The sequence below is a fragment of the Salarias fasciatus genome, chromosome 3 (genome assembly GCF_902148845.1).
Source record: "Salarias fasciatus chromosome 3, fSalaFa1.1, whole genome shotgun sequence".
Lineage (NCBI taxonomy): Eukaryota > Metazoa > Chordata > Actinopteri > Blenniiformes > Blenniidae > Salarias > Salarias fasciatus.
The window spans coordinates 10,719,028-10,863,206 of NC_043747.1; the positions used below are offsets into that span (position 1 = coordinate 10,719,028).

At 44.0% G+C, this 144,179-nt stretch overlaps 3 protein-coding genes across 3 annotated transcripts in view; 2 read left to right on the forward strand and 1 right to left on the reverse strand.

The window, feature by feature from the left end:
* The first annotated feature begins 38,512 nt into the window (after positions 1 to 38,512).
* LOC115383880 (NACHT and WD repeat domain-containing protein 2) lies at positions 38,513 to 95,147 on the forward strand. The gene is given in 9 exon segments (XM_030086090.1): positions 38,513 to 38,627; positions 39,629 to 39,800; positions 52,442 to 52,530; positions 64,173 to 64,289; positions 76,510 to 76,713; positions 77,099 to 77,249; positions 79,122 to 79,711; positions 90,624 to 91,986; positions 91,989 to 95,147. Coding segments are annotated over 9 exon segments (5,232 nt in total). The 5' UTR covers positions 38,513 to 38,612; the 3' UTR covers positions 94,520 to 95,147.
* A 7,299-nt stretch (positions 95,148 to 102,446) lies between these two features.
* LOC115408135 (uncharacterized) lies at positions 102,447 to 121,563 on the forward strand. The gene is made up of 3 exons (XM_030118727.1): positions 102,447 to 102,678; positions 115,780 to 115,832; positions 120,700 to 121,563. Exons 2-3 carry the CDS (start codon positions 115,801 to 115,803, stop codon positions 121,445 to 121,447), a joined length of 780 nt encoding a protein of 259 aa, XP_029974587.1. The 5' UTR covers positions 102,447 to 102,678; positions 115,780 to 115,800; the 3' UTR covers positions 121,448 to 121,563.
* An 8,649-nt stretch (positions 121,564 to 130,212) lies between these two features.
* Positions 130,213 to 144,179, reverse strand: part of rell1 (RELT like 1) — a 17,486-nt gene continuing 3,519 nt past the window's right edge. The window contains exons 2-8 of the mRNA XM_030088269.1: positions 142,846 to 143,061; positions 139,408 to 139,479; positions 136,239 to 136,293; positions 133,262 to 133,510; positions 131,822 to 131,954; positions 130,394 to 130,437; positions 130,213 to 130,307 (exon numbers count right to left, since the gene is read on the reverse strand). Of these exons, the coding sequence (XP_029944129.1) occupies positions 130,402 to 130,437; positions 131,822 to 131,954; positions 133,262 to 133,510; positions 136,239 to 136,293; positions 139,408 to 139,479; positions 142,846 to 143,061 (761 nt within the window). The 3' untranslated portion in view covers positions 130,213 to 130,307; positions 130,394 to 130,401. The remainder of the gene's footprint in view (positions 130,308 to 130,393; positions 130,438 to 131,821; positions 131,955 to 133,261; positions 133,511 to 136,238; positions 136,294 to 139,407; positions 139,480 to 142,845; positions 143,062 to 144,179) is intronic.

Sequence of the window (144,179 nt, forward strand, 5' to 3'; positions counted from 1 at the left end):
TCTCTCTATTTGAAATTACCGATGCAGCAGCACACATTACAATGTTTCATTTGAAATGCTCACTTGCCTTCCAAATAAATCCAATAAATTGTCGCGAACGAAACAAATTGTGAATGCAAAAAACCACAGCGTGTAATAAATAATCTATGCTAATTTGCCTTCCCAATAGATGCCGACTAAGTGTTTTATGCCATTTGCAAACAATGCAAGACTCCATGCTGGTTCACACAAAAAAATCCCCCTCCCACACATCCGTACAGATACATGTACGCCACAGCGAGGCAGGCTGGGCCCTGCCGAGTCCTCGGGCAGCTTCACTAAAACGCAACCAGACAAAGTCCTTGCCTCACAAACACAAACACGACTCACACAGCGAACGCATAAAAGAGGGATTCCCCAGACGCGCAATTACAGACGCGCAGAGGCCGACGCTCGGCGAGCGAGCAGACATTCACGCACAAAAACACGGCCGGAGTCACATGCCTCCGCACAAAACTGACCGCTGCATGCAGGCATGTGAGCGGATTTGTTAACCGGAGCAGACAGGAGGGAAGAAATCTGCCTTGCCAAAGGGCTTAATGACCTCATCTGTGGCCAGCAGCCGACATGACCGATAACATCCGAGAGCACACCCAAACACACACCCCCACACACACGCACACACACACATAAACACACGCACACAGCACCTGAGGCTCGTCCTTTCCTGCCCTCTCCCACGCAGTTCTCACCATGTTGTAGGGGTTTAATTTTACACAAAGCTGCATCGCACCCCGATTAGCAGCGAGCTTCACCCTCCTCTTACGAAAACTGAAAAATGTGAGAATTGCGTCTGCAGCCTGCTCCAGCAGTGATCTGAGCTGGGACCGGTGCAGTAGGGCTCCGTTTTCCTCCAAATGAGCTCAACACGCTGCAACATCACACACTGCAAATAAAATACGCCGCTCGACGCACGTGAAGCAGCTGTGCCGGTTTCACGCTTTCATTTTCAGGCAGGAATGGTTAAACTCTGCAAGACTGAGGCGGAAAAAAGAGAGTTGAGGACATATAAAGCAGTAACAAAGATGGATATAGATTTCCAGTGAGAGACATGAGAAACAGATTATCTCTCCTCTGAGTGGTGTTTCATTCTTACCTGCTCTCTCTCTCTCTCTCTCTCTCTCCCTCTCTCTCTCTCTCTATGTTGTATTTATGCAAGTATGTGCTTGCTGGAATTTGCATGATATAAACCCTTGAGACAGGCCTGAGAAAAGCCTTCTCTCCAAAGTGTTCATCCTCCATGTTGGTATGAAGTGTTTTCCACCCTTTCTGTCCATCCTCTGCAGGCAGGGATGAGCAGCACATATCTGCCGACATGGGTACGTTCATCCAATGGAAAAGGTACGGTATAGCTCAAATCTATGGATGAATGTACAGGCATTGTGAATTTAATGTCTTAAAAAATGAGTGGTTTATCATTGAAGTATGGAGGCATTTCGTCAGCTGGCTCGCCATTACTTTTATTTGTTGACTTCATGATAACATATCTTCACATCTTAAGCCTCACAATAGTTCCTCAATCTCCTCTGTTGTCCTCACTTCCCCATAAACTCGACTTCTTTTTTTTTTCTCCAAATTTATTTGCCGAATAATTTTGATGTTTTCCATAGTTTCATGGCTCATTTGGTGCACTCCACGTCCAATCACTCCATGCAAACACAAGCAAATAAACAGGGGATTAATAGTCTCCCACAGATAGTTCTTGTGAAAGGCTCTAATGCAGGCAAAACACTCATTGAATACTCCTGTCTGAGCGTCATTCATGGTGTTTTTCTAAGCCGTTCGCCTCTGAAATGCACACAAACCAAAAGCACAATGTATTTGCATGTGCATGCATTTGAGCAGGCTTTCTTTCTGCAGGATCTTAGTAAATCAGTCTCTATGTGTCCCTTCTACCTTCCTCCGGGGTAAATGTGTGTGTCTCCAGCACGACACCTCTTAAAGTGGATTTTTCACTAATACCCTTCAACTTACTTCGCCCTCAGCCCTGTGGCAATTTTATTTTCTCTCCAATTTCCAGTGTTGCAGTGTAGCAGCACGCTGTCCGCTCCCATGCTGTTTTCTGGATATCCCTCCATTTTTTCTCTCATTACTTTTGCCTGATCCATTAGTGGCCCTGTAGCGTAAAGCTCCACCGGCTCAGCTCACCAGGATTGGCTGGAAGAGATATCCATTCCAAGATGTAAATAAATCTGTTACTTCCCTGACAGCACAATTCATTAGCTCTCGCAGCAATCTGCCTGTTCACGCAGAGTGCTTTGACGCAGCGGAGAGTGTGTGTGTGTGTGTGTGTGTGTGTGTGTGGTTTGCAAACGACAGAGAGGGGGAATGTGTTGGAAAAATGTGTCAGCTTGCTCTTCAGAGGGTTGAGCGTGATGTCAGGGTGAAATGCTTTCAGAGGACAGAAGAGAACGAGTAAAGGGGTTAAATTGAGTATTGAATGATCGGCTCAATATTGGTACCTGAATGTTTGATTTCAATTGCAGAAAACTAAGATTTTGGTGTCCTCATTGTTGCGTTGTTAAATTGTTGATTGAAAAGACATCCCTGCTACTTGCTGAACTGACAGTTATCAATAAGTAACTTTTTTTTCCCTTAAACAGGTCATAAGTGCAGCTTAGCAATCGACCGCAGTCTCAAAGGTCCAAAAAGTGCAGTGCGTTAGCAAAGTTATCAATGAGAGATTCAAAACCTTCATACTTTCAGGATCGACTTCTGTCCATCAACTTTCTGCAAGTCATACTTCTCCTGGCGATCACGGCTCCCTGATTGATTAAAGTGTAGCACAGACAGAAGTAAATCTGATGGGTTAAAAGGGGCAAAAAGGTGCATCTTGTCTCACCCTGAGAGGAAATCCAGTAAGAGACTGGAGTTCATGTCCTGCATGAACCGTAAAGTACATTACAGGCTCATAATGAGCCTTCAGGCATTATTCTTATATTGATCCAAAACACTACTCTTGCATTTTAATGTCTTTAACCACAGAGTGTAATAGATTCCGAACACAAGCTGTTTCAAATCATGTTTCCTACCAAACTACTGCTGGTACAATGTCAATGTAATATTTATATGGTGCTTGTGTTTACATGAGCGATTGTGTCTTTAAAGCTTGTTTAGTTCAGCGTCAGTGTTTCTCCTCTGCTCAGATGAGTTCAAGCCACAGTGAGAAAAGCATTTCTGTGCTGATGAAATCCGCTCTGTGAGTTTTTCCCTTCAGAAAGTCGAAGCACCTCATCAGTGCCAGAGAGAAACCTGGTGTTTGCCGTCAAAGGCCAAAACTGCCAGATAAAGAGAAAGACACAGATCAAGTTTCATTATTTCATTTGGTATTTTGCTTCATGCTTTCACTGATGCTGCCAGCTAAAAGTTCGCGAAACCGAATCTTTTTGTTTTTTTCGTCTTAATTCCATTTTAAATTTGGTAAATGCCCTTTCTTGGCATTGCAAATATGTGCCTGTTGTAGCAATTTTATTGTTGCTTTACATTAACAATTACAGATCATGTGACCTTTTTGCAAAAACACAACATGGCACTAAATCTCCCAGCATTAAGCAGAGATGTCCAATTTTGATCATTGTGTGAGCTAGATAATTGAAACGTACTTGACCCAAGGGCCAGATTATGACAAAGCCTTTCTGCCACATGGATGAATGAGTCTTATGATAGGCAGTTTAATGAAAAGAAGTTAATAATGTCCCTAATTTTAAACAACAAGCATGCGTTTCATATTATTCATTGTAACATATATCCAATAATACAGTAATTTTATGTAATTTCAATTGATAACCAGGTGCAGATGTGCTTAAAGTGACCATTATGCTACTTTTACCTGGATTTTAAAGTATAGAGATGTGGGCCAGAGGTCGCCATCAGATGAAACACCACTAAGTTGAAGTTCGTGCAGCTATAGAGGGTTGAGGTTCAAACTTCACAGTTTTTCTCCTGACTGCATGGCTTTGCATGTTTCTGGTGTCTTTCATGACAGCGTGGGCCAGTTTTGACACGCTTGTTCTAAATCATCCAAAAATATGGAAAAATCAGTAAATAAATAACCTCATATTCCCTTTGGGAACAATCCCTGACACAGTAATTTGGTCAACACAATCAAGAGAAATCGCATTCAAATCATTTGATGACTAACGCTACAGATTGGGCGACGGTTTTTAAAACGCCTCCAGCGAAAGTGCTAGGGTCGTTTTATCTCTGCTAACAAGGTACCCAGGGCTTTCAGTGAGTGACAGACGACTCTCAGGAGTGAGGCTGAAGCTGAGGTGCTGATGGAAATCCTGAAACAGCACTTTTCATTTTTCTATGAAATGCTGATGATTCCAATGAGGGGCCATCTTTTATCTCTCCATTTGCTTACAACGCTTCTGCCACCTAGTAGCTCAGAGCAGCGCTGTTCATTGAACTGCGAGCGCAAGCAGTCCCACTGTTTTTTCATGGCTGATTAGTTTTAGGTTCAGGTTTGGAACTTTGTGACAGTGAATTTCCTCTATGATGGGACAAATACGAAAATGTGAAGATGGAGGGATGTTGATAATGAAGGCTGTGCTTCTTCAGCCAGCATTCCTTTTTTATTGGAATTTTTCAAAACACATGATGATAAAACAGGAATAAGTGAAGTTTAAAACCAAAATATTTCCTGCCCTCCCCCCCAAAAAAAAACATTTTAAGATTTACATGTGAAGTACATGCAATGAAAACCGATTTCATAATTAATAGTGTAATGTAATTTATTCAGTTGAATTATTTTCATTCTCAGCCATCTTCCCTCTCATCTGGTGTCCCACAGGGCTCTGTCCTGGGTCCCATCCTGGTCACTATCCATCTCCTCCCCCTTGGTCATGTTCTTTGAATTTATTAAAATTCACTGCTATGTGGATGACACTCCGCTCTACCTTTCCACCAATTTTAACATTTTAACAGACCACAGTTTGGTGTTGTTGTTTGTTTTTTCTCATGAAATGACAAACATCCAAGTAAAGAACAGACATTCATGTGGTCAGGTAAGTAAGTCGCATTGCTGTTACAGGTGAAACTCAAACTATCAAATCCCAGGAGAACATGGACTGAGAGTCAAAAAACACTCTGGAGGCAATCGTTGCTGTTGTTGTTCATCTTCTCACACACGTGCAGAAAAACAATTTACTTGGTGATCCCATGTCCTGCAGCAGAATTTCAGATGTTTTCCTTTGTCTACATGGAGATGGAATGTTTTTGAAAAAGTTGAATTTTCAACAGCTCAGAGAACTGTCTGTATGTCCGTCTGTGTGATGGACAGAGATGTGCGTTGTTGGCAGGGATCAACTCCAGCATCCTTTGAAACGAGGTTCAATAGAGCAGCATAGATGAATGAACAGTGTGATTGACGCTTTTCAAACCAATTCAGCTGATCCATCATTATGACGGCAATCATCCCGATTAACATCGGCACCAAACGGGTTCGTGCATCAGGTTAATACTCTTCATAACTTCACATGTCCCTGAAACAACCACTTTTTCCTGTGCTACGCTAAAATGGCCGTCTGTGTTTTTTTGGGGAGGGGAAGGGGTTTATTGCCTGGCGAATCTCTGCCAGCACCTCTTCCTTCACCCGCTGCTCAGACAAACACCGTGACATGCAAAACCACACACAGAAAACCCCCGAGAAGGTGCATCCTCACTCTGCACACCATGTTACATAATAGATAAGCTATGGCAAAGAAGCAGCGCAGCACAAAGGAAGAGAGAGTCTATTGTGGTGTATGTGTGTGTGTCTGTGTGAGTGTGTGTGTTGAGAGAGGGCGAGAGTGAAAGTATGTGTGTGCTGGGACGAAGGGAGGGACAGGGAAAACTAATTAGCACAGCACTTTAAGCATCACGGTCCACAGACTGCTGCGAGTGGGGACTGCCACAGACAATCCCAGTCAATTTTCCCACTCAGCGGAGAGAGCTGAGGCATGCTCTGACATTGTGTTTTATCTCAGTGGGCCTCTTCACTCATGTCAAGAGCCGGAGAGATCGAGAGGACAGAACGGAGAGAAGCAGAGGAAAAAGGGACGGGGGGGAGGCGAGGACGGTCAGAAGAACGGGCAGTTATACCAAAACAGAACAAGTGTACGAGAGGGAGACGGCTTAAAAGCAAAATCCAGGAAGACAAAAGTGCGAGCAGAGAGGGAGGCAAAGACAAAGAGAGCACAAGGGCTTCAACACTTGGGCAGCGCTCTCTGAATCGCTGCATTTATTAGGGATTGTTCTCGGCTTTTAAGATGCAAATGACGCCGGCGATTTCAAAGAGGCAGCATCGCAAAAATATTGGTGTTCCGCTGACAAAACATCGCTACATCTGATCAGTGACATTTGATGAAATGTCAGTGGACTGTGGCCTATTCATACAGACGGGAATACAAAAAAAAAAAAAGAGATGTGCAATGTCAGGGGAACTCAGCTGATGTGGACAAGTGCTGACAATTGAAACTTGCGAAAGCCTTTTGTGGCGATTTGTTCATTTTTCTGTGTGCAGTTTGACTCAACAGGGCTCCACTGTGCATTTGCTGAATGCTGTCCTGAAGCTCCTCTGTGCACTGGCTTTAAAACAAATTAATACAGCAGCCAGCATAAAGAGAGCGATGAGTCACATGCTACAGCTCTCCTGCAAGTGCCCATATGGCCGCCGCATATGAAGTCGGATATAGTCTGAATAAATCATTGAACGGGAAAAGGCTTTTGCACTTAAACAGCTCTATTTTTATGCTCTTGCTACCATTAGCGACACACAATAACCATCTACCCTCTTCAGTCTGAGCTGGACTGTTGTCATATCTGATCTCATGTGGGACAAATATTTCGAATTGCCAGGATCACTTAAGTGCTTGAAGAATTTGTCGGGGCTGCATGGTGGAGTAGTGGCCGGCTTTCTTGCCTCGCAGTAAGAATATACAAACATTTTAATGTAGGATAGGGAGAGTTTCTGGAGCGCGATCCAAAAAAAAAAAAAAAAAAAAACGTGTCTGTAAATTCAGTTTAATTCTTTAACAATACTTAAATTTCTCCAGTCCATTCCCGAAATGTTAGATGTTTGACGATGTGAACCGTCAGCCTGCAGAAACAGTGTCAGAAGTCGCATTAAGAAGCATAGTCGATGACGTGAGATCACCCTGACCTTCACAGTGCAAACTTTGACCAGTTCATCCTCAGGTCAGAACCTCTGTTTACGCTAAATGTGAATAGATTCCATCCCCCGAGCAGCTCCTACAATATTTGATCTATGAGAAGGTGACAGATGGATAGACATAGTGCTTCCGGCTACGGCTGTCAACAAGCATAAAAATAAAACTTAGCATCCTGCTGAACAACAGTAGATTAGCGCTGTCACTGTGAGCACCTTTTCGCATCATACTAGTGGGTAGTGTTCTGATCGCATCCATCTTAGCGCACCGGTTTACAGCTCGACAAGCTGTCAAGTCAACAAAATGCCGCTTCAACAACTTGCATGACATTTTTGGAGTTACTTCATTTGTGCAATTTGCTGTTTTATATCATTCAAAGTGTAAATCAGGCAGTCCTGTTGTAATACATCATTAGGGCTGCACGGCATGTTGCAATTTTTTCTTTTATCATCATGTTAACGAACAAGAACATCTGACAAAAAAGCATCTATCTGTAATAAATTATAATTTTATGCACTGTGCCTATTAGATTTAGCTCCACAGTCCAGGATTTTGTTGACAACTTACCTCAAGAAGAAAAGGAAAGAAAAGAGCACTGTTATTTAGAAATACAAATCCCATTAGCGTCATGTTTAAATCTCTTGCAGTTCATATACCGTAAGAAGCTCATCATTGCATTTAAATGTTGCCGTTAAACAATGATCGTTAAACGCGGCCATAAAATACCAAATAAAACTGACACATTGTGCAGTCGCCTATCTATTTCATGCCCCGAATCAAGTTGTATCGATACCGTTAGCTCATTTTCTTATTTCCAGACAGTATAGCCTCTGCATACAGTCTGTGCAATGATTGCTCTCTTCTACTCTACATGTGGGGGCGAGAACAATAAATGAAAACACAAAAGGATCTTTGAGATATACAGTGAGCGCAAAACACAAGAGTGCTTTCTCTTTTTCAACTACCCTGCTCTCTCTGTCTCACACACACACACACACAAACACACACAAAATCCGTGGGAATTCATTATCAGGCCGTTGATTTATGGTGCACTGTTGTCGGTGCATAATTAGCAGTTGAGGATTGTTTATGATGGTTTTGCAAAGTGAAGTGGGAGGCGTGCGGCGGGGAGCGTGGCCCAAGGTTAACGCAGGGCGAGGACGGAGGAACCGAAAGAGCAGCCAGTCGGCGTAATGAGTCGATAAAATTCTGTCTTCAAATCCAATACAGATGTCGCAGGGGAAGAAAGACTTGTCTGAGCAAATAAAATCCCAGTGAGATTACTTTGTAATCCACAAAGCAAAGACTTCCTCATTTCATGAATTAAACACAAAAAAACCTTTGATAAATATTTGCTGTAAAAAGATCTTTTCTTGTTTGAAAAAATTATGTTGAGATCACAATAATTGCACTGTGCTCACAGCTAAAGCTAAACAAGTAGCAATTATTCCCACTCCATAGGATCCACCATGTTTCAAAGGCTTTAATTACCTTGTAAATCCGGCTAAGGTCACGACGAGAGGAGACCTTCAAATAAATCTTTGTAATTTCCTGTTTAACGAAACAATCTGCAAGTGAAATTCAAGCTCTTACTTTAGAATTTGCTTCCATATATTTGATATTAACTAACAGTCAAAGTACTGAAATACTGTAAGCAGCAAACATTTGTACTTTTGGACTGGAAGAGACTAAACAACTTCATCTTCACACTGAAATCTTGACACTATTATTTCAGCAAGCGTTGTTTTCATGGTCAGACTGAAAGTTTTGTGGAGAGTTCATGAGCTAAATCTTCAAGGCGAGTGTTGGCGCTGCTGAACTGATGCTCTTCTAGTGTAGAAGGAATTAGCCTGCAGCTGTTGAAATTTCCAAAAAAAAATCTCTCTAAAAGTGATGTGAGAAAATCATCAATAAACCTTTTGTGGATTTACTGACTGAAACAATCCACTAAGAGGAATTTAATATCAAGAACTCAGACATTTCCAGCACTTTGTCAGAAAACAGAGACGGGAGAGAAGCTGGTCATTTAACATTAAGCATAATCTCTGGAACAAACATGCCGCCGTGCCTGTAAACAATTCACTTTAGAAGATAATTTATCGTGTCTGTGAAGCAGTAGCAGAAGATGTTTCTGCATTAGCAGGAAATTGTTCCTGCCCCAACACAACCGTGGAAGAGCGAGCAGGCCATTACTGCTGACACAGAGTTACAAACACAAGCACTGGATTACTCCCTGCATCATTTGACATCAAATCTTCTGTGGCTAATTTAAATCCTACATTGGGGACAATGAACCCTGTCACAGGTGGGTCGGTCCACCCCCATTCCGTCCTCCATCCCCGCCAACAATGCATTTCACAAGAAGCTAAACGAGTCATTCACAAATCCACATTTAGCAATAAGTGGGAAAAAAAAAATTGATTAAAAGTTAATTTAATGTTATCTCTTTCAAAAATGATTTCAGTGATCAATTGAAATGAATATTATGTGAACAAAACTCAGTCACATGCGATAATACTGACAGACCATCATGTTGCACGGGATATTATTGCATCTACTGACAGAAATAACCGTCATCCCACTATGTTACGTTTTTTGAATTGATTTATTTTCATATGCATTGAATTTTTCTGCATTCAAAGAAAGAAATCCTCCTTGTCACTGAAAAATTGGGGAATGGCGCCAATTGCAAGATCAGCCGCACGAGTAAAGAGATCGGCGAGCGGGCGTACGGCGACTGGTGAGCGGTCATTGCAGTTGGGATGACGTAATACCCAGACAGCCGCTCGGGCACTGTCTGCAGCTGCAGGCCGCTGCAATTTGACCGAAATTGCAAGCGCCCACGCGGATAACGTGCGCCATTGAGATTGTCTGCACTGAACAATGTGTTTGTTTTTGTTGCAATACTCCTAAATTATCCTAAAAGGACAGTAAAATCTAGAATTATTTTCACGAAGCCAACGTAAAGTCAGGCAGCATCGCTGTGTGGTGGGTTCATGTTGCTGTCGGCTTCCATGTTTGGCGTGGAAAGGTCATCCGATTGATATCTGTCCATGCTGCGCGTCTTGTTTGTGTGTCAGCTTTCACATACACACACGCGCGGGGGGACAAAGCCAGTAGCCATCATTATCCATCTCGGCCCCTGTAAGCCGTGCACATAGCTGATACACACACACACACGTGAAGCAAGGGAAATCAAAGGCGTGTTCATCTCTGAAGGAGGCTGAATCAGTGTCTGATCAGATCTGAGGTCAGCTGGCCTCCCTCTCAGCAGAGCGTCGGTCCTGGTGTGTATGTGTGTATATGTGTGTGTGCGTGTCGGATCAATAAGCAGTTACAGGCAGCTCGGCCCCACCCCGCCTCGGGGCCGGGGCTCCGGGGAACACGCAGGTACAAGAAGAAGAAAACCGCGCAGGTCTGACAGAGATTCGCCTGCTTTTAACCGCCTGGCGTGAGTCTGTCTTTTGCTTCTGGCACAAACAGGAAAAGAAAGCGAAGACAGAGAGAGGTGGGGAGCCTGTGGACTCCCTCAGTCATGTGACCATGTACACAACAGAGAAAGAAGAGAGATTCGAAATGACAGATAAGGAATGCGACAAGGACAAAGAGACAGAATGAAAAGGGAAAAAAAATGCAGACTGAGGGAAAAATGTGAATTGATGGCCTTTTGATTTCCTCCCTGTCTTTTGTCCCGCTTTAGCATAAATGACAAAGTGTCATCAAAGCCCAGCTGCGATTCTCCAGACCTCCTCCACACTGAGGTGAGCTTGTTGCATGGAGTTCCCCGCTCGTCGTAGCGGTTTCTCTCTCCTGTCAGCGTCCTGACTCCAAGTTCTTTTATTAGTAACTGTCTGAGAGTTAGCACGGGATCGACGGGAGGGAGAAGAAGAGCGCGAGTGGGAGATTCCTCCGGGCGTCTGCCGCGCTCCGCTCGTCTGCAGGAAGCCGCAGAGCGAAATGAAAATGCAATTCGACTTTGATTAAAAACTTCCGCATTTCAGATTCCACCTGTGGTGAATCGGTGTTTCCCCACAGAGGACTGTGGAAACCGGGGATTTTCTCCACTTTTCATGCCTCATCTGCAGTGGCAGCAGTAACTGGAGGCATTATTCAGCAGGTTGTCTGTCTTCCCTCTTCTCATTATTATGACGAAGTGCATCAAAAAGTGCGTCTTGGTGGAGTTTTCCATTCCGCAGCTTTTGAAGGCCAAGACATGAAGACACACACCGTCTTTGTTCACAGTGACGTCGTAATTCTATGACTGTACTTAACTGTTCTGCAGAAATAAAAGTTACTGTCAGAAACATCAACCAAATGCAGACAGATTATAAAACTGGTGGTCCTGCGGTTCCCAAGGATCAGATATTTCAGTGTGAAAAACCATTTGCATCCACTGGTTTTCCAAAAAACTGTTATTTTGGTGTTATTTTTTTTCTATTGATGCATGGAGTTTGGAAGCCCTGCTTCGCTCAGATTTGAAAATACATTGATTTGATGTTTCTTTTCATCCAGTCTATTCGTGAAGAAGCTTTGATCACAGAACTTTTATCCAACCCCACAATAAAAATAACTTGAGTTGAGACTTGAGAACAACTTCACTCAGATTACACAGTGTACAATGTGAGGCATCACTAAACTGTTGCATTTTCAAAGCGTCTCCATGTAAACAGAAAACTCAGCTTTTGTGAAACACATAAAGCGATCGGTATCAAAATGTTGTCTTGTGAACGTGAAACATTTAAGAAACTAAAGAGAGAGCAGTGTCTTGTTAGACATCATTAGATATAATGAAGTAAATATGCACTGCGTTAATGATGGGATTTTAAAAACCAACTCTCTATAGATTCATACCATCAGGACTTCTCAGTGAAATCATGGTTGCATATTGGCAATACAGCCATCAGTGGCAGTGAAATATGTCTTTAGCAGAAGAAAAATGACCAAAATTTACAAGCTTTACCTTATAATCACCAACATTCAGGAGCCAACTGTGATCTGCAACGTGTGCCGTTTCAGAAGTGTCCACAGCGTCCGGACGCCCCCGGAGAGGGCGCATGCGGCAGGAAATTGTTAATGCTCTTCTGAATTCATTGGCGAAATAAATAGATTGCTGCGGTCGAAGCTAACTGGGATCTTTGGCTTGTTCTATTTCGGTCAATGCAATTCATCAGGATTACCTTGAGGGAATTTCAATGCTGTTTGTACACAAACTGAATCGAGTCTGAAGGTTACCGTGACCTTCGGTTTGAACCATTCCCGTTTCCGTCATGTCTGATCAAGACCTTGTGTACGCTCCTCCAAACTGGGCTCAAACTATATTTTTCACTTGAAAAACAAAAGTGATTATTCAAAACTTCACGATCATGAGGCACATAAAGCCGAGAGAAACGCTGCCTTAACAATCCAAAGCTTTCGCTTCAGTGTCTGTCTGTTCTTTTGAGGAAACAAATAGGGGGATTAAATGTTTATCGATCTGCATTCCCTCTTCAGCGTCCCTTTCTGGAATCTCCTCCGGCCGGAAAAAACATGAAAAGGCGTCTCAGAGATTCCATCTGTCAACAAATGTCTTTGACTGTGGCCGTGCAGAACGTGGCTCTGCCGAATCAAAACCCCGAACCGCATTCAGATGAAGAGAAATGGATGAGAAGGTCTATTTTTGTTTTTTTTTTTTTCATGGTCCGTCTGCTCAGAATTTATTGATTGCCTTCCTTTTCTATCTCCGACTCTTTCTTTCTCACTCTCTCCACCTCCACTGAATTTTCTAAAACCGCTGTAATCACTGGCAATTTGCAGGGCGCCTCGCTGCTGGACTCCTGCCCACTGCTGACTGAGAGCAAGCCAGCACGCCTGTGTGTGTGTGTGTGTGTGTGTGTGTGTGTGTGTGTGTGTGCATGCGTGCACCTGCAAGCTTCTTTATGCATGTGACTGTATCTAAAAAGATCTATTTTTGGAAAACTGGCTCCATCCTGGTTATTGGATTTGGTATGCAGGATGGGGAAAAAGAGAGATTTTTCCATAATGTTCATTTCCTCGGGGGGCGGGGGCTCGGCTAAAACTGAGTGGGGGTCCTCCACACACACACACACACACACGCACACACACACCGAACCTCATTTAAATCCTTCACATATTACTATTGGAGCAATTAGCACCATTAGCAACCCTTTGCATAAATTGTATTAACCACACTTAAGCCTGTTAGGATCTGTGTCAATCATTAACAATTTTTTTAGGGATTAGTTTTTAATTCAGGGTAAAATACTCATTGGCTCTCTTGATGAGCTTGAGATTAAAAACTGTAATACCGCTCTCTTCGTTACATTTGAAGCCGCGGGGAGCATGAGATTAGCTCAGCACACAGAGGTAATGCTGCTAACCTGTCTCAGTCTAAAGGTCAGATGGGAAAAAAATGTGTTTGTTTTGATGGCAGGACCTTACAAAACAATTTATGTGGGAGATTTCATCATTTTCAAACTGCTATAATATGGCATATTTCACATTTATTGTTTCTTTAAAATCAAATAAACCTTAAAGACAAATTTTTAAAAAATCTTTTTTCTGAAAATTCCAATTTTTCAGCCAGATTGTGAGATTTATTAGGACATCCAGTGAGAATTTTACTTTAATCACATTTTTTTATCACGTTATTAAAATTATGAATATCTAATTTTGTTCAATTTTACACTTCCCATAGAAATATCATGAGTTCATTAAAACAGGCTTTAAGGCCGTGAAGTCTGTCAACAACACCCGAAGCTGAAAGCAACTTAATACAAAGACATTTCCCAAAGGATCTATGAAAGGGATCATGTTAATCGAACTGGCATAACAGCATCTAGGAAATGGTAAACCAATTTTGTTATCTGCAGGATTTTTTTTCGCAAGGCTTATATAATATTTTTTGAACAGACGTGGGACCTTTATATTGCTTTGAGTGTTCATTGTTGACTCTTTTCTTTTCTCCAGTGAAGACATAATTGCTTTTTCAAACCAAATAATTTGAAGACCAAAAAAAAAAAAAAGTAAAAAATCAATGGAGAGAAATGATAAAAACTGTATTATAACAAATGGCCGGCTCTCAGAGGTGTCCACCTTCTCACTGCACGACCTTTAGAAACGTGCATGACACACTTCAGACACTGCTGGCTGATTTTCCCGCCCTGAAAGGCCGCAGCTGTCAGCGTCGAAACATTCAAAATTACTGCGTCCTGCAGCGAAACCCACTGACATTTGACACGAAGGAGGAGAAAGTCTTAATGCAGCTCAGGTTAAACCTTATGAGACTGAGAATATGCCCGTCAGAGGTGAAAAGCACGTCTCCATCCTCGCTGTTTTCACTTGGCTGGTCAAATTGAGAATAAAATCGACATGAAATTTCATATTGCAGCATGTAATATTATGTAATTATGTTGTGATCACTGGGAGACTGTGGATTGTTAAGCTTTTTATTGTCACGGATGTTGTTAGGCTACTTGCCAAACATGATTGCCTCCCATTAATTTTCAGCTCGGTTGGTATCCTGTAACAGCCGTAGCTGTAAAGGTCTGTTTGCTGTTGAGTAATCCTGTCCTGGAATTGTTTTGCTAAGAAATGCAGAAAATCACATAATTTGAGTCCAATTAAAGATTCTTCTTTGATTTTTATTGCATTGGTAATTAGAATAAATTGAAGGTTTTTAGAAATGAATGATGGAATATGTTGATGAATTGCTAAACTGTGTGACAAACCAGATTGAATTGATTAAAAGGAAAAGATTGTCAGGTTTCCTTTGAGGACTCTTCGTGCTATCCATGGGGGTTTTCTGTGGTACTCCGATTTCCTGCAGGAGTCCAAATATGGACGATTGAAACTAATTGATGGCTACAAACCAGAGGTACCTCAGTAAATTAAAGTTTTCTCAAGTTTTCTCAAATGGGAATGATTATTATTTCTAAAATAGTGACAGTATAGGGCTGTATTCTTGTATAATGATGAAGTATTTGTAGTTGTACAAGCAGAAAAAAACACACCAACAGCACAGCTTTCTGGTTTCAGACACTTGGAAGAGACTCACAAACAAAGCATGTGGTGCAGTCCTCTCCAGGAAAAACATCAATAGGCCCGACAGCTGATAGGTGTGACGATAATATCAGTACAGCTTGACATTATTTGGCCATCATTAGAGAACAAAGAGTCGCAGCACAAAAGGGAGAGGACAAAAATCATTGGATGACAAACCCCCGATCGATAAAAATAGAAACGATCCTTGTATTCTCAGAGTTTCCTAATGATTCCTTTTTTTTTTTTTTCCACCAACAATGGCCACCACAGGCCTGTTCATTTGTCATGCTTTCACAATGTAAGTGAGGGAGTTTTACTGTACCGCTGCACACCCTTTTCTCGATCTTTTTTTCATCCGGCGCAATCCCAAGACGCCCCGCGGTCACCCTGAAACTTCGGTACGGTTTCCCCCGGAGACCACAAGGGCGTTGTGTGTGTGGGCGCTCGTCTCAGAAAGGTGATGGGGAAAAAAAAAAAAAAAAAAGTGTTTCTGTTTTAATTGCCTCGGTCATGAAGACAGACTGTACGGAAATCCCTGTGGGAGGTGAAGGACAATCCTCCCGATGTTGTCATGTGATGCTGAGATATCGCACGCGTGCGCGCCGCTCGGGCTGATGGGAGCGTCTGTGATTAGAGTCTGCGCTCCGCCAGGTCTCAGCAGGACTGGGAGCTTTTTTGGACAGCTGATTACAGGGTTGGCCACAATTTTGCTGTCACTTCACTTAGTTTGAAGTGAAACTGCTTTGTAGACTTTCATTTAACCCTTTCTGGATTTCTTTTCTCTCTTTTGTCTTGTTGACTGTAACTGATGTAAGGGAGAGCTCATCTGTGTGGGAGTGAAATTGTTCAGATTAGATTCAAAGTTAAAATGTACAAAAAGCTGACAGTTCTAAAACTGAAAATCCATGACTGCTGATGTTCTGCACTGAAACTGCTGTCCTGAGAGGATGATGCATCCTGTCACATCTGCACCGTGTTATTTTGTTTCTCAGTCACACTGCTGCAGTAATAATCAGCCCAGGCCGAAATGTATTCACAGTTGCAGAAGATGTTTTGATTACTTCTGTGAACACACATTGAAATGTCTAAAATGTTGCTGTGAGAAGACGTCCATCATTGGATTTGAGCATTTTTTTTGACCATGTGGACTGCAAAATAACATTCTGGACTGCTGTAGTTCTCACATTTCAGACGGATTGAGGAAAAAGCTATTTTCAAAGAAAACACACAGGAGGTATATCTTCTTACTTTATCGATGCTATGCAAACAATATATTGGATATAAATATCGCATTTTAATTTTCTCGTTGATTCTTGAGAAGATTTCTTGAAATTCAAAATAGAAAAACATTTTAAGTCATGTTTTAGTTGCCAAAGGCAGACTCACGCAGACTCCCTGAAGAGTGAAGATATTTATTTATTTTTAAATAAATAGAGGTTTTATTGTATTCATTTACTATCCTGGCATGTTTCCTCTCACTCAACATGAAAAATATTAAAATGAAAAGTAAAAAAGAGTTTTTATTTCCTATGGAGCTCAATGTCCGTTAATATTGTGACATGATGAGGAAACCAACAATCAGGCCCCCCCCCCCAACCCCTTTAAGAGCAAAGACGAAGGTGCGGAGTGTTCTCATCAGGGATCTGCTCTTTGCTGATGATGCTGTTCTTATAGCCCACACTGAGGAAGCGCTACAGCGTCTCATCAACTGCTTTGCTGGTGCCTGCTCTGAGTTTGGCCTCACCATCAGTCTTAAAAAGACCGAGGTCATGGGCCAGGACGTCAGTAGTGCTCACAGCATTAACATCGGTGACCACACCCTTGACGCAGCGGACAAGTTGACCTACCTTGGTTCGATCATCTCCAGCAACCTCTCACTAGATACCGAACTGAACGCCCGTATCGGCAAGGCATCGACAGTGATGGACCGTCTGGTGAAGCGTGTCTGGGGCAATTTCATGCTAACTACCAACACCAAGATAAGAGTCTACAAGTTCTGCGTACTGAGCACTCTCTTATACGGCAGTGAAGCATGGACACTCTACTCCTGTCAGGAACATTGGCTGAACATTTTCCACCAACGCTGCCTTTGCAGACTACTGGGCATCAGCTGGCAGGACCGTGTCTTCAACATCGACGTCCTGGCCGCAGCAGATGTGCCCAGTATGTTTGCCATTATGACCCAGAGACCCTTGCGATGGCTTGGCCACGTCACCCGAGTGGACGACGGCTGCATCCCAAAAGACTTAATGTACGGGGAGCTGGCTACTTTAAACAGGTCAAAGGGACGCCCAGCTCTCAGGTTCAAAGATGTCTGCAAGTGTGACCTCAAGGCTGGAGGCTTCAACCCCTCCGACCTGGAGTCAGCCGCCTCCGACTGCTCCAATTGGCGGACCACCACCCAGGATGTCATCATAACAGCAGAGGAGAGAAGAGACAACTCAACCAACCAGCTCTTGCTTTGTGTACAAGCTCTGGTAGGCCCGGATGGGGGCCACAAAGTGACTTAAGTTCCTGAGGTTTGAGCTCTTCCTCTCGCACTTTGAGAAGTCCTGATTTATTGCCAAAAAGTGTCTTTCTTTTATCTCAGGAAATATACTCTTCTATAACAATGTTTAAAAATCTAGTCCATGTCCTCAAGAAGTCTTTGACATCAATGCTATAGTTTGCTTGCATTGAGGTAGATTTCTTTTTTCGGTAACACTTTGCTTGAAGCACCCAGTATAACACATTATAAGTACATTTATAAAGCATTATCATGCCATTATAACACGTGTAGCTATAGTTAAACATTCATAGATGATCACAATGCCAGGACCTAACCCTAACCCTATGCTGTGTAGTACTGTATAGTGAGTTATAAAGCATTGTGATCATGTATGAGTGTTTATAACTGCTTATAATGTGTTATAACGGGTGCTTCAAGTAAAGTGTTACCCTTTTTTTTTTTTGGTGGTTTGGTCCAGGTTGGATCCTCTTGTAGGGCTTTATGTTTGACACTGCTGGTCTAGATTGTCATTATTACAAACTGGAACTTCTTCCACAGGTTCTGCTTGTTCATTACTTACATAAAGCCATCATTTAAGCACAGTATCTGAATATGTTCCGTTTTTTAGCTTGACAGGATTTTTGCGTGCAGCCGTTTTCAGGCTGGCTCCTCCTTGACTCCCAAATCTACTCTAATGTTCATGTCAATGAGCCAATTTATTGAAATTGCAGGTAGAACATAACGTTAAAACAATTAATCTGTCCAGGTCAGCATGATCAGGTCATGCCAAATAAAGTGTGAGTCTAATTCTCCTCCTGAGTCCCCCTGCGTCCTTAAATAATGTTCAGTGTCTTTCTGTTTGTGTTTTCCTGCGTTCACATTTTTCATGCTTGAATACGGCATTGCTCATAAAGACGCAGCGTTGGTTTAAAAACGCATATTCTTACATCCACCCACTTAAATCATCCAAGCGCTCACTACATAAATGTAAATGTATCCAACGTGCGTTTCCAGAACACAATAGATCAGCCCTGCCGTGGCAAACAGAGTCATCATTACCACATATCCACTCCACAGGTCACATGAGCTGTGGCTGATGTCTTTTATCAGATACAGGAAGCCTCGCTGCGCACGCACACGCACGCACGCACACACTTACCCACACTCTTGATTTATCGCAAAGCTATTTTTAGACGGCCACAGATCTTCATTTAGCATCAGCCATGAGCTCACATGAGTCTCAAGGAAGAGCCATTTTTACAGATGATCTCTGAAGGCCGTATAAATGATCGCGGTGCGTCAGTCTGGCCACATAAGAACGCTCATTTTCTAATTTCAGCTTCCCCTTATTAAGCTATTTTCATGGTATAGGAGCAAATGCATCTTGAAATAGAATTTATGTCAGACTCGGTTTAAAATAGATCCTCTTAGTGCTCGTGAACGATGCTGCTAACAGGCGGAGTACATATATGGCGCCACTCTCTGCAGCCACCGCAAATTTCTGTCCGTCCCATCAATCAGGCCGGACACGCCGCTGTTAGCCACGGCGGACCTTTCACTCCAGCGCACACGTGTGTGTGTGTGTGTTTTCCACTGTGTGCGTGCAGCGGTTGCCTGGGAGTGACACGGTCCTCAACACAGCACAACGCTTAACGGGGGGAAAGCGGGGAGGGTTTCTGACAGGTTGCAGCAGTCATGGTTTATTTGACAGGCGTTCCCTTCGCAACCCTGTCAGAGGACTCCGGAGCCGGGAATGACGGCTGCGAACGAAAAAACACAAACAACGGTGGAGCGGCACCGACGGCACACACTGCCGCTCCTGAAGGGTCAGCTGAGTCCGCGATTGGTTCAGTCGATGCTGAACGTAGTCATCGGGTTTATTTAATGCCACATGATGATTCAAGAAATCTATTCACATAAAAAGAAGCATGTGAGTAAAAAGGTGAACCTCTTTTACCAAGTGATCACTTTGTTGGTAACAGATTCCTCAAAATGATGCAAAATGGTGTGAAATCAAAGGACAACAGTACTCGAGGAGTTTAAACTATGGTCAGTTGATATCGAGGGGCTTAAAGTGGACGTGGAACATCATGGATCTATGCTTCCATAAGACGACGTCACTCCCACAGCAGAAACTCTACACCGAGCCATCGTCTGGGCTATTACGCTTCATTCTTCATTTAAACTACATTTGCAACGACTTAAAGTGAGTTGAGTTGATTTGCTGTTGTTGTTATTTGAAACTGCAGGCTGCCACACCCTCTTTAGGTGTAATTTGGCTCGCTGCTGTCTCCTCACTGAGCCATCATGTTAATCAGTGAATAAAGGGATTGCAATAGTTAATGTGTGTGTGGGAGAATACAGAATGTCTTTACATGTTGTTCCTGTGATGGATCCAGAGTGTTGTCTGCCTTGTACCAGCCAAGCAATAAAACTAAGTGATTTTATGTCCTGTTGTTGATAAATAATGTTCCTCAAATGTGAATGGTATAACAGATTTTTAAATTTATTTAAAAGTGGCAGAAAAATATTTTCTTTCTGCACAGTTTCATTCAAAGAAAATATTTTTCTGCCACTTTTAAATAAATTTAAAAATCTGTTGATAATTGCAGAAATTGTACAATATGCCAGTGAATAAAATGGACATTCTGAAATATTGTCAGACATACCCATACAGTACTCTGTTTAATAGTTTGAAATATTGAAAACCACTTAAAGGTGCTGTAGGCAGGATTCCGCATCTCTGCCATCTTGCTTAGGGTTACCTAAGGATTTGACCCATCTAAGATGGCGATTTGAAACCCAGCACAGCCAATCCTGCCCTGTTTTCTCTGACATCACGCCCTCATGCAAGTTAAGCCCCTCCCACAAGAACGTGCGAACGCCCCTCGACCAATCACGGTTAGAGCCTCAGGGGCTCTTCTGATTGGTCAAAGTTACCTGGAGCTGTCCAGATTCCTTTTCAGCTCAGAACAGAGACAGATGGAAACGCTGCGCCCTCGCGGTAGTGCAATCATGCTACACTCCTAAAGGATTATCAATGGATACTCTAACATTTAATCCAAAGAAAACGCAAAAAAATTAGCATTGACTAGCAAAATCCTGCCTACAGCACCTTTAAGTTGGTGTGTTTGAAATTAAGTCATCATTCTCACCTGTGAACACAACAGGAAGGAAACTGACTATATACACCCGATACACGATACTGTCAGCTGAAACGTGATGTATTGAAAGCTCATAACGACGTTTAGAGCCAACAGACAGCGTGTTTGCGAGCCGACCCTCCCTCGGAGGAATAGCATTTCTCCCGGGAGAGCTGTTCACTCAGCTCAGGTATCCACGCTGTGACTCCCTCCGAGGAACTGCTTCCAGTGACTGTCAGAGCTTCATCCACATGAGCTACGGATAGTTTGACAGAAGTTTACACCATCCGCAGCACCGCCAACCTGTCAATTAGCGCGGCTATCATTAGGAAAGTGACGGCTGCACGCTCAGGCGTGTTGACGTGCATCTGCCGCGCGAGAGCTAGCGGAAAAGAAACGTGCAGCAAAGAAAGACACGATGAAAAGTCGACTTGACAATTCGTTGTTGTGAGACACCACAGACAGGTCTGAAATAGGAGTTTGCTCGATTATGTAAGATCGTGCAACAGCTTCAAGATAATTTCAATGGCACACTGACTTCTAATAGACTGGGATTGGCTTATCTTTCATTTTTATGGTGCTCCTCCAATACTTTGTTCGTATGTTTTAACTGAATGTGAATCATAGCTGAACTTTAAAATCATGCTTGATAAAGAAAACTAGCATGACATGTTAAAAAAATTATTAAAATGTTTGGTTTAATACATGTAGAAACCTAAACTGCACTTAAACGCTCTTGGAAATACGTATATTCTCCATGGGAAAGGATTGCCTCTAGATTTTTTGGGGGGTTATTTTGCAATGCAACTTCTCTCAAATGCAACAACTGCATATGTACACCACAGGTGTAGTAACAGTTACTCTGCACATGCATGAATAGGTGGACAATAACAGCAATGTTTCCTCCAGGGGGTCATGACTCTGAGTCCATATTCTCCTGGAAGTTGATAGTTTTAGAGATGACAGTCACCCGGAACAGTAATCCAACTTCCACCCTCCTACATTAAATTGTGAAACATGTGGCGGTCTGTGGCGGCCTTCGTTTTGAAGTGCTTTCGGCTCAGACGGGAAAGGCCGCGTGAAGATGTGTTCAGCATCACATTTGAATATCTAACCAGCTTCCATTAAACACTGATTAATTTGAGGGCACTCCAGAAGTTGCCAGAGCATGAAAGACAAAATTAGGAGGGGACTCTGTGTGTGTGTGTGTGTGTGTGTGTGTGTGTGTGTGTGTGTGTGTGTGTGTGTGTGTGTGTGTGTGTGTGTGTGTGTTAGCTGTTAGAATTCAGGGTTGTTTCCGTCCACATTTCACATTTGAATACTTTCCCAAACAGCACATTAAAAAAACCCTGAAATAATTGCTTTCCTGGTTGCTTGCTGCCGGACGAGTGTTGATGTTTTCACTCAGCAGACGTGGAATTTGACACCGATGGTCGAAGGTGGACTGAAATAATTTCTGAAACAGCTGTTTGATTTAATATTAATATCCTATCCCCTTAAAAGTTGGGTGTTAAGCTCTTTCTCAGATGCACTGCGTACAAATATTGCTCACATGAATTTTAACCAAACAACTGAATTACACCAATTATGAATCATTCATCGACTAAGCTTGGAGCTCTAGTACACAAAGAAAGAGAGAAAGTGAGTGACGCAGATACGAGAGCGCATATCAAAATACTGGCTACATTAGAATTAATGAGACCTGAAGATAATCGCTTCAATTTGCCTTCATTTTTGTGCTTTTCTGTTTGCATTTGACTCAAACTTGAGTAATTTCCATCCTTGCAGTAATACAACAAAGATAATTCAATAATAAAAACCACAACTTGTCTCTATTAAAGAGGCAGTGCCACAACATGCTGGTAGCAGAGGCATTTAATAAAGCTTTGGACTGATCTTTATTTAGGTTTTATGGTGTGGATCTGGCATGTTGTGGGGTCAGAATACAGATAATCTATGATTTCAACAGTGGTATTCTCTCGCCACTAGTATAAAGGTTGACATTTCAATCAATTGTTGGATATTTTTAGTTTATTTTGTTAAAAAATCTCATTCTCTCTGATAGATTTGTAGTGTTAGTTAAAATTGTGAAAATTGAACTAAACTGTAGGTAAATAACTTACAGTCAGTTTAATGTCACTTATGTTGTTGTTTTGGTTGCCCTTAGTATCAGAAACAGCACAAAGTACTTAAAAAAAAAAGCAAACAAACGATGCAAAGTCATAATTATGAGATGCTGGTGTGAAATTGACTTTTCACATGGACACAGAAGTAAATTGTCAATACACTGAGGAACAGTGGCACGACAATAAATGAAATACTTGGTTTGCTTGATGATTCACACAGGATTTTACTACAAAGCAAACGCACCCAGAAAAGGATGTTCAGCAAGACGTGGCTCTTGCATAGTAAGAATAAAACAGATTTAGCTGAAACTTGGCAACTTTCATTAAACCACCAGCACGGGAAGGGTGGTGCTGCTGGAGCTGCAGGCTGTAGTACCTTACATTTAGCATTGACTGTAAACTCAAAATTTAAATAAAGAAGCTATAAAAATATTAGAAGTACTTGTAGAAGGAGTTTTAACATAGTTGTGAAAAAATAATGAAATTAAAAAAATTAAAAATTCTAATAATTTGTTGAAGAAACCAGGAAGCTGCTTCTTCACATTCAAACAGCAATGACGAGAGAGAAAAAGCTGAAGAGAATATTGGATTTTTTTTTCACAAGTAATGCTTCCAACAAAGAAAAAAAAGCTAAAGCAAATGTTACCGAAGATGACAAAGGTGAAAACAACATTTTACCAGCTGAAAGTGAAGTACCTCAGGTACCTCAGGCAGTGAGTTTTGGAGTATCGGCCCATCTGATTGTTTTTGCATCTTCAGCACCACGGACAGCGCTTAAAGTGATGTCTTCAGTGCTGTTGACGTGGTTTTGCTCCAGTCTGCTCTTGTCATGTGACGAATTACTGGAACAAAAAGGTAATAAAATGTGAATTTCTTGAATGAAAGGAGCTGATCTGGATCTCATAATTTAGCATGGGGTAGTGTTTTTTTTTTTTTTTTTTAAGTGGCGAAAATAAGCTTCCATAACTGTCACATTTAATTAAAGAATGTTTGGATAATTTCTCAAGTAAAATTAGTGTCACATCTCACTGTCACATGCATGCTGCCTTTTACTTCAGGTGAGAAAACTCTGGTTTAATCCACATCGAGAAAGTTCTCAAAAAAGCATCATTAGTGTAATGAGCAAAGCTGAGGGAAACTTTCTATTTCCTTCCAACAGCACATTTGATATATGGGGAAACAAGAATAAAGTGATGTTAAAAGCTTAAAAATGGCTCGAAACTGCTTTAAAAAAAAACAGAAAAAATAGCTGAAATAGTTCAATGGGAGTGAAAGGGTAAAACAGTGGCCAAAATACCTGTAATTATAAACACAACTAGCTATCATTGATCATAATAGCAATCACTGATCATTTGGAAAACCTGCATCTCAACATAAATGCATGTTCTTTTTTTGAAATTTGCCAGTTTACCCCCACAAGTAAGTAAATGAAAAGAGACAAATCCCACCAAAGATCAAAATGGCCTCATGAAAGTTTTGTGTTTCTGGCTCCTCTCAGCTGTTGATGACGTTACCCGCCACCAATCATAAGCAGCCTGATCGTAAAGCTGCAAGGACGCCGAGCTGGACCTTCTGTGTCTACTCTTTACAAAAAGCATCTTTTTCGCCGTTGTTTCCTAACCCCGAGGTTGCAGTCAATGCAGAATCTCTTTAAATTCTCACCCTGCACTCACCAGCAGGCTAATGCACAGACGTACACTCGCCTGTCTTTGCATTGCTCAAAGGCACAGTTAGAAGTATTTGCTTTTTAGCTGACTCCCACGCAGATTTCATGCATGTTGTCTTTCGGCGAGAACATGGTATGGCTCCTCTGACCTTTAACCTTCCACGGCAGCCGTTTAAATAAACCCCGCCTCCTGCCAATAGGCTGGCGCACCGCCGCGGACAGATGTTCGTTCTGCCGACGGAACGGCGAGAGGCACGTACAGATGTTACCTAGGCCCAGGAGATGCGTTGAGTGGCAGGTCCAGATGCTGGAAAACACTTTTAAAGCTAATCAGTCAGCGACGCGCACACGCCGTTGCAGACAGCGTGGAATAAACGCACGTCTGGTGCAGCGGGAGAACTTTTAATTACATGTGAGGGACGTGAAATAATCTGATGAGAGTTTCAGAACGGAGGGTAAATAAAAAAAAAAAGAAAGATGCGTTTATAGACACTCAGCACAGACGCTACATATAGACATACAGTCTCTTAAGAGGGATACCCGAGGCGCCGTGGCTTTCTCCACGGAAAACGCGTCGCCATGGCAACGGCTTGAAGCGCCAGATAATGGCCTTCTTGTCAATTCAGTCCAAATGACTTTCAGGCGAAACAACGGACGACTCCCCGACATGTGGAAGAGCTCCGGCGGAGGCGAGCGCCGCTCAAGAGTCCACCTCGGTCTTTAAGAATTCTGCAAATATATTCTTAAGAGAGAGAACACACCACTTCAACGTAAACCAGTTCATGCGGGTCCTGCATGTTTACACACACGTACAAACACACTCAATCATGTTGACAGGTTCATAAGTAGATTTTGTTTTTATCTCCCTCTCAGCTGGACTCTCACACACACATCACACAGAGTGACACTCATACACACACTCACGTCGCCCGGTCCCAGTGGAATCCATCTTCATTTGTTGTGTTTGAGAGCAGCCCAGAAATTCAACGGGGGGCTCTCCTCCATAACTCATCCACATGTCTCCACATGCTACTCGCAGGTCTTCTCTGCTGTTTAAACACGGCAGTCACGCTCTCCTTAAACCAACAGCGAGCACACTTCACTGTCCTTCTATTATCTCCATGAAGATTAAACCACAAATCCTGTTTTATGAGAGAATGTCAGGAGAAAACACAACATAGCATTACCGTCTTTTTACCAGACATGTCCTTTTTTTTATTATTATTTTTGCATTTCACGTCCTGTAAAAATATATGATTTTTAATTGGTTTTTTTTTAAAGGGCTGTTAAGCACAGTTCAACTCAATCAACTGGTGCTTTGTACAGAACATTATGGTCAATTGTTGCATGTGACATGAACTCCAAGAGGCCTCCTTCTGATTGAAAAAGTAACAAAGTGTTCGCACTTCAGAGGAAGATTATTTGACTTTGTGTCTATTTATATAAATACACTATTTTGTGACTGAATTTTCTAGCCACATGAAAGAGGCATGCTTTGAATATGACTACCACTGATTATTTGTGGATCAGTTAAAGTGTCATCCTTTTCCAGAAGTTTTAAAGAAGGTCACCTTAGCTGAGAAAGATAAGCTTCAGAGCCACAATGCTAAAGCAACTAACAATAACCGTGAATAAAATTCCCAGTTCTGCTGGCAAAAACTTCAGTTAACTCCATACCATCAGCAAAACGTTCCACCCAACAAACAACAATGCAACTTATTTTTTTGCATATTTTACCCTTGAGACGTGCTTATTCTCAGACATATTTCCACACATTCCCAATAAATGTGATGCTCACGGGAAGACAAAATACAAGATGTTTCTGTCACAGACCAGCAAAAATCCTCTGTCTTTTCATTCAGCAGGCTGTTCTTCGTCACGCTAACTGAAGGCATTTGTTGTGTGACATTACCTCAACCAGTTATTCTGCCATCAAAATGTTGGCACGGGCTGCAAAAACAAAAAAAACAAAAAAAAACAAAAAAAATGGTTTGACTCACAAAACGAGCTCAGTGTCACTCTCACGGTTACAATCCTCTTTAACCTGCTAATGTGTTGCTCTCTGATGAATATCCTTCCATCTGGTTCATGCTAGGTTTTTTTTTTTTTTTTTTTTTACATTTTTGGGAGGACCGCTGCAGTTAATTATAAATGGGTTGTCTTTGTGAAATAAGGCTCAGTGTGTGTGTGTGTGTGTGTGTGTGTGTGTGTGTGTGTGTGTGTGTGTGTGTGTGTGCCGAGCCAGGTGTGCTGAATGTGATTAATATGCTGGCAGAGAACAGAGCCGAGAAGCAAAAACTAGATTACAGAGACAATTGAAATTTTCTATGCCATGCATGGTGCCTGTTGTCAACTTTAAGTGGCGTTTTAGTTCATTTGGAGCAGGACAGAGAAATTACACAACACAGGAGAATCAGAGGCGATATATAGCCTACTGAACAAAATTGGGACGATTAACGAATAATTTCGAAACACTTGGTTCAGAGCCATTGGGGTGTTTGGCTTCAGCGAAGCTAAGCTAAAGCTAGCCTGGGCCGCGCTAAGCTGGCTGGTAATAAGAGACTTGATGGAGTATAATCTGTCAGTGTGCCAAACTGGCGCGATCCTGCGGGAGCTCATTAGCTTAGCATCCTGCCTCGGTGGTCCTGACTTGAATGAATGGGAGCACGAAGACAGAAACGAGCGAGCCGCCTGCCGCAAATCACTCCTCCTCCCTCTTCTAACCACTCCCGTCTGCGCTGTTTACTCCACTTTCTAGTCTTGCTCCACATATTGCCATCCCAAAAGTGTCTGCTTTTGAAAAAATGGAAAAACACACTTCCATTGCATCTTCGCCAAAGAAATCTTCCATCATTGAAGCGGCTTCATTCAACTTTTCATCCTCCTTTCGACGGAAAAAACATTTTTTTACGGTTTCCTCCTTTTTGTTGAAGCTTGTTTTGCACCATCTGCTTCTCCCTTGCAATTAGCTCGTTGCCGTCTGACAGCCAGCGAGATGTTTACATCTTCGCCCAGTTACACCTGCAGCCAGACAGGTGAACCAACAGACAGGAAGTCCCGGGTGTGAGACGACGGCGAGCTAAATCTCCTCCTTGGAACGGCCTCAGCACGGCTTTTCCAGACCCCACCTGTGGATCCGGATATATGGACTTTAATTAGAGGCTTTTTAACTGAGACGTCAACTGCGTGCGGCGGGTTATTAAGACGGGATCGCCTCATTGACAGGTAATGAGAACGCAACCTCGGTGGAAATCAAACCCTGCGTCTCGTTTCGGAGTCAATCAGGTGCGTCGTATGCAACAAGACGTGCACGGATAGATTACTTTCAGAGATCGTCTGTCATTTAGATGAAGGCATGAGAGAGAGAGAAAAAAAATAAATAAAATGGCATATACACGTGGAAAAATTAAAGAATTATCAGTTTTATGAGCGCTGTGAATGTACACCTCCATTATTTAGCAGTTCTTGGAGTGCAGCATCGCCGATCAAAGCCCTCACGCCTCCACTGCAGGGAATTTTTAGCGTTTCAGGAAGGAAACTTGTCACTGCGTCCCGCTCATCAAAAAAAACGCGCTTTTGATCATTTACAATCACAGGATGGCATGCATTATTCTTCACACACGCACGCACGCACACACACACATCATCTGCACTACAGCAGGCAGCTCGATTATTAATCAAGAGATTTGGCATTTGTGAGTCACTTTTCACCGCGCACCGTGGGGAAATAGCTGAGCAATTTGTTCACGAGTGCCCACATTCACAAAATATCTGTACTGTCTGCGTGGATGCTAACGGATAGCAAGCGCTCCCCAAGTCTTCATCACAGAGTGAACGTTACATAACGGGGCTGCCGTAGCTGAAATATACACTCAAAACTTCCCCATCGCCGAGATTCCATGTACGACCGGAGAGAAATTTGAATTAGAAAGATGGCGAAGGAGGGCCCAAATCCGATGAACACCACCAGCAGGGATCAGCAGGGGAGGATCAGAGCCCAATCCCCTCCGACATACTTCACATCATTTCTTTCATTCCCGCCGAAGCCGCCGTGCGCTACGCACACGCTAAGAATAGTGGAAATTTGTCAAAGCTTTGGCACGAAGGGACAGAACAGGCAGTAGTGGGAGAAATAACGGGCGCGCTCCCGTTCTCCTCGAGCGGCGGTACAGTAGTGGGACGCAAACCCCAGAGGCCAGAAGATCTTTGAAGTGCAGCTACATCAAAGCTTATTCTCTTTGATACTTATTTTCTAATCTCTGGCTGTGCCCTCCAGTCATTAGCCCTCATGTTTACTGCTTTTGTTCGGTGAATGAAGTGATTGACATAAACACCAAAGGTTTTTTTTTTTTCAGGTGGAAATGCGGTTGCTACACACCTGGGTGTAAAGCTGGAGGGCCTCTCGCCGCAGTACATGAGCTCACTGTGATCGTATTACCTGAAGACAAGAGAGAAAATGTGTAGAACTCAATAAGTGGTGACACGCGATTTAAAAAGTGAGTTTTATGCACACAAACAATGAGTCACAGTGCACCGAGAGCTCCGTCAGCAACACGCTCCTTCACCCCGAGTGTGTGAAGCAGCGATGTCGCAGGTCTTTCCAGCCAGCACTGTTCTCTCAAACATCACCTCCGACTCCCGAACGATTCACGCGCTGCACTTTTAACTCCTGCAAGAATATAAATGATTTTACAGTCAATGTCTGACTCCATATTTTTCCAGTTATTGTTACAGACTTATGAATGATTCTTTTTCTGTTACTATGTTGCCTATTTATTGCTGCTGTAATTATTGAAATCTCCCCATTGTGGGACAAATAAAGGAATATCAGTCTCTCCATCTTTGAATTTATCTTTTATCTCAAACCATTTTTCCAGCACTGGCACATTCTTCTCCATGCTGAGGTGATTATCTTCAGCTCTCCTCTGACGCATGACTCATTGACCTTTGCCCTTGGTGAACTGGTTGCACCACCACTTCAAATCGCTGCCCCAGCTCTTCTAAATGCCCTTGGTAGTTTTCTCAAACAACTCCCTCTCCTCTTGAAAGTGGCTTAGTATTGCTGGATGTAGTTTAAGGTCGCGGTGCTGCAGACATATTTTCAGAGTACCTGTCATCATTCTTTCGGTCCATTCAGTAGCAGAGGAGCCCAGAACAGTTTTTTTCCCCCTTAATATTTGTTATTTGAGGTGCCTTCCTTAGTCTTTTTCCATGAAGTCTTTCTTCTGCAAATTTTATAGACCTGTATCAATTCGTTTTTTTCCATCAATAAATCCTCACTGTGTTTTACCAGGATGCAATTTCCAGCTAACTTTGTGAAGCGGCTGTATTTTTCATGTCACTTGTGAAAAGTGTAAACAAAACGCCCATATTACATGAGTAACACACAAAAAAACAAAAATTACAGGATGTCTAACTTAATTCAGGGAGGCCTGTTATGATTAAAGACCACTTTAAAATCAGTCAGAAATTACACACTGTGCGAGTTTGTTTGTGTCTGTGGGATTGTTGAGTAAATGTTGACGTTTTCTCCCAAGTAATATTCGTTGTTTATGTGATATTCTGACAAGCATTTAAACTGGGAAAAGATTTATTAGAAATTATTATTATCATCACTGTCATCATCATCATTATTATTATTATTATGATTATTATTATATCAGCTTCAGTGATGTGAATTGCAATGATGGAAACACTCATACGGACAGACGTGTCCAAATGCACGACCTGAGAATCATACAAACCTAAAATAATATACGCTTTGATTCTTGTTATTGTGACCTTTGCCACTCATTTGAATACCTGCGGCTTTATTCAGCCCGGCGCGTTCAGACCCTTCAGCCGGCGGACAGCCGAGCGGACGCGTGAATGGAAATGTTTGCAAATGGGGGGGATAGGAAATTATGAGACAGGAACACAGAGGGCAGCGCGCGCGCACATGCACACGCGCGCACACACACAGGTCTATCACACAGGCACGAGGGGATGGCTGTGAGTGGAATTCCAATTATTTGATTGCTTCTTGCAGCCGCCTCATAATAAACAAGATGATCTGTTTCACACACCAAGCGCCGCTGCCTCTTCACCCACATAGAACAGTCACGAAAAAGGATTTAAATGTAGTTTGATTCCTCCACTTTTCCATCAACAGGTCAAATAACAATTGAGGACCATCTCTTATAATTTACAGTTCAAGAAGGAACAGCGACGAGCGAGTTTCACTTGAAAGAAATGGCAATTTCCAAGCAAACATGAGAAGCCCACGCCCCATTTCCTTCCCGAGCCTTCCCTTTTGTTCCTTCTTCTGTTTATTGATGAAATCCTGCAGCTACCTGTGTGCACACACACACACGCACACAGGATCGCTCAAGCGGGGGGAGGGGTATCCTCTCAAACGCATCCATGTTGAAGGCTTCTGCTGCCGCGTCCGTCACGCCAACCAAGACGAACATATGGCGGAGACGCCAGGCTGGTCTTTGCAGAAATACACCCACAGATGTTTTCTGATCAACCACGTCTCTGTTGAAACGGCTGCGAAGACGCCGGCGTTTTATTTCTGCTGCTTTCAAGCTATGAAGGATAAAAAGCAGCCGCAAACGCCGGTTTAATTGCAGTGCGACGCGGAACATACATTTAACATGAAGCAACAACACCAAGACACGTTCCAGGTTATTGTCATGGCAATGTGCCACATGAGCACATATTTTAGAATTAAAAATTGCTATACGAAATCTGTAGTTTGTCTTTTTAGCATCCTTTTATCTTTTTTGAGTGTAAAATTAAACGACACCCTAGAAATATCTGCCCATTTTAAAGGAATTCACTCCAGGTGAGAATGCGATATTTCTTTAATGTGTGAGAGATGGTGAGTGTGAATGGCTCAATCCCATAACACGCCCTAACCGTTTCCATCACAGGCATAGAAACAGGAGAAAGTGGGTCACAATGACATTTGGACTCATAAATAAATCACTTCATTTTTTTTGGTACAAGTGAACACGTTCAATTTGAAAAAAATAAGCACAAGAAATTCCAGATATGCTGTGTTACCAGAAACACGATGAACTGATCTGCAGGTAAATATAGAGAGAACCCAAAAGACACGGCTGCCTCAAGCGCATTGAGAAACTGTGATGTCCTAATCGTGGGCTTTAAAGCTGAGGCAGAAAGTAAGCAGCCGCCGCCGTTTCTCTTCATTTTCCATTTGAGGAGCTGTTTACCCTTCTTGTTTTGGGAGGCTGCAGAATAATCAGGGGATCTGTTTCCGTGAGATTAATTCTTTGAAATCACGAGGCGTGTGACAGGACGAGCCCAGTGAACACAGGGAAGCCTGTAAAGACGCGGATATCTCTATATTATGAATAATTTGTCTTTTACAGTTTGAACTGTCACTCGCCATCTGTCGGTTTCTCCGCTGTGTGTGTGTGTGTCTGTGTATAATTTACCTCCTAATTACTCAACCCTTCCTTTTTTTTTGCCATCATTCTTTCATGTTTGTCCACACAGTGGTCATTTTGCACATAATGTATTGTGATTGCGTGACTGCGTATCCCAAAGCCAAGGAGACACGCTGCTTATTGGCGGCGGCGTGTTAAAGCAGCTGGATTTCTCCTGACTTTTTTTTTTTTTTTTTTTTTTTTTTGCACATAAATAATGCAACATGCCACACAAATATATTCGCTCTGCTGTTTCGGGCTCGCAGAGAAAAAAAGGATAGCATGACAAGACGCGCGCGCATCAAATGGCTAATGGCTTGATCCCGTATTTGCATCGATAGAGGTTTAACAAGCAGAAAAGTTAATGACGGACAGAGCTGAGGGCCGTGTTCTCTCTGCATTATCAGATACGTGGCCATTACTGTCGTCCCTTCGCTCGGCGGCCTGACAGTCTAAATCGCGGAGAAGAAGAACACTAACTATATTTTACATTATTCATGCTACATTTCCTGGTCGCTGCCTCACACACACACGTTGGTGGTGTTTAACTCAGTTCGCCACTTCCTCGGATGGTTTTAAACAAACTGTATTCTCGTCCAAAACCTCTTCTCTGTCCCACACGGTTTATCCTCCAACCAGGAAGCAGAGCTCACCGCTCTGGATAAGATCTCGCTAAAGTGTGACCTAATGAGGAGACGGAGCAGGGGTGGGACTCTGTCTCTGTCCGTCTCTCGTGGTCCATAGGACGAAGGCCAGTTAGCTCTGCTGTCATGTATTCCATACAGCTGAAGCTTGGACGCAACTCGAGTTTAGTCTTCTGCAGTCTTGGGAATGCCAGAGGCCTGTTCTGGCTCCTGTGCACAGCTTTCGGCGCCAGCGCCATCTCAGCGTGCGCCGAGCACAAGATTGATCACATAATCAACCACATGTATTTGAAGCGAAAGTCAAGCTGGCGAACGGTCGGTTTTGCCAAATGTGTGTTTGGACACACTAGGAGTTAAGTAGTCAGTGGAAAAATAAATGGAAAATGTTTTTTTTATCTATGCATCATAATTACAAGATGAGAATGCTGCAACTTCAAGAAAACAGCAACTCGTGTCCACGCTTTTTCTCAGTGAGAAACTGTGTCTTCACAACTGATCATCTCAAACAAGCAAAGGTATCCAACCAAACAAAAATACATCAAGGTCCTTTTTTCCCCCATCATCCTCTGTGAACCACAAAGCAATGAGAGTGTCGTCAATCTGACTGGTCAGTAGGGTCCTTACTCACCAATAAAGACAGGAAATCACCATGAGCTGATGGGAAACCTTTTCAAACTGCGCCTGATCGAAAACATCCTCCTGTCAGCACCGTCACAGCATTCAAGAAATGCTCATCTCAATAAAGGTTTGCCGTATTCAGCATTTTTACATTCCGTCTTCAAAACTTCTTGTCGAAATGCCTTCATTTGACTCTGCAAGCAAGTAAACAACCAACTAGAAAGAAAGCAGCTTTAAAAGAAATACCTGTTGACAGGACTGCTGAACGATAACAGAACAGCATTCAGTGATATAGCACTTCATTTTGGAGAGCAGCGTAGTGAAGTGTAGAAGCAAGGATTATGGAACCAACACCCACATCAAACAAGTGAATTAACATAACAGCCGTGATCAAATATCCATCTGATTACAGAGCCGACGCTTTGATATGTCACAACCATTGCTAATATCATTATCAATGCCTCTGTTATAATTGAGTGTCCAGTGGATCCTGATATGGGGACATTAAATCTGCACAGATACTACTGGATCCTTTAAGCACGCATGGAATGAAACATATCTTTTTTCTCTGAAACCAACGACAATGTCAAAGAAACTGAAAAACTTAAGATGAATCACTTGAAAATGACATTTTAAAGTGATTCATGCTAAATAAAACAGCCTCATTCACATTAAAGACATCAGATAATGATGTACTATTGCATTGGTAAATGTTCCTATTCCATATATGCACTGATATGTGACTGCTGATGCTTGTTTTACCCTCGTAAAGTATATTTGTGTGCACGTTTCAGACAAAATATCAACATATGCGTCACCGTTATGCCGTGTTTAACCCAGAACTGCAATCATTGCACCGTCATTCTCCCCCACTCCAAGCACTGAAAACATGGGTATTTACCAAAAGGTCACAGCAGGAGGACAAACAAACTAAATTTAATTGGCACGCCGCGGTGTGTGTGGCGACAAATAGCCATAAATTGCCTTGCAGCGCTCACCTCAGCTCGGGTTTGGTACAGAAGGCAGCGCCGGCAGCGCTGAATTGCACCTCACCCTCCCGGTGACCAAATATAACGACGCCGTCTTGGCTGCTGGTTGTGGCGGAGGATTCACACTCCGAGGGTAGTTAGCGGGAGGAGTAGGAGGAGATTCGTACATGTTGTGTAAAAGTCTGTTTGAATCTGGCTTGAATTGTTGAATATTCAACAGTTTGGCTCTGGTCTGATAGTCTTTCTCAGCGGAGTGTTGCTGGGGTTTTAGCGTCTCTGTCATGAATACATCAACTCGGCATCCAGAGGAAACAATGCAGCGATGCTGGATCTCACCAGAAGCAGCAGCTCCAGATCGTATCAGCACAATGAAATGGCTGCAATCGGTTCTTGTCAGTCTCACAGATGTGATGTCGAGGGGCCCCCATCTACACCTCCTGGACGGCTCAGTGCCCGGCGATCAGCAGCATGCATCTTGAATATGAGGTGAACGCAATAAAGTGAGTCTTGAAATGTGAAGTGCTGAACAACTCGAACTTGACAAACAGTTTTTCCTCAACCACGCTCGTGTTGATCCCATATGGGGGGGCAGGAGGCTGCCTGTCACCTCTTAATCCTGTGTTTTCCCAATGAAAGAGCGAAACGGCGAGACAAACTGTTGTGGTCGAGCTCCGATTGGAATCCTGTCTTGGCTAATAGCAGGATTATGTCTGAGTCCACCTAAGCCCAGCACCGCCGGCTTCGTGTTCGGTTCCATCTCCTGGGTTTTGTTTTGAGAGCAGCGTTATTGGATGTGTGAATGTAAACACTGTCTGGAGGAAATGTGGAGGAGGACAGACGCGATCGTGGAGAAATACCTCGTCTTCGGGGCGGCCAAAATAGGTTTCATACGTCACGATCAAAGCAGTGAAAGCTGCTCTTATGTGTCAATTGTGAAGATTTTTTCATTCATGAACAAACCCTATGATTCGCAAGGTGCCAAAGTTAATCTGCTTTACATAAATAAATTGTAAAACAGCATCTGTTCCTTCAACGAGCTTAAAATTGCAGTTGTGAAATCGGAAAAGTACCTAATTATTCAGGCAGCACCTGAGCCTGTGAGTGAAATCTCTCTTTTCACTCAAATATACTGTGAGACGTGGAGGTTACGGCTCATACGAATTCATTTGGCGTTGTATGGAAATGAACACTATGGGAAGGAATAAAGTGGGGTCAGGGTGCATGGTCATGCAAGAGCGGCGCCACGCGAGTGGGTCTGGACCCAAGGACTCGCCGGAGGAAGATCGGGAGGAAGAGTTTCTAAAAATGAATCACATTCACGCAGTTCGTCATCTGGAGATGACATTGGACTCAAACCGAAGGTCCGCTGAAGCTGGGATTCACCGAGCGTCTGCGGAGCGCGGAGAGTGTCTCACTACAATAACAAATCCATTTGTAAAGAAATCTGAGAGAATTACTCGTAAAACCCTGCAGTTAAGGCTATGTGTAAATATTATACATAGTTTTTTGTCTCAATATAGAGAGGAGGTGTGGTCCACAGCTTAGAGAGAGACAAGCGCTTAATCAGAAAGTTGACGGTTCAAATCACGGACTGGCAAGAGGGAGCGGGGAAGATTACGGCGGGGACAAGCTGCTGCTTTTCTGCACCGTAATCACCACTACAGTGGCTCCTTGAGCAAAGCCACTAAAGCCCAAACGCTCCCCAGGCGTCCACCAGTGGCTGTCCACTGCACTGGAAACAGAAGACTTAGTCTCTTTGCAACACACTCTACACATGATTCTTTTTTCTTTTTGTTAAATTGCATAGGAGGTAAACTCATTGAAGGTTCCCTCTCTTTGACTTAATTTCAGAACGATGTCCATTTGTAGCCGAATCCCCTCGACATCTGAGTCAGCCAACGGGAAAAATCCTGTTTAGAGTGAGCATTTCAATTAAGGAGCTGATGCAGCGGTACCTATGGGCCGCACATACACACACACAAACAGGCTTTCCCACCGTCTTCCCTCACTCCCACTCCGTCCATTTCTACCAAACAGCCAGCAGAAACAGACATTCATCACAGCCCACTTCTGTGTGTGTGTGTGTGTGTGTGAATTTTCTTCCAGGTGACACATCGGATCTTGTCATGAGTCTGACTCACATTTGCTTAAAGTGGTCTGGGGTCACGGCCGGCGGCGGGAGCCCTTACACGTGCATACAAGCCCATCGACAAGTGGCCGCTATTGCTCGATTGCACAAGTATAACCGAAACACTCACCCACAGGAGTTTACTCACACTCACAAGCACCAAAAAAGAGAGAGCGAGCTAAATGATTTAAAGAACAGGAGTCCTGGAATAGCCCAAAAAATGTTGCATTTTCACTCTTTGGAGGCTTTTTTTTTTTTTTTTTTCAAAGGAGGCTCAACTTTGGCCGGTGCTCACTTCCGTCCTGCCGCATCACATCACGCCAGCCAGCTGTGTGAAGTGCATCCTCCGGAAAGCGCGCGGCGCATTAATCCAGCGCAGGTGCACTCATGATTAACTGACTGGGTGTTACGAGACCGAGCGGAACAACCGTGGGAAGAAAGGTCACAACACTGTCGGGAATCGGGGCGTCTGGTGTTCCCGGTGCTCCACTTGAGCACTTCCAGAGTCTCCTGCAGGCCCCCTTTAAGTGGGTCAGCATGGGCCTGCAGAGCCCGGATCATCCTCGGCACCTGCAGCGGTCTGTCAAATTATCTTCTCGTCCAAAAATAATGTCTTAAATGGACACTTTCATTCGTGTAACTTTGTTCTTTGGGCTTCAAAATCCGCCTGTAATAAGATAAGCTGTACTTTAATAAAAATGATAGCTAAAACTTTGCATAGTGTGTTCAACTATTTCTTGGAAAAATGTTTTTATTGTTGTTGAGACAGACAACATCACAACTATGCAACAATACATCTGAAAAGTATGCATACACATCAAGAACATGCAAACTCAGCCTCTAACCCAGGATCAAACCAGTGATTTATGGCTGTGAGGCAAGCATGCAAACCACTACACTGCCACAGAGCCAATTATTCACAATCAGAGGGATGAAATATGACATCTCAGCCTGAATTTTCTCGCAGGTGACCGTGATTTAAAAGCACCAATGCGGAGAGGCAGGTCTTCTTTTTCTGGACTTCGGGGCACAGTCTTCATCAGATTCGGAGAAATGCTTGAGCACTGAGAATGTGAGGGGAGAAAAATATATGGTTCAGCGTTTCCACCCTCACAAGAACAGCACAGTAATCAATTCCGTTTAGTACAAATCCAATGCACTTAAACTTCCAGCGCGAATAACCAGAGGCTGCAGAGCAGAGGTACATTTATCGATAAAGCAATTAATTCAAAACCCTCCTCCTCCTCCACCTCCTCCTCCCCCTCTATCCATAGAACATAAGGACAACCATGTATTCAAAAGTAACGCATTACAAGTTACTTACAAGTTAGTTGCTGATTTTCTATCTTCTTTTTTTTTTTTCTTTAAGAAAAACTGCGTAAATTTGTTAGAATTTAATCTGAAAATTCAACTTTTCTAAGCCTTTGGTGGGAAAAAAAATCATGACAGGAATTGAGGACGTGTTGGAAAAGTGGCGTCACTTTATTTTGGCTCGTGACTGGAAAGAGCTGTAACGTCATTTACGACAGCACGCCGCTGACTTTGCGCTTCAGCGCCAATTTTTTTTTTTTTTTTTTTTTTTTTTTTTTTTTTTAGGAGGCACCGGGTGCGCGCCACGCGCTTCTCCGGAGAGGAGAGGAGAGGAGAGGAGAGGAGGCAGAGCGGAGCCATAAAGAGCATCCAGATCTGCTTGAGGTGACACTTCCGTCAAGTTGCACACTCGAACCACGAGGAAGACCGGAATTCATTCTTTCACTTTTAGTTCACAAGCTTAACTTCAAGGAGCCGGAGTCCAGGTGAGTACCGCTCCGGGAGATGCACGCGAGGCGCTCCTGGCGGCGCGTCTGGCATAAAATCCTAGATTAATATGTGAAAACGACAAACTGTGATTTGAAACGTGCGGGTGCGGGCTTTATTTTGAAGTCGACCACCCATGCGGGCTGTTATTTTCCCTGGCTTCACCTCCAGTCGGTCTCAGAGCTCGGTCGGCTCGCAGAGACAGCAGGATGCCGGGGGGAGCGCACCGCACCGCAGCGTCCGTTCCGCCGTCTCCCGACGCTGCCTCTCGGTCACGGCGACTCTGATGGGCGTTCTTACCCTCCTTTTACCGCCTTCGACGCTCGGATATTCTCGCAAGCCACGAAATGAAGCGAATGAATGTGAGCAACAAGAAGTATCCTGTTGTTGTGCCTGTCTCCGGCATCACTCGTGCCTCGGTGATGTTTGGGGAGATTTTTTAGTTGTCTTTGTGACAAAAAAAAAAAAAGAGGGAAAAAAACGATTTGATTATAGTGATCAGTAGTGGACTACCCAACTTTTTTCCCCCAGCTTTTTTGTTGTTGTCTTTTTCGAGGTTTTCCGACTTTGAAAGAAAGATTTCAGGATAGACCAACTCCGGAAAACCAGCGACTTGTCATCTGCTCCCGGCGGAATAACCATTCTTAGCGGTTATTCGCCTTTACAAGCATCTTCTCTGGGGTGGGAAATACGGCGGATGCTTGCCCTTTTTTTCGTTCCTTTTTTTTTTGCTCGACTTTTGTCTCGTCTTGTTCGTCTTTGTTTTGTCCCACAGTGGCATGAAATTTCATGAATGCGTCCAAGGACATGTATATAAATTACGCATGCACCGTGACGGTAGTAGGCTGTGCGTAATATCCTATTATTATATCCCTACCACGTGAATGCAGTAACAAAACACATTGTGCCATTTTCTGTGTTTGGAGGAGATTTAGTAGATTCATCCTAACTTGATTTATGTTGTGTGTGTGTGTGTGTGTAGCCTGGGCGTCATGACTATGGCAAGAGTAAATTGAATGCAAATTTGAAGATTGAGAAAAGTGTAGCATTTTGCAATCTGGAGCAAATATGGAAAGCACTTCTTGCCAGTGCTCGCCAACATTTTGTGCTTCTAAAGTTGGCAGCAGATTCAAAACACATTAGAATCAGCTCCGTGCCTTTGCCATAATTAGCGCCCCTTGTGTGTGTGTGTGTGTGTGCGTGTGTGTGTGTGTGTGTGTGTGTGTGTGTGTGTGTGTGTGTGGATGGATCAGGAGGGGGAATCTGCGCGCAAACAATGCGCGTCTGTGCGCCATGTGCCGTGAGTGTGCGCTAACATGCCCCCATCCTTTCCCCTCGTTCTGCTTTGCGTGTGCGTGTGCAGCCACGCTGGAAGTCGCCCCCCATGTGGCCGTCGGGAGTGGGGAGCAGGCAGCCCTGCCCGCGGGAGTCGGCGCTGCGCAGGGCGGCCGTCAGCGGCAACATCAACGCCCTGCCGCCGCACCACGTCCCCACCGGCCGCAGCGTCCGGGTCTTCATCTGTGCCAACCCCGACGGTAAGACGCCCCCCCCCCCCCCCCCCTTCCCACCCCCTCACTCCACCATCACCCCTCCCATTACTCATCTCACAGATGTTCCAGCATCAGTGTGGCACTTAAATTATTTTTGCAGTGGGGGGAAAATTAATGTAGTGTGATTTGAAAGTGTGCAGACAGCCCAGGAGAACCACAAGTAGATTTTTTTTTTTTTTTGCATCCAGCCACAGAAACAGATAAATACATCTCTGTTACTGTAAGATCTCATTACAGGAGAAGTGTGACATTCAAAGTACCACTTGCCCTCGTGGTCGCATTTGGAGGAAGTCCTAATTGAGGTGACATTAGGTGAGATGGCATCTCGACTTCAACAATTTTGAGCATTTTACAATGAAGCAGGGAGCGGATTGCTCGGAAACAGGCAGTGCGTGGTGTGAGCAGAGTGCAAGACAGTGAGGTCGGGAGGGAGACACCTAGTTGCAGCTCTGTATTTGAATATGCCCTCTGGGCAAAGGGGTAAAAATAGGCTCGGTAAAAGTGGAGTAAACAAGGCAGGAGAAGTGGAGTAGGGAGAAGTAGAGTAGGCTCGGAGAAACGGAGGGAAAGAGAGAGAGAGAGAGAGAGGACGTTGGAGGTTTGCTGTTGTCGATACATCACTGTCATTTGCTTTCCCTCACCGAGCAAATGACTGGATCGAAAAGAAAGAAACCAGCAAAAGCTGAATGGATTGACCTCAGATCGTCGTTCTGTCCTGCAGTAGAAAGTGAGGAGTCTGCTTTGTTTAACCACCTGTAGCTGACTCAGTGGTTCAGACCGTCCCGCCTCAGCGTGAATTTAAACGCTCCAGTCCACACGCGGATGGAAAAAACGATGAGAGGGGGGCGATTCCAAGTGCTTCATTTCCTTCCGTCGGCACATGTGGAAAGACACACAGACACGGAGGGAACTAATTATGCGGCGTTGCTCCCAGTGAAGTGGGATGCTGGTACCCAGTGCTGTGCCATCGTAATCAGGCAGAGGTGAATCTGCCTTCATCTTCAAACAAACAGAAGACCTGCAGACTCTTGCACAGTTTTCCCTCAGTATTAAATCTTTTTATAAATCGGCTCACAGTTTAGTGCATCAGTGGTATCGCTTCCATAACAAATTCATGTTGCACGCTGACAGTTTCCAATGCCTGTAAAGTCTTTTTTTTCGTTTTAAATGGAACATTTCTGAACTTCCTGTGTATTTAACGTGACCTCGGTCAGTCATCACTGAGCCGTGCTCCAGAACCTGCTTCTCCATGTTCACTAGAGGGGGCTGTCCATGCACTTACTAATACATTCACCTTACTGTACATGTACAGTGTGCTCCAGTCAGCCTGTCATTATTCTGTCCCAACTCTTTCACTGAATTCCCATCATACTGTAAAGAGAGTGAAGTAAGAAGATGACTCCGAAAACTCCAGTAAACATTATTTTTTTTCTATTTTGTCATTTCCTCGAGGTTAGAACAGCGAGCTTGTTACTGGAAGGTCATGACATGAATCTCGAAGAGTGTCCAAACCTAAAACTTGCACCATTTCAAAACATGTGAATCACATAATCTGCGACAAATTGCCATAATCCCTCAATTATCCGGTGAGACCGACACAATGCTGCTTATAAATGTTGTGGATTTCATGAGAAAACTGTTTACCCTTAAAAGTCTTCACCAGTTTTCTTCCAAAAGGGAAACTCGAAGCCGTTGTAACTCATTCAACTCCAAAGGTACAGAAAGGTAGATTGTCTTGCTCATGGGCACCGGGTGTCGATGTGAGTCACGGTCGATTCTGGTCTGTTTTCAGTCCAGATGTTGCAATGTTGGTCGTTTGATGGTAGCGTAGGTTGCCGAGTGTCTCAGCCATGGTCAGTCTGCCTGCTGATGGTTTTCACAGTTTTCGAATGTTCCACCTTCATCATCTTATTCGTCGCTATACATCAACATCATCATGACCGTTTTTGGCAAATCAAAGAAAAGTTGGATTTCTTTGGTTAATTTCATGCAGTACTCTTAAATAATCCAATGAAGTTCAGTATTTAGAGCAGATCGTATACAGAAACGTTTCAGTTATGTAAATGTTTCTCCATCATTAATTTGCTCTGTACTGATAATTGCTTGATGGTTACACGACGTGCGTCTAGAAAGCCTTGAAGCTGAAGTGGGAAATCTCTACCTCGCACCGTCGAGCATTTATCGTCTCATTGCTTGCAGAATTGGGCGTCTTTACGTGGTGAAATGCAGTCGGATTAAACTTGAAAGAGTTGCCGAAGGCTATCCGGGCCCACTCATGCTTCAGCTTCGCTTCTTAAGAGTAAGCAAACCATGGTGTAATTTAACAGTTTGTAACATGAGACATTAGAAAGGTGAATAGAACTTTCTGCAGTGATAATAGGATAATAGTTTGATTGCTCTTTTCTGGGGTTTCACTCAATTGTATTGTCGTCCATCGATTGTTTTTGCATCTGAATTAAAGGAGACAAGCTGCTAGATTTGTTTCTGCAGGAGCTTTAACAGCAATTCAGAGAAAGAGGATAAGAAAATTTCAATCAAATAAACAACTATGACGTCAACAATGAATACAGATGTGAAGTTTTCGCAAAAGTAGACCAACTGATTTCAGAGACTGGAGAAATTCCTTCCTTGATGTTAATGAATCATTCAAGCCTTTGGCTCAGGTGGAAGTGTGTGTGTGTGTGTGTGTGTGTGTGTGTGGATTCAGCAGATCAATTAAAAAAAAAATAAAGCAAAACACTATCTGTTCTTGCCGGTAGCCAGACAACTGAGGGAAAGCCTTGTGCGATTTATTTTTCGGCGCATTATGCAGCCCGTCTCATCTGTCGATACGCGCGTGTCTGAGCGTTCACGGGGATCCACATGAGCGTATCAAGACGACTCCATTACCTCGCCGCAGCCACCTCGGGGGGCTCTGGCGCTGGCCGCCTGCTGCAGCCGGGCTATTTGTATGCAAGCTATCGCTTAAGCTGTTTAAAGTTGATAAAAGCGCGAGGCCTGAGGGATACGACGCGTGAAATCATCTAACCCTCCAACGCACCTTCTATCAAGCCTATAGTATGCAACCAAGGAGGCCAATAATTGCATTATGTTTCTCCTCACAATGATCCGCAGCATGGGGACAGACTCTGTTTATCTGCTTTGGTTTGTAGGTTTCTCCGCTCAAATTTTCTTTACAAATCCGTCCCTCTGTCTCCATAATTATCCACTTCTTTTAGAGAAAGAGAACAAAGCGGAGATTGAGAGCGATGGCAGGGAGGACAGAGAGAGAGAGGGCAGGTGGGACGACCGTGTCAGGGGTGGCTTTTGTTTTATAAATTGCTCCTTCCGGGTTCGCCGGGGGTTTTTGGACGAGGCCGGCCTCGTTCTGCAGCAGGCGAAGTTTATGACGCGTGCTCGAGAGCCGATTCCTCCTCTCCGGCGGCGTCCTTGCGCCTCCTCGCCTCCTCGCCTCCTCCTCCTGAAGGGAGAGAGAGAGAGACTTGCCTGCTCTGACTGGTTTGGCAGCAGCTTTTTTTTTTTTTTTGTGACCTCTCTGAGTTTCCAGAGTGTTTCGGAGCAACTCTGCACCCCGAGGACGTCTTTCTGAGAAATTCGGCGGCTGCCTCGTCGAACTCCCTGGGTGTTTGAGCCATTTTCGCGGCGCCCGCTGCAGAAATATCTCATCAGGGAGCGATGGTGAGGATAGCAAACAGCCCGCAAGGTGCACCTGAGTGGAATTACACAGCGATTATCGTCCTGTAATTAACCTAGAAAACTAGTGCAGTTTGCAAGTAGTGTATATAAATAATGGGGAATGTATTTTACGCGCAGGTAAAGAGCCCCGCAGAGATGGAGTTTGGGGGCTTTTAGTGTTAATCGACTTTGAAAACAGCAGCGTCCAATGAATGTTTCATCCAGTCTCTTAAGATGTTCAGGCATTTTAAAGATGCTTACTCTTCTGCGAGTCATTATTCATATTTATTAATGGACTACTTTCAGGATGAATGTCTGTCCGAGTCAATGTCAAGAAGAAGAACTGAGGGGAATGAACCCTGCGTGGTTTGGAGGAGCGGGGTTCAGGTTATGCTGCTTTTTTAACCCTTATGAAACACCCAATGTAAGTGGGTAGTAGAAACATACCGATTATGTCTTTATTTTTTTCTCCAGGCAATCTGAGGGTCTTAAAAGAAGAATAGTTTGGAAACATCCCTTTAATGGGGACATTAATGAATCAAAAATGTGAAATATTAGCGTCACCCTGAACAACAGAAACAATACTTTCTGAAAAAGTACACGATTTTCTCATTCATTCTTTGTCAAATAACACCACAGCCTGACATATGACGGTTGTGGAGAAAGCACATCAACACTTACTGTCTGTTGTATTGCGGAACATAGCGCCACGAAGGGCGAGCTGCTTGTTGTTTGCATGACTCAGGCTGTGCGTGGAAACAACACCGATGAACCATTGTATCTGAGCTTGAAATTGGCTGTGAGATTGGTGCAGTGGTATAGCCTAGACGATGCAAACAGTTGAAGAAAAGAAGTTAAATGAGATTATTCGGCTTGTTTTGATTGTGATTTACAAAGCTGTACCAACAAAGAGCTGCAACATTCTACCTGATCAGATTTTATTACAAAAAAAAAAAAAAAAGAAGTAGTCAGGAGTGTTTTGTACACGCAGCGCAAAAAGAATGACTCAAGAACAGACTCAACAAAGACGCTGCCTTTCACAAGTGCTTTCACTGTGTTTACATCTTGGATCGAGTTGCACCGCATGTCTGTGACTGTGCTGAACAATGAAAACATTCCAAACAAACCGCAGGATCGCATCGAGTGTAAAAACAGGACCTTTTTGGACGCAATCAAGGCAGAGCCAAACATCTTATTTCAGGGGTTTTTTTTTTTTTTTTGAGAGGAAGGAAGAATGACGTACAGTGTCCATGGTTACCCGCTGTCCTGCGCGCCGAACAGAGAGTCTGAGATCTTCATCATCATCACTCACCGTCACTGAGCTGTGAAATGTCCTGTGGCATAAATGAGAGCATGTTCAACCCTAAATGCCCCACAAGTAGCGTTTGAAGTGGCAGCTGGTTGCACAGCTGTTACACAACGAACTTGTTGTACTACATTTTTAATGCGAGGTGGACCAACGCTGCCCCATCAAACACAAATGAAGCCACTGGCAGAGGGACAGGGTAGTCCCCCCCCTCCCGCCTCCGCGCTCGTCACGCGGTACGGGTGGCGGCGCATTAACCTCTGGTGGATTTCCTCCGTCCTGATTCAGTGATATTCACATAACCTGTAGGGTGCTGGGGAAGCACAGGAACATCTGGCCTTTATGGATGGCTGACTTACACAGCCGCGGTCTGCCTCGAGCGTCTTCCAGGTCATTCGCTATTGATTTGCTCACTGGGTGTGCGCCGTCTTGCATCGTTGCAGCACACTACAGAGTTTATGTGCAGACTTTACTTGCATTTCCATCCTTGTGCATGTATTTTCTCATGTATTAGATGCGTGATATTTACATTGAGATTGGTGACGGTGGTGTTGTGGTTAGCTCCTGCCGAGCCGCTATCACTCTGCTAGCTTCAGTATTAGCCCCAGCTGCTGTCCCAACAGCTATTTCACGAAAAAAAAAAAATCAGTTCAGTCCTGTTATTATCTCACAAATCTGTTTGTTTCATCAAGTGCCAGCTTCCAGAACATAGAGCATCTTCCTCCCACTCATTTATGCATCGGTTGTTTGACTGACCCACGTTGTGCTGATAGCTCAGCTACATCTCACAGCAACTTAATAATTTAGCTAAGTCCACAGCAATCAGAAAACAAAGTCACTATTAATTTGGCTGCGTCATTTGTTTTCAAATAAACTTTTAATTTTAATCAAATGCATTCAGGAGCCCATTCAACCCAGCTTATAATTGATGAGATAACGGGAATAATCCGGTCACCATGGTAACCTGTAGACACAACACCATGAGTCAAGATTTTATTCTGATCGACCAGTCAGTCAAATACACTTTCGTCTGTTTGTTTTCTCTGCGTCAGCTCATTAATTCCATTTTTTTAAAAAAAAAAGCTGAAAGTGATCCCACTGTAATCAATTCGTCTTTTCTTTGGTCCGGCCTCCATCTGTCCGTCAGTGTTCATAACATGCAGCTGATTTGGAGGCTGCAGTCACGACCTGCTCGCGATGCCTGCAAGCTGACGTCCGCAGGACCGCAGAACACACACATGCAGCCAAAGGAAGCAGTCCCACTGCAGACGCGACCTGCTGCCAGTCGCTATAATCAGATTTTCTAATTTAGGTCCCACTGATGCAGGATGACATCAAAACAGTCCGATCAGCGATCAGCCTGTCAGTTCGTCTGATGTGACACTGCACAGACTTTTTTTTTTCCCTTCAGCCTCGACCGTAAAGCAGATCTCGGCTGATGTCCGAAGATAGAAATCAACCGGTTTCAATTTATTTTGTTTCTAACCAAGTATGACCTGGATTTTTTTTTTTTTATATATTTGATGCTTGGCTGAAGTTTTCATATCTTTATTGATGTAACAGTCATCAAACTCTCTTTTGATGCGGCCCGCCAACAACACTTAAGTGCAGTGGATACAACACAGTTGTTGTTGCCTATTCATGAATGAATTACGCTGTATGTGCCTGCTGAATTAAAATAGTTCTTGACCTTGGAGCTTCTTTTACTTTTTTCTCTTTGCCAAAATGGGATTCCCTTCCACATTTTAGTCATTTCAAGATGACATTCACACCGACATCCATCTTAATCTCAATGGCTGCTGAAACTGCTTCAAGCTACGTTTTTGGCCGATTCTCAAGAAGTACTAAAACGTAGAAAGGCCTCAGACACCTCGAGGTGAAAGGTCAAGCTGATGAGTTTACTTTAAAGGTTAGCGGCAGTGGAATATTACTGGAGAAACATGAGGGGGAAACATTAGGACAAGGAGCTTGAATTTCAATTTCAAAGTGAGCATTTTAAAATGAAATTATGTCAGGAAGAACTAGGTAGAAACTTTTTGTCTCTTAGTTTTTATGTTACACAACATAGACGTGTGGAAGAGAAAACAAAAATAGATTGAATTGTGCTTTTCTCATAACTCCTGCAAACAAAAACTCCCTCGGTTTCAGTCATGTCTTTACAAACATATCAGTTGAGCATTGCTTTTCTAATTTAGTATTTTTTTACTCCCACAACTTCTCTGTATTCAGTGTTTTGTTATTCATTGTGACCAATAAATCTGTAATTTACAATAAAAGATTCTCATTTTCATTATGTTTGTTCCAGGATTTTTGACATTTAATATTTAATTCCACGATCTATTGCTTTAATATCAATGGAATATGTCTGAAATAGACTCCGCCGCCTGTCTTGTGTTGCTGCAGCGGCGGCTGGTTGCAGCAGAGTTTCAGCTCCCAGGAAAACATGTTCCTGATGAATATTTTAAAATGTATTTATTCAGTACTGTCAGGACCACAAACAGGATTCAGCTGACCTTTATGGTATTGAGGTGGAGGTAGAAAGGCGGAGATCCTTAAATCCTGGGAAAACCAACCCTTCAAGCACCCCAGTCACACACACACACACGCGCACACACACTCTGTCACAGCATTGTTCTGTTTGCCGGGACACTTCTCTGGTGGACTTTGCGCGCTCTCTCTTTTAATCAAAGATCTCGGGCCGGTTGTGTGTGAGAAGTGCCTCTGGAGTGTCCGTGATGAGAGCGCAGTGATTGCTTTGCCAGAGCCTTGTTGATGAGATTTGGAGAGTACGGCTGTGGGGCGACCAGCCAAAGCCATATCAGTATAAAATAACTCTGAGGCGGTGACGGGCAGCTTCGATCCGTGCGGGGGAGCCACGAAGAGAAAGATCATCTTCACGACCTGGAGGTCAAGATGACATTCGGCACTTCAAGCAGACTTTGGCAGCTAATTTAATGGAAAATCCCAAACAGTTTGGAAAGTTAAATCCTTTCCAAAGTATTTTAAAGTGTAGAATTTATACCAAATGACCAAAATGACACAAATTCTTGCCTCAGTATTCCTTGTTGTTAAATTTCTTATTATATTTCAGTAAAGAATTGAGCCATGTGACAAGCCAGTTGCTCATGTTTGTTGTATGTTTTTTTGATTGTCGGATTCAGAGTTTTGTTCTGTGTTGGTTGCTAGAATATTTGAGTTCTGAGTGGGACCGAGATGCAAATATATAACTTTTTTTTAAGGTGCGATTTTTCTAAGGTTTGATTTTGATATTTTTCTCTTGATCATTTTATTTTTATCCCTTTGCTCAGTAACACCTGCAGGCTGGAGTGCTTTTTGGTTTCATATAGATAGAATTGAGTTAAACGTGAAATCTCCACAACAATATAAGAATTACCTTTTGGTGGTTAAAGGTCTCAACCTATCATCAACAACTTGTCATCATTTGTGCAAATCCAGCTTTGAAATTTATCATCATTCGCCAATTGGTGCAAGCAAAACTATCCTGAAAGTGAACAAGGCAAAGGAGATAATTGTTGAATACAAGAAGAAGGAAAATAATATTCAGCCTCGATAAATAGAGGATCTGGGATTTTTTGCTCACTGAAGATAAAGGCTAAAGCTCTCCAGGGGGTCGTCATCATGGCTCAGGAAATCACCAGCTGTCTTTTCCAGTTGGGCTGTTCGGCTCTCAGTAAATCAGGAAGGCACCAGACAGACTCACTGACGAATGTCCATCTTTTCCTCCGTTGTTAATGTTAACAGCATATTGTTCTCTGTGCACGTGTATGAAAACAGCCAGCAGGGCCAAGTTGTGGTCTAGCCTGCTAATTACAGCGTTTTCAAAGCTTTGCCGTGTAAATGTCAAACTTTCCTGAAACGGAAATGCAAAAATGATGCTTTTTCACTTGAAAACTGATGTAAGTCGGGCCGAAAGCAGGAAATTTTGTGCGACTTATGATGCCGTGTGTGACGTGTGCTGTTTTGATGGATCTTGAAAGAAGTGATTCAGTTCAATGAGACTTGGTCATAAGAAATGTTTCTTCTTATCCATGTGATTTCTTCATTTCATGCTGTTCCCTTGACTAGTCCACTTATTCCAAATGGGCAAAACACCTTCCAAGACACGTAGCCTTAACTTGATTCACTTTGTACTTGGAAGAATGAGAACATACATGAACTTATGGATTGATTTCTACTGTTTTTAAACCATTGCACCTCAGAAACTATACCTTCATTGTACCTGGACAATGAAATGCATTCAAATCTGTGAAAGAAAAGGAAGCTACAGATCAAGACCACTGTGCCCCATTCTCTCAATTAAAACCAAGACAGGTTGAAGTCAAGTCCTCAGATCTGTCTCAGTCATGTCGATAGTTTTCACAGAGGTCTTTAAAGTCTCAACAGTTGGCCCACAGACAGATTTGATAAATACTTCAAGAGCCTGGATGAACATTGGAGCCACAGACTGACATGAAACTACCAAGGTATAGCTGGACTGTTTTCCAAACAAATCAAAGAATTTCCAGACATCCTCATGGATTTGTCTTTTTTTTTTTTTTTTTTTTTTTTTTTCCAGTTTGCGTAGTTCGATCCAACAATAGTGTCTACGCAACAAAAATATAGACGAGAAGGAAAAAGCTTCGGGGACATTTGGCTGCATGTTTCTGTTCAATTGACTTCCCATTAGTTCCCCTGAAAAGGACAAGAGAGGAGAGGAGAGAAGAGGAGCGAGCGAGGAAGAAAATAAAGAGAGCTGACAGGACGTATCTGAGAGGGAAGATAGATTGGTCTGCACTATTGAAATAAACAGATTGGAAAATTGGAGGGAGGGACACACACGGCGAGAGGAGCGGACGAATGGAGGATCCAGTCTTTGTTCCCTGTAGATGTGGGTGTGCAGACGACACACACACACACAAATACACAAATACGTCAGGCTGCCATAACTCATCATCATCCCACAAAATAAAAAAAAAAAAAGAAGAAGAAGAAGAAGAGCATGAGAAAAAAGAGAGAGAAAGAGGTGTCTCGCTGTTATCAGCACATTACAAACAACAGTTTAGTCTGTCGGGTCACATCCAGGCGGAGCAAAGCAAGATGCTGATGTTGATTGGGCTCGTTCTGGAAGTGTGAGACAAGACTGCAAACATTAAAAAAATATATGTATATAAAACACTGTTTTCTGCAGCAGTGTCGCCGCACAGCGCTATACATTCACCGACGGAGTGGGAAGAGATCGCCGCGGCTGCAGCCACCGCCGTTTATTCCATTTGCATAACATTACAGCCAGTTTGGTTTTGATTTGACATTTCGCCGGGGTAGCTGTGGGCGGATGCACGCACCGCCACGGCCCCCCGAGCCCTGCTAAAGATAGACGGGAGACGGGATACGTCAGACTAAATTTGCGCGGCCCCGTCCGCCGTAAACGTGCGCGCATGTGCAAAGTGCCGGCCGGCCGACTCGGACCGCACGGCGGTCCTCTGTCTCTCTGCCGGGCACATTCTGTTTTTAACTATCCGTCCACACCCTTAAGAGGAAAAAAAAGAGAGGGAGGAAGAGACCAGGCCTGTCCGAATCCATTACAGTAACCACTTGGAGGAGAGTGAGAAAGTGAGGAGGGGGGGGGGGGGGGGGAAAGTGGGACACGACAACAAGCCGGAGGCGCTCGCCGTGTGACACCCCGGCTGTCCAATATGATCTCTGCCTTCCTGATGCTGGAGAAGCTCACGTTCCTCAGCAGTGGCAGTGATGGATCTTCCACAGCGGGGGGTGGGGGGGAGGGGATGGGGGTTTGCAGCCTTCATGAGCAAAACAGATGCTTTTATCACACTTAAGCAAAGAAAATTTGTCTCCAGCTGCAAAACACATGTTATAATTTTAGCTTTTTCTTCTTCTTCTTCTTCTTCTTTTTAAACTGGATTCAGTATTTCACCCAAATAAATGAATAATATGAATTTAAGTTGTTTTACCTGAGGCATATGAGGTCAGGTTTTTTAAAATAGCATTTTCAACCGATTGAGCCACTTTTTCCAAATTTTATGTTTCGGCGTTTTTCGCCATTTGATCCTCCTTGAAGGAATTTTAGCCAATCTCGCTAATTTAGCTGATTTTTTTCCCCCCTTTTACCATTTAACCCATTTAAGGTATTTTATCCACTTTAGAACTTTAAGATGTTTTAGTCAGTGGAGTTGTTATATTTATACACCTTGGATTAAGCTGTTTAACCTATTTTGACTGATTTAATCTTTTTTTTAGTGATTTTACATATTGTAACGATTGTCATGCGTGTACCAGCTGTAACGATGTTAACCATTCGACCTACGCTTTATTTGGCTCTTTTTCATCAGTAGATTTGAATCCTTCTGAAAATAATTCTGGTGTGCAAATAAGAAGAGAAAATGTTGATTTTAGATCGAATTTTCTGGAGGCGTCAGGGAGCCGTTACAGCTGTGCTAAAGAGCCACATGTGGCTGCAGAGCCGCAGGGCGCAGAACTCCGTTCTCGGTTTTCAGACTTTAATGACTGTAGACGCTCATATTTAAAAAGTATATACACACTGCCAAGATGTTGATTTTGGATACATTTATACTGTGAAAGGACTTGAAACTGAGTCTCTGTCTCACCTCGCAGGCAAAGTAACTTCAGATTTATCATGAATTCTATTTTTCCACACCTTTTTTTTAACGATCTGTAAACATGTCCTCTCTGAATGAGCAGGTCACAGGTGAAGGATGACGTGATCTTAGCGGATCAATATCACTTATTTGCAGGTCTGCTTTGGAGCGAAGGCTAGCAGATCATTCAGTGAGCAGAAAGCAGAATGTGCTCCACCTCTCTGTTTGCATGCAGATGTGCAGGAATGAATGATGGGAAGGCATGCCTGGCTTGTAAATCAACAGACTAATATTAGTTGACACAGATATTATTTGGATGTAACATAATCAGCTAGAACTACCCGATTTATTCTGATTTTATGGCTGTAAAATTCTCAGTGTGTGTTTAAAATGTTCTGGACTTCATAGATACAACGCACAAGAGAAATCTTTTTTTTTTTTTGCTGTTAAAATAGCCACAACTAATCTCTTGTTTCAGAATGACATGCTTAGAAAGAAATGCATCATATTAAACCATAAAAACATAAAAATTATTTTTAAAAATCTAGTAAAAATTAGACTTTTCTTCACGGTGATGAGCTTGATTTTCCCCCGGGAGCTCGCAGAGACCAAAAATGGAAAAGGCAAAACTTTAGTATTCAAACCTCACAAGGAAATGTAACTTTTTTGTCAATTATTTTGAATTAAAATCTGACTGCGTAGATGAATGTATCATCGGGGAGCTGGTGAGAACAAAAATGGAGCCAAAAGGAAGTACAAACAGTTTTTGCCTGCAACTGTGTATGCTGATTGTATTGATATGCAAATCTCAAATGTGAGAAAACTGAAAGAAAACAGAGAAGCAGATGTTGCTAATCTGTTATATTGAGTTCTGTCAAAGTTTTTATTTTAAATATCGTGCCTTTGGTTGCTGGTGGAGACCAAAAACAAGGCTTAAAAGGGCGGAACAGTTTGTTTTCACTGAAGATGAACAGTCTCAGACACGAGTCGCTTAAAATTTAACACATTTCCTGTTTTTTTCCCCCTTTCAGACACAGAGGCAGAGCGGAATGCACTGAAGGAGCACGTCTACCCCAAACTACGAGACTTCTGCAGGGAGAACTATGGGATTGAATTCCAGGTGAGCGGCTGCCGTCTTGCTTTGATTTACCGTATGGAGCGTTTCACCCTCCTGCCGCTTCCCAGACTTGTAACTTCCACAGCCTCAGTTTTTCCTGTTAAGTGCCTCCAAAATCTACATTGCGACTTACAGGGCTGCACGGTGCCGGGAGGCGCCGCCGCCCCCCACCCCCGGGCGGCACCGTGCAGAGGTTCCTGTCCCTTTAAGCGGACAGAAGGCCAGCAGAGATAAGGCTTCCATCAGTGGAGGCTGGCACAAATTTAGCTGTGGATAAGGCGGCGTGATGCGAGGGCTTTCCCTTTGTTGTTGTCGGGAGAACTGCTGCACTCTCCCTGTGGTGTCCGCCGATCGGCATCATTTGAATTGCAGATCAGCGTCCGCGTACACGGAAAAGATCGCTATCGGAGTTGGGGGGGGGGGGGGGGGGGGGGGTTGTTTGTTTAACAAATCCAGGAGAGCCCTCAAGTGACGGGGGAGATCTCCGCCATAGATTGTTCCTGGAAGGATTTGTAGAGATTTATTTCCGATGAAGGAACTTATGACCCCTGGATCGTTTCATAGAGCTGCAGTCGGTGGCTAATTCGCGTTTCACGCTAAGAATGTTTGGATCACAAATCGCTCCGAGCTCACACCTTCTCTAGGTTTTGTTGCAGGAGTGTTAAAAACAGCTTTGTTTTATGCACAAGACTTTCTTTTCGGACAACAACACAGCAGAACTGTGGAGACCGTGGTAGATGGAACACTTTTTTTTGACAAAAACACTTTCTATTCCTGTATTTTACATAAAAGTGAATTACTTTTCATTAAGTTTTTTGCTTTTTTGGTGTCGCCATTTATCTGATCCAGAGTCTCCCGCCACAGCTCAGATCAAACATCACAAACCCAACTGCATCTCTAAGGCTGAATCCCATTTCACCCCTTAGCCCTTCCCCTTGGCCCTTCCCCTTAGCCCTCCGCCTATGAAACGGAGTGCTAAGGGGTAGGGGAGAAAGTCAACCCCTCTGAATTGGGACACCCCTCCGACAATCGCGTACGTCATCAGTAGTCGCCGCTGCCGATGACGTAGGCAGATGCGACAATTATCTGCCGAAGAAGAATGTTTTTCTTACATTTTAAAACTTTATTAATTGACAAAATACTGACATTTATGAACGTCTTTCGTTGCGGACGCCGCCATCTTGCCGATCTTGGAAGGCTTTCTGAGAAATCTGTCATCCAGTGGCGCCGGTGGCGAGGGGCGCTTGTTTTGTTCGCCTGGACCGTCAGTGGCGGGTGGGGTTAGTTCACTTCCGCATTGGCGGGGGCGCTCGTTTCCCACCCGCGCATTCCAGGCGGGCCGTGTTGAAGAAACCAGTTTATTGAAAATAATCGTCTATCTGTTGGGTTTGGAATGCGCCTGGAATGCGCGGGTGTGGAAACGATCACTCCCGTCAATGCGGAAGTGAATTCACCCCGCCCGCCAGGCATGACCTAGGCTGAAAGAACAAGCGCCCCTCGCCATCGGCCGATACCCCTCCGTTTGGAGTGTGCCTCTCGAGAATCTCCTTTTGGAGGGGTGACTGGCCCTCTTTCTTGGCCCTACCCCTCCGTCATAATGACAATTGGGACACTCCTACCCCTCCACGTGAACGCGCAAAACGAGGGGTAGGGCCAAGGGGAAGGGCTAAGGGGTGAAATGGGATTCAGCCTAAAAGTCTGGTTTGAAATCTGACGCTTCCCCTCAGTGGTCATTATTTAGCACATTCTTAAATATTCATCCCCGCTGCTTCACAACCAGAACAGCCAGTTACTGAATAAAGCGTTCTATTATTCAAAATCAAATTCAGTGCATGTTTTGAACAAAACAGCAGGCGGATGTAAAAATACCCACGGCCAGATGAGCACCTCTGCGTGAATGGAGACAATACGAGCAGGAGGGTCGACGGGTCAAAGGTGGACTCCCAGAAACTAAAAGCCGGACTCAGATAGCCGTGTGCAGCCGAGACGGGCGAGATACCCAAAGAGTCAGGCGGGAAGGGTTTTTTTTTTTTTTTTTTTTTGGCTCGACTGTCTGCGGCCACGTGTCTGTCTGGTGATTCAGCTCGCTGTGATGAAGCCTGAGCTGAAATGATTATGCAGAAGGCCTGGGAGTTAATACTATGACTCACTTACATTGCTCGCCATCCTCCGTCCTCCTCCTCCTCCTCCTCCTCGTCTACCCTCACCCCTCACCCCTCATCCCCTCCCACACATATAAGAACTGGCACCTCGGTAAAAACGCACTGGAACGCAAAAGACATTTTTAATAGACCACATTACAGTAGTATATCTTGTGATTTCGGTCGTTACCATTTTCCTGGCTTTGGTTTTTAATTCATGTGCGAGCCCCTCCTCCCCGTTTCCCCCCCAACACACACGCGCTGCGTTTTCTCTCACACACTTTCCAGTGACACACATATGCCAGGCTGATGAAACCCAATTCTCCCCGGTCCCTCATCGCTTGACTCAGTTTTCTATCCAGAGCGCTCCCTTAAGAGGATGGAGAGGGATCGGCGGGAGGCGGGGAGAGGAGGGGAACAGGGCACGGAAATCCTGCCCAGGGGCCGAGGGCCGCGTCCTCATTCAGTCAGCGCGCTGCAGCGACGGCGGGATCAGGCGCCGTGAATCACTTTTTTACCTTCCCGTCCACGTGTGTCCTGCTCTGTCTTGCCTTCATCGCTCTATCGTCTGCTCACATTTGCTTAATTTTTTTTTTTAGATAAATTGAAGATCGGGGTCAGACCAGGCGGCGATTTTACGGTTGCATTTGGTCATTTAGCCTCTCATTGACCAAGTCACCATATTTGCTTTCAAGCGAGCCGAAATTAACCGCCATCGATAGTGAGACCCTCGCCGGGTTGTAGTCACGTCAGGACAGAAGGATTTTCCCCGACGTGACACGCAGACCGAGGACTGTTATTTGCGGGATCAAATGACATGCATTACTGCTCCGTTCGCTGCTTGTTAGCCGTCGGTGCGTCGTGCCGCTGCCAGCCGGCGCTGGCGTTCTCTCCCTGTTTGTTTGGACCGACCACAATGGCGTGGATCTAATTTGGCTCATGTGTGTTTACAAAGGGCCGGCGAAATGGCCAATAACGAGAGCAACTCCCCGGTTCGGTTTTTAAAATGAAACACTGGCATCGGCCAGAAACAACAGGCCAATAAAATCATGCTTTAATGATGCCGACGGAGATCACATCTGAAAGTTGTAAATTGGGTCATTTCTGCTGTGGTTGTTGATCTCAGGGCGTCTGTTTAACACATCATGGACTGGATTTGGTAACATTCATACCAGTAGTTTTGCATATGTATATATATATATATATATATATATATATATATATATATATATATATATACAAAAAGAGACATGTCATTGTCAACATCAAGGATTAAAAAAATAAAAACAAAAATGATTTTTTTTTGTGGCAAAATTTGCATTAATGCATCATCTGGGAAATCAAGCGTTTTCGTATTGATCGCTGAAATGTGATTAACTCGTCAGAATCACAGCCACGAGCAATCTGGAGTCACTAATCACACATGCACAGGGGAGAACATGCAAACTCCACCACACAGAAAACCACCACAATGTGGGCCGTCATCCATACCAATAAATGAAACGTACAATTTCCGACTAAACTATGAATTAAATACAAACATGTTCTCCAAATAAAGATGCGTTTGAGGCAAATGCAGTGGTTGTAGTCGTGTGTGTGTGTGTGTGTGTGTGTGTGTGTGTTCCTGCCACTGCCCGTACTCAGCTGGGATCGGGTCCAACGCTCCTCCAAAACGGCGCCATAGAAGATGAATGAATGACTCATTTCTGATCTCCTCTCTGGTTCCCGAACGCTAAAATTGCATTGTGGGTAATCCTTGCTTTTGAGTGCATGTTTTGGTCATTCGTCTAAGTGAAATTGAGAATTCCTATTATTCATCATCTGGCTGCACAGTTCCAACCAGGAGAGGGAGCAGTTAATTGTTTTTAACCATTCATCCTGTGTTTTGTGCTTATCTGTTTTCTGACCTGTCGCCATGTTTGATGTCTATTGTCTCATGACATTTAAAAGGGGCCTTAATGGGCAGTTTTTTCTATATTTTTGTTGCTTCCGAGATCAAAGTTTCAAAATATTTCTGCACGTTGTTCTTGGCGTGTTTTTTTTCCTCGGAAAGCCGCCGCAGAGCAGCATCCTCGTTCATCCCACTTCACATTATGAGCCGGTCCCTCCTACGACGTGGATTACACCATAGATTTACTTCTCGGTCCACTTTATATTGTGAGGATGTCACTTTCTCATCCCTCACTGCTCCACGCTCCCTCTTCACCGCCTCATAGCCCATCTTACATCTCTCACACTCATAAATCATCTTACAACACAATCACTTCCTCCCACATACAGGAGTTAAACTGAATCTCGGGGCCACTGGAAGCGGCTCTGTTAATAATGTGGCCGAGTCTCAGTGTGGTTGGCAAACTTACTGGCTGTCACTCACACACACACACACACACACACACACTCATGACGCTCATGCAGCTCTAATAAAAGTTTCCCAGCCACAGTTGTGCAAATCTGTTCGTCGGCTGTCAGTCATGCGGCTTTCACATCTCCAGGCACACAATGGGGACACGAAATGAGAGGTGAACGACATTTCATAATGGTTAAAAAAAAAAAAAAAAGTTCATTTAATCTATTACGCCTGCTCTTTAGAAGGATGTCTTGAAAATACCAGTCAATATCTCATCACCTTCAAAAAATTACAGGCTGATATGTTTTTTTTTTTTTTTTGTTTTGTTTTTTTGCTGCTTTTTGTGTAAAAACTGAGTAAAATGTTTTTTTCTGCAAATACACAAAAGGAAGGACATTGCATACTTCAGTTATGCTAATTTTTTATTCTGCGTTTCAGAACCGATTCAGTCCACCTCCTGTATTTCTTGCACTGCAGACAGGACTTAGCATGCCTTGTAAAGAGAATATATGATTTAAAAAAAAAACAGGTTGGGCCACTCATAGGCGCTGTTGGTTGTTTTTGCAATGAAACCACAGAGTGATGCACTTTAAACATTAACAACACTCGGACTGGGAGTCAAGCCGCCATTATTATTGTTTATCTATTCATATTCAAGCGCCAGCCTCCGCTGGTAAAACATTCCAGGGAAATTCCAGCAGGGGGCGATGATGTTGGTTTCAAAAAGAGCCCGGGTCTCATTGGATCAAAAATACCAATTTTCAGAGTGCAAATAAACATATAAAGCTCCCGGTTTCAGAACATGTTCTGGTCTCCATCACCAGTTTCTACAACCGAGTCGTCTTGAACAGACTTTGATTTTCACATAAATAATCTGTTGATTTTATTTTACGAGTTAAAACTTTACATGAATCGCCCTATCACAGCGCCTCCTCTGTCCACGTGATGCGGTCACGTGACAGGCTGGGCCAATCACATTTACATCCGGTTTCAAACGTTCGATATGGAGACGTCCTGCTGAGGCGACGTCCCGAAAGCTACATCCATTGTATTTACGATCAGTGATTCATGCTCATCTGCAGAAGAACCATTTACTCCGATCGCGGTGCACACGAGCAGCAGCAGCGTTTCAAAACAATCTTTTTTTGCTCGTTCCCACGGAGATGGGAACGAGCAATAGATTCTATATCAGTGTAATTTTCTATTGACGCTCACTTGGTCTCCATTTTTAGGACTTTGACTAAAACTGTTAAAGTAAAATCTACCACCACACCTTCAGTTATGCTTTTTACTTTACATGGATCCACTTTCTGATCCTTCGATGTCGACTTTCCCATCATTGTGAAGCAGAATCCACCAAGCGTTGGCTTGTTCACCCACTGGAACGTGATCCGAGTTTAGACAGGTTAGTTTTACTCTACTGATGTGTTCTTGCAGTAGTAATCCTATCTCAAAATTCACAGCGTGGTCGCATACTTAGTTTAGTTGGATTTTAAAATATTGAATGCACTTCATGTGGTTTGCAAGTGAAGCAGCCTCAATGACTAAAAAAGGGTGAGATTTTAATGGGAGCCTGTATTCATCATCCTCCTGGCAAATCGCATCCTGTAAATACATATTTGAAAAGAACATTTCCCATGAAAAACAAGAAACTAAAAAAATCTTTCCTCTATTTGCTGAAACTTTGGAGCACAAAACTTGAATAAGAGAAATTCTAAGCATGAATCATGGCATGAAAGCAGTTTTTCCACTCTCCCATCTGCTTACCTGGCTGCCATACTTCTTCGTTTTGTGTTTGTCATCCTTGCCTCAGTCTGTTTTGGGTTTTTTTTTTTTTGTTTTTTTTTTTTTATGCTGACTGGCAGCGGGCCACCATCTCCATTCACTACCCTGCTCCCGGGCTGCTGTTCTCTCTGCTCACTCCCCTCACAAACACACCAACATGCCAGCTGCCTCCGCGGGAACGGAGCGGCCAATCAACAACGACAATCAAAAATCAAATAAGAGAAAACACATCGCAGGCTTCACTTACACTCTTTATACAACCCCCAGGATAACTGTGCATGTATTTGATAAGGAAGGCGGACTCGTTACTCGCACCACCGCGGTTTGCATTTTCCCTCCTGTCAGTTATGTCTGTTATCAACGAAAACGCTTCAGAAAAATACATTTCTGTCACATTTGGTGAATAAATACACCTGTGAAATGATATTCATAGAAAAGGCTTTGAAAAATGTTGAGGAAATTAAAAAAAATATCTTCCAAAGGAAAGAAATGATGCCGTCATTTATTCCTCTTTACATGGGAAAGTGTTTATATTGAACGTGACTAAAGCGTGAAATAACAATGATTTGATTTTGGTTCACACTAGAAGCTACACGCTGCGATTTCAGACCGTTTAGATTGAGGATCAGCTGTTGTGACGATATGTGATCAATATATGAGATATCTGGTCAGTAACATGAGTTCTGCTTGATAACACTGATGGTGAACAGTCTTCATCGTCGAATTCTTTTAAGTGACCTTGAGTGTTATTTCCACTCTTCTTTAAAAAAGAAAGAAAAAAGTCTGCTTTGCAAGTTGTTATGACTTGCTTTTGAAATCCGCACAAAACCTCATTATCCAAAGTTGGAACTCTTTACTTAGCTTGTTTACTTTCCTCTTCTTCTCGAGTACTAAAGGCCGTGTTTGGAAATATCTTCAAACGGTACGAGCTAAACAAGCTTTTAGCTGAGAGGCTGTTGGTACGGCGTTCCACAACCTGAAACCGAGCACAATATGTCCTCCCGTTATATTATTTCAGAGATAAATATAAACTACAGACGTTGCCTTCCAAACGCCGTCAAGTAACACCCACACTTCCTCGTCTTCACTTCTTGCCCTTGAGCAGGCGGAGTCTCTCCGGTCTTCTAGCAGCCGTTGGCCAGACTGAGTAAGAGACACCTTTTTTTTTTTTTTTTTTTTTTTTTTTTTTTCCTCTGCTGTCTGCAGTTTACTCACTTGCTGAGAAAGACTGATGTTACCCCGGCTGTACGACCGCAGGCAACGCTTCTCTGATTAGAGGAATGAATGGACTCGGAGCAACCGGTTCCCCGAGTGCGAGCGGCGTGTTTACGCCATTAGAGTCAACTCGCAAGAATAAATGCAGTCGGGTTTTCTGCTCGGTTAGGATGCAGAACAGCCTGTACGCCTCGGGATATACAGTTTCATTTTAGGGAAAAAAAGCTCATATTTTAACTTTTAACGGTTTCAGATGTCTGCGGGAACGTCTACATTGATTAGGCCACGGGCGCAAAGAGATGAGATTATGCAGTTCAGTTAGAATATATCAGCTCCCTGTCATTTCAAAGAAAAATCTCATTGCTACCGGGAACTTGAACTGAACAAAGACTGAAAATTGAGCGTCCCACAGGCAATATTAGCTCCAGGAAAATATGTCTAATTTAAAACCTTTTACTTTAACTAGGCGGTTTTTATGATGGCTCGCATTAGCTCGTCGTGCCTGCCCGAGGATGAGTCTGTGTTGCAAATCGTACCCAAGTTTTTAACATCAGAAAGAAGTTGAATTATCCTCGCGTCCCTACAGCAGGTGCATCGAACTTATTTCAGCTCAAATAGCCCGCCTTGTTCCCTTCCCTGACGGACTACTAAAATCAGTTAAAGATGGATTTTGATCCAAGAGCGTTATATTTAACATCCCCTGCTCTGCAGCCTTCGAAGATTATCTGGCAAATATCAGTGTCTGGTTCACAATTAGTCAGCAGTGTCCCTTTTTTGGGTTTGTTTATCGGTTAAGAGAGGAATCCAAATTATGCATTTAGCTTTCGAGCACCTCCATCTGCTCACTTAAGTAAATAAACGTCAACATGTCTTCGGAATATCTGTGCCAAAGCTTGGTGTCCGAGTCGTGGCGTCTGGACCGAAGTGAGGAATGGAAGCCACTCGGTTTGACGCTCACGCCGGAATTTATCAGACCTAAAGAATAAAAACTTTAAAGCAAACAGTAGGTCAGCTTTTTTTTTTACCAAATATTCACACATTCGGTCTCTTTTTTTCCCTTTTTATTCAAGCCAAGCTTGTGAAGCTTCCTCCAAAGTAACTTTATTAAATTCAAGATCTGAAGTCGTGTCCTCTTATCTGAGCAGACATCACCTCCAGATAAAAGGGAACATCACACGAAGAGGTCTGATATTAAAGTCAAAATCTGGGCTTTACGTCCCTCCGTGTGATCCACCTGTGCTCGTGTTGCTTGTTTTTAATATCGTGGAAGTATTTCCTGTTTGGCTTTGGATTCGCTGGTAAAAGCTGCAATTTTCCCGAAGCATCACGAGGGCAGCGTTCATCAAACGTTCTTAGAGATTTACTACACGTTCTTAATAAAAACCGCCTGCAGTGAAGAGCTTAAGATATATTTATGTTGACGCCGGATCTATTTTTACTCTTGTTTTTGGCCTCTCAGTCTTCCTGTTGGTGGGGTTTTTCCGCCTTTTTCCCGCCTGATTTCATGCCCTTTCTTCCTGGGCATCTTGGGCATAATCCCAAAGTCTAATAGTCTAACATTCAATAAATAAAAAAAAAGGCTTCTCCAGCATTTTGCCCCCCTCCTCTCTCCCCACGGGCAAACGCCTTCCAAGGGCATTAGAAAGCTGCTTAGCGGAATCTGCTTCGTCCGTTACGTAAGCGACGGCACCCTTCTTCCACACTACTACGGTTTGTGGGAAAGAGCTGGGGGGTGGTGGGGGGGGGGGGGGGGGGGGGGGGGGGGTAATCAGAGTGAGTAACAGCAAAGACGATGTTGGCACGAAAGGGAAAGACGAGATCGAGGAGGGTGGGGGGACAGAGGGAAGACAGCTTCAGCCAAATCTCGTCCCACCGGAGTCATTTTGCATCAAACCGTGCCTCCCTCGCTTAAAGCTCTCCTTAACTAATCCCTGCAAGCAAATACTTTCCCTCTTCACTCCATTCATGTGTCCTTGCCTGTTTTTAGATCAGCATTCCTCGGCTGTCCCCCTCCCCCCCCCCCTCTCCCACTCCGGCGATGCGTGGTGGTGGGAGACGGAGCAAATTTCATCAGCATTTCCCTCCGACGCGCATGCAGTGGGTAGATATGAGTAATGTTTTCAATTAGCTTTTAATTAGCGACTATCCTCCCAATCACCTGCTGGAGTAGAAGGCAGTAGAAACCCGCCGCAATCGGGGGCGCTCATCTCACTTCATTCCTCCTCCCTCCGGTCCTTGTCAACACAAGGCCGACCCCAGCCCCCCCCCCCCACCAACCACCACCACCACCACCCAGCACGTGCGCGTTGGAAGTAGATTAGTGACACTGATACACAGTGACTGATGTGCGAAGCAATGTTTTTCTCGACAGGCTGACATGAGGGATGCTTATCATGTGTGCACACGACTGAGTGCGGGGGGCTGCTTCAGTGCTAACACTCATCATCTGGCGGTTCAGGATCAGAAACGGATCTTTTAAGTTCCTTTAATCATGATAAGGTATAATTTTGATATTCTACATCACTCTGAACGTCTGTGATTCTGATTGTTGGGGTAAAATAACGTAGCTTACGTAAGAGGGGGTACAACCAGCGTTTCTGTATTTCCTATGGCATTGATGGTTACTTATATTCATAACTGTAGACTGCCTCTGTTGGACCAAGGTGCTGATACATATGAACTTAACGCTTGAACTGGTAAAACTTGAGTTTTAACTTCTTTTAACCTCTTCAGTCTTCCTCTCCCCTGTGACAATGGATGCAGTTACTTGATGTCACAAGTTCAGCTGCTTGCACAGGTCACTCCTCGTTGATGTTCCTTTCACAAAGATGAAGAATAAAGTTTGAGATCGCAGTGAAAACTCACTTTGGGTGAGGAGATAGTCTTCATCTGGTCACCTGATTCAAGCACTCGGGAAGAGGTCGGAGTGTAGTCAATATGACTGTCAACACAATGGGTTCAATCAAATGAAGGGAAATAACGACCCAAAGATGACAAAATAAAAGACACTGGGCTCAAATAGAAGATTTGGTAACTGACAATCAATTTACTTTTAAAGCGCATGTTTAGAAAATATATACATAAAAGCACAACAGCTCCTGTTTGAACTGGAGAATGTTTCTCATGAGGACTTTAGGAGTGAAGCACAGCAGCAGTGCAACAATCAAGCTTATGCCGCTCGTACCAGCACAAGAAGAGGCAGACGGCAAGCTGTTGAAGTGAAGACGCACACCGTGGGCCTCGGTGCCGGGATGTTATACGGCCCTGCCGCTCGCTGCTGTTCTCTGCCAAACTGCGGATGTGTCAGTCATTGTGCCAGGCTAAACTCATTTGAACCAGCGAGCGCTGGTGAGCAGCAGAGCATGAAAGGCGGCGGCTGCCGAATCACTTTGGCTTCACCTCATCTCCTTGAAAAACCGACTTTCTGCTCGTGGAGGTCTGCAAAGCTCTGAGTCAGACCGGGAAAGAAATATTTTGCAACAAGAAGAGGAAGAGGAGACAGAATCATGCCATAATGCACATTACACATTTGGAGGGGATGAAACCTGAGCCTCCAAGCAGCAGAGGCCATCAGGCATGGCCATCCATCCATCTGTACTGATTCTCTTTATCCTCCAGGGCTGCAGGGCATCAGGCGTAATGCATCTTACTGTAAGCTACATGTCAGGCCCCGGCCAGCAGGGGAACAGCTACCGAGCCCGAGCTGGCTGCCAGTAGGATGGCTTGTTGTCCTCTTACACACACCCGAGCTAGCAGCAGCAGTCTCATGTGTTGGGGACTCACACACACACACATTTCCTCGCCAGTTTCTCCTCCGGTGGGAGATTCCCACTGTGGCGTGTTTACAGTTGAAATTGTCTGAACTGCCAATACTTGAGACGAATGTGTTGGAAAATATGTTGCTGTATGTGTGTGTCATGTGTCTTTATTCACGTCTCACCGCTGCTCTCTAAATATTTTTTTTTTTTAACCCTATGATGTTTCGAAATGAGCGTTTCTGCATGTTTTTTTCTGTTTACTCAACGCTATTTTCATTAACTTTGGACAATAAAACGTCTCCTCGCTGTAGATCTCTGTATAAATTCACCTGCTTGGGGCTAAAATACAAGGTTTCTCAACAAACCACAGTGGCTTGATTCTTGTTTGTGTGCGTTCAGGTGGTGGACCTGTACTGGGGCGTGGATCCAGAGGAGTGGGACAGTCCGGAGCTGCAGCGACTCAGAATGAAGCTTCTGGAGGAATGCCTGAAGACCTCAGCTGGACCGTGCTTTGTTGTGAGTGTCACGCCGCACGGGTTGAAGAAATGAAGTCAGAAATGTCGCATGAAGCAAAGGAATAAGAAGAAAATATACCGCCTTATCTGTTAAAGTTTATTGTTTATTGGCCGTGTTGTGTTTGAAGAGTGATACTGCAACAGCAAGAGTTTCCGCAGCCTTTGAAGCCTATTTGGACGCGTGTCCAAGTGATGCGTGCATCTATTCTGTTTGACAGTGGACAAGTGGACGATGCAGAATCCTCTTTTATCCGTTTTCTCTCCTGACATGTACAGCTGTAAGCGAGGCGAGCCTGGCTTTTGACAATAGAAAGCAGCGTACGAACAGGAACACACACAAAAAAATGGAACAAAGACTGCCGGAAAGAGCTCAGCGTCATCCGTCAGTGCAAACTATAGAAAAATGTCGGGCGAGGTAGTGGAAATGTTGAGATCTGCTGCAAGGTGAGCGACTGTTGTAATTACAGTTGACATTTCAGTGATCTTTTTTTAGATAATTTCAAGCCACATAAAAACGAGGGTAGGAAACAGATGTAAGATAAAAAAAAAAAAAAAAAAAAAGAGGATGAAGATCGGAGTGTGAGGAAGGAGACAGGAAGAGAAATTGATGGTGAATTATTCAAATGGAACAGATCCGCTTCCAGGGGTTGAAATTGAGGTGAGAGATCACAGTGAGGAGTAATGCATTATGGGTACAACAGGAGGCCCCTGATCTCTGGGGATCATAAACCCCCATCCCCAGACTGAGTTTCATATTTCCTCCTCCTTCCGCCCGGCATGGATCGCTGCCTCCCGCAATTCTTATTCAAAAGTTGTTGCTGTCCTCGTCGGTTTCAGACCGCCACGCAAATACACTTCACTGAAAAATAAATCTGCATCTTAATGATTCATTCTGGCTTACTTGGGGTGGGATTATCCTCGTTTCAGATCTGCCTCATATGATTTTTCCTTATCAGGTTAAAAAAAATAAATAAAAATCTATTGCGCCACACTGGCACATTAATTCATTTGTCTGAAAAAGCTGATTTGTTTGGCTGCTGTGCAGTTAAATGTGAACTCACACTCAACAAAAGTGCATTCATAGTTTATAATTTGGCATCCAAATGGCTGAGTCATCACTCTTCTTGAGCATACACCAACCTCAGCACAGTGGAAGTTGGGGATCGAGCCAGAATGGCCTCATCTGCAGATGAGACGCAGTTAAAAGATTTTCGAAAAAAGCTCGTGAAGGGACTTGTGAAGCTTTCGCTGTCAAAACCAGCACCTTATACCCGGTGTAAAGCCGCTCGTAAATCAACGGCTTGGAGATCTCATAAAGCATCACAATCTGGAAAATGAGTCCAGTCACTGCAGGAAGCTGCCTCACGTAATAGAAGTGAAAATCCAACATGTACACAAGATAGATCGTGGGAATTTATGAGATGTGACGAAACCGCACGAGCAGATCTGCAGAAAAGCCAAAAAGCAGCCAGAGGTTTTCATCGATTCAACCGCACAGACCAATCAGCAGCAACAGCCTCAGTTCACAGATGTTCGTAAAAAAGAAGTGGCTCCTCTGCTGCTCCCCGTTACACGGAGTCGCTTTTAATTACAGCTTGCACCAGATAGCGTTCCTGCCGTGAGCGCGATTCAAACTCGGCTTCCCCACGCTCAAGGTCAAGACTCAACCCAACTCACAGATGTTGCAGTAGAAGCCAAAAAAAAAATGCTTGGTCTTACCTTATTCTCCAGCAGGAAGTTGATGTAATCCAGGTGGTTAAATCCCACAAGAGAACTGGAAGGAAATTCCAGAAGCAGAACAACATTGTTAGTTGGTCTTGAAGCTGATTGAGGAGGCGGGGCACTGAATGGTTGGCTTTGGTGCCCAGCTGAACGCGATGTGCTGATTGGTGCAAGACAGAGACAAGTTGTCCTCATTCATTGCGTACATAGAAATACAACAGCAAGACCACTCGCAGACATATTTGCAAAAGTAGTTTCTTGCTCCATCTTCACTTTATTGATCATAAGTTGCACACCTGCCAGTAATATTGATACAACAAGAAGTCTGTCAGGGCCAGATTTTAGCTCTTCGTCTTTTTTCACATTATTGACGTTGCGTAAATAGCCAGCCGTGAACACATACACTGAAAGAAAAATACAAATATTGTTCTATTGGTACAGATCTCTTCAGTTTGAGAGTTTGCTGGTGAATATTCAATTCAGTTTGATTCATCTACCACTAATTACAACGCGGCAATCTCAAGGCTGTTTTATAGAGAGAAACTCAAGCAAACATAAATGATTGTGAAAAATGAAAAACTCCAGAACCAGCAGGCTCTGGTGTGAAGGCTTTCTGTTGTTCTGGTTGAGGTTAGAGGACAGTAAGAGAGAAAAAGAGAGAGAGAGAGAGAGAGAGAGAATGGGAACAACACACAAACGAGTTGACATCAGACAGCGAGCGAACCCACTCACTCCAGACACAATGCGTGTAGGAGGTACGGATCGTGAACTCCCAGTTCCTCTGCCAGAGTTCCTGCAGGAGCGAGAGAAGAGGAAAGAGCTGCAGGAGAGAGAGAGAGAGAGAGACGCTCAAGTTAGTGACTTGAAAAATGTATGTTTGAGAGAAGGAGAGAAACTTATTGTAATGGAAGTGTTCAAGCGGTCTGTGACTCAAACGTGGTCCAGGATGATCTGAACCAGCGTTTACTGAGCCCAACCAGGTTACTCGGACTGAAACGCTCTGATGGGAGTTGAAAGGAGGCGACACAGGTGCTCCTTTTGTGCTGCCGGCTCTCTGTTTCTTGTACACGGCGAGCCGTTTTCATTCATCCACCCTCGGCCTGGTCGCCCTGCTGCCATTTCACCCCGACTGACCTGCGAGGAGCCGTGCAAGATCGAATACACACACACACACACACAGAAACACGTGCATTTTTTATTTCTTTTCACACCCTCATCCACCTTTTTTTCCCCTCCTCTCCTGCTTTAAAAGAAGCACTCAGGAAGGGACATGCAAACAGAGCGCCTTGACCCGAGGCGCTCTCTCTGTGACTGAGACTGAGAAGTTGTATCACTGTGCTCTAACTAACTTACACGTACACACACACACACACACACACACACACACACACACACACACACACACACGTGTAATGTGCATGTCCATCCCTTCTGGCTTGCTAAATCTTTAATGACATATTCAGCTGGTCTGCTCTCTCTGGTGAATGGAGACCCACCAAAGCTCCACAGAATTAAAGTTCCATTCAGACTTGTCAGAGACGGCAGCTGCGGTCCCAGTGGTCCCCGCCGCCTGGCTCCCCCGCCGCCGCCGCCAGCGCCACACAGGGCGAAGCGGCCCCGTTTCCAGGACCGGGGAGCTCCGAGCGGTGGCGGCGGGTTCTTTGATCAGGGACTTGGATCCTCCTTCATGACAGTTCTGGGTTGTCTGGGCCATCTCCGGAGCCCCGTTGTTTATTTTTACTGGGTGGATAACCTAGATTTATTTATATATATGTACATGTGTTTGTGTGGTGTGTGTGTGTGTGTGTGTGTGTGTGAGGATAGATAAAATGTCAGCAGAGTTTAGGATCTTCTTGTTCCTGCAACAACATACAGTTTGCATGCACGCGTCTGTGCAAGCAGCTGTGTATAATTGAGGCAAATCTCTCTTGTGCATCCATTTTTCCAAATTTGCTTTATGTATTTTCAACTCTGTCTCCATTGCTTTGAATTTAAATGTTGACGTTCTGCATGGGAATGCAGTGCTCGCTCAATCTCTCGCCTCACAGCAGGAAGGTCCCTGGTGATGTCCTGCCTCTGGTGACCTTGACACTTTATTTTTTTTCTCATTTAGTTTGAAAACTAATCAAAAACAGCTTGGTTACACTTTAGCTTAAATAGATAAACTTTGAGGACAATTTTTATCCAAGATATCAATTTTTTAACTTCTTCACAGAGGATGTAGTTTTATAGGTAGCCTGATTAGGGAATAAAAACCATTGAATTCATAAACAGGTAATTTCACTTGAAATGGAAAGAAGAATATCTGAGATCTACATCACAAAAGGCAAATATTTCCCTGGAATTACCTCCTCAGAAATGCAACTACTGAGCGTTAGAGACTTAAGGAGTGAAACCTATGCATATATTGAAAGACGTAATGAGAGCTTCTCGTCTTGATGGATGCAGATATCACATTTTATTTGGATAATTCCCAACCGGACCATTTTCAGCAGATCCCCTGTCACAAGAAATGATCATTCTGTATGCATTGCTTTTTTTTTTTCTTTTCTTTTCTTTTTTTTTAAAGGCCGATTTTTCCAGTATAATATCACCTTCAGTCACTCAGGTGCAGTCAAAATGTCACAAATACACACTGAGAGCGTGCACACATCCAAGCGGCTGGAAGAGGGAGACTTCAAAGGCAGGCTGCTCTGGGGGTCTGCAGCCCACTACTGTCACACAGCCCAGTTACATGGGTCATAGGGGAGATGAGGGATGAGCAGTGGCGAGCACAAAGATGCAAGAGAATATCTCTGAAAAGCACAAAAAAGCAAAAAAAACAAAATTCATCTGCATTGATTATTGGTGTTTCCAGCGTAGAGGCACTCACCGGGATAACAGAGGCGTGGGATTGACATCTGCAGCGTAGGTGTGTTTCTCGCTGTCACAATGAATCTGTGCAACAACAGGGAAACCCTCGTAAAGCTCCTCTGGGCGCACACATTGCACTCCACAAATTATTCAGCGGCCCGCTGTGCTTCAGAATCACAATAATAGCTTTGATATCGAGTCAAGGCTTCAGATCTCTTTCGTGTTTCATATTTTCTTTACTTCTTGGTGGAGACTCTGCAGCTCCTGCGTATTATAATTTCATATTTAGGAAAGAAAAGTCCATCTCTGTCCAGAAAGAGTTCTTGGAATCATATTGCCATGCCGGGTTTATGTTAACAGATTAATGTACAGTATGTGATGATATCTGAAACCTCTGTGATGAGAGACATTCCTTCATCTGGCTCCCCACAACTTTTGCATGTAAACTCTTGCTCGCTGTATTTCTACTTATTCCTTGCAGTCTTCTGTGAATCTCTTCTGTTGCTTTTGATTTCGTCAAAGCTTTGACAGATTATCTTCCATGTCACTCTACTCTTTTTTTCATTTTTTTTCTCAAAGTCACATTCATTTACTGTGATGCCCCGTTTATATTTAATAGCTCCCTTCACCAACACATCTAACTCAGTGTTTTTGCATTTAATTTGCATTTGTTGTCGCTCAGCGCTAAATCCGATTACTCCATGAGAAAAGTGAAGCAGCATTCAAATTTTACTATTTTCTCTTGTAAACTGGCATAATGCATGCAAAGTTGTCTTTTGAATACTCCTGTTTGCACACCATGTCACTCACGATAATCACCCGCAAACCAAAAGTGCAATCTACTCATCAAACATGCCATTTACTGCACTATTTACATGATCCAGGCGAATCGCGTCCCCGAAGCAGTGTAAAACATGGATGACTGGCTGGCCAGATGTCTCCAGATTTGTGAAAATCAGTGCTGTGTTCACCCAGTCGTTACGTACAGTCTAGATTTAGAGTTGTGTTACTTCATGAGACAGTTAATGGTTAGATAACCCGCTTTATATTATGGGATGGGTCACTCATTCTTTAGTTGTTGCAGCGAGATGTTTGTGGAAAAGCTTCATGTGATCTCAAGACAGGTGGCAGTGTTGTTAAACACACACACACACACACACCGAGTCGCACCACTCCTAGGTAAGAGGGGCTTTTCTCTAACCTGTCGATGCAATAAGGCCGGTTTCCATGGCAATAGCAAGGGGTTGGCATGGTGATGGTGTCATTGACCCGGAGATTAAGCATGACAATGAGCCATGACTCTTTTTTTTTTTTTTCCCCCCTCTTCCTTTCCTTCCTCTCCTCTCGTCTTGTTTCCAATAGTCTCGAATTCCCTCATGTAGAAAAACGGTAAAACTTGATAAACGCCTCAAGGACGCGTATCAGTAAACCGCGCGCGGCTCCCCCCGTCGCAGCTTTGCTTACTGGGTGTAAGAGGATAGCGGAGGATACTGTGGCTCTTCTCCTCCCTCTCCTGCTTCTCCTCCATTCAGTTAGCATGATGTAAGTGCTAACGCGATAGCCCGGTTAGCGTCTCATCTCAAATGATGTTTGAAATTGTGTCTGCGTGCCACCGTTGCAAAGATTGCTCTAATTCCAGCGTTGCATCATGGGCAGTCTGAAGGGTTTATGCAAATCTGTGCTGCCAGCCCTGTTCTCAGCAACTTTTTTGACGACGTGGTGTTGAAACCGAGGCCTGCCTGCATATTAAATCTGCCTGAGTTTTGACCCGCCGTCAGTGGCAATTGCTGTCTCTCGATAAGAACGCTCAATAATAGAATAGCTCAAAAAAAAAAAAAAAAAGAGGAGTCTGCGAGGGGTTTGGAAATCTTTGAAACACAGAATTCATATGTCCTTTTGCCAGAGATAGGGTTTTTGTTTTTTTTTTTTTGTCATTTCAATAGACTTAATAAATGAGAATTAAATCTTTCAAGGAAGTTTCCAACCTCATTTGTAGGTTTTTTGTTATTAGACTTCTGTGTGTTTATTCTATTCTGGTTCTTAACCTTTAAGAACCCACAAGTGTTTCTCCAATGAGCGCAATTAGATTTACGGATAGTTATTTCTGAAACTTCCAGGGAATTTAATGTGTGTGTTGGGTCCTTTCAACAGCTCTTGAACTCGTGCACTGTAATGTGACGCCAAGGACTCCCTCCACATGAAAAAGGGAATCTGTCTTCAGATAACACACACCTCATGCAGAAATTACAATTTCAAGTACTTTTATATACTTTTGAAAGTAATTTTAGTATAGTTTGACATCGGCTCGTGCGACTGTACATTTTCACTCTCACCACATCTCTGGTGAACATCCTGGCATTTTACCTCAAAGAGGGACAGACACGTTCACTCCGACGGCTGAATTAAAGCTCGTGTCCGGAGTTTTGAAAGAGAGGGGTTTTTTTATCCAACGTCTGGAGGTTCCGCCCTCCCTCTGCTTTCATGAGCGACCAAGCCACGCCCCTTTAATTGTGCACGCGCATTATCTGTCGGGTGAAAATGAGAGCCTCCGAGTCCTACAGCATCCTCCATGTTTAGCTGTTTACGGTGGATGTTCAGCAGACAGTGGATATATCCGAGGTAAGCGGGGCGGCTGCTGCGTAGCTAACTCACCTCTGCCTGGGCGAGCGGCCGTGCTCTCTGGCTGCGTGCACAAGTTGATTGACAGCACGACAAGGCGGAAGCTCGAAATCTATTGGCTGAAGCTGACCGTTGCTTTTTCGGATAACACGGGGGTCTATGAGACGAAGGCGGAGCTCATAATTAAATTTTTATATTGCTTTATGCTAATATTATATTATTGTATCGAACCAGACTAACACATTTAAGCTCTGTTAAAAAAAATGATACATACATTGGAAACGAACAGAAACTCCGGACACGAGCTTTAAAGTCAAAAATTAATCTGAACTACATGGTTTTTTAATGCTGCAGCAGGAAACTGTGGTAGCAGGCGAAAACACATGCATGCAGAGGAATAGCATGCAAACTCCACACAGAAAACCTTCCCCACATTGTAAAATCTCAAATAGTTAAAAAAAATAAATAAATAAATTTAAAAAATAAATAAATAAAAGCTGCATGCTTTTTAATAACTCCACTGTAGTTATTTTCTGAAAACGTCCCTCCAGTAGGAGTAGCCATTGATACCTTTTTCGGGACTACTTCCAGTGGTGCATGAATACACATTTGTTGCTCCGGTGAGAGTTTACAACAGCAGGACGGTGTGAGTGGGACTGATATAAAATATACCGCAGCGCTGGTGCTCCCTGTAATGAAATAAAATGTCAACCGGTGTAACCACTGATGTGTTTTTAATGCTCTCTTTTACCACAGCGCTGAGAAATATCCGGATTTGGCTGCACAGCCAGGACCTGTTAGACCGATCAGTTTTTGGGATTGTTTGTGTAATTTGTTGACTTTAATTAGTAAAATCTGTGAAACATTAAACTGTGCTGAATGCAAAACAAAACAAAACAAAAAAAAAAAAATCCAAACGCCCCGATTGACACATCAGGGAATGAAACCGCTCGCCGGCTGAAAATCCAATATTTCTTTGATCAGATCATCTGATTCTGTTTGGAGGCTTATTTCCGCCTGCTGTGCCAAAGCTTATGCAGCAAATACCAGAACAGTCGAGTGTGTGTTTCATTGATTAATTGAGCGCGTGAGTGATTGATTTGTTAATTCGTACTGTAGCTGTGTACAATATCTTAGCAGCCTCTCCCAACTGGCTCATCAGATAAAGTGCACTTAGTAAGAGTATGACCCACTGCGCACACACACACACACACACACACACACACACACACACACACACACTCACACAAACCTCTTGCAAGGTTGGAAGATGCAGCTAAAGCTATGAGTTTGTCATTTTTGCTTCTAAAGTGTAATAAGAACTACTGCAACCTCTTTTAAAAATAATGATTTGCACATATACTGTATAGACACACACATGCACACACACAGACACACACACACACACACACAGAAGGTGAAGTTCTAGCTTCCAGCTGCCATACAGTAATCCACTTAAGGTGGCCTCATTCCAGGTCTGCTCTCCAGCTCAGGCAGAGTGCTACAAACCAGCCAGCAGATATTTGGAAAATGTTTATTTTTACAGTTTGTCTCCGATAAGTCAAGTGGCTGACAGAAGTGGCAGCAGACTGGGTGTTGTGCACATGCATTTTTTCTTGCACATTTGATTTTTTTTTTTTTTTTCAGTTCTGATCGGGAGCAGTAGTTAGTTTTATCAGTACGAAGCGAGCTGACAGAGGCTTTGTCAGCGACCAATCGCTCTCTGTCATTCAGCCCGGTGGCTCCATCCACTGCAGCACTGTGACTCATTTGGGGGGGGGGGGGGGTGGCCGTCGAGGGGCTCGCCGATGAAGTGACCTGCAGGGCGGCTCAGCCTTCGCGGCCTCCCAAGAACATCCGAGTCTCACCTGAACTTTCAGTCGCCTTTGAGTTGTGCTGAAATAAGCTGATATTATATAAAGCGCTGGAGTCAGTCCCTGCTCGTTTGCCTGTGGGGAAATATGCAGGAAAATGTAGTCTGTCTTTATTCTGAAGCAGAATGTTTAGTCTAGAAGTGAGACAAAAGTTTGATTTCAAGATTCCAGAGGAATGCATCTCATTTTTTTCAAGAGGCCCGTTGTTATGAGTTTGCCGAGAAACGCCTCTAATATTAAACCAAACGAAGTGCTGCCTGTTAATTTATATTGTATGAATGAATTTTTGTTTTTTCAATCACAGCACAAAACCTTCAGTATTCATTATGACACCTTGAAAATGCAGTTTAAAGAACAGTCACAGTGACATAAGTATTTAATTTCCTCTAATCATTTGTCTAAACTTTTTTTCTCGATGGACCACGTGAAAAATTAGCTCTACTCTTACAGACCAAGATGATCGTTTCCTTCAGTTTCCCTAAGTAAGATTATGTCTTGATAAAAATCAGTTTCTGTCACTATTTTTAAGCCACCGTCAAGCTGCACTTTCTGTCAGCGTCTTTCACAGTTTTTGTCGTGCAGTCGAAATTCAGTTTTTCTAAACTTGTTCAGTAAACAAATAAATGAAAACTTTTACAGATTCAGGATTTCGTACGCTTTGTTGGCGCAGCGCCTGCAGTGTTGTGGGATCTTCTGGTGTCGGTCTATTTGCACGTGTGCACAGATCACATTCTACTCAATTTAGGCTTGAATTCAACCTGAAGATAGTGTGCCGCCTGCCCTACTTACCTGTTGAAGTCTTTATTTTGACAGGAAGTGAGCACAGGAGGAATCCTCACCTCCTTTTATTTGTACTTGCGTTGTTTCTATCTTTTAAACATGCCTGGCTTTTGTTTGACTGTCAATTTAGCCTCTGGCTTCTGGCTTTATTGGATACACTTCTCGTCATAGGACTTGCTCGTACTTTTAATATCCAGTGCGTGTTTCTTGTTTAGCTCATTCCATTCGTCCTCTGTATTACTTTTTCCAATTCAGGGAACTTCACACCCATAATCACATCTATGGGGCAAGTTAGAGCGATAAAAATACTACTGTGCAGCTTTCTTATTATTTTAGCATTGGGAACTTTTTTTTCCTGTTCCTGCTTTCAGGATTTTATTCAAATCCTAAACGCGGCGGACTGACCTCCTCCTCCTCCTCCATAACAACTGATCCTTTGCACAAGAACCATCTTCTGGTTCCAAATGAACCTTCAGGACCAGATTTCTTCGACACGGACTCGAAGCTGTGCGCACATGAATGCGTGTGCCGCGGGCGTTTGTGCGCCACATGCCGCCGTCCGGCTCCGCTCGTTCCCTTGCATCTGTTCCCACTGCGAGTGCCAGGCGAGGGAGCGAGCGAGCGGTCCAGCACCGAGGCGTCGTTGCCGGGAGCTCGCGGTCGTTCGGCCCGCCCCTCTCTCTCTCTCTCTCTCTCTCTCTCGCCACAGGGCTTCAGGTGCTCGTGAATTATGACACATAGAGTAAAGATCAGCTGGTCATGTAATGAAGGGGTTCCACTGATTGCTTTTTTTTTTTCTTTCTTCCTCTTCTGCTCCCTTTGTCCTCCATGGAAATGACCCTGATCGCTTCCAGTGGCATTAAATGCGCCGTCACTCAGGGGACGCATGTGGAGTGGGATTGTCACCTGGTGTATGTGTATAACGCGGCAGTGACTTGCGATGACAGTGAGCTCGGCACGCAGCGCCGAGCGTGCAGAAAATAAGATTTCACACTGTTTTCACAAATCCACATATATCTCACTTAAATTGAAGCGTCAGTTTCTTTCATTTTAAAAATAGCCCCATCTGTTCCGTATGAAAGGCAAATCTGCTTATTTTCTTAATAACACTGATTACTGAGAATTGGAAAACTTGGCCGAGACTGGGTGTTTTACATAACAGTTTTCTTTTTTTTTTTTTTTTTTTCCAATTCAAACATTTGTTTTGCAGCAAGAGACGTGATGTCCCTCTCTCTCTGTTATTTTTTTTTTTTTTTTGGACCAAAATAAAGAGTAGAGGGACAGTCTCATTACAGTCTCTTCTGTTTCAGGTCAGCTTTGGTTCAGCTTCAGTGGTGTGCAAAATATAGACATGTAAGTCTTTGGAACAAGACCCGACCTTCTTCAGCAGAGCAAAGTGGGCAGAGCAGCGCCTCGGGCCAGAAATGCGGCATCCCTCTGTAAACTCTGTGAATTTGGCTCAGGTTTTGAAGGATTGCAGCTCGAGGTTGGAACTATTCACTGACCACACAATCTGATTTAATTACACTCCCTCTGTCAGCAATTTGGATGCGGCATGCATCTCGGTGTAATTCATGGACGCCCCCCCCCCGAACACTGCTCATGCGGACTGTTGGTGGATGCTGCAGTTCATAGCTGGATGCATCAACAGTGTGCTTCAAGTTGCGAGTGTCCCTAAATGCCTCACAAGCGAGCTGTCAGTTCACATTCGGATTCGAAACCAGAAAAAAAATCATGATAAAATGAGATATCTGTAGAGAACGTTGTGGCGCCACAAGATGCCTCATCTACATACTAGACGCTGCAATTTACAGAGGTCCCTCAAATGCTTCATCCCAAGGCTGTTTGTAAATACTGTAATTTACAGGCCTGTATTGAAAGCCTCATATGCAAACGCGCCATACTCTACTCCACAATGCACATTCCTGTAAGTTGTGGTTTGCAATCCATCTGGCGAGCAAACCAACCAGTGCAAACACGGTTTCCTCATTTTCTCTCATCATTTTTCAGCACGAGCGTGAATGTGTCTGATCTAAATTGTAAGCTGCACACGCACGTAGCTGAGAGTTAAAGCAATTTCCACAGAGCTGTCAGCTCGCGCCGCGGCGTGCAAGGAGCAGAAATTATGGTGGCAGCTACATCGGTGACGTCAAAAAAAACTGGCTGGTAGATGTCCCAGTTGTTGTGCCCGTGGCTTTGAAATTGCCTTAAATAAGTGGCGCTGCGTGCATCGTTGACTCCGCCGTTCACCCCATGCGATAGATCCACAAAATAGAGCCCTAAAACATTGTGAGAAATTGCAATGATGCGCAAAGCCTGCCTTTTTGGTTTTTTTCTCTTCCTCATCGCCCTTTTTCTTCCTGCCGTCCTCAGGGTCTGGTGGGAGAGAAATACGGCAGCATCCGAGTGCCGGGGGAGGTGGAATCGGCGGAGTTCGAGATGATCCTGGACGCGGCGGTGGAGGCGGGGCTGGACACACACATCTTGGAAGAGTGGTACTGCAGGGATGAAAACTCTGTGCCACCCGCATACTACCTCAAACCCAAAGCCCAAATGCTTAAGAACTACCAGAACTCTGTAAGTCCAACTCACGTGTTATAAATAATTCAAATTATTACATTAAATTTTGAAAATTTGCTTAAAAAAGCCACAGGGAAAAGAGTGACTGGTAGAGATTCACCAAATACTCCACAGATAGAGGTGTGTTGCAGCTGGTAACAATGTCTGTTTTACTTGGAACTCTCAGGGGGGAGGCTTGTTATCCTTCAAGCATTTTACAAACCCCTGAAAAGTGTCCCTGTAATGAAAAACCTCCCCTGTCAGTGCTCGTATCTGCACGCTCTCCACGCAAGCGTGAGCGACAGCACTCAGCACATGACGGGCGCCCTCGCCCTGAACCACAAAGTTAGACCGTCCTCTCTCTCCCCCCTCGCCCGCCCCCATCCTCTCTGATCCTGCTCAGATGGAGTCAAGCAGCGCAGCCAAGACCAAGAACGACAAGGCCTGGAGGAACGTGTCGGAGGAGATCAAGAGGATCTTCCGGACGGCGGTGCTGCAGCTCCAAGAGAAGGGGACCATGAAGACCGCTCAGGCCAAGAAATTCCTTTGCTCTGGTTAGTCTCAGGTCGACTCTTTCTCCCTTTTTCATCTTTTTTCTGACAGATATCTTGAAAACATCTTTTTCAGGCAGGAATGTGTCTGCTGGACCACGGCATATTTATGTCCTTTTAGTTTAAGAACTGAATTTTGTGTGAATAGATCTGAACAGTTTCTGCTTTGATTTTTATGAAATTATTCTCTGTATTTTAAGATTTAGTCAAGACTTTTGGCATATTTTCTTGTAAAAATGTAAACGTGCACACACATCACTGATAAAAACTGATTGATTTCAGCTTTGATTGCAGCCTATGTCCCCAACATGTCAGTGTATCAGAGCACATGCATCCACTTTATATTCATTCATCCTAGATTTGTTGGTTTCGAGAGGCGATCCCAGCTGAATATGGATGAAAGCAGTTCACGCCCCAGACAGGTTGCAATATAACTCATAAACACATCTGATGCCGCGCTTTAAACCAACGATCGATTCTGGAGCGCCACTGCACACGGCAGCGATCATATTTATAATGAGCGACACTGTTCCGGAGCGTACAGCGCTGCCCTGTACCTGAATTGATAACAGCAGCTGAGATGTAATCAGGACGTCGCCTCGGCCTGGACAGTGATGGATTGATCGCATTTTTTATTTCGCAGTTATCAGCCAGAGACACGTGTGGCCATGTCGGGTCTCCTCCTCAAAGGAATAGTACCGTGACTTTTCCAGCAGAGTTGGGGGGGGGGGGCTGTTCCCTCACCTGAGGCTTTCACTGTTATTGATCAGACACTCCTTTGTGTAGCGACCCTGTGAGTCAGTGCCGATTAGACTTATATGTGTTCAATCAGACACACGAGTCGTTAACGTACTGAACATTAAATAGAAGTAAAAGGTTATCTTGCTTTAATAGCTCCTATTGTGCCCATTCTATGTTAAATAGTTGGCGTGCGGCCCTGGCATGGCCTTAGCAGTGTTTTTTTTTTTTTTTAATCACTTTTCCTTTTCCGTGGTTCATTCTGTAATTACTATGCAAATCATCTGGTGATTGTTATTCATGTTAGATGGGCGCTCTCCTAATAGGATCAAAAACTCAAAGCTGCCACTCTCCTCCACTCCTCAGCAAGATGTCGCCCGTTTTTCCTCTTCTGTGTATTTTCACCGTAAAGTTGATCTGATGTGCTCCGAATCCGATTGTGAAGGTTGAAAACTTTCCGTACGGGAGTCAGCAAGTTATGACTGATTTGTTTGGACAGCGCTGAACTAATTTTCAAGACATCTCCTTTTTTTTTTTTTTTTTTTTTGTTCCTTTCGTTTGTGGGGAGAAACAATCTGAGCACCACACCGTACTCTGGAATCTTGTGACAAGTGTGTGTTTCTTTGGCCAGACTCTGCTCTTATCCTTTTAAATTGTAGAAAAACAGCTAATTAAGCAATTGGTGTTGAAGTTTCATAATGGCACACAAAGAGGAAGCCTCTCTATTGTGTCGGGAAACGGCACTTTTCTGTGCTCTTTAATTGAGCATCAGGGCTTTAAAAACAGCATTTCATTTCGTTGTATGGAGGAAGTTGCCGCGTCTCCTGGAACTCCCACTTTTCCTTTCACACTTTGTTTCTTCCCCACCTAATTAGTGGCTCGGGTGTGAGCTGAAGCACACAGGAGATGCTGGCAGCATTTCAGTTAGTGGGCCCTTTGTGGAGGAGCCTGTGATCCACCATGCGAGATTATGCGTTGTTTTTTTTTTTTTTATCAATTTTTGTTCTTGTAAAGAAGGCTCAGGAGAGAAAAATGTAATTTGTGGCTTTAAGCTTGAGTACCTGTCCATTTCTTGAATTCCTGTGTTTGTTTTTCACCTAAAATATTTAAAAATGTGTCTTTTAACTCTCATTTCAGCCTTGGAGGACGAGTTAGACTTTGCCCTTGGGAAACAAACTCCGGCCTTTCTCAGGAAATGTGTCTGCTACATACGCAAGATCTCCAACTTCGACCGCTTCGCCAAGCTGCCCGAGATGGCCAAGTACATGGACATCGTGGTCAGCGGCGACCGGGTCATGCGCAACCAGGAAGCCTACGAGCGCCTTCTGAAGGTCCGGGACGAGTTCATCCCCACCGTCGTGGCGGCGTCCAACCTCCGCGTCTACTCCTCCGTCACGCACTGCGACATGAAGCTGGGCTACTCCCAGGAGGTGGAGAGCCACTACGTGGAGGGCCTGTGCAAGCAGTTCTACGAGGACATGGTGGACATCATCCAGGCCACCGTCCAGCAGAACTTCGACACAGAGACGGACCCGTTGTACGACGAGATCCTGCAGCACCTGTCGCTCTGCAAGACCTACGCCGCCCTCTACGAGTACAAGGCGGAGTCGCTGGACTACCTGCAGGAGTACCTCATGCCGGCGAAGGGGAGCAGGATGAGCCCGATGGTGGTGTACGGGGGACCCTGCACGGGGAAGACCCTGCTGCTCTCTGAGGCCGCCAAACAGGTGAGAACCAATACACTTCCATTGTTGGGGGTCGCCCTCGCTCTCTTTTTTTCTCTCTCGGTTTGGCTGCGGCTGCGTTTCCACCCGCTTGCTCTCGTCTGCTGCTCTGAATTGAGCATGTTGTGTCCGTCTTTGTGCGACAGAGCATGAGGGGGCGTGCAACTGTTCAGCTCCGCTCATCAAACGCTCGCTTGACCATCTGTGTGTCTGCAACGAGAGGGTCCATCGCCATGCGCGACACGCTTCCAGTGTCCTGTGAAGCCATGCAAACGTGTGTGTGTTTGTGCGTGCACATCTGCATCGAACTTTTTAAAACGTCTCATCATTTCCAGTGAAATCCAGAAAGTTTGCCCACATTTAGACCCTTAGGTGCAAACGTATTTGTGCATATGTGTGTGTGTTTTAATGTACACACATTACTCCGTTCACTCTCTGGCTGTGTGTGTGTGTGTGTGTGTGTGCCATCTGGCTACATTAGGATAACACTGCAGCCAAGATCACACAGCAGATAGCCACACATACACCGCTCCCGTCCAACCTTTGGACAAACTGTCACATTACACAGACTTATGTTCAAACCCCTTCAACTATACAAGACACAAAGCAATAAAACAGCGAGCATTTCAGAAGCGAATCTTGATTAAAAAAATCAATCACTTGTTGATTTAAAGGTGTGCAGCTTCTGATTAACGACATTAAACTGTCTAAGGGAACAAAAGCGCACACGTTCCTACCTTATTCAAACATTAAAAACTTGATAAAAGTGCAAATAATTACTCAACTTTGTTCAAATATTTTTAAAAAAAGGATATATGGTCACAGCGCAAAAGTCAAAATATAATTTCTAAGGATGTTTCCATGGGTTGTTTCCATTCGTTGACTTTTCTATCTAACATAGATCGTCAGAATGTGATGTTAGCGATTTATAACAGCATGTTCCTCCTTCTGCAGTGTATTCAGTGGGTTTTCTCTATGGTTGAGTCTTACAGTCTTTGTGTTTATACATTTATCAAAAATAGCTTCTTCTTTTTTTCAACACAGTCAGAAGTGAAAGTAAAACATCCGGGGAAAATGAATAGTCAACTACAGATGTGTATAAACAGTCCATAACAAGCATCTTGAAGAACGAAGCAGAAATCTCTTTAAGTAACCACCGAAAGGCTTCACCATGTTTAATCAGAGCTCCGTCGGGGTCCCGGCTTCACTTCCACAACTCATTAGATAATCCTAATTAACTGTCATGTGCTTAAAGCTTGTTTGTGCTTGCAATTGAATATTTTATCTTAAAGCAACTAAATCATCGCCCACCATAACTCTCGCCCTGCGATGGTTTCCAGCCGGTGGATCTGCTCCGACCTGGAACTCTGAACGGGATGAAGCGGTATAGAAAATGGATGTGACAGGTTTCTATTAGCTGGGTTGTACTCTTTGCTGATTGAACACTTAGCTGCATTAGATGAGATAAAACCGCCTGATAAAACCCTTTTTTTTCCCCCAGTGCTTATGCCTACAAAGCCGCTGCCAATACAGCTTGACTGAACTCACAATCGTGAGTGTGAGTATTGTAATCAAGAGTGCAATTTTTCCAGGGAGCGAGCCCCCAAACCTAAATCTAACGTTTCATACTGTTTTGCTCGATTATTTTGATCTCAGGGCAGATAAAGTCTCCCAGCTTTTCTTCATGATTGAAAGTGAAATGGTCAAACGGCACGCCAGTTCTGGCTCACGTCGAGTTTCCTGAAGTATTTCACAGTGAAAGATGATGTTCTGAATAGCTCCGCGCCTCTCTGCTCTCACCTCTTTCCACGTCTGTGTGGTTTTCGGTGAAGGATCTCGAGCTGAAAAGAGAACGTGGCAGAGAGGCTGCTGCATAATAATAAATTAGACCACAATGTTAATAGGAACAGATAACAAAAGTAATAATTTCAGAGCCTATTAATTCTCTGGTATATTAAAATTCAACCCTTGGGGTGAGTTGAATGCTTGGTTTTGGTATTAGCTCCTCGCCACAGTTCACTGTAATGATAAACAGTTCAAGTCTGTCTGTTTCAGCACCGATGAAGCAGTTCACCTCATCATTTACTAAAAGGATTGGTGTAAAAGATGTGTGTCTGAAATTACATCTGCAGAATACAAATTCATGATTAAGTATTTAAGTCTGATCCCAGATTATCGGAGTTCTTTTCTACTTATGTTTTACCTCCAATATTGCCCCGTGTATGTGTCTCCAGACATTTACCATTTACTCCGAGTTAAAACAAAATATAGTAGCTTGAAATCTTTTGTGGGATTTGTGGCAGAAAGGGGTGTTATTGGATTAAAGCCGTGCGGAAGGAGGTGCGGAATAAAAGCAGAATTGCTCTGGGACCACTCCTCACATCCAGTAGGTGTGATTCACACCTGGCCTGTTTGGCTTGATTTATTTGAACCCCGGAGCATTTCTGTCTTCATTTCGGAGCTCCGAGCGCTCTGGATCTGCTGGAAAATATGAGTCCTTTTTCCTGAGCTGAGCTTTGTGCTTGTTTGCACTGTGAATTAACACGGAGTAGCCACAGTCCTTCTTTAATTTAGCTCAGATATTTGGAACTGCTATTGCTTTCTTATATAACTAAGAAAGTCTGGATAATGGCAAAATTATTATCTTTTCAACTGATAGAGCATTTTTTAGAGGTATGTTGCTGAACATTCATAAAATAAAAGCAGTGGGGATTAGTGCAACTGTGATAAAAAAAATAAAAAAAAAAAAAATATGAAGAGAGTTACTCACTGAAAACTTTTGAATGTCCTGATTTGAAGGCCCTAGCTAAATATTGGGCATGTCTATTTCAAGTAACTCAGACATCAGGATGGATGTCAGGCCATCTGCAGCTTTATGTGTTTGAGCAAGTACCTTGACTTGGATTGTAAACTTGATGGGAGGCCAGAGGAAAGAGTATACAATCATACTGATTTTGACGTAAGACTGGATTTATCTGCTTTTACACTCAACGGATTAGAGAGAAAAACGCAACAATATGACATGAGTAAGCAAGAATGGGACAAGTTGTCACTAGACAGCAGGTTTATCAACTTGCAGCAGATTTGATGGAGGCGGGAGACAAAGATCACAAAAGTCCTGTTTCGCAGGCAGAAATCCTGCAGGAAGGTAGAAAGAGAGAAAGAGAATCTGAGCATATTAAAGCCTAAACTGCTAAACAACTGTCGCACATTTTCAAAATATCAAACACTAAACCTGTCAAACATTCTTTAGCTCAGGTCTTTACATGCCTTAATGTTGGTAAATTAATGGGAGAAGCTATTGTTGATGGCTGGTATGAATTTTTACACTTTACATCTCCAGGTGCTACAGTCAAGACATTTGTTTTACTGTTTTGGCATATTTGAAAGTTTTGAATCTGGTCAATAACAGTAAATGTACAGTCATAGCTGAGAGCTGAAGCTCACACCTCGATGCTCCTTTTTAAAGATAAATGCAAGTGAAGGCGGCACTTTTGTCACTCAGCCTGCTCATACCACTGCTAGAGTAAACTCTATTTATTTATTTATTTATTTATTTATTTATTTATCAAGGACAGTGCATATTGATCAACACTTCTTTTCTGGAAGAAGTGTAAATATGCCAGAATTAGCCATGGGCTAATTTACATCTGTAGTCCCTGGGCAGGTTGTTAAAATGGAAAATAAAAGCCATTCGTACAAAAAGATCTCATCCACAATACAGTATAATACAATAAAATACAATACAGACATACAATACAGAAGACGTTAGGGACATATGGGAAAAAACAGTGATAGAATTTTAGCTTATACTTGTCCATGACTACATTTTTGGTCTGTTTTGAGCCATCTAAACCTTTCCTTCAAAGTTGGAGAGTTTTTCTTATGCTTTGACCGAAAGTCAACTTTTTTTATGTTCTTTTTAATTGGAGTTCTGAAATCTCAGCATCTCTGAGCCCACCATGTTTGACTTCTATCCCCAAGGCATCAATACAGTTTTGCGAGTGTGTGTAAGCACATAAAACAGCTTTTCACATCATCAGCCAAATCAAACACAATTGCACATTAAGAAAAAAATGTATTTGGTGATGATTAGCTGTTCAAGTGACCATTAGCACTATATATACAAGTCTGTAATGGTTTCCTAATTGTGCAAAGGCTGATTTAGCACAGTTAGGGGATATTGCTAATTCAGAAATGAGTCTTTAGGGATGCTGCTGAATTTGGTGGACATGAAAATGGCTGTCATTTATTGTTTGTGAGAATGGTTTTAATTAGGGATATATAAACTTTAATTCATGGCTCACTGCAATAGTCAGAGTTGGGCTTGCGCGCAGACATTTGTAACTTTATGATCTCAGCTGTGTTCTCAGATTCATTCTGTGTATGCACCATCACAAATCTCATGAACTGAATTAAATATTACCAAATAATTCCAGAAATTATTGATATTACATGCAGCAGTTTATTAAAATCATGTTCTCTTTCATAGCATTCGTTTCGATGTCTCACTATGGGATACGCCCCCAGCGTATGCCTCAGAAGCATTTATCTCACTACGCCAATCCTGATTGGCTGGTGATCGCGACGCCCACCGAGGGTGGAGCCACCTACCCTTTAAGTAGCCTGCGTCATCTGCGCAGCGTCACTCAAGCACCTCTTCTCGCTTCGTGTAGCATATCTCTATCCTCAGTGACAGCTAGCTTAACTGTTCACAGACGGAGCTATCTCTGCTCCATCGCCGAGCGCTAGCTGCCACACTTCGCGACCCTCCAGCCTTCACCATAGCCTGGAGAGTCCTTACCTGACCACACCACGGGACGGTGGACGCGGTTTAGCACACCAGCTAACTCCGTCCTTCTGAATTAGCACACCAGCTAATTTCGCGGCGCCTCAGGTTAGCTTCCAGCTAACCACGATGGACGCCCACGCTTCTCACACCAGAGGAGATGGAGACTCCGGGGCCCGGGCCTGCGCCTGCGGCAATAAGATATCGAGCCGCGACTCACACCAGGTCTGCTCGTTTTGCCTCGGGCTGCAACACGCCCGGCAGGCTATCGAGGCCCCAGGCTCCTGCAAGCATTGCGCCCGCTTCACCGCCAAGAGTCTCCGACGACGCCTAGCACGCCAAGCTAGCTCGTCCGGTCAGGACCCCTTCATTCCTGCGGGTGACACACCTGTCACCAGCGGGGAGAAGGAAGGTGACGATGCGGTTGTCGGCCCGCGCGCTAGCGGCAGCTGGGGCTCCCAGCTGGACCTAGCCGCCCCGACTCCGCTCGCAGAAGACGTTTTGGAGTTGGACTATGAGGATGACTACGAGACAATCTCGGAGCTCCTCATATCCGAGGAGGAGAGTGAGGACGATGTCCTCATTCCCTCCGCTCAGCTTGCCGCTCAGCCCGCCACACCAGGCGCTGAGGCTGTCCTCGGGGACGAGGAGGGGAGCGCGCCCGCTCCCTCCGCTGTCAGCATGGACATGCAGGCCGTGTGTAAACGCGCTGCATCCCGGCTGAACATCCCCTGGCCTGAAGCGATAACGGAGACCACCAGGTCCCGTTATGAAGGGAAGAAATTCCCTCAGGCTGCGAGGACAGCTAAGCAGCTGCTCCCCGTCTTCCCCGAGCTGCTCGACGAGTTGTCCTCCTCATGGAAGGATCACCCGTTCAGCGGCAGAAGCTCCATCCACGGAGCTTCCTCCCTGGATTGCGAGGGCATGGAGAAGCTCGGTATTCTCCGTATGCCCCCCATGGAGCCGCTAGTCGCTGCACATTTGCACCCGCGGCTAGCCGCTTCATCCAGGGATCCCACGCTGCCCTCCAAAGCGGACCGCGTCCAGTCCGCCATGACTGAGCGGGCTTACAAGGCAGCAGCACTGGCTGTCAGGGCGCTTAATGTCTCCTCCATGCTCTCCGCTTACCAAGCGGAGCTGTTTGAGGACATGGCGACCAAACCTGACCCAGCGGTGTGGGACGAGATTACCGTGATAACGGACATCTGCCTCCGCGTGCAGCGCTGTGCGGTCCAGGCCACGGGTAAGTCTCTGGGGACGATGGTGTTACAGGAGCGAGCCAGATGGCTCAACCTGTCTAACCTATCGGACAGAGAGAAGGAGGACATGTTGGACATGCCGATCACACCAGACGGCATTTTTGGCTCCGCTCTCGCCTCAATGCAGCAGCGCTGCGAGGCGAAGAAGAGGGAGGATGAAGCTCTCCAGCTCTGCCTCCCGCGCAAAGCCGAGCGTCCACCTGCCCCAGCCCCGCGGCAGAGCGCCGCGCAGGCTACGGCACGTCCTTCTTTCCCTCAGTTTAAAATCCCCACACGGCCGAAAGCCCGTCCTGCCCCTGCTGGTCCACCCAGACAGGAGGTGAGGTCCGGCTGGCCCAGAAAGGCCACTGCAGCGACAGCAGCTCTGCCGTCACAGAACGAGCAGTCTGCCGGTCCGCAGGCCAGGAAGAAGAAGAAGCCGACCTGATGGTCTCCTTCCTCAGACCGGTGCCGGGGCTGCACGTTCAGCAGCCCCACCTGTCTTTCTTCCTCAGCGTGCTTGGTTCGATTTCCGGAGCCCACGAGTCCCCGCTACTGCGTGCGCTCCCCGAAGTCACACAAGCACACTTCACTGTTCTTGTTTAATAAAAAGTGCTCCACTGCCGCATCCAGACCGCAGGTCGAGGGCGCAGTCACAATTAACAAACAAGAACATAAACAGTTCTGTGTCGCTCCCGGTTCCGGAGCGGGTGACGTCCCGTCTCCGGTCCCGGAGCTACACCGGACCTGTCAATGCACTAACACCCGGCGCATGCGCAGTGGCGCACGCCGGTTGCAACCGCATCTTGTCACTAGGGGGCGCCATAACACCGTTTATGGAGTCTCCAGTGACAGGCGGTCTGACAGACGCTGTCACATCACTCTGCCTGAGGACAGAGAGATGGGCCGCGCTCCCCAGCTCAGCCTGGGTCCTGAGAACGATATCGCGGGGTTACAGGCTTCAGTTTGCAGCCGTTCCCCCTCGTTTCTCTGGTATAGTGCATTCTCAGGCGCGCGGAGAGTCAGCTCGTGTTCTCCAGGAGGAAATTCACTCGCTATTGGAAAAGAGAGCAATATGCGTGGTGCCTCCCGGACAATGTCAGAGCGGCTTTTATTCCAGGTATTTCCTGGTCCCCAAACGAGGAGGGACCGGGATTCGCCCAATCCTGGATCTCCGGGCTCTGAACAAATACCTCAGAACATACCAGTTCAGGATGCTTACACACGCATCCCTGCTGCGTATGGTGCGTCGGAACGACTGGTTCACGTCAGTCGACCTCAAAGACGCATATTTCCACATTCCGATATATCCTCCTCACAGGAAATATCTGAGGTTTGCTTTTCAGGGTGTTTGTTACGAGTACAGAGTGCTGCCCTTCGGGTTATCTCTGAGCCCAAGGGTGTTTGTGCGTTGTACGGAAGCGGCCATTGCCCCGCTGCGGCGACAGGGCATCAGGCTGGCCACGTACCTGGACGATTGGCTCCTCCTGGCACGGTCCAGAGAGGACGCCATCGCGCAAACGCACATCCTCATAAAACACCTGATCGACCTGGGTTTTATGATAAACTCGGAAAAGAGTGTATTATCTCCAGTGCAGAAAATAATCTTCCTGGGGTTATCACTCGACTCGGTGTCCTTCACGGCCCGTCTGTCAGCGGCGAGGGTGAACGTTTTCAGAGCCTGCCTCTCGCGTTTCACCCTGCGCAATCTGGTCCCCTTCAGATTATGCCTCCGACTACTGGGCCTGATGGCTTCGGCCATCCTTGTAGTCCGGCTCGGCCGTCTGTACATGAGGGATTTTCAGCTGTGGGTGCGTTCCCTCAGGCTGAATCCCGTGCGTCATGGTGCACGGAGGGTGACGGTCAGTGCGCAATGCGTAATGGCACTGCGTCGCTGGCGCCACCCGGCTTGTCTGGTGACAGGGGTGCCTATGGGCCCCGTACTGTCCCGGAAAGTGATCACCACAGACGCGAGCATGTCGGGCTGGGGTGGTATATGCGAGGACCGTTACGTGAGGGGCGTCTGGAGCGAGGATCTCCAGCGCGCTCACATAAACTACCTCGAGCTCTTGGCGGTGTTTCTCACGCTGAGACGCTTTCTCCCGCTTCTCAGGGGACATCATGTCCTGGTGAGAACGGACAATACGACGACGGTGGCATATATCAACCGTCACGGAGGTCTGCGCTCCCGGCAATTACACATGCTGGCACGCAGACTGATCCTGTGGAGCAGCGTCCGCCTCCGGTCTCTGAGAGCCACCCATGTCCCGGGGGCTCTGAACCGGGGGGCGGACCTGTTGTCCAGGGGTGCGCCGCTCTACGGGGAATGGATGTTACATCCAGCCCTCGTGGAGCAGGTGTGGGCCCGCTTTGGCAGAGCCACTGTGGATCTGTTCGCGTCGAGAGAGAACGCGCAATGTCCGCTGTTTTTCTCAATACGCGATCCAGGTGCGCCGCTCGGCGTGGACGCGCTCGCGCACGTCTGGCCGTCGGTCCTCCTATATGCTTTTCCCCCGTTGGCTTTGATTCCCCCGACTCTGGACAGAGTCAGGGAGCATCGCCACACGCTGGTTCTGATAGCTCCGCAGTGGCCGGCCATGCACTGGCTAGCGGAGGTTTATCAGCTCCTGTCGGGGCAGCCATGGCAGCTTCCCCTCCGCAGGGACATGCTGTCACAGGCAGGGGGAGCAGTTTTTCACCCACATCCGGAGCGCCTGGCTCTTTGGGCCTGGCCCCTGAGTGGTGTAATTTAAATACTGCTGGACTCCCTCAGAATGTGATTAACACTATTCAGAGTGCTAGAGCAGCCTCCACTAGGTCTCTTTATGACTGTAAGTGGAGGGTGTTTGAGGAGTGGTGTCAGAAAAAAGGACACATCTCCTTTCAGTGCACTGTTGGTGTTATTTTGTCATTCTTGCAGGACTTGATTGACAAACGTAAAGCCTTCTCCACAATAAAGGTGTATCTGGCTGCAATTGCCGCGTGCCATGTGGGGTTTGGTGGAAAAACGGTCAGCCAGCATCCTTTGGTCTGCCGTTTCATGAAAGGGGCACGCAGGCTGCTTCCTGTTTGCAGGCCGCTGGCGCCCCCATGGGACTTGGCGGTGGTTTTAAATGGGCTCTCCAGAGCTCCGTTTGAACCACTGGAGGAGGTGAGCTTGAAGCATCTGTCTCTGAAGACAGCGCTGCTTCTAGCTTTGGCCTCTGCCAAGCGTGTTAGTGACATTCATGCACTCTCAGTGCACTCCTCGTGCACTCAGTTTGCCCCTGGGAATGCCAGGGTGTCACTGAAGCCCCACCTGGCCTTCGTGCCCAAGGTGGTGGGCTCATGCTCTCCTATTGTTCTTACAGCATTTTCTCCACCGCCATTTTCTTCTCCGGAAGAACAGCGGCTGCACGTGCTGTGTCCAGTCCGTGCCTTGCGGATTTATATGGACAGGACAATGGGGTTTCGGGAAGGTGACCAGCTCTTTGTGTCCTGGGCGCGCCCCTGCAGGGGCAGACCCATCACGAAGCAGCGACTCTCCCACTGGATTGTGGGAGCGATCGCCCTGGCCTACACGTGTCAAGGTCTTCAGGCCCCTGTGGGCCTGCGGGCCCATTCTACACGTGGCCTGGCTGCATCCTGGGCCCTGTGTAAAGGGGTGTCAATTCAGGAGATTTGTGCAGCAGCGAGCTGGTCTTCACCACTCACCTTCGTCCGCTTTTATAAGCTGGACATCCCTGCTCTGAGCCTGGCTCATGCAGTACTGACTGCGGGGCTCTCTTAGGGCAGGGGGGAGGGCCTTTCCTGAGAGCTGGTGGTCAATCGAGATAAGCATGTCTGGCAATACGGGAGTTTCCATATCCCATAGTGAGACATCGAAACGAATGCTATGAAAGAGAACTTTAGGTTACTTAACGTAACCCCGGTTCTCAGAGTAGCATGAGTGAGATGTCTCACCAGACAGCCCTTCTTGCTGGGCGAAGCGAGAAGAGGTGCTTATTTTGAGTGACGCTGCGCAGATGACGCAGGCTACTTAAAGGGTAGGTGGCTCCACCCTCGGTGGGCGTCGCGATCACCAGCCAATCAGGATTGGCGTAGTGAGATAAATGCTTCTGAGGCATACGCTGGGGGCGTATCCCATAGTGAGACATCTCACTCATGCTACTCTGAGAACCGGGGTTACGTTAAGTAACCTAAAGTTACATGGTGGAAATATTATGTAGAATTTTTTCCACAGATGCATGCCCTTTCATATTCAGTTTTATAAACTTCGCCGCTGCCATCATTTTTGACATACAGACTGAACTACACATGTAAAATCTATTTTAACTTGTAAATACTCTGATTCTGTGCATCTCTCTTTTTACTCTCCCGCTCTCAAACACAGTCAGTCACGTATATAGTAATCGTTATCAGTGTTGCCCTAGAAGTGTCAAATAACATCTTAACACTTCCTGAAATCTCAGTTGAGCCTTTTAATGTATTCATGAATGAAATTATAAGATCAGGGTAGACTCCAGATTAGAGATGTTCTCATTCATAGAATAAATCTCACGATGAAGTACAAGAATTTAAATTTCGGTATTCATGACTTTGATTATTCAAGAACATTAAAAATTAACGTCACTACATTGTATGCGTGTTTATGCATCTAATGAAAGTCAAATTTGGTGTAGTACAGATATAGTGCCATGAGTGAGGATTGTATTAAAGCCCTAACTTCCTATGTCAGGATAACAGTTGATTTGGTCATTATTTTCATGCCTCCTTATCTGATAATTCAACATGTCATTCCCAAACATTATGAAACGACAATTGCATTTAAGGAACTTTTTTTTTTTTTACAAATGTTGAGTTTGAAGAACATAAATTCTAACCATACCCTCTCTTTGCTGTTTTTCAGGCCTACACATGGCTGCAGAAAGAGATGGGACCTGAAACCGACCCGGTGGTCGTTGTTCGTTTTATTGGCTCCAGCCAGCTCTCCACAGACCTACGAACCCTCCTCCAGAGCATCTGTGAACAGATTGCAATAAACTACCGCTGCCTGATTCACTTTTTGCCTAACAAGATTCAGGAGATGAGGGAACTCCTGATCAACCTCCTTGGGGAATCATCATTCCACAGGCCCCTGGTCATCGTCCTGGATGCTCTTGAACAGCTCTCAGATGCTGATGAAGCTCGCAAGCTGTGGTGGCTTCCCATACACCTGCCTCGGACAGTTCGCATTGTCGTTTCAACGTTGCCCAACAAGCACGGCATTTTGCAGAAGCTCCGTCATCTCATCCACGATGAGGGGTATTATGTGGAATTAATTCAGCGAGACCGCAAAGTCTGCAGCCAAACCTTAAAACAGCAGCTGTTGGGTGTGAAGAGAAAGGTGACCTCAGGCCAACAGATCTATGTCAATGAGGCACTTGCCAAGTGTACGTTGCCGATGTTTGTCAACCTCATCTACAGAGAAGTAGTTCACTGGAGGTCCCACAAAGATGTAGATGATAGATCGCTATGCTCCACAGTGCATGAGAGCATAGAACAACTCTTCTATTCTGTGGAGAACAAGTTGGGCCAGAGATTTGTCTTCAGAGCATTAGGGTACATCACCATGGCCAAGGCTGGACTGACCGAGGTTGAACTTGAAGACATCTTGTCTCTTGATAACATAGTTCTCGGCGATGTAATTGTCGCAACTTACCTCAAAAATCCTCTGAGGATCTCCTACGACCTAGTTGCAAAGCTCAAGGAAGAGCTAGAAGGCTATCTGGTGGAACGACAGGTACGAAACGTCACCTTGATGGTCTGGGCCAACAGGCACCTCCATCTCATAGCCCAGAAACTATATCTCAGCAATGAAGAGGATGTCCACCAAATGCACAGCCTATTGGCAGAGTATTTCCTTGGGGCATGGTCAGGTGGCAGGAAGAAGATCTTCACATACGACAATAATCATTTCACTTCCCTGAACATTTCCCATCACAAAAATCCTCATCAGCAGTCCCATGAAAAACCATCTTCTGACAAGTACTCCTACGACAGACAAACCCCTGAACAGCCTTGGGTGTTCCAGTGCAACCTTCTGGAGCCTGACATTTTCTTTGTCAATCACAGAAAGATGACGGAGCTGGTGTACCACCTCACCAGGAGTGGGCGCACTGATGATCTCATGTTTGGGGTCATCATGAACTTCAGCTGGCTGTACACAATGATCAAGATTGGCCAGTTTGACAAGGCTTTAACAGACATTGACCTAGCTTACAGCTATAGTCAAGAAAAGAGCTGAAGTTTCTCGCCACCACGCTCCGTAGCATCAAGGTAAAAGTGCTGAAGAACCCAGCATCGCTGTCTGCAGAACTGCAGCAAAGGCTGCTGCCAGTTGTCACCTCCCTTCCAAAGCTCAGACACCTACTCCTCGAGTGTGACAAAGATGGCCCAAAATACTGCTCTATTGTGCCTCTCCATTCCTCAATGGATGTGACCTACAGTCCAGAAAGGCTTCCGCTGTGTGCAAGCTACATGCAGATTGTGGAGATCTTGCCCACTTTAGCCCCGAATATAGTCCTCGTAGCACTAGAAGACGGATCTGTCAGCACCTGGGATGTAGAGAGCAGACAGCTTCTTCGGCAGATCGACACAGCAAGATCAGTTGTGCTGGGAATCAGGCTTACCTCTGATGAAAAGTATCTGGTCGTTGCAACAACCAAAAATACCCTGCTCATCTATGATAATCACAAGTCTTGCCTTTTATCGGAGGTTGAAATAAAGGGGTCCAAGCATGCTGGCATCACCGGTGGGGTTGCCTTTATCAATGGTTTCACTTTGTCCACCCATCATGCTTTGGCTTGGCTTGAAGCCAGTAAAGACGTCAATGTCATTGACCTCCTCTATGGCTGGCCTCTCTACCAGTTTCATTGCTGGTATGAAGTGACTTGTGTCCAGTGCTCGCCTGATGGAATGTATGCCTTCTGTGGCCAGTACCTTAATACCGCATCCATCTTTCATCTGGGAAATGGGGACAAACTGGCCACCGTGACATCTGAGTTCTCCGGTGGATTTGTCAAGTCTATCCTCGTGCTAGACACCCTCCACCAAATGGTGATGATTGACAACGAAGGAAGCTTGTCAGTATGGAACACCAAAGAGATCACCAACCCGAGGCTGATGGAGGACTATGACTGCAGAGGGGATGACAGTGAAGTGGTGGGCATTGAGCTGTCTGAAGACCAGCGCTCCATTCTCCTTTGCAAAGCAAGGAGCATTGAAGTTCTCGACACAAAAGTATGGAAAATGGTAGAGAAGTTCAAAGCAAAACGCACTGAGCGCTTTGTTGCTGCTGTTCTCTCCAAAAATGGACAAAGCATTGTGGCCTCCATGGAGAACACCTCCTCTATCTTTGTCTGGAGAAGGGACAGTGGACAGTGCATGGCTAGCCTGATCGAAATCTCAGGTGCTATTGTTAAACTCATCAAATCGGTCCATCACAACCTGCTACTGTCTGTTGCCAGCAGTGGAGTTCTGTCTGTTTGGGACATCGATATCATCACCGCCATGTCCAACATTGACAAAACAGGCAAGAAGATTCAGACCTTGCAGCTGTCGGGCAGAGAGGACTACGTGTTTACCATGGACGGCTCAGAAGCTGTCCACAAGTGGAACTTTGGCACTGGCTTCATTGAGACCATCTTCAAGCACGAGGGCATAGTAGAGAACTGTGTCCTTACCTCCTCAGGGGACCTCATGGTGACTTCAGATGACAAGTCCAGTCAATACATCTGGCAAACTGCAACAGGAGAAAACATCTTTCGCATCAATGGACAAAGAATATCACAGCTGCTAATCACCCACAATGACCAGTTTGTGGTGTCCCTCTGTGAGCAGAATGCCTCGAGAGTCTGGAGGTTGGCCACCGGGCACAAAGTGTGCAACATCTTAGTCACTCTCCAAAATGCTCTCATCACCACAGCAAACACTTTCTTGGTGGGGACGTCCAAAAACAAGCTACTTGCTGTCAGCTTGTGGTCAGGCAGTGTATCAAAGAAATTCGTCTGTGATGACGGCATTACCATCGTCAACTTCAAGCTCATTCCTGACTGCCCAGACTGCGTAGTCTTCATCACGTCCACAGAGACCGTCTTCATCTGGAGTGTTGCAGATGAGTCCGTGTGCAGGCGAGTCCAACTACCAACCAACTTTCTGAAAAATCTCGAGGACTTCCAGATCTCACCCAATGGGAAATTAGGAATTGTCTCAAAAGGCGACGAGAATATTAACGTCCTTGATCTTCACAGTGGGAAGCTGAGGCTTGTCCATGCTGCAGGTATAATCTGGCGCCAGAAATTATCAAGGGACGGACGTTATCTTGTATATGTCTGTTTTCGGAACTGTGATGAAGATGACGATGCTGGTGTCGTGTCCAATCTAATTGTGATGCGCCTTGCAGATGGTAAGAGCATTGGAACGTGCTCACTTTACAAGACCCCCACCTTCCTGTCTCTCTCCCAGCGAGCACTGAACATCATCATTGGCTTTGAGGACGGCAGCATTGGCACATACACAGTTGTCGATCGAGTGGATGCTGCCCTGAAGATCAAGATAGCCACATCCAACAGCCGACAGATTGTCAACAATGCCTCACAAAAAGTGCGACCCAAATGCGGAAATCATTCCTTTAAAAGTGTTGCCGACTGCACTTGGAGGGAGTCGACGGAGGTTTTCTCAAGGGACAGCCCTATCAATGTTTCAGACTCTGGAGAAGGTGAGTCAACAACGCCTACAAAAAAGACTGAACTGCTGCAGTCATAGGTGAACAATCGGCAGGGGGCAGTTGGAACGGGAGCGTGAAGACGGGACGAAGCTTTGAATCTCTGGGGTTGCAGTTGATTCTTGTTTACAGCCACGTGATTCAGCTGCAGATGTCAGCCCTCTGGGTAGTTATCGGGCCGACCAGAAAAACGCTGCACTCAAGTTATGTATTACTTACTTCCAAATTGTGATACTTTTTGTTTTACACATGAAGACTGTTAGAAAAAAAAATAGTTTTTGAAGAAAAAAAAAGGAAAAATGTAATTTCTGTGAGATATTAGGTTGCCATTATGTGTCCTTTTTGCATTTGAAGAACAAAGTTATTATTCAAATGTCTCATTTTCAAAGCCATTCCAGTAATTTTGCCACTTTCATTGTACCCTATGTTTGTTTATGTTGTGCACATTAAGCCATAATGTTAGTCTTAAAAGAATATATTTATGTTTGTATGAACATCAGGCTGTACTGTACAAAAAAGAAAGAACTATGAACATATGTACATATCTCTTTTTGGCTGCTGCAATTTGTGCAACTCCTTAAAAATGTTATGTTGTGCTTAATGCAATCAAAGTGAGTGCCTGGAATTTAAAATGTTCTTTATGTGCAGATTACAAGATTTATGAAAATGCAGGGACTTTGTAAACACAGTATACGCACCGGAACACGATACTTGCATCGACGTCGAATCGAAACGATCAGTGTGGACTTCGAAAGAGTCTGAAGCAGTCAACAACCTGTGAGACTGATGACGTTGCTCTTTGTATTGATAGCTGTAGAAATTTGTCGGAACAGTTTACGTGAGTCTGATGCGAACTTACCTGCAGTCGCATCAACGTGTGCGCTGTTCATTTAATGGGATACACCACTATTGAGCATACAGTGTAGCATAGCACCATACACATTCACGCCTTAACAGTGTACTTGCTTTAGGTTTAGTGGAGTGTGTTAAGATGTTTCAGTATCAGAGGACAGAGTGATTAGCCAAGTGTTTTACCGAAACAGCTCGGCCATGTGACTATGTTTAGAAATTTAGACTGTAGGTGGAAGCACTTTATAAGTGGTTTGTGAGAACTTATTAAACTTATTCATATGAAACATTGTACAAATTGTTTGAAGTAATTTAGATTTGTGTTTAAAAAAAAAAAAGGTGTTGGGTTTGCTTACAGGAACACACAGGCCATCCAGGTACTTGCAGGCTACAGGTGACACACTTGAAAAGCTACATTCTCTCTATTATAAACCTGGTAGCAACAGGAAGAAGAATAATGGCGCTGTTCATTTTTACAGTCAACTTCAAAAATGAGCACTTCAAAAATCTTCGGAGCTGATGGAAAAATGTGAAGAGGGTTTCAACATTTTCAATTCATTTCAAAGCCTGTGGTTGTTTATCAAACCTTTGCAAAACAATGAAAAACAGACCGTGAGAAGTTTAACAGTGTGAATGTGTGAGGGGAAAAAAAGGATAATTTTAGATTTGGTTGCTTTTGTGAACATCTGAGCACAAATTAAAAGCAGAAGTAGCATTTTTAAATGTACTTTTCTACATATACATGCACTTTCTGCTTCTATTTTGAATTCTTTGTCACCTTTTTCCCTTTTTTTTTTTTTTTTTCCCCAACACAGTCACACTTCGAATTTCTCCAGTAAGAGTTTCCTCTCAGCTTCACAGAAGGTGATATACCACAGCGGGTTTTGAAATTCTCTCTCATTTCGCAAGCTCCCAATCTTTTTGACCCTCGTTTGAGCCGGCGGAAAATGACTTGGGCTGGCATTTTGACAGGCTGAAATTAAAGCTCTCAAGATCTGCTGACAATCTAAAGGAACATTTAGGAGGTTGTGAGGTTTGTAACCTTGCAGCTGCAGTGATAGCTTTTTCTAAAGCATGCTTGTAATAACCCAGGATTTAATTTGTGTTTGGCAGTTTTGAGCATATCGTTCTGTAGGCATGGCAGAAAAAAAAACAACAACACAGATTCCACTTTGACATATACTTTGTGAAGGGCTATTGCATCTTCTTTTATGTTTCTTTGTTTTGACTTTTCAAAATAGAAGCCCTTGGATGATTTAAAACTGGGTAGCAGCACTGAGCTTTAAAATGCTTTATCTCTCTCTAAACTCAAGACTTCCCAAAACAAAAAAGGAGGATATTATAACATGTAATTGCCAAAGTCCCAGTTACACTTTGTGTTATATTTTGTTGACCGTCTCATTTGTTTTGAGGCTTGTACTGTAATTATATTGTTACCAAATTGTCTCAGTGTTTGACTGTGATTTATGATAGAGAAAATGTGCTATCTTTGCTAAAAAAGTTTAAAAAGAGTCCTCTTCTAAAATATATTGGAATGCCAGTTTAAGAGTATATTTGAATGTGTCCATATGGAAGCCAGTAAATGGTATTATTGTATGTTAAGTAACTTGAATGACTTTTAATAACTTACATGTTTGCAACTCATAGTTGACACACTGGTAATGAATGTTTCTATGGTATTCTTTGTATCGTCAGGACTGACTTACCTGTTTAGAGATTTATATTTTCATAAATGTTGTACCTTACATTTTGTTACAGAGTTGTTTAACTGGAATTCGAACGGAAAAGAAACTTATGTCTGAAGCAATATGAAACTAGTGTGTATGCATTGTTTGTATGAAACATTTTAATGTAATAAAATGGTTCACTTTTTGCCTCCACTGCATTGGAGTTTTTACTGTAATTAGAGATTCATTCAAAGCAGCGTCTGCTACCAGACAGTAAAATGTTTTATCATAGGAAAGGATGAAGACTGATGAAGAAGAGCTGTGGTCTAATTGACTACAATCAGCTCTGTCCTGAAGTACATCTCAATGGAATTTAGGTTGCGCTGCATGCTTGGAAACCAGTTTTTTTTTCCCCAGAGTAAGGAAAATACAAGCAGTGCTGACAACCTCAAACACACACACACACACATATGCACTCACAACAGAGCTGTAAAATGATTTGATAGGCCAGTAATTGCTCTTCCGCGCTTGATGCCGGATGCCAGACAAGCGTGGTGAATATTTCTCCAACACTGGCTGACATTGTCATTATAATTAGGCGATGCAAGTGCACCTGCACAAAGTCTTGTGCCAAACACACACAGACACACACACACACACACACACACACACACACACACACACACAACTGCTGGGAACACACAAACGTGCAAGGTAAACACATCCAGGATCAAGCTGTGATTGGCCAATAAAATCCTGTTGCTTTGGGCTACCATTTTAATTTCCCAGCGGTGTCACTCTGAGCCAATCTGTGTGTGTCTGTGACTGCATATGTGTGTGTGTGTGTGTGTGAGAGTGTGTGTGTCCTGTCTCCACAGCAACATCAGGTCCACGGCAGTCACGGGCTTGGCCCCGCCCCTCATTGTGGTGACGGTGAGCTCATGTCTGTTGGCTGTTGGCGCTGCTCTCCGGTCCTTAGGACAACAAGGGCTCGTCTATCGCTAGCACATTCCACCTGCAGCGCCTGCACAGGCGTATAATTACACCGCTTGTTTGTCGAACAGGAGGTCTCCACAGGTCGCACAGTGCATTTCAGTGTGTGTGTGTGTGTGTGTGTGTGTGTGTGTGTGTGTGTGTGTGTGTGTCCTACAGTGCGTACAGTCTGACATTGCCTCTTCTTTAACCAGGCCTTAAAATAGCCACTTCCCTGTCAGCAGTGTTTACTCTATAAGCCAAACCCCTCCTTTTGTCATCTCTGTATTTTTTTTTTTTTTTTTCCCAACTGTAACCTGTGTTTTCAGTGTCGGGGAAGCCTATGACTCACCCACCTCTCCCTCCCTCCCTCCCTCCCTCCTTCTGTCCTCCACGCTCCGCCAGGCCAGATAAACCAGCCTCGTCTAAACACTTTAACTTCACCAGCAGCTGGAATTTAAGTCAATAAAAAAAAAAAAAAAACCTACACAGTATCAGGTTTAAAATAAGAACTTAAAAAAAAAAAAAGAATCCTCTGGACGCTTTGTTTGAGTATCCTGTGTTTGACTTAACTAAAAGCCTTTCCTCAAATATTGGATGTTTGCGGAGGGAAATCTCACCAATTTTCAGGTTTTTCTCGTCGCTAACACACAAAGGGTACATTCTATCTGCGGGGCGATAAATCCCATCAGAGACGGAGCCGCCGCTCATTCCATCCCCATTAACCCCTATTCTCTCCTTGCATTTCCCAGCCGTGTTGATGCTCAGACCTCAGATAGGAGATGATAACTACCAACAAGACCTGACCTAATTCCTGTGAAGCATGCTGAGGGGTGGAGAGAGAGACGACGACGACGACGCATGAAGCCTGCTGCTCTGTTTGGATTTCAGGCGAACAGTAGGAAATGGGAAATGTTTGGGGAGATGCTTCCTTGCGATAGGTTAAAGGGATTAAAATGTCCACTCTTTGCTTTGGGGTTTGATCAAAGAAGGAAATGAAGCATGGTGATAAATAATTGACTAATCCTGAAAGAAAGGCTCTTGCGTAAAATGATTAACTCTGGTGATATTCTCAAGGTTTTGTTGAAGATCCCAACAAGGATGAATCCTTTTTGTATTATTTTTATAATATAGATTTGCTTTTATTTCGTTGTTAGGTAAATACCTCTACAGCTGGGACTCAGTTCATTCCAAAGTTCATTTCGTGTGTGAGCCGTGACGCATCGCAGCTGAAGCCAAACAATGCAGATGTTTGCCATGGGATCAAAGTTATTAGCTGCGTGCTGAAAAGCCGCTTTGTTGTACTGGAAAAAGAAAAAGGTCACAGCCACAAAGTCGATGTTCCAGCCCAAAGCTGATTCTTGACCTTGGAATCAACAGATGGGAAAATAATCAAACCGCAACGTCTTTCTCTTCGAGCAGCTAATGGAGGAATTGTTTAGCCTACCTAAACATCTCATCTTTCATCTTTTTCTCATTTAACATCCAAATTTGAACAGCGTCTTTCAAATAAATCAATGCATTTCCCTCAGCATTTGAAGATATATCTTCAAATTTAAGATATGTCCACAGAAAAATTGAAATCTCCATGTCAGTTTCACTCTTCACAAGAGCGTTTGCTGCAAGCGAAGAGGTCGAGTTAAAAAATGAGAAAGCAGTGGAGTGAAAACAGACAGAAAGTATCTCTGCGGCACCACTGGCCATGTCTCTGAACACGCCGAGGTGGGCTGTTTTCCATCTGATGTGTCACATTGTTGTCATGTTTAGTGGTTTTTTTCCAAAATGTTAGATGCCAGCCTGTCAACTGCAGAAAAAAACACACACACCTCCACTCTACATTGAATTAAGCATCAGAGTGCACCCCTTTACAAACACTTAAACAAATATCCCTGCAATTCACCTGATAGTATATTTCTGTTTTTCCTCATTATGATTGTTTTTAACGACTCTGAAAAAAAGCTTCTCAAAAATTCTACCATGTGATTTTTTTTTGTTTGACTTCAGGGATTAACTCACCTTGTAGCATCTGTAAATACTCAAACCGGTTTTTTGGTGTGTGTCAGGAGAGTGTTTGTACACCAGATCACACACCTAAGTCACCCGTTTGCACTGCAAAAATAACACCATCATTCATTTCACGTCCGCTTAGCTGTTTAAACAGGGTGGGATTGCTTTTTTTTTGTTTGTTTTTTTAAACATATTCCGGTGCGTGATTTTCAAATTAGAAAATAAATGTACATCACTCATGTGATTTTTAGGCGAGCCCGACTCCAGGAACGGAAAGTATATAATTATTTTTCTTTCCTTGTTGGACGGCTTTGTCCGCCGGGCTTTGTGACGTGCAGAACCAGTGCTGAGAGGTTATTTCTCTCTAATCACATCCGAGTCATATGATCAGCCATAGTAGCTGTGAAGAGGCAGGTCAGGTTTAAGCTCCGTCAGCCCCGAGGGAGGCTGCAGGTCGACGCAGGAAGTCACGTATGTGAAAGCAGTGTGTGCTGGTGTGGCCTTCAGTGGTGTGGTCTTTTTCTGTTTTTGTTCCAGCAGTACAGTGTCAGCCTGTGTCATATTTAAAATTTGAATAGATAGTAAGAAATTAAATCAGAAGTCTTATTCCCCCCCCCCCTCAAAATCTTAATGTATCCCCTGTATTTTACTCGCCATTTTTTCTCGAATTTCTGACTATTTTCTTCAATATTTTGCAAATAAAATCAAAAGAGTGAATCTCCAAATTCTGATTTTTTTTTAAATTTTCTTTTGTTCTACACAATATTCACTTATTTAATTAAAATTATGAGTTTTTTTCAACAATTGGAGCAAAATCAGAAAGCTGAAGGGTTTTTTTTTTCAATATTTTGATATTTTCCTCCAAAATTGAGTATTCTATTCAATAATCTGGGGAGTCATTATTCGGGTTTTTCATCTCTTTCAATTGTTTTTGGTGAATGGCTCTAATCTGTGCTGATACTGATGAGTAAACCTTGAAATTTTGATTAAAAAGCTTGTGCTGCCTATAAACATTTCAAAAACTTCAAAACCAATACTGAACTGATATTAACATCAGCCAAAATAATCAAGAAGGAAATCCTGGCCATAGGTAGAAATAATCACAGAGGGTTAAAATGATTCTTAACGATCTGTAGTGGCTTCAATCTATTCAGATCTATTTTAACCAGCAAAAACATAAGTTTCTATGTTGCATAACACAGAAACTCAGAGCTCTCAGATGTTTTCAATAATGAATGTGTTCTAACGTTGATGTAATTGCCAGACAATGACATGTATGTTCCATGTAAGCCCCTCTGAAAGTCCAATGAATATGATATATGTGTCTTGTCCTATCCATAGCTTTGACCCTGGAGAACAAAAGCCGTGTAGAAAATGGGAAAACAATTCAATGGTTAATTCAATCAGATTTAGTTTTTCCTCTGATGAGTGGAAGCTTCCCACTTCCCAGTTAGTGATAACCTTAACTTCCTATATGGCAGTGATTAAAATGTTGAAAACAAATCCAGCTAATCCTGCTCTGTCTTTACTGAAAATGGGAAATAATGATTAGCTTGCCAAGCAAGAAGCTCCAGAAATTAGGGTTTACCTTTTTATATGTAAATGAAACTTATTGAGGATACTTGTTAATCCTTTATCCTGCACTCGTGAAAATTTAATCCCAGGGATTATTTGAAGGGTATTTCAAGGAACATTTTGTACTCACTGAAGCCTATTCATCCTTTTTACTGACTACTGGAAAAGAAAGGCATTTTTTTTCCCAGTTCATCACATTTGTAAGATAGTGTTGTAGCACCCAAGGTCACGGTCTTAACTCGATCTCTGCTCCTTCTATGCTTGGTCTTGTCTTGGTCGTGGGGTTTTGTGGTCTTGACAGCAACAGATCTGTAAAATGTAATCCTCACAGCTCCCCAGTTCCCAGTTCAGCCACCACGTGTGTGTGTGCAATATTCTTGATCCAGTTCTTATACATGTGAACCTTTCCTAAATCAGAACTAATCTGTGATGGACTGGTGATCTGTCGAGGGTGCTCAGGCATATTTGAATCCCACAGGTGAAAGGTCACCACCATACTCCTAGTGAGACCCTTGACCTTGACCCTGTGTTTAATGGGTTAAAGTAAAGAAAACTGTTTCTCCAGCAAAAATCGATATGAAAAATATTATTATTGAACATGTTGGCATCATTTCATTAGTTTATCGGATTTTCAATTTAAAAGCAGGAGTCAGGTGAACGTGTGCAATCAGTGACAATCAATATTTGAAATGAGGGAATGTTAGAACAGAGGTATCAGTATTTGTTATGATTGACACAGTAAAAAATAAAAATAATCAAAAAATCGACCTAAACTGCGTGTGTTGGAGATGTTTTGGTGTGCGGTGTTTTATTGTGACAGCCTCCGCCGGAAGCAGCCGTGTCGCGCGGCCTCAGCTTCACTGTGGTCCTCCGCTGTTCCGCTCACCTCCCACCGGCACAAGGCGGCCGGCAGCGGGGACATGGCACCGAGGAGCCACCGAGAGGGGGGGACTCTTCTCGACACGCCACACCGAGGCAGGAGAGCCGCTTCCAGCTGAACATGTCGACCCCTTCCCCCCACGCTTTACTCATTTTTAACTTTTAACAGCGGAAGAGAGACGACTTAAATGACATCCACGCGTTTTTGATACCTGCGGCTAAAGTGCCACACCTTCCCTGTAGCTCGACAGGTAGGTACAAACTCGACTACAATGACTCTTTGATGCTCCTGTTATCCATAAAACCATCAAAAGTTACCTGTAAAAGTGATTAAAGTGTGTGTAAAGGCTTGTTGAAAGCAGCCGTGCGCAGTAACAGGTGGAGGTTAGTTTAGTTTCAGCCATATGGCGTCCTCAGAAAACAAACGAGGCTCTGTTACTGTCAATAAAACACAATGCAAGTAATTTTTAACTAATATTGCTCAGCAGTTGAACTCTGACACTGTAAGATGTGAACATACACCTATTGTGCTTTTTAAAAACGTAAAGAAACCCCAATAAACTTGATCCAAATAATAATGATTAAATATTTCCCATTCATCTAAAAGGTAAATGAAACTCATTTTAAATGTATGATCACTGTTAATGAAGTCAATATACTAAATCAGGGATGCGTGATGGCTTTACATATCATTACAAGGTTTAAGTTACTCTTATTCAGGGGTGGAAGTAATGGATTATATCTAAAAGTGTTTATGGACGAGTACTTTTGTATTTTGAACTTATCTACTGCACTTAGTGTTGATTTCTTTTGATGTGTATTTATTTGTAACCTAAAAGTTTATTCTTTTAGCTTCTAAAGTATACAAATTATATGCTTTGTTGCTCATGAGAAAGATGTGCAGGTGAACTGAATTGAATGTCTCGTAACATTGTTTCAACATGTAATTAAACACAACAGATACTTTGTGTCTTCTTAAGAAAGAAGACTTTGTAAAATCATATAGCTGGAGTCATACTCTACAAATGGAATAACACTTTTAATTTCTGCTTTTTTTTTAACTAAATCTTACTGCTGTGAGGCTATACGCTTCATTTTCATCATTTGTTTGACCAAACATATAAAATCCAATTAAGAATTTTCCTCTTTTGTCAAATGCTTAAACACTAAATATTTGAAATGTGCTTAACGGGCTTCAAATTTCCATTTATGTAAGGCCAGATTTTAGGATCAGTCAGCACTAATATTATGATGATGATCTCTTATTATGAAGATTTACGGTAATCATAAAGACTGCTTTTAAACATTCATTTGGCCAAACAGGAAAAAATGAAAAATATATTTAAAGTTGAGATTTAATGTGACTTTAGGCCAAATATCACACCAATAAATGTTCTCAATGTTTTCTAGCTATTTACTTTATTTATGCTTGAGTTCAAAAGTGATAAAATACTCTTATTTACAGTTTAAACTGGACGGTATGATGTGTTTTCGTTGGGAAAGGTAGGCTAGATATTTCCGCATGGGGTTAATGAGTTAATGGAGGCCTGTTGTTGTGGATGTTTGCTCTCCCTGCTCTGTGCGGATGGGAGGTGGAGGTGGAGGTGGTGGAGGAGTAGCAGGAGCGCTCTTGATTGGGTTAGCTGGTGCACGCAGCCTTGGGCTGTGTTTGCACATGTAACACGCTGCCCGGCTGAACCCTGGGTCAGGGAAGTTTGGGGCCTGTAACCCGTCTGTCATGTCCGGCTCTCGTCTACATGACGCTAATGGCCGCGTGCGGGCAGCTGCTCATACATCGGCGTGTCTTGTAAACCTGTGGGGTTTACCACATGGCGGCTGACTGATTTCCACACCGTGCGCAGCTGTGGTTTCCTGCACCCGTTTCCGTGCAGCCAGTGGCAGGCTCCACCTATGAGGCGGCATCATCACACAGGACAAAGTGTATGCAAATACTATTTGCAGATGGCCGAATTCACTTTGCAGCAGAGCTGCTGGAGGTGTACGCCTGAACCAGGATGTAAACACAGAAAACAGTTCCTGCTGTTCTTTACGTATGGGACAAATGATAAATTGTACAGCTCTTAGATAAAAGAAAAAAAATAGAGGCACTGTGTATCATTAATTTATTTTCTTTTAAAAAGAAATTGACAAGCAACATAATAATGGTGCAGATAGATGATATAGTCAGAAAGAAAACAAGTAGAGTGAACTAAATAGAAGAAGAAGAGAAGAGGAAAATGAAGGATGATTGCTTCCTAATATTTACTTAGGTTCAAACTTGTGTTTGTTTAACACATTAATTAATTCTGTTATTGTTTGAGTGGTAATAAGCTTTCCACGTGTCATGCGTTTCATACCTTTAGCCACAGTTTCATCATAATGATAATATTGTTCATGTTATTATTAAAAACATCCTTTCAGCCAAATGAAGAGGTAGAAAAGAGTTTATTTAAATCTTTCAGGGATAATGCTATTTCAAATGAAAGCGTGCAGAACGAAATACCCTTTTCTATTTAGTCTGACCAGTTTACATAAATTCAAAACGTCACGTGTGCCACTAAAGTTTATTGAATTCTTTTAATAGTCTGAAATGAACCATGTCGCCATCTACTCATCCTATCCAGATGTGATGGCAGAGTAAATAGTGTAGCTTTGAGATGGTTTTGGTCTGTCAGGACTGAACAGCAGGCAGATAATTGCACCAGGGTAAATAAACCTGGACATTATGCGTGTGAAGATGTTAGCCTTCAAAGAAAAAACTGTTTTCTTCATGTAACAGTTTTTCGCTTGTTAAATATGAAGTGAGAAATGGCAGTTTCCCTCCTTTTAAAGAGAAAATAAAAGGCTCCTCATCAGCTTGTTTACTCGCTGAAGTAGAATGGAAGGCTGGTGGGTCAGGAGGATTCGCTGGAGGAAGACAGCAGCAGGTCTGTTTGCAGTGTGTGAGAGAGCGAGAGGAGCGAGCGGAGCGCTATTGATGAGTGCGGCCTGCTGGGTAATGGAGAGAAGACAGGACCTGTTTTCATCAGACTGCTGCCCAAGGCCATCCGAACAGGGACGCTTTGGACAAAGCACATCATATTACACACACACACACACACATACACACATACACACATAGTGAGCTTTATGATGGGTGAAATCAGAGGAGGCATTACATGCAGTGATTAATAACTTATGTAACGACACATTAGCACGTTGAAACTGGTGGTGCTTGGAGAACTGAGCGAATCACGCTGTCCTGATTGAAGTGAACATGTTAGCATCGTGGCATTGGGTGTAAAGCCAGAGTTTCAGACTTCGCAGACACAGCTTTAGCAGGTTTTCTGTCCTCTTTGTGTTGCCCGATCAGATGTATGGCTCCACTGTTAGGGATTTTTTAATTTAGTCACTCTAGCAGCAAAAAAAAAAAAATGTGTATTGACATTTGGGCTGGATTATAAAGCATGGGAGCTGATAAGAGGCCTAAATTGACCACCTTATCGAATGCTGCAGTTCTCTGTCAGCACAGAGATGCAGAGGGTCACACCGGTCGCTGGTGACGACGAGGAAAGCCCGTTCAGTGATTTGTTTTCTGTATTACTTTGAGATTGTGTCTAATTTAATGAATGCTGATGGAGATAAAGGGCTGCCCTGATGTTTATGTTGAGTCCCTCTGAAGTCTGTGAACACTGCAGTCTCATTATCTGTATTTCATTAACTGAACAGTGAGTTTGACTGTATTAAAGGTGGGAACCAATGCAGAAAGACTTTATCCTGTACCTCATCGACATATGTCTCTAGTGCCTTCAGGAAAGAAATAAACAAAGCTAACAAAGGACTGAGCCGGAAACAGAAGATGGAGAATGTTCGTAGTATACGAGTCAATTAAAAACTTCTCCTCAACCACCTCGTGGCATTCTGCTGTGTCACCTTTATTTATCTTCCTCGGTGTGACTCTGTTAATCTTTCGGAGGCTTCAAAGTTGAGGCGATAAAGTGGTCATTTTTATCTCACCTTCACACTCCCGCTAAAGCTGACAATCCGGGAACGGCTCTGCAGTCACAGTTCAGTCTCATGACGCGCTCCTCTCAATCTCGGGCTTTGACGTTTGGAAAAAAAGTTGCAGCTCACAGCTGTTTCGTACACAGTGGAAGCAGCAGCAGGAGCAGTTTGTGTCCGCAACACATGTCGGTAATACAGATGTGTACATCTTTAGGCAGCTTTGAAATATTCTGACATTGAAGTGATCGATCAGTCTGGAGCTCAAGCAACGCCCCAGTCGTTTCAGAAAAAAGATGGAATTTCCCACTACTCACTAACGTGAAATGTTGAAATTGCTTGTTTTGACTCACCAAGACACAAAGATATTATTTTCAAACTAATAGAAGAAAGAGAAAAGCTGCCGATCCTCACATTTAATGAGCTGGAAGCAGTTTCTGTGTGGATTGACAGATCAATTAATCCTGTCTGGTCCAGATTGATCCCTGAAAGTGCCTCCACTTCGTCTGCCTTCTTGGCTTTCTCGCTCGAAGTTTGTCGAGGCGGCGAATCAAGTTGTTCGCGTATTGAACCTTTGAAGCATCACAGCAGCCTGATCAGCGGAGGAGCGGTACAACAACAGGGGTGCGTAGAGGTGGAATAAACAAACACAAAGCGTCTAAAAATGTACCTGAAACATGCCACAGATCTAACATACCTTCTGTCAGTGAAGCACATGTGGCAAAATCTCACTGTAGAAGGAAGGAAAGGATGAAGAACCAGTGAAACAACAGACAGTGAGCTGGATGTCAGACCTGTTAGCCCACTTTTCCATCACCACACCCTTCCCCTGTCACCCACATGAACATGATCTCCCTTCTCACTGTCCCTCTGTACACATGCACACACACACACTCCACACACCCAGCCTGGAGTAATTGTCAATTATATAAATCATGACTCCTACAATGTGACACACAGCTTACATAAACCAAACTTTTTCTCCTTTTTTTTAATATCAGGTGACCAAGCTGGGGTGAAACAGCAGCGTCTTTGTTGAAACCTTTAGAAAGATTCATATCTTCACCTCAAGCAACAACTCTCAAACTTTATTCGATTACCCTCAGCAGAGAAGGCAAGAGGGATTTTAGTGAGCGATAATCCAGCCTCTGATGCTATTTTTCACGCTCTGTGTTTTTTGTCTATAACCCTGATCGGCCTGTATTTAGTTTTAAAGTGTCGGTATGTGTAATATTTGGACCAGCAGTTCAAGCCCACAGTCATAGGGAAAATGGTTGTGGATAGAGTGGCACGACAAAAACAGACGGTATCAGATATGCAAGACTGAGGGAAGACAAACTGGAGCAGGAGCAGGAGGAGGTGGAGGAGGGCTACCTGTTTACATGACTTCAAATACCACTTTATTATTAAAGTTGATTTCATATCACTGCAATGGATTTTGATATATTTTATTATTGGATTATTGATATATTGTTATTAATTTGTTATGTCAGTTTCTTTTTTGTTCGTTAATGCATCAAAACCACTCACACACCAGCCCTACTCGACCAGTTTGAGCTTTAAAACATGTTGCAAACTTGATATTACTCGCAAATGTGCAGAAGGGTTTTTATTGAGCATATCATTTGAAAATATCACAGTGTAGGGTATTTACATTAATAAATGAGGTCAAGATGATTCCAAGTGCAGGGAGGAGTTTACGCGAACAGATTAACAGCTCTGTCATAAACACAAACGCCTGTATTAGAGACATTAAATCTACTGGCTACCCACGACTTTTATTATAAGATGATTTCTTCTAAAAATGGACACAATGCTTTTTCCAGCACATTGTTTCTGTGTTACTTATGTGAATAGTGCAATCAGCCCCTTAGTTTACCTTTAGCTTGGCTAACCCCAGTGGTTGAAAATAATCCCCTGACGTTCTGCGTGGTTGTAGATTTTAGAAGTTGTACTTGTGGGAGTTTTACCAGAGGGAACCGCTACCCTGGCTGTGCACAAAGGTTTAACATAGCTAGCCTGCTGGTGCCTTTCTAGTCAGCTTGTTGTGCTGCCTGGGTGATTTTTGGTTAGGTTTGGAGACAGATTGAGATGTAAATTTGAATTTGGCTTCTATAAATAATCAACTTTTTCCACAGCCAGTTATGGCCTCTGCGGATTATAATAACCTTCATGCTGTTTTTCTGTACAACCAGTTGCTGATTTTTACCGTAGCAGCTTATTTATGTCGATAAAGTATTTTCAGGAAGGTAAAATGCAGAAAAAGATATGCTAAGCTTTATTATTTTTTCAGTGTGAACACTGGAAATGCTTCAATCTAAATTTACATGTTTTTGGCTGACTTCAGTGCAATCTCTGATGATGAATGCTGCAATTATTTAAAAGGTCTGAACTTAACAGCTCCGATAACCTCTGAATTTATGAACATCATTTTGAAGTGTTAGTCTTTTTTGTTAAAGGTTGCTGCTGTTGAATAGAGATCTGAGTAACTCGCACAATGTAGGATTATGCAGTTTAACTCTAATTGGAGTTGATTCCGTCTTTGAAAACGTGTCACTTGTTTTTCCTACCCAGAAATAGGCTCTTATTCACACCAGTTTGTTTTCTGCCCTCAATTCAAACTGGAGTCATTTTACAATTGCCGTATCGTCCACTCACGTAATGAAACCCTTCATTTAGTTTTGTTATGAGAATAACCACACACACACACACACACACACATACACACACGCGCACTAGCTCCTGTTTCCAAACAAAGCCGTTAGTAGGTGAAATCACTTTTGACTGGACTGTTTCCAGAGGAAGAATTATTTTTGGCTCTATCTTTCTGGATGGAATTCTCCTCCTGCAGCATCCGCTCTCCGGTTCTGTGGGCATAACCCAGATTTTCAATCCATTCCACATTTAGAGGACACTCCACAGCAATCTCACTTTTATTGCACCTGTTTCTCCAAGATGAAATGTTTCAATTTCCTCCGAAGAAAACTCACTGAAAGTGAAAAAACGGGAGGCCAGCCAAGCTGCCGGCACAGAAATATCTCCTCCCTTCAGTAATCGCTGGACGATCTTCCCTATCATAGAAAAAACTGGAGCAATATATAATATATTGAATGGCACAGAGAGCAGATAAAGCACAGCTATTGCCAGGCCAACAATGGCCGGTATGTGAATGAATGATAGTCATTTGATGCACAGATTGAATCCTTGATCTCATTACGAGTTTGGAAAGTCTCCCGGGGAACAACACGATTGGTCATTTGGATGTTCTGATGTGAATCTCAGTCGGCTGCCGCTCTTACAGCGGAGTCTGCAGGAGGCTTCAGAGGCTGACAGAAAGTGCTCATTACTGACACGTTTGCATTGCAGCCTTCTCTGTCATGGACTTGGAATCAGATCTACGGGTTATTTTTCCGTGTCTGTGAATCCCAACTTTTTTAAGTTATGGTTAGAATTTTATGAAATTTGACAGAAGCAAATATGTTCGACAGAGATATTGTCAGTTTCAAGTATTTTATGTGTTTTGTTCTTTCTATCATAGTTGTGTATTTTGAATTGAACATTTAATCTTGAACAAAATAAAGTATAGTAGTCTTATTGGAATATACTGTACTCTGTTTGGGAGCAGTCAAACTGATAGATGCAGTATTAATATGGTTGCAATATAGTGCACGTCATCAGATAGCAGCTGCTTTTCATTACATGTGCAGACCTTTTTTGACTTTACAAATTCAGTGAAAGTCAGACATCGAAGTCTGCTCATTTTCTGTGTTAAGTAGATATTTAACAAGTCAAAAGATGTATTCGTTTAGATTTGTATTTCATAAATCTAAACTAAGGTGGATTTACTGACAGGAAATTCATAATAGTAGACGCTAACAAAGATGTTTTACCTGAGAAACACTTGCACAAACAACACTTTTGACATGATTCATTGTAAACAAATCATATTTTACAGTATGCTTTACTAGATTGTGAATACTTAATTGTGTTTGGTCAGTCTTTGTCCAGAATGACCACCTAGTGGTTCTAGAAAGGCGATTGTGGCCATCATAGTCTCTCTGCTTAGAAAGTAAGGGGTCTCCTTAATATCTCCAGTCAAATAAGAATTACCTAGCTCTTCATTGCACAACAGTGGTTCGGCTGGTCATGCGCCAATTTGAATATTGGTTGCTTGTCCTCAAGTTGTGCCTCTGTACGTTCCGAAGTAAATTCTAGAAAGTCACTGAGCTCCGAGCCGCTGAGTGTGTGGGTGACTGGATGAATGTGCCTGACCGTGAGAAGCACTTTATGATGGATAAGGTGGATGAAATGCTCCATATTAGTCCCTAACAGGCAATTAAAACCTACACACTCTGCCCGTAAGGTCTGAATATCGATCAAGTCGTCTTGTGGCGAAAAGTTATTCTGGTCGTTCGGTCTCGCTGCGTGTGTGGGGGAGTCACATCGCTTGCTTAGGCCTCAAACTGAGACTGAGCAGAAGTACTTCTTGATGTACTTTCCTAAAGATTAATCCTTAAACAGACAGTAAAGCTGGGTGTTCACTGCACTAGTATGCAGTTCTTGTATTTTGTGCTTCTCCGTGTGTGTCTCTGGTTATTTACTCTGCAAACAGAGAATGCCAAGTAGACAAACTGGAGCTGGGACACAAGTCAGCCCGCCTTGGTAGGCATATTTGTCTTGTCATTTTCTTTAAGCTGAGCCCTTGGGAGTCGCCTTTAAGTTTTAACGTGATTGCCACTGAGTTTATCAGAACAGTGATGTAATGTAAAAGAGCTAGTTAATCATTGGAAGAGGTTAAGTTTACTGTTTGGTTTGGGCCAGGACGACGCCGTTTCTGCTGTTTCTGCTGACCAGTCGCAGGATGGTTGGCCCCGGGGCAGGTAACACTACAATCACCCTGTAAGCAGTCGGTCTTCCCAGAGCCAGTTTTTGCCTTGCAAATTTGCAACCTAACTCCATTCCGATGCAAACCAGCTTTTTCCGACTCCGTCAGCCAGACGGTGGCCTTTCCAGTGCTGCTGTGCCCTCGCTGGATGATATATACCTCTAGAAAACACATCAAAAATAGATGGTTTGTTTCATGGATCTCTTTAAATTATTACATTTTGATAAGATTGAGTCGGAAAAAAGGCCTAAAGGTCTAAAAGTGATATTACTTTGACCATTAAACTGAATATTATTGATGTATTGAATTCATTGGCCAAAGATTTTACATTGAAGACTTATGTAAATCTGAATATTTGATTTACTAACCATTAAAAAAAACAAACTGAGTACACAGCCAGAAGGTTACAGGACTCTGTTTATCTTGTTGCCTTCAGAAATTTTGAAAATAAAGCAGTTTTGTGTTAAAGAGCACAATCTGGGGAAGGACATCAGAGACTCATGTAAACAGCCCTCAACTTTTATAAATGCTCCTCTATTCATTGCCTTGCTGACATAATATCTAAATGGTTCCTCTTTCCATCATGCAACTTTGCTGAACACATCCTTGTTTTCCAGCGTTCAGCCTTTTCCGAAGCTTGTTGAATTCTCATGATTTGACACGTGAGAGAGAAAGTCATAAGAACGACTTGAGGGCAGATCATGAAAGGATGCTCTTCTCCCTGGTGTGCTCACGCTTCGTGTCTCGGTAGCAGTCCTAATATTACAAGTAATGATTTTTTTTTTTTTTTTGCCTTGTTTATTTCTGTATCAGCAAATAAAGTCAATGACCTGAACCAGCTTCATTATAAGTATTCTACAAATTTCAATCTTTAAAGGAAGGACTGTGTTTGCCTCCCTCGCTGAAGCTGGGGGCTTGCTCCACCAGATAAAACACTCCGAAAAAACAAACGGTTTTTCGATCGTATAGGACTAACTGCTCCGATCTAGCGGGGAGACAGTGAACAGAGACAGACCAGCCGCAATTAGAGACATGAAAAACGAGAGGACAGCAGGACACAAGAAACCATGAACGAGACGACGGGAAATCATCGTGAAACACAACAAGGGAAACTACTGGCAACGCGCAGGATTTAAAAAGTTGATCCGGATTAGCATTAACGTTAGCATTAGCGCGTACAAAGACAGACTCGAGAGTCAACTTGAAGTTGCATTTTGTTTCATAACTTCACTGCAGCAGAACTTTTACTGGGACATGGCTTTTACCAGGAGCGAAAACTGTTTCCAGGAACGAACTAAACCTACTCATAATTCATTCATAACAACGCCGTCAAAATCAATTATGTCAAAGGGCTTAGTGCTATTTACCGCAAATAAAAGAGATAGCCGGGTTTGGCCGGGAGCGCCTTCAGTTTGTGTGTGGTCCCCAAACACGTCCAAGCTGCCTGCGAGGCTCAGAGACCAGTACATTAAAACAAACCCGGAGCACTGCACACACACATCCCTGAGACGTGGAAAATACATAATGCACGAGACCGGAAATGTCACCGAGCGACAAGAAAACAGGAGAGAGCGAGCAGGAGGCTCCCAGAGTGATCAGCAGGCCGAGATCTTGTCAGATGATTATTGACCTGCCGGAATGTGACCAGTAATTGTAAGAGTCGGCCGATAGCGACTTGTGCATGGTCTAATACGGGCCCTCCATTAATGTGAGAGTTCTCCGAGCCCTCTGGGAAATTACCTCCTCTCTCGCTGCCCTCCTGCAAGATAAGGGTCCCTTCAGCCGGGCGGCTGCTCAGCGGAGCGGCGGTGTGTGAAACAGGGTGCTCTTTTTGAAGCCACCCTCCTCTCCTCTGGAAGTTGCACTTCTGCCGGCCTTTTTGGGAAGTCGGTGTCACTGGAAGAGACAGTTTTGATCCAGGTTAGAGTCAAGCACAACACGCAGTTTCTGTGACGAGCACAGAGACGAGAGGTTGTTCTGTGTGTGGGGTTTTTTTTTTTTTTTTTTTTCTTTTTTCTTTCCCACTGCATCCTCACCCCACCTCTGGCTCTGGACTCTTTATTTTTATGCCCTTGCGCTCGACAGCAGACCTGTAGGAGGATAATTAGACGTCTTGGGAGAGCTAAGTCATGCTTTGTTGCTTTCCCACAAATAATACAGGCCTTTCATGCAGAAAAAAAAAAAAAAAAAGACAAAGTGACCTGGCCTCAGCAGGTCGCGTACACACTCGGATTGATACGTTTGTTTGTAAGGCTGCTTGTACATTTATATAAATAGGCAGACCCTCTGCAGATCTGAAGGCTTTTTTTTAATTGATGCCTACAGGCGGAGTAAACTATCCGTTCCCACATGTATATTTTATTTATTCTTTAAAGCAAGCCCCTTTTCCCCCATCAGGCGGAGCCCACCAGGAGCAGTTAGCTCCTTCCCTGCAGGATTTTTACACAAAGATGGATGAGTCCCACTGCAACGCAGCCCTCTTACATCATAGTTGCCCGGCTTTACCGCAGCTTTGCAAATACAGCGCAGTAATGGATACAGATGATTGCTGGAGCCGTGGCGCATTGGTGCTTTCTATAAATCATAGCAGTTTTAACAGATTTCCTTGTCTTAAACTCCGGTAATGTACCTTGATAAGCTGCTTTCTCGGCCACTCTTGATAAGCTTGTGTGTTTTTCTCTCTCTTTTGAAGCAACATTTGGTGAGCTGCGTCTGTTTCATGAAACTCTTCGGGCCAGAATATTTTCAAAGCCGAAACCCGGCCTCCTCGGGGGGGGGGGGGGGGGGGGGGAGGGGGGGAGGGGGGGGGGCGGGGGGAAGGCCTCAAACTGCTTCATAGCAGGCTCCATAAACTGAACGTGAAAAAAATGCTACGTTTGTTTTCGAGAGAAGATCACATAGAATCGGCTACAAGTGTATGAATCAGTCAAAGAAATAGTTCTGGGAGAGTTTTTCCATTCGATCCATCAGTCGGAGAGACTGAAAAAAGACTTTGGGGAACCCTTTTGAAGTTTTTTGTGTTGTGAACATGAGGCTATTTTGGCTCACTTGTTTTTTTTTTTTTGGCAATGTCAGTAAACAACATCTTCAAAATCACACTGGAATAAAAATTGATCAACAATAATCCGGTAAGATAAGGAAGAGACAGTACTATCCTCCCACTGAGTTGTTCATTTGTCTGTCCAGTTTCTTTTAATGCAATATTTACGAAATGCATTTTAAGATTTAAAGTATATTGTAATTTGACTCCTGTATTCACATTCAACCAGGAACAAACTGTTCAAAGAAACATTTCCAGCATTCTGTGGTTGTTTCACGTTTTCTCGGTGACGACGTGTCTCAGAAATGCTGTTTTCAGTCATGGGCTTCCAGTTGTACTTATCTTCAAAGAATAGCCTCCTTTAGGAGCAAAGAATGAAGGTGAAGGTCATGGTGACCTCTCAGTTTCTTGTTTATGTGATACAGCTAGGAAGCCTTGATACATTATAATAAAAACACAATGAGTGTGTGTACAAAACAAGAGCTGTACACTTTATGCTTTTTACTATGTTCCTGAGCGACTGGGACTTCTTTTCTCATGCATGTTGAATAAACGCCGGCTTCACCTGGCTGAACGTCTTCACTCGGGACACATTAACATTAGTTAATAAGTAAACACCAGGTTGCTTCATTTACTAAAGTCTTGCTGTGCTTCTATTTTAATGAGAATGATCTGGAATCCGGCATCGCAGCGTCGAAAACTACCTGGTGATGTTTATTTTTATCATGTTTTTTGAGCTGATTCTCAGTCAGCTGGGGGTGAAACCAGAAAAAGTCCTGCGGGGGTCAAAGGGACTGTTTTGTCCTGTGGGCACACACCATTCCCTTTCTCCCACTAAGAGACACAGTGTCCTCTACCTCCGTCGATCCCTCTCTCTCCTTTGCTTTCAGACAAACCCATTCAAGACTCAGTGATTAATTATTTACCCAGGCAATGAAATGCCAAAGCCGAGAGAAACACACCACCAGGAGAGAAAAGGTCACTCTCATCCTGCACATAGATACACACTCACACACACACACACACACACACACTCGGTGATGGATGGCAATAACATCTTTATCAGTGCTTCAGGCAGACAGAGTCCTCATCCTCATGTCCAAACACTGTTGGGACCAAGGGCGAAGCAAAAAACTTGACTGATGAGATGAAATCTTCAAGAGATCCTGAGAAAAAAAAAAAAAAAACCCTGCTTCATTTAAAACCCATTCAATTGTCAGAGGTGGTGAACTGTTTGATCAATAGCGACTCTTGGACCGTGTGTGTGCGTGAGCGTGTTGCAAGCCAGCTGCAACCTTTCCTTGATGTGTGAAAATGTCACGGGCGGAAAACGATGTGTGTTTTGCGGCTCTAAATTTTTGTCTGCGTCGCTTAGCCCAACTCGTTGTGTGTGATTAAACTTTAATGTGTTTTTTTTTTTTTTTTTTTGTTCGTGTCTCTCCGCAGCTCCGCGACACAGCTGGCCAAATGGGGTGCCGATGCTGCAGGATGATCAAAAGGTGAGGAGTTTTCCCCAACAAACACGCAGTCACATTTCTTCCCCAGACAATTCACATTCAGTGCAGTTACACCCTCATTCCTGCATTTTCTGTTGTATCCATTAAAGGCAATTATGTTCAGGAATTCATTTTTGGATTTACTGATCATCTGTTCCCCCTGATTGGGTCATTTGGGTTTACGCGCTTGAACAACCTTCATCATACTCGGGCTACAGAATAAAATGGCACAAACGATCATCAGCGCTCCAATTAAGTTATATTTATTCAGATTAAGCCTGATTTTATTCAAAAAACAGAGTATATGTTCATCTTAAAATTACTCTCCCCTTCAAATGAATGGACAATGAAAAATTTCTCGGCCTGTAACGACCAATTATGCAAGAACCGCACATCCATTGTTTGAAATATTCCCTCTCATCCCTTTTCTTTTAGCGGAATATCTTATTTTAAATGCAAGTATGTGCATTTTTAATGATGTGTTTCGAGATGGAGCTGTTGCAGCCACTTGTTATGCTGTTTTGGGGTCGGTGGACTTTTTTTTTTCAAAACCATCCAGAGGGTGAGGTTTTCTGAAACATCTCCATCGCGTTTGTTCTTCCACCATTTATTTCACGAGAATACATGAAAGAAATTTGTTTTTTTTTTTAAACGCTCCAACATGTTCATGTTGAACACCAGCCTTAACAACAGAAACCACATTTATTTGCAAAAACAAGAGAGATTTTAGAAGAACCTCCTGAAGCGATACGGTTCTGATACATATATTCGGTCAGTATGTTGATATGATTTCCAATACAGCTCGATACATTATTTTAGTTACAAAACCAATTTTTTCTTTTGTAATTGAAGTGATTTATACACCAGAAAGACTGGCTGCACTGTGGTGTGGCTCAGTCGACGTTTCTTCGCATTCATTAAAATATAATAAAGCCTGAATCCAGAGCAGACCTTGGGAAATGCACACATATGATTTTCGCAAATCAGAGAGGGAAAAGAGGATCCACAGACTTTCTTAAGAGGCAGAATTGAGAGCCACCGGATTAGAGGGGATCCAGCATTAGCTTTATTATGTTTCCCGTCACGTTTGGACGTCCGATGTTGATTTTCCATCACAGAGATTGAAAAGCTGCATAAGGAGGAGGCTCATGCTGGCTGTGAATGCTCGATTTGGAGCGGGATTGCCTGGGATGACGTGTGAGGAGATTTTTTGGGGGGGAACTCTGAATGATGGAACAGCTGTTATAATAGAGCTTTAAAAAACTAAACATTTTAGTGAAGCGATTCTTGCTTGTAAAGTTTTGTTGAAATGCTTCAAGTAGTTACAGGATCCTCAATCTCGTGAAACCCTATTTGGGTGATTTGCTACAGGGATTTGAATATGAATGAAAACTTTTAACATTGAGGAAGCCCTCCTCACAAGTTGCATTCACCGGCTATTGATTTCCCGATCTGCGGAGCAGGTAACGATTTCTTGCCTTGTTCCATGCAGATAGTGAAAGATCCGTTTATAATAAGGCTGCTCCGTGAGCCTCACATTGGGCTCTTAGTCCAAACCGTGAGCCAATACGCCGATACCCATCACCCCTGGTTACTGTATTTCTTTGCCGGACCGTCTGTTCATTAAAGGCCTCCGAGGCGTCGTTGTCAGGGCTCGACATCGCCGTGCCTTTTGAGGCAAACAAGAAGACGAGGCACGGCCGGGAAACGAGATTTTGATTGCGGATTAATGAAAGGGCACGCTGTGATTCGCATACCACAGTTGTAATCCCCCCTTCACTGCTTTTTCTCTCTCTCTCTCTCTTTTTTTCATGTCAGAGACACACATGTGAATGCTTCTGGCACGCACACATACCTCCGTAATTGTCTGGAGTGTCACATTTCTGGGATTAGCCGTGTTTGGGGTTTGGCAGGGTGGGTCTTTAGGTTACTGGGTCAACAGTACAGCTTCAGAATCACAGGGCGGACACACGGAAAACTTCTCACGCCATGCCCGTCTTATTCCTGTCTCATTTAAATCTAGTTTGATATAGCAAAAGAAAGAAAAAAACAGATAGAAGCAGTTTGCAATCAGCGGTCCCTGATTGTATGTGGAGCCACAGCTCTCATGCTCTATTTAGAAAAAGGCTGTACGCTGCAAGTCTTGTTTTTATATAAACTTATCAAACTGCTGTAAACACTCTTGAATGGTGGTAACAGGACTCACGCTCGTCGGTGCAACTGTGTCAGAGATCACAATCTCCAGCGTCGTCGGCCTGTTTCACATTCAGATCTCCCGGCCAAATCGGTTCCTTTGCTTTCACTTCTTTCTTTTTTTTAGCGCTCTAAACACCCACACCTTAAAGCTTTATCTCCCTCCTACAGGGTGGAAAATGTTCACCAACTTTAAAAAGGACAGAGTGCCTCGAATCGACTGCAAACATTAGGACGTTCATCACAAGTCTGAGGGTGTTGGTGGCACAAAATCCATGGGCTCGCCCGCACCCTTTGTATTTTAAAACAGATGCAATCAGCTTGAATCTCTTGTCGCACCAGGAGCCAGTTGGCAGTGTGGTCACATCACGGAGGAATCCTTTTCATTACTTTCAGTCAGTGGCGGAGCGCACACAGCTCCTCGACCGGTGATCCCGGGATGCAAATAGAAAGTGTGTCACCCGGGATCGGAGGGCGAAAGGGAGAAAAACTCATTGCCACAAAGAAAGTAGGGATTCCCAAGAACCAACTGCAACAGCTTGTATGCAAAAGCTGTTAAAACTGGGCTGCTTGTCTTATTTGATGTTAAATTCATGAGGCGGATTTGAATCTTTTGTTTGATTTGAGCCTGATTGTCAAATAAACAGTCATATCACTTACAGCTGGTTAGATTGTGGTAGTTAATTGAAGAGTGCTTTCTCTGTTTTTGTTTCGGGATTTGAAGGATTTTCGTCTAGGTTACTGTACCCAAGATTGCAACCCAACCATGAATCTATCAAATTCAGAGAAAGAAGAAATCATTGAAGCTCTTTGTTTCTTTCTTTGAGCGATCTGGTCTCCTGTCGTTGATGAAAACACAGATTCAGCTTCTCACAAAGCTTTTGTCCTATTTTATGAATTATTGCTCTTTTTTTGTGGAAAAAAAAAGACCTCGTGTTTGTCCCACTCTCTTCTTCTTTTTCTTTTTTTTTTTTTTTTCTCTGAAAGCACGCCTCAAATTTCACCTTGGCAGCCCGGACGCAGCGGCGGTGCTGCCCAGGAGCCAGAGAAATAGAAAACATTCATTTTCTCAGCTTTCCGCTGTGAAGAGAGACAGAAGGCGAGGATGAGAGTGAGAGAGGGTGAATATCAGTGTGTGTGGGGATGTGTGTGTGGGCAGTTCACTTTATTGTGCATCTGCTGACTTGTCGAGAATAAAAAGGATTCCAAGTTATCATCTTAACTCTCAGGATTTGTGTTTTTATGACGTTCACTAATGTTGAATAGTGAGAAATGAAACACAAAGACACAGATGAACAGGAGGAGGAGGAGGCAGGAGGTAGAGGAGGAGGAGGAGGAGGAAGAGGAGGCAGGAGGCGGGAAGCGCCTGAGGGAAGACACTCAAATCAAGGAGAAGTCAAGTGCAGAGGGATAGTAGCTGGAGCTATATTACAGTGGTGGGGGGTGGTGGAGGGGTGGAGGGGAAGCACCTGGAGAGGTGCGAGATGGAGGCAGCTCTGCTGGGGCTGCGGTGGAGGAGAAAACAAATGAAACTGCAAAAAAAAAAAAGAGAGAGAAGAGAGGTGCGAGAAAACATGAGGCGTTGTCAGCAGGTGATGTCTGACAGGCTGTCGCACCGTCGGCGATACGAGCCCCCCCTCCTGCCGGCGTCGCCGCACCCCGGCGCTCACGCTGTTCCCCCGCCCTCGTGGGGAGCGACGTCAGAGCGGGAGTGTATCGGACAGTTGCTGCAGCCTGCTCCAGGTACTGGGAGTAATTAGTCTGGGACCTTTATCGACCTTCAGCGCGCTGCGAGGAATCCGGAAAACATCAACAAATCTCAAAGAGAGCCTGTGGTTTACACTCTGAAGGGCTAACTCCATCTATATTTAAAAAAAAAAAATACAGCAGTGTATGAACTTGCTGCATTATGAAGGGGCATTTTATAATTATTTTCTGATTGGAAATAGAAAACGTTATTAGGCAGCTGTAAGTCTGCCTGCGTTTGCAGCTTTTTTTCTTTCTTTTTTTTTTTTTTTTTCTTTTTTAAGAGCTGATTAGGGAGTGCGGCGTATAATTAGGCCTCGTTGTTACAGCGTTTCTGCCGGCAACAAAATGTGGATTTAAAGCCGGTGTATTGTGATTATCATTTATTTGTTTGTTTTACTGATTGAGAGGGACTGTTCTAATCAGCTTCCTTCAGCTCTCGGCATCACAAACAGCTCCCGACTGGGAGCCACGTGTCCCGGCAGCACAGAACGCCGCAAATTCTGGATGAAGTTCGTCAAAAAGTCAAGACATGAAGGCGACGCTGCTATTTTGTGTTGGCCGCACCAAAGAGACCTGTTGGTTTTTTTTGGAAACATCTGGAGCCAAAACCAAACTGACCCAGGATGAAAAAGACAGACGCTGATCCGTCACTCTCCCCGCTTGTTTTCTGCGGGCAGCTCGAATCGTTTGAAAGCTTCTAAACCGGCTTTTATACCAGCCGATGAGAATTCCTGGAGAGATTACAGCCGGATTGCTGCCTTCGTTTGTTTGAACTTTTGTTTTTGCCGATTAAAAAGCCGAGTCTGAAAAGCTGGTTTGCGTTTTACCAACACTCGCATGTGATCGGCTACTATTGATACGATCGTTAAAACTGTCGATACACGAATGAGTCTGAGAGTAATTTAACCGTTTTCCTTCTCTCCTCCAGCTACATCTACGACCCCTCGGTGGGGGTGGATGTGAGGAAGTCCGACTCGGCGGGTAGCTCCCTCTACCAGCCCCAGCACCTGTCGGGGGGCGTCCCCGACCCGCCGACCCCCCACCGGAACCAGAAGCAGGGCTTCCACAACCTGGGCTACAGCAAGTCCAACGACAGCACGCTGAAGCTGGAGGCGGACAACAACCACGTCAACTACAAGCTGCACGCCGCTCCCTCGCCCTCGCCCGGGGAGGCGGGGCTGTACATCATCCAGCCGGACGCCGTGGGGCCCAGGTGGGTGATGCAGGAGAGGATCGCCAGCCAGGTGCCGGTCTACCCCAACATACGGGATTACGAGACGCAGAGGAGCGGCGAGCGGGGCCGCCACGAGGCGGGGAGCGGCTGGGACGGCTCCGGGATCACCGGCAAGAGCGTCTCCACGGACGAGATCGACGAAGGCGTGGGCGGGACGCCGGAGTACCCGTGCGACACGGGGGACGAGGGCAGCGTCCTGTCGGTGGACATCCACACCAGCACCACCAGCCTGTCCTCCGCCGACACCAAGGACGAGCCGCCGAAGACCCCGGACGCCTCCACGCTGGAGAGCGGGATCTCCGTGGCCAAGAGCGAGGACGAGGTGGAGGTGGGGGACCGGGCCCGGAGGGAGGCGGACGAGGTCGAGAGCGTCACCGAGTCCATGGTGGCCGAGGCGCTCGCCGCTTTGGAAGCCGCCACCGCCGGGGAGGAGTGCGAGTGACGGACCTCTGGTTTTCCTCTCGTCACGGGGAAAAAAAAACAAACCCCAAAAAAACTCAATAAATTTGAGAGAACATCTAAAAAACCACCATGAAATTCCGCCACAGTTCTTAACAATGAAGGAAAACTCTGTTTACAAGGAAAGTACAGACGTGTGTTCAAGCCGGTTGTTTATCTAACGTGGTCGGACAATGTCCGCCTTGTGACGGAGGCTTCGTTCGCGGCGCTGCGGGGTCTGCATCAAGCCACAGCCGACAAGCCGCCAGTGTGCGGACTGGAAACCGCCCGCGGCCCGATCAGACGCCGTATTTAAAACACTCCACGGGCTTATTAATGGGCCTGCGTGTCCCGGCTCACCGCCTTCGCCACGTTGTCCAGGCCGCCCTCGTCGAAGCGGCACGCCACATGTTGCTCCGGGGCGGGCGAGGCGGGGGAGGGGCTCCTCTCTCAGAGTCATGTGTATTTGCCACAGCCTCCTGCTCTTCAGGAACTTTTTTTTTTTTTTTTTTTTTGCTTTTGTAATATTTATAAAAAAAAATCCCAACCCGGAATGTTTCTGATTGGATTACATAACGCAGATTAACGACGCTTCCATGTGCAACGTCTACACTAGAAAAGTATGATCAATTGCACATAATTCACAATCAATCGATCGACAGCCCACTTCCTGAAATCACATCGATGTTTACCGAATATCACGCAGCCTTAACCCTGGAACACAGCTACTGTACGGATGTGTGTAAAAGTGCCTTGAGATATTTTACTTTCTCATTCTAAAGAAATCTAATCGAGCTAAAAGTCAGGAAGTAAATGTGCAGCATGATTTGTTTTTGATGAACGCTAACACATAAAACACTGAGGATAGCAGCTTTCTGCAAGTTTGTTTTTTTAACACTGTCCTTTTGTATTTGTAATCTTTTCTTATTAAATCAATATTTCTGATACATCTAAGGTTCATTAGGAGAACAGATGATTGGATCCAGAGAGGAGGAAGCAGTTTTTATTCACTTGTATGTTTTGACAGATTTCAAGTGTATTATCTGCCGGAAAATTGAAGAAAAAGAATCAGTTGTATGTCATTTAAAGGATGGATCAACGTCACTGTGTTTAACTCTGACTGACACCACCGCAGTTTCTGAAGTCTCAACTCGACCAGCTAAGGTCACAGAGGATCCTGATTCTTGAAGCTAAACAGGTCAGACTTTGTGTTTTCTCGTCCGGCCTGTGACTTTAGTTCAGCCGACGCGCCTGAAACTGAACTAACTGAGGCTCGACTTCGCACCAGAACACGGCTTCTCTCTGAGGAGTTAAAGAGCTGACGCTAAATAAGCTGTTTTCCGAATGAACTTCTGAATGTGTTTGACTGCAGTCCTCCCCTTTTTCAGTCATTGTTTTCCTGCCAAATCATTTCTACTCATGTTTGTATTGTAAAATAAAAAGAAGTGCTTTAAGAAAAAAATGTCTGCCATGATTTATCATTTATGTTGGGAGATTTCTTCAAATGTCTTGATTTATGTATAAGATGAAACGCCTTTATTTTATCAGAGGTACGAACATCTTGTTTACGACTCTCCTGCTTCACACCGCGGGACCGGGTGTTTAATCTCCGCCATCGCTGCTGCTGCCGCCCTGGAGGGCGGCGCTGGCGTCCAGGGCATCGGACTCTTGACTAATGAACACCTTTGGGTGTTTGTCCTTGACACACACACACACACACACACACACACCATGGAAACTTCAACTGCGACAGCACTGACTGGAAAATGATTCAGATCTGCTGACGGCGTCGGGGCTGCTGCACGCCGTCCTGTCCTGAACCAAACAAAGAGTAATTGTGATGATATCGATAAGCTGTTTCTCCGCAGCAGAGGTGTCAAACCAGAACTTTGGAAGCGTCTTTCAGTTGATTGTTCTGTATTTCTCAGAGTTTTGGATTAAAAAAAAAAAAAGTGGACAAAGCAGTGACGGCTCGCCGCCATACTGCCGTGAAATGGCATCAGCAAAACGTGCTGAACCAACGCGCCATTGCAAATATTTCCATACGTGCTCGAAGCTCGATGACCAGGAGTATCCGTTTAATTAAACCGGTGACTCACCCTTTCATCGGTGCGCAACAAGAGAGCCGAGCGCTTCCCGTGCGTCACCGGATTACTTTGATCCTTTCAATCAGTCGGAGGACAGGTAGATCTACGTGCTGGCGGATAAATAGCAGCCGGTTGGCTCCGCTTTGACGGCAGTAGGAGAGTGTGAAGTCGAAAAAGAAGCGACAGAGGAGGGAAGGCGCTGACACTTTAAAACCTCTGATCCTCGCTCGCGTGCGACTTCAGTCAGATTAAAATAAAAGACGTGTGTCAGATCCGAACACTCAGGATTTCAGAAGTTGCATCAAGGGGAAGCAGTGAAATCATGACATTCATGTTTGTTCGTGGTTCTCCGGATTTCCAGCCGGTTTAAAGCTTCAGGAAATCATTTTAGGTTCAGTTTAACTCTTTAACCTAAACAGCAGCATGCAAATCACTCTGAAGAGTGAGCACGTGCATGGCGCCGTCAGTTTTAAGACTGCTGGCAGGACGTGCAGAAATGCTGATGGGCTGGTGTTCTTCAACCCGGGTGTTTCAGTCGTCCTTTAAAATGTGAAACAAACCCAAAATCTGCATATTTTCATTGTATCTGAACAAAGCACTTCGTAATTTAACAAAATTTTGTGATTTTTTGAGAACTAGAAGGAAGGACGTTTGTTGAAAGCTCCTCCTACAGGCCGTGACAGTGATGATAAAAGGTGCTCCATCCACAGAACCGATTGACTCTCATCTCCTTTTCGGAATCAAAACAACACTTGTTGATGTGTGTGTGTGTGTGTGTGTGTGTGTGTGTGTGTGTGTGTGTGTGTGTCCTTGTCCGTTTGACCCCTGGAAGCAGCAGCAGCTGTGAACTCCACTGGAGGAGCACAGGTGCTGCGTTCGCTGTCATTAGACCTGCTGGAGATGAGCTGCAGCAGCCGCTCCGCACGGGAGACCGACCGTTTCCCAGAATCCTGGAGGATCACAGGGACGCACCGGGAGCTGAGGCCTGAGACGACCTGAGAGGTCACGAGACTGAGTGTGTTTGTACACGACCCCCACTGAGGCGCCGATGCTCGTTCTGTAGTCACACCATGTTTAGAGTCTCCAAATAACCTCACATACATGTAGGAAACCAGAAACACACACACACAAACACACAGACAGGGGAAAGCCAGGTGCACAAGTCTTTCTCCCTACTAACCAAGGTTATTTTATAATTGTGATTTATTCTAAATACGCTTTAATCTGGAGAAGTACAGTTTCTCAGTCCAGAAGAACTGAGAAGCGAACAGATTAAAGTTATCAGACACTGAGCGGATTGGAACTGGGTCATGTAAACACTTCTACCAGATTAGGCTGGAAGAACGATCGGATCGGAGTCTGAATGTTCCTCGACGCACCCTGGCTCAATCCGCCATCCCCCGACTCTCGCTAATAATCTGAACTCAACACCAGAAATGTGCACCAAAGTCGTTTGGCAACAAGCTCATTTGCGGCCCGGCCTGCTGTTACACAGCGGCGCCGTGTCAGATTCCTCCACGCCGTTTGCATCAGGTCCATTAGGCAGCTGGCTGCAGCGTCCCCGGGGTGCGGGCGCGCTCGCTTAGCCTGTTTGTTTTTCTCAAGGCTCCGTCGGAGGTAATGACGGCGCCCTTAATTGTGGCACACAAACACACGACGTCTCGGAGGAGGATGAAGGGCCGTGTATTTAAAGAGGAGAAATCCGCCTGGAAGCAGAAAAATGACTTTAAATAAGTAGTTTATCAATATCCTTCTACTGACTTCCCCCCTGAAGTGTGTAACTTTATTCAGACCGTGTGGTCTTCTTCTCTCCTTTCAACATCACATTACTGTAACTAGGTTTTACAACATGTGATCTACTTTTCTTAAACTTTTCAAGCCAGGAGGAGTGGAATCATAACTTTACAATTACTCAGAATACTGTAATTTATATTTTTTTGTCATTTTTGTTACTTTTTTCCCCAGGTTAGTTGCGAATTTTAATCACAATAATTTAGATCATGTAATCAAATAACTACTTTTAAGGTATTAAGATGTTTCAGTTATGAATCACATATACTCAAATTATTGTAACTAAGTAGAATCTTTGTTTACTTTGTTTATAATGGAGCTAATTCAGCTTAATGCAACTTACTGTATTACTTTCAAAACCATATAGATTGAAAATACTTGTAATATTTTTAAGCATGCAATTAATATGACTTAGAATTAATTTTACCCTGTAATCTAATTTTAACACGACAACTTTTATCATTACCTTGTAAGATTAAATCAAAATGAAACATGCCAGAGTAAACAGAAGCGATCTGCAGCTGGAGGCAGGAAAGGGGAGTTGAAAGGATCCTGCTGCCGCTTCACATCCAGCAGTTTTACAGGTGTTTCTTTGTTGAACCTGGAATCCAGGTCAGCCACTTTATGGAACTTGTTGTTGACCCAAACCGCTGTTGACATTAAATGTAATCTCTCACCTTGGAAGCGCCTGAGAAAACAGTCAGGAAACAGTGGCTCCTCCAGCTGGAATCTCCCCAGCAACCTTGGAAGTCGGCTAATGTTTCACCGCAGTTAAAGATTAAATGTGTAACCCGGGGGTTGATGTTGGAATATTTCCTTTCAGCTCCGAGTAATGTTTGGTATTTTTAGGTTTAGTCTAAATGTTGATGCATGCTGCTTGAAAAAAAAGAAGGAACCATAGCACGTCAAGCTAAAGCTATAAAATACTGTGCACCTGTACTGGTGTGTTACTTTGAGTAGGAGTGTGTTATATCTTTTGTCTCTTTAAAAATAGAAAACCTCAATTTTTTACATTTTTAACATTTTTCTGTTTTTCATTTTTTGCTTAACACTGTAAACTTTAATTTGCTATGTTAGAGCTGAATGTTATTTCCCAGTTATTTTTATACATTTAATTTTTTTTTTTTTTTACTATAAGAAGCCACAAAGAACAACACATTTTGGTTTGTCAGTGAAATGTCAGTCAGCTTAAACAGACCTGGAGGCGGCCATATTGCTTTTTCACATCAAGCTTATTGTAAACATGGCCTATTAGGTCTCTGAACTCTCAAGTCTTTCTCTTGCTCGTGTGTCGTTTGTCATTTCTGCCGACGGACTTTCCCCAAAAAAGCCATTCCACCTGCTAAATCATTGTCAGCGCTCAGTGTAACCTCAACATCTAAATGTGGGAAAACAGTCGCCTTCCTGTCGGAAACCCTCCCAGACGCCGACAGGTTTGCTAATGTTTAACCAGAGTCAAGATTAAATCTTGATGCAACCGCACTTCAGATTTTCTGATTGAACCTGAAAGCTGAATTAATATCGTGGAGTGAGTGATAGGACATAAAAACGAGTCAAAACAAGACAATGAAACCAACGATTCTAAGGATTTCCCACCAGACTGAGATCCGAGATTCCACCTGGAACCCTGGAGCTGCTGTGAGCCGTTCTCTAAATGCACTGCGGGGGTTAAACCAGCCCGTTTCAGAGGGTCAGTGTGCCCGAGGCCCAGATGTGGTTCACAGCTGTTAAACATTGACGAGACTCTTCTCAATAAGAGATTAATGAATAAGAGCAGTTCTCTCTTGCCTGATGGCCGGAGACAAAGGGGCGTCGACATGGGAGCCCCCGCCGTCGCCCGGAGCTCTGAATAATTCAACACCTCAGATAAATTCACTGCTTATGAAGTCATGGAGGAGGAACATGGCGCTTGTGTGATTACCGCCCGTCTTTACCTGCGTGTTTTATGCGAGGAGCTTCAGGCTGAAGTATTGACACCATTTAGTGTTTTTTCATCCTGAGCTGAAGAGCTAAGGTCAACACCAGCATGCAACAGGAGTCAATATTTGAGCGGAGCCCTGCTCTGCTGCTTGCTCATGTCCTGCTCCTTCAGTCACCATCCCGATGCCCTGAAGCCTTCTGAGTGTGTTTACCGAAGGCATGCGAGCTCCGGGGCGACAGTCACGGGTGATGTGAGAGTTTTCTGTCATGTACACACTTCCTCCTCCTCCTCACATCAGACCATAAAAGTATTAACTCCACGATGTGCAGAAGTCATATTTAATGGAACCACTTCAACACTTCATTATATTGAACCAAATAACCTGAATTAAACCAATTTTTTATCTTTCTACTTAAGGTCACTGATTTTTTTTTAAAAAAAGAAAGAAAAGCAGTGAGAACCTTTGCATGAGTGAGCCCGATAAGATTCAGAAGGTCAAGAGGAGACGGAACATTTCGACCTCAGTCCTGTGCTCCAAACACTTCTCCGTCTCCATCTCGTCTCCATTATCTGGAAATAATACGACAGACAGCCGGAGGTCGCCGGACTGCCTACTCAGGATGAATAAGACAAATCATCTTTTCATTATAAGGGAGAGAAGCTCGGAGGTGGGTGAGCAGAGGGAGGACGGAAATGAGAGAGAATGGAATATGAAGACGGATGGTGGAATCGAACAAGGGGGGAGGAGATGAGAAGCTGCAGGTCAGCGGAGAGCAGCCGTTAAGATGAAGTTTTAGTTCTACGACAGCGGAAATGCAGAAAAACCATCCTGTGATGACAAAAGGGTGCTTGATAAAACGAAACAAAGCTAAAAGCGCACGTTTTGATGCCAACGACAGAAAAACGATTTAGTCACATGGAGCTTTAACATGCGTGTCGAAGGAAAGCAGAATAACCTGAGAGCGAGTGTGTGTGTGACAGTGTCTCACTTCCCATTAATGTTCGGGCAGACTGGAGTTCAGAGAGGAGACCCACAGGCTTTTCTTAACACAATCCAGCTTCTCCGAGGAAATAAGGCTGCGAACCAGAACCACTTTATTAAGGTAATGCTTGGGAATATACTCCTACCTGAAGACATTTATGTGTGAGTGTGAGTGTAGAGTTTGTAGGAAATGAACTCTTCACTAAATTAAAGCTTTTTGCATCAGTGAGTGTGGTTACATGGTGTGTTTTAATCGGAATTGGTTTATTCTGAATTCACTAAATCAGAATAATACTCAAGAGCTTCGGCTTCACATGGGAAAAACGAAGGATTAAATCATCTCTCACGCCGGGGTCTGCTAAGCGTTCTGATTGGCCAGGGGGCGGCCGTGACGGAGTGAAGTCTCCCGGAAGTAAACGGCGTATTTCTCATCTTACTTTCTCGATTAACTTTGACGCTGGAGGTTTGAAAATGTCCGCGTTGTTAGGCGCCCGTCGATCCGCCCGTTTCACAATATCCAATTCTTCTAAAACTGCCGTTAAATAAATCTTCTCCGTACCAGTCGAAACGCAGGACCAGTGCCGCCATCTTCGAATATTGCGTCATCACGACGGAGCATGCGCAGAACGACCAGAATCAAGTTACGCCTAATTAGCACATTCCACTTCCAAAGCAGAATAAACCCGCTGGTTTAGTCGGATTTAAACTTTCGAGCAAAGTTTAAATCAGAAATAGGCTTTATTCTGATGTATAGAGATCTAAAAAGTCCAGTGTAAATGCAAAGAGTATGTGTCATCAACTTCCTTTCTTTTTTTTTAACGCAATAAGTAGACAGACACAGACATAAAAGGCTCATTTCATGAGAAAATAATGAGTTTTTTTATATCCAGGCAGGGAAACTGACAGATAACATAATCCTGAGGGAATTAAATCATTTGTACGGCGTGCGCTTGTGACCCCTTTTTACAATGATGATGAATATGAAGGCAGCAACAGATGAAATGTGGACGAATCCAATAAGCGGCTTCAACAGACGAAGAAGCCAATAAAGACGCGGCGAGCCTCACGTGAAAGAACGTTTTAAGTTAGTTCAGGTTTATTGTGTCAAAATGTTGTCTTACATCTCTGCTAGCAAAATAAAACACATTTATAAATTACATCTGTGTTCGTCGACGATAGTTTGGATCAAAATACATGTAAACAAAGTGAAATGTGGGGAAAAGGCAGCAATTTAAAGCTGTGCCGTCCAATATTGTCCCAATGGGTCCAAGTACAAAACTGTTTATTTTAAAGCATTTGAAATTCTATTTTCTTAAATTCTAAAACTTTAATATTTTATTTTCACTCTTTATTGGTGACATTTTCTGGATTTTCATCAAAATACTATTTAAAAAAGAGTTTATTAGCAGCTGTTCTCTGAGGGAGGTGATGGAGAGCAAATACTGCAAATTGTCTCTGAGTTTTCTTCTAAAAGAACAAAACATCAAACTATTTAAGGCAGTGAAAACGAAAACATTCATTATCTCATGTGATGTTCGATTGGTCGTTCCGTTCAGAATACTGCAGCTTCGGCACGAGAGGTCAGGCTGAAATGACGCAGAGATGGTCAGTGGGGACGTCTGGATCATCCCGAGAACAAGGCACGCTGGGACAGCGGGGGGAGCTCCGCGGCGGCGTGCCCTCGGCCGCGTTCCTCCGGCCTCCCCGCCGCTTGTCTCAGGCCGGCTGTAACCCGCTTCTTTACTCATGCCATGCAAAAAATAATAATCATAATAATAATAATAATAATAATAACACTTTGATATCTCCACATATAAAAACATATGTACATACATGACAGGTTGAGTAATAAGACCTTCTTTGCTTTGGTTCAAACTCACTCTCTGCAGCGGATTTCTAATAACTCGCCCTCCGCTTCCTGTAAAATAACCGTCAGCAGGATGAGCAGCATCGGAGCGTTTCGCTCCACCTGGAGACAAAATCACTCCTGGATCTTCTGATTCCTCCTTTTGCTGATGTGTTCTTTTTTTTTTTTTTTTAGTTAAAAATGTGTCCAGTTGTTGCTTTTCTTCTCTCTGGAAACCTGTAAAATTGAAATCTGGATAAATATATTGAACACAGATCGATAAGAAATGCATTTTCATGGCTGATGGAAACCAAATATCTCACCTGTACTTCTATCGCTTGTCTTTGTCCGAGCTGTCTGTCTGCTCCTGTGAGGAGAAATGATAAAGATTCTTTCACACAGTAGGGAATCAGGATTCAACAGTCCAGGTTTTCCGCCCTTCTGTTTGTCTTTGTTGCTACTTTTTCCCTCGCTCAAAACCTCAAAGTCAATAGCAAAGAAGTGGAACAAACACGGATGTTAATGAGTCCGTTTCCTCTCTGGAACATGAGCGTCAAGTCTCTCCACCCTTAAACAAATTTGGTTTAGGACATCGACTCAGCAGCGATCGCTGAGAAGAAAAAAAAAAATCAACAAAAAAAACCTCAAAAAATCCAAAAACAAAGCCTCACAGACAGCCTGGTACTAAATACTCTAATCTGTCCTGTTACTAAACATGAATTTCAGGCTGCGTTCTGGATTTTTATCATCACAAAAACAAACCGCCACTTATGAAACTGCGGACAGAGCAATTTCTGCTTTTATCACTGAAGAAAATATTCATTAAAAAGAAAAGAAAACAAGCAGATTGCCAAAGTTGCTGACCAATTACTGCAATTTAATTGCCTTGGTGATAGAAGGACGTGCAATAAACATCAGAGAAATGGAAACCGAGGCTACAATTCACAGAGATTCAACAAGGCTGGACCATGAATGAATGAATGAATCTGTTTTTCAGACCTGATGGCATCTTCAATGTGAGTGACTTTTGTGAGAAACTTGTGTTTTTTTTCTCCTTCTTTGTCAGCTCTCAATTTGTTTTAACAGACGAGCTTTCACCTGAGAGTGGATTAACACATCCCACATTACTTTGGGAGTGTATTTCTTAAACGTTGAAAGACACATATCCTCAAAATCACACCTTTAAACAACAAATCATCCACAAATGATCTCTTTCTGTCACTGTAAAAAAACATTCCCTCTTGGATTATTAAAGTTGGAATCATAATTTATATTCTTCAGAAACCATAAACCAATAACTTTTTTTATATTCTCTATGAAATTGTCAAGATAATCAAGAGAAAAGAAAAAAAAAAGCCAACCGAAGGTTTTCTTGAAATCTAAAACTAAATGGAATTAAAAAACTCTATTTTTTATATTCTTGTGTGTATTTAATCCCTTCTTTGATTTCCCATCATATTTTTTCAAAACCTTTTAAATATTTTAAGTTACTCAATAACTTTTCAATCTTTTTTTTATTTATTTGTGTATTTATTCATTATTCTAATGACATCAAATGTGCTGTACTGCAGTGTTTTAGTGCAGATAAGCAGAGATCTGAACTGGCTCAAATCAAACACCAAGACACGTTAAAGGTTGGTTTTCTTCCTGCTCTTGCTGTTGGTGTTTGTATGGATATAGCAGGGCTCCAGAGGGAGGGGGAGCGGAGGGAGCGGAGGAGGAGAAACAAATGAAGTTTCCATCACACTGACCTGCTGGGACTCGGATGCAGTTCGGCTCTTGGGCTCCGCCTCCGTGGGCGACGTGGGGACGCTGCCGTTGGAGTCTGTTATTAGCAGAGACCGCCGCTCTCTGGCCAGCTTTTCACACTTTGTCACACGGAACCTGGAGACGAAGCAAAAAACTTCTTTTTAAATACAGAAAAGTTTCTGGATGTTTTGTGGAGTCTGGAACTCGAATAGAGACAATCTTCCTCGTGACCGACTGAGGAAAAATGTGGAGGATACAAAGTCAGGTGACATTCTCAGCTGTTGAGTCTTCACTTTGTAAACATTACATTAATATAACAAACGTAAAGCAGAGAAAATGTCTTTTTAATGAATAATACAAAGCATTAACTCAATGGGTGTCGGCTATTCTCATTTGTGCCACAGCTGGCTTTTCCCTCTGCCTCGCTGATAAGACACACACACACACGCACACACACTCCCGACGACGCTCACTCACCTACACATGACACCTCTCTCATCCTCCCACACACACACACACACAAACGCCACGCTGCACAGCTTTAATTAAATCAGGAAATGAATATTGGTATCCAGGTCATGCTGACCCTCGGCGCGCGCGGCCATTCATCTGGGTGTGTAAATGAAAAGCAGCCACTCTGCATCCCAATCAGCTCTCAGCGGGACGTTAAGGATGAAGAGAGACGACCACGACGACACACACACACACACACACACACCGATCCGCTCAACTCTTTCTAAAACGCAGCCAGACGAAAACGCTGAAAACAATTTGCTGTCGTTTTTTTTTTTTTTTTTGCCCTTTCAAACATTGGAAATCAAAGGCTACGACTTCTTTTGTCGACACAAAACTGAGCAAAAGAGTCTTTAAATATGAAGGCAAGATAATGTTTTCTGGTGCTGGCAGAGACATCAACCCTCCTCAAACCTACAGAGACTCTTCATCCCTCAAGTATCGACTGTTTCCACATGTAAACACGTTTGGGTCTTCAGAGGAGGAGACTGTCCTCATTCCATAATAAACTGGATCGTCTTAAAGGGAAGAGGCAGGGAAAACTCTCCAAGGCAACGGGGTTGACGTAGTTTTACAGGCCAAAGCGAGGAGGAATTTTAGTGGAAGCATGCGTGTTTTACTTTAATCAAACCCGCTGAGTGATTAAACAGAAGTAAAGTCAGTGTTTGAAGCTGATGTTCTCTGTTGAAAGCTGATTATATTCAGACAGCTGGTATCTGTTCAGCCTGGTTTACTGCATTTCACAGACTATCATTCACATATTTTTTTTGTAAACTTTTTTAATACATCAAAATTTACTGGTACATACCATTTGTGACCACTAGATGTCACTGTATGACGACAGAAAGAGATAGTTCGAGAACGTGAACGTGTGACGTGGTTCGACTGAAGGTCAGGAAGCCCTAAACCTCTCACACACACACACACACCTGCCCACAGAGAGGACGGTGACCTCCCCGTGGTGGCTGCGGCGCTGCTCGGCCTTGCGGGCCGACGCCTTCCTCATCAGCGGCCACCTCTTCTGGCTGCAGCGGGTGCAGATGTTCTTGTTGCCGCCCGGCCCGCCGATGGTGTGCAGGTGGTTGCAGGTGTGCTTGGCCGCTCCGGCCGGCGCCCCCGGCGACGTGGGGGTCATCGGTGGGGTCGGCGTGCCGGGGGAGGTGGGGGTGAGGGGAGGGCTGCAGAACAGAAACAACGACATCACCGAAACGAGTGTGTGTATGAGTCTCAAACACCGAACTCCAGCTGCCTGGATGTGTGTGTGTGCCGCTTCCTTTATCACAACACTGCAGAGGTAACACATTAATATTTCAAGCTCCCAAACAACACTATTTTTTTTTTAACAATCAGTCAAAATGACGACTGATAAAAGGTAAAAAAAAAAAAGGTCTTCATTAAATCAGGTTTTTGACTCCTGAAGCGACTGACGGAGAGCAAGCAGCAGATAAACGGACATAAAGGAATCACAACACACACAGTCTCTCTCCTGCTTTCATTCACTATTTATCTCCAAAGTGTGTCAAGAGGCAGTGATTGAGGTCAACTCACTCATCTTATTTTCTTTTTTTGAAGAGGAAGTATGTGTAAGTGCATATTTTATGACCCTGGAGAGCAGCGGCTCACATTGTTTATACACAAAATGTAGAATAAATTATGTCTCTGCAGGCAGACATAAATACAATACATACGTTACATTTTGTATGCATGTGAAGGGAGGGGCAGCAGTTATAAAAAACTGCGTTATAAAAACTTTCAAACCTCGATAAAATCCTTCCAGTAACTCCACATTTAAGTGAGGAGCCGGCGAGGAGGTCCCTCCACCGGTCACTGGAAATGTGTGCATGTATGTGAAGGGCAAAGTGAGAGATGAGAGGAGACTGCGGGCGGCGGCGGCGGCGGCGGAGTTAAGTACAGAGTCTGGAGAGGCAGATAGTGAGGCCTGGACACACTACAGTCACTCCCTCTCTCCATCCCTCTCTTTCTTTCTGCCCGTCCGTCCTCCCTTTCTTCTAAGTATCCAATAAATTACCCCCGTGAATACCCCTCTAACCCCCCCCCCCCCCCCCCCCCCCCCTCTAGTTCCACCCTCTCTAAGTGATCCGCTGGCCGGCTGCCCATCCTGCCTGCAAGAGAGGGGGAAAGATGTGGACTGGAACATCGAAAAATCTAAAAAGTGGGGAAAAACGAGGCTTTTTGTAATCGGTACAGAGAAGAGACTAAAAATGTGTGATTGCAGATTTCTACTGTGTGTGTGTGTGTTTGTTGTTGTTTTTTTTTTTCTAGGACGCCCAATGTGACTGAGCAGAATACCTCAAATACCTAATCTTTGGCAGGAGGCGGCGCCGCCGCCATGTTTCCTCTCTTTATCTTCCGTATGACAGCAGAGAGAGAGAGAGACTCTACTAACTCGATTTCCTTGCACTCCTCTACTGTCACTGACGCGTCCTCCTCCACTCCGTCTCCCTCGCCCCCCGTCTCCGAGTGCCTTGCTTGCAGGATGACGAGGGAACTCGTGTAAACGTGAGTCAGCTCCCGTGTCATGATGCGGCGTCGGCCTCGGAAACACTGGATTTATTAGGATTTTACAGCTGCAGAATGTGGAGACGAAAAGCTATATTTTTTAATTCTTTGAAGATCATGAACACTACAGGAGGTGTGTGACTTATTAGTTAGCTGCCATTAGGACTTAACGGCAAAGCAGTTTCATAAGTTGCACTTATTTCACGCACTCCTGCAACTTTAACAACTTTGGATTAATTCAGAGAAAATAAAATGACCAGAGGGGAGAAAGATAATACCGATAACTTTCAGTGTTTTCCTAACTTGGGGCTAAAAGAGCAGTGTCTGTTTTGATAATTGATTATTTTCCAGCAGCGTGGGTGTGTGTGATGTTTAGCAACAACATCTCAGGGAACTTAAAACTTGAAGACTTGAAATTTCAGAGTTTATGTTTCTCCTGCACCCTCTCCACTTTTTTGATATTTCAGAAAGCTCTCTGTTGGACGAGTCGCTTCTTATGAAGAAATGCACATTTAATCTACAAAAGTCCAGAAAAATATTAAAAGGAAAGCCAATTCTGTTTCGCCCTATAGGGTAAAAAGTAAACAAAGAAGGAAATACTCAGCATTTCTGATCACTTAAAGAACAATCAAACGAATAAAGTGGCTGAAAATTAATCTTTTGATGACAAACTCGCTTGTTAATCTACTTATTTCAGCTCTCTGAAGCTGCTGAAATATTGATTTGCTCTCCTTTTATGTGAAGTCACAGTCCAGCGAGGAAACGCGCTTCTGTATTCCCTCTATCCAGTGACATGTGGCGCCGAGCGGCCCCCAGCTGCCTGCCCTCCATTCAGCCTCTCCAATCTGGGAAAGTGTCACTGGAGGAAGTGTGGCCTGATTCAGCCTCTTTTCACCACTGACACCAGAAAGCTGTTAAAGGAGGCTTGTGGCGCCACCTGATGGAGAGGACTGGAACTGTATTGATAACATGTCAACTTAAATATTTCTCTCATGAGATAATAAATTCTTTCTTAAAGGGGAAAAAAACATTTTATCTTGATTTTGAAACGTTGCATTTTTGATATAAATGATTTCTATGCTAAAATAATGAAGAATTAAACAGTTTGTTGACGTTTTTACAGATAAGGGCTAAAAAGTTTGCTGTTATTTTGATTTTGCTGCAGCAGAATTGTCACAGAATCTTATCTGGATCTGGATGATCGTACCACACACATCCTGACAAGCAAAATGTTCTTTAATGTCAGTGCCAACAGCCCCGTTTCTCTGCTTTCTGTGAGTTTTTAAGGTCATGGGAAATAAGCATGCCGAATCCTTTCACTGGCAACAGCAGAGGAATAAAAGCCTTAAATAAAAAGACTAATTGTTTTCGTAAGAGGACACTTACCCATCTGAATCGATGCTGTTTTCATGGACCATGGCTTTCAGGGCGTCGGAGTTTGCTTGAGAAGGCGAGAGACAGAGAGAGAGAAAGCGAGTCACACTCTCACAGAGAAGAAGAATGGAAAGGGAGGAGGAGTGGGAGATAAAAGTGCTGCTGGGAATTAGGCGAGCGGGGCCGCTTCAGTGACTTCAAAAGCACGGCGCTTATTGAAAGATGGCTCCGACAGATTGACTCTTTAACACAATTAAACAGCACATCTCATGCAATCACTGAACGCATAATAACTGTACATGGAAACCTCAGGAGAGGCCGGAACACATGGAAACTACTGCTGGAGAAGAAGTTTAACTTCTGAATAATGATGGAGATTTCCGAGATACATCTGTTGTTTCCTCAGATGTCGTCTTCTTCTATGTTATATGACTGACATTTAGCGTGATCTGTAGCGTTTATGTCGTTTTTCTCCCAGAGACACGTTTCTCTGAGTGTATTTTCCCGGCTGACGGTGGGCGAGATGACTCACGGAGGTGAACGGAAGATTTGATGTTATGACTCAAACCACTGTCCTTGTGATTGAACCACATCAGCCAAGCACTTTATCCTCAAAGGTACAATCAAATTTCTGGATTTATTTATTTATTTGACTTACTGAAAAAATGAGTGCATTACCCAGATCAGCCGTTTTCCCTCTCTGTTGTTTTTTTTGTATAACCGGTCTTCCTTTGCTCCATTTCTGAAGCAACAAACTCTGAGCACACAGTCCTACAGCACGTTTTGTGTTTTCTTGACTCCTTGAAAAGCAGGGATCAGATTTTTAAGGCTTAAAAAAAAGAATAGAAACTTATTCTCAAAAGGAAGAATGAAGTAAAAAGGTTCCTCCTATAATGTCATTTCAAAGAATCACCAGAAGCTGCCAATGTCTCTGAATGTTGTCCTGTTTTCATACATTTAAGAGAAGAAAAGAAACTCTGGCTTTATCACTGGATTACCTGTAGGGGGCAGTCTTTCCTCAGTCTAGTCAAACAGGAGAGTACATGCTATTCAACTAATATCTACACAAATATAGCTGCTGGTGGGAAAGCTAAAGCCTTGATTTAACTATTCTTAATGAAATAAGGATAATCAATTAATGATGGGGCTTCTGTGAAAGCTTGTTTTCTCTGTTTTATAAGGCACAATCGTTTTTAACATTTTGGAAGTGGAAATAAATCAAGAATGTTGTAAAACAATATTTAAGAGTGTCTGATTTAGTTTTATATTCTTGTGACTTTACTTATTTCAAATTGTTATAACATCATGAGTGTCCTTTGTGTGTCATAAAATCTTCTGGAACATGTTGAAGAGATTAAAATTTATTATATTTAATCATTCAGAGTTCATTGACTGGTTACTGTAGGAGAATACATAAGCCTGTACTGAGTGCTCCTTCACATTTTCAAGTTAAAGCACCATTTAAGCAAGAAATACTTCAGTAAACTGCATATCTAAGTGACTGTCAGTGTAGAAGCAACAGGAAGGATTGAGGAAAGAGTTAATGTGTAACAAACAGTGGTCTGCCGTATTCACTGGAAATAATATAATAATGCTGAATATCCGCATGTTAGCCGGTCTGATGATGAGTCACAGCGAACGGAGTCCAGGAGCAGTTTCACTATGAAAGCAGCGATGAGTCAGTTCACGGAGAGGAAGGACGGGACGGTCGACATACATCCCGGCACGGCGTCGGCCAGTCACCGTGACGGGACGGCAGCAGAAACTGACTGACGCGGAAAAAAAGCTTCAGCTTAAAAAGCTTAGGCACAACAAGTGAAGTGCTATATTTAGAAATCTTTTGTTTGCAACGCCCCAAAGTTTATGACCTTAGATTAAAGTCACAAACTTGTATATTTTATATATTTCGCACAATGATGGAGTTTTTTTTTGTAGCTTTATGCAATGAACAATCTGAATTAAAAGTGAAATCTGACTATTTTTGTGCTGTATTGCTCAACTTCAGATACAAAGTCGTCCTAATACTACAGATTCGATGCTGAGCAGTTTCACAAGCACTGAAACATGCTTCTCAATCAGCACTTTAAGCATTTTATTCGAAAACTGTCTCCTTTTGCACAATGTAAAGTAATCTCCAGGCCTGGATCGGGCCCTCCGATGGGCCGCGGACCATACGTTTGTAACGCCTGCCTCCTATCTGTGCTTGATGATCCTCAATTTTTTTGATGGAAGCGGATCAGAGAGTTCTGCTTCTGCTTCAAAGGTGTAAAATCTCTAAAAACAGAGATAAAGCAGCAAGAAAAGGATATTTTCTTTAGTATCTTTTTTTCCTCTTCCAGTAAACACAACGCTGTGCTTCAGGAAGTGAAAACTATTTCCACTCCTCGGGTTTTCTAGGCTTCGTTCCCAGAGTCCTCCAAACAAACACTTCAGTGACTTCCTTCATCTTCGCCTTCCCAGATAATCACTGTATCTGTATCGAACTCGTCTGAGCACACAGACAACCTGTACGTCTCAGGTCAGTTCATTTCTGCTTCTGTTGCCCGAGAAGATGTCTGGATTATAAAAGTAAAGCATTTGCTGGGAAGATCGGCAGAATACAACACCACCGCTGAGCTAAACCTCTCCTGTCGCCGCTCAGAAATAAAGCTGAACCAGGAAACGCAATTAAACAACACAAAGGGGCTCCAGTGATTTACAGTAAATTCATGTTCCAGCCGAGGGAAAGAATATAATCAAAGAAGAGTTCAATCTCCCGGGCAGCTTCCACGAGGAAGCAGTGACGTTGACCGACCGGGTTATGTAAACCTCTGTCGCCGCAAATCACCGCTGAGAAATTCCACTACAGTCGTCCTGGACGTGAACTTCCACAAAGCGTCTCGGCGTCTTTGCTCCCGAGCCAAACTCGTCCGTGAAAAATCACACAGCGGCCCGTTAACAATGTACCTGCCCCAACAATGGAGCGTGGGAGTGAGAGAGGAGGCCAGGCCGGGGGAGGGAGGGGGGGGCAAGACGGATCCACCTTTTAGCAAATCCACACGTTCACACATTGGTGAATGGCTTTCCCAGCTACAGGCTTCAGCAGAACGTCAGGGGGAAGTCACAATTTAGATTTGTGAGGAAAAAAACATGTGATTAAAAGACAGAAAAATGAGCCGATCGGTTGCGTCGGGCGGCCTACCTTCGTTTTTCATGATGTAGCGAACGATCTGCCCGACTGTGTCGTTGTTTTCACTGAAGGTGTCGTTCATCTCTGCAAGAAAACACACACACACACAAAACATTTATATTAGCCATTCCTCACGAATTAAAGCTCCTTCAAGGAATGCATTTCAGCAGTTTAACACAGTCTTTCCTGAAACAGTAAAGCAGAACGGGAGCACAGTGAAAGCTGGAGAGCACCTGTGTTTAGAGATGGAAACGCTTCACGGAGGCAGTGCAACCAGTCTCCCCACAAATTAGCATCTAAGAGCACTTGTTTAAACTACCACTAAATGAAACGGCTCCCGTGTGTTTTACTGTCTTTCCAGGAATGAAAACAATGAGCCCCATAAAGTCATTGTTGACAAAAACCACACAAACTCACAGATCAAGTCGGACCTGGTGTTAAATGTCATCAGGATCAGCTGCTAGAAACAGTGCAGTAAAAAGTCATTTCAAAACTATTTAAAGAGCAGTTGGGTGATAATCTGTCAGTTTGCTGAATTCATGATTCACTACATGTGTTTTATTAAAGCTACCAGAATGGATCGGTGCGTGATTTTAAACCCATTTGGCAGCAGACGGAAATAAACTCAAACATTGATTCTGTGCAAACTTAATCAGGAGCTATTAAAAGCCACTGTTATTTGTAATAACAATCATATATTGATTTTCCCATCCACTCTCTTCTGACGCGTTTCATGAATTATGCACATATCCACACTTTCAATCTTTCTTTCCGACATTCTGGCCCCAAATCTCCGCTGGGCCCACACCCCTGCAGAGCACTTCCTGGAGTTTCCTGTTGACGGCTAACCCAAGTGTCCCCCCCACCCCGGTTTGATAAATACAGAGATTGGCGCGAATCATCCGATCGGAAACTGTAAAATCGAAGTGCTCGAGCTCTGCAGTGATGGAAAAAAAAAAAAAAAAGAAAAGGAAACAGTTGTAAGAGAGGAACGCCAGTGACGAAACCTGATCGGGCCGAGTGAGCGAGATGACAACACAAAAGATTTGTTTTGTCTCGTGTGACGGAGTACGGGTGTGGCTTCTGAAAACACAAACACAGAAAGACAAAGCCAGCGGGGGGGGGGGGGGGGGGGGGGCAAACCTGAAGAATTACATAACATTAGGCAACACCGACTCCATCCACAGACGCATTAAAAGCATCCACTAACACTGGGAATAGTAGATAACATTATATCATAGCAGATAAGTGAGGAAGGCACGTGGCGCGACCTGCGGCGCACTGTAAACACCACATTCTTTCCATGAGATTCCTCATGGCCGTGACACGACCCAGGCAAATCGCTGGCTTTACCATTCAGCTCGCGTATTAGCGCAGCGATCTCCACAAACTCCAGGGAGCCGTACAATAGGCCCGAAAAGCTTTTATCAGCTGCGGGAAAGAACGCTTTGTGTGCATTTAATTGTGAGCAAAGTGCAGCTGAACTGGCTCTCGAACAGAGAACTTTTGTGTTTCACCTCGCTGAACACACACCTAGCTGTGTCAAGACATGAGTGGTACGAATGCCAAATATCTTCCTGGTTCCTATAAGCCTCCACACCTTAAAAAAAAAAAAAAAAAGACAGACACACTCCTTAGAAAAGACCAACACTCGTGGGGGATTTTCAAGAAATTGCTTCACCTCATAAAACTGCAGAGCTGTTTGGGTTTCTAGTGTGTTTAAATCGCGGGAGGCGCTGGTTATAGTATGGAGGTGACGTCCACATCACGCTGTCTATTTTTATCAGTCAGTACCTGGAACTCAGGGCTCATTAAATCCAGGAATGTTGCACGAGAATGTGACCAACGGACAGAAAAATGAGAACGTCAGGTGATTTTTACCGCCCGCTCTCTGACCTTGCAGGATAATGAAACAGCACGGTGACGGGTTCGGAAACTACAACAAAGTCCTCCTGCACCCGCCTGTTCGGCGCTCACCTTTTCGGTGACTGATAAACCGCTGCATCACGGTCTGACAGGGAGAACTTGGCCCGAAACCGAAGGGCAGTTAATTTTTAACACGACCTAAGATGTTTCCTGTCGGGCTGCAGACTCCAAATAAAGACGGGCTTAAAGTTAAACAGAAAATAAATAATGCAACATGTTTATAGGAACTCGAATCTATTGAATTAAGTGTTTTCTGGAGAGTACTTTAGTTCAGTATGATAGATTTACATATAGAAACCGTGTGGATTCATGGGAATGGACTCATATTATGTACAGTTTTTATTCTAAACTGAATATTTTTAATTAAGTTAATTTGTTTTAGCAGCAATGATTGATAGACATCAGACCTGATTCAGATATCTTCACATATTTATGCCTAAAATTGGTCTATATTTAATGGTTTTCTCTCAGTTTTAACTGTTTTCAACACAAAGTTTGCGCTTTGTTGAGTGTTCTGCCTTACGCTAAAACTTTAAATAGCACTAACAAGAGAACCAATAACACCAAAACACTACAGTGTTTGAGAATGTAGCCTCGGGGCTTGTTTAATACCCTGTTTAATCAGCCGATAGTGAATAAAACTAAGAGTCCAGCCACACATTCTTTTTAAAGTGTAGATCCATTACTTTTTAATCGACACAAAAGCAGAAATATCCTCACTGCTGCAAAGAAATCTGAAACAGAAACATTACAAGCACTGATAACATTAAGAATGAGCGATAAGAAAGTGATGCAGCAGTAATAAATACAACTGAGTAGGAGGTTCGAATGTGACTCAATTCACCGATAACATGACTGACTGGCGGCACAGGAAAAGGCGCCGCCGGACACCGGTTGCTCGTTTCATTGAGTGAATGGAGCTGAATTTACTATGCAATAAGATATGAAATCAGAATGACACACACACACACACACACACACACACACACACACACACAGCACAACTCCTACAATTCTCAAATGGCGCAATGTCAATGGGTTTATCTTGCGAAGGAATCCCAGGATGCATCAGCAGTGACTAATGGAACGCCGGCATTCGCCTCATCAACACTAAAACTCCAGCTTGAGTCCGATTCGTCGTCTCCTCCCATTTGTTTACATAACCGGTCTCATCTTCCACAGGTGACTGTTCGCACCGTGTCATCGTTACGCCGACTGACGGCAGCGTGACTTTTCTGAATTTCAACGAATTTAAGGTTTTCTTATCAGTGCGGTATTGTTCGCCGCCTCCCTGCTTGGATTAATGGGAGTCAGGCTGAGGGTGTGTTTTGTGTACGCAGGAGATGATGGATGGTGTTTGGATAAAAATTAAAAAATAGAAAAGTGATGCAATCAGCAGATAAATCTAGTAACGCCAGCGTCAAACCCTGTGTGCCAGACGATGACAGATATCCCTGTGATAATGCATCTTTATTTGAACGCCGCGGCCACCGCCCTCCTCCACTCGGCTGCGATTTACAGTACCTGCGCCCAGTTCGGGATCCTTGGCCTCCTCTTCCTCGCACTCCTCGTCATCCTGGGCAGTGGTGCAGCGGTAGCCCTTCCTCTTCAGCACGTGGCAGATCAGCACTCCCAGCAGGCCCAGGAAGAAGAACACCGGCACCAGAACGAAGGCGATGAAGTCCGAGTTCTCCCCTCTCGATCCGCCTCCGACTGTGGTCGTCGCTGTAGCCTGAACCACTGGAGGCGGGGAAGACGAGAACGGATTCATTTAAATGTTGTACCGACAGGAACGCAAAACACGATAACTTGTCATTACAGTGTCCTTGAAGGGAATCTGATATCCGCGGTGAGCCTGAGGGTACACACACACACACACACACATGCGCGCACGCACACACACGCGCCGAGCAGCTGAGGGGATTTGAATCCTATCGGCTGCAACACGACCAGAGCTTTCGTGCTCTCATTCCTGGATCAGTGGAATCTGCTGCTCTGTCTGGCCTGTAACCGCGCCGCGTGGCTCAACAAGGGGGACAAATGTGGCGGCAAAAACAATCAAATCATTTTTGCAAAGAGAGGGAATTGGAAAAATAAAGATGAGCAGCCACCTGAGGCATTAGAGAACCTCTCTTCATTTTCTCTTTCATCTATGTTCAGGCTTTCGTAAAGATCGTAAACCTTTACTACTTCAGCTGGAACTCCCTCTGCTTCCACTCCTATCTGCCCACCCGGGGTCAAAGGTCCAACATGTGGGCTCCACAGATCTCAAGACTCGCAGCTCCGGAGGTCCACACACTGTATGCCTAGTAGCCTAAATAAGAAGGAAATGCTCAAAACACAACTCCGAAACAGGACATTCATCTTCTGCGTGTGTTTTATCCAGATGAGAGTTTAGTAAAGTCATCAGCTAACAAGCCTTCGGCCTGTTGAGGCTTCCTCTGCTCTCCTGTTAAAATATTTAGACACACATGTCAAAGACAAACGGAATAACTTCAATCTGAAGCCTGCACTGAACTTTAAGTTGAAGTCAGGATGTAAAAATAAAGAACTGAGCAGACACAATCAATAAATCCACAAGGGAAATATGTAAATATAAATGCAAATTTTATTCAGTTTGACAGGTTTGTCAAACTTTCAAAACAAATGTCTGCGGTCACCACACTGGAAAGTGATCCATCACCGGCGGACGGCGGACCGGGCTGCAGGTGTGGAGGTTGACAGATATTCAAGGAGGATGACTCAGCGGGTCAGAGGTCAGAGGTCAGATCCCTCGAACCCTCAACACCAAAATCAGACGCTGACCCATGGAAGCTATAAGCGGACGCTTCCGAGGCTCCGGCCATCGACGCACCACG

Coding starts and splice junctions, on each gene's coding strand:
- LOC115408135 (XM_030118727.1), top strand. CDS start 115,801: ATGGGGTGCCGATGCTGCAGGATGATCAAAAG. Junction 115,833..120,699: donor TGCTGCAGGATGATCAAAAG/GTGAGGAGTTTT, acceptor TCTCTCCTCCAG/CTACATCTACGACCCCTCGG.